This window comes from Pezoporus wallicus, unplaced genomic scaffold (genome assembly GCF_028554395.1).
Source record: "Pezoporus wallicus isolate ANWC-B61680 ecotype Strahan unplaced genomic scaffold, APGP_CSIRO_Pwel_v1 contig_10656, whole genome shotgun sequence".
Classification (NCBI taxonomy): domain Eukaryota; kingdom Metazoa; phylum Chordata; class Aves; order Psittaciformes; family Psittacidae; genus Pezoporus; species Pezoporus wallicus.
The window spans coordinates 92525-219765 of record NW_026636108.1 but is presented as its reverse complement, the minus strand read 5'-3'; the positions used below and the strand labels follow the sequence as shown (position 1 = coordinate 219765).

Genomic DNA, 127241 nt, shown 5'->3' with positions numbered 1-127241 from the left:
CGTCAGGCAGCACTGCAGGGAGCCCTGCAGAGAGCCCCGGCGGCTCCCCTCTCCTTTGCCGTTTGAGCAGGAAAAGGAGGGTTTCCACCCTTTTTCCTTAGGTCTGGGCCGTTCCGGGCAGCGCAAACCCCGCACGGCTGAGGGGGTGATGTCCCATTCCCTCTAAGCAAGGCGGGGTCGGTCTCTGAGCCACAGGGTTTGGCCGTGACTCGAGAGACAATAAGCCAAACCTCACAGCCTGCAGACAGACAATGCCCATCTGGTGCCCCCGGTGCAGAGGGACCTTGCTGAGGGCCTGTTGTGGTCCCAGAGTTTACCAGGACGCTTCCTGGGACATGGAATTTGGGCAAGAAGCATCCAAAGCACACGAAGTTTGGTTTTCTCAGCGTACACCACAGCCTCGTGCTCTGCCTGGCCCTGGAGCAGCTGTCAATGCATCCTCCCAGGCCTTGTCTTGGGAAGAATATGCTCCATCGTTGAGCAAAAAGATTTCATCATCTGTTTCACAGACCTAGGATCATCCAGGTATCCCACCTCTAAATGCAGCCAGCAGACCCAATAGTGCTGCTTGGAATTAGATGGATACAACCAACAGCAATCAGGCTGGATCTTCTTTCCTTTATACCTCTCTATCAGCACTAGCACCAACACCCGTCTGCCTGTAGTTTAAGAACCAGCGAGTGTCTCTGGTCTACCAACACAAAAGTGGATGGAAACGGATCTTTGCTTGCTCTGACCCCCCATCACCACTGTTATGGTTTTACTTCGGGGTGGCTCCTTGCTCTCCATCCCTTCCCTGTTTCCATTGTATTGCTGGGCATCAGCAGATCCCAGAGCAAGTTCAGACAGAAGCTCTGCTCCTTTTCCCAAGGAAGGCAAGAGGAGGAAACACAATGGCAGCATTCACACTGCCCGTCACGCCATCCCTGCATGCATTGTTCTCCCAAACAAAACCCATTCAGAGAGAGACAGTTGCAAAATCACTTCAAGCCACAAGAATCCCTCTGCCAGCAAAGGGAAAATGAAAACTATTCATTAAAAAGGAGTTAATAATTATAAATATTAATAAATATTAATAAAAAGGAGCTGAGAAAACCACTCATTAAGAAATGAGTTGTTTGAACTCTAGCTGATGTATAAACTACAGTAAAAACCTGCTCGCTACACTGTGTGCTGATACCTGTGCAAGCCAAGGAGGGGGACAACAGGAAGGAGCAGACGACCGAGATAGAAGGGGGCAACCAAGAGATGCGCTAAAGCAGCAGGGAAATCAATCACCCAATCTCAGATGTTTGTGGCTTGGGCCTTAAATAAGATGAGGTCTGGGCATAAAATCATAGAAGAGTTGGAGTTGGAAAGGACCTTAAGATCATCGATCTCCAATCCCCCTGCCATTGGCAGGGATGCCTCGCAATAGACCATGTCAGCCCAAGGCTCTGTCCAACCTGGCCCTGAACACTGCCACATTTCCCTCTCTGGACACCAACCGGACACCATGGGATGTCTGGAAGCGCTAGGTCTGAAGTGAATTAATGACTGGAGTGGAGCGCAAAGCTCACAGAGCCTCAGGGCATCTGACCAACGCCCAGAGGCAGAGCTGCCCGGGGAACAGCCAGGATGGAGAGAGGCCAAGAGTGACAGAACCAGAGAGGGGATGCATGCAGAGATGAGCTCCTGCGTTGGCACCAGCAGCTGGAACTGGTGGATACTGCTGTTCATGATTGATTTATATTTATCTCCTAATAATTTTGGCATTAACAGCAACTGCTTTTCCATGCTTGCAAATTGCCATTGCTATATAAACTCACAGTATTAATGCTTCATTCGTGTAAGGGGATGTAACTACTGCCTGTTGAATGAGGTTGAAACGGCTGGTCTTGCACAACACCCTTACAGCTGAAGAGATGATGAACAAGAGATGTTTTATCACGGTAACGGCTTTATAACCGAGTGACAACATTATAGTGTCATTTTGTGGATGAACGTGTCTATATGTGCTCCCAGAACAAGAAGCAAAACGCTTGCTTATAACGGGAAACAGACTTGTTCCATGTCTTAGAATCACAGAAAGCTTTGGGTTGGAAAGGACTGTAAGATCACCCAGTTCCAATCTATTGGTGAGATTATTAACTAATTGGGTCTAATCCTATGTATATCTTTTCAATGAGGTTTAGATCATGAGAAACCAAACTTCTGTGCTATATTAACTGAATAAGCAGCTATTCAGATCAATTTTACCTGGGGATTGAGGCAGTGAACCCTGCCTGGAATGTAACTTGATTGTATTGCAAGTTATAGGGCATAACTTGCATTTTCCCCCTACCCTTATTAAATAACTCACTCCTTTATAAATCTCTCAGGCCCATCATTAACACCGGGTTCCAAACCCCATCGTGTTTTGTCTAGAGAACTCCATCTAAGCAGCGTTCCATTGACTCCATTTAAGGGAGTGCAGTGTTTACCTCAGTGTTAGCAGCTCGGGATCTAACTCCATGGCTACACTGTGGAAGGAAGACCTCTTATTTCTACGAGCTCCTTCCCGGTGTCCCCGGGTTTCTCCATAGGGACCGATCCTCCATAGGCACACACTGAGATGCTGTTTAACGGTCCAGAAACTGTTCAGACGCCGTTTAACCCTTCAGAAACCGTTCAGACGCCGTTTAACCATTCAGAAACCGTTCAGACACCGTTTAACGGTCCAGAAACCGTTCAGACACCGTTTAATGGTCCAGAAACCGTTCAGACACCGTTTAATGGTCCAGAAACCGTTCAGACGCCGTTTAACCATTCAGAAACCGTTCAGACACCGTTTAACGGTCCAGAAACCGTTCAGACACCGTTTAATGGTCCAGAAACCGTTCAGACACCGTTTAATGGTCCAGAAACCGTTCAGACGCCGTTTAACCATTCAGAAACCGTTCAGACACCGTTTAACGGTCCAGAAACCGTTCAGACACCGTTTAACGGTCCAGAAACCGTTCAGACGCCGTTTAACGGTCCAGAAACCGTTCAGACGCTGTTTAACCCTTCAGAAACCGTTCAGACGCTGTTTAACGGTCCAGAAACCGTTCAGACACCGTTTAACCATTCAGAAACCGTTCAGACACCGTTTAACGGTCCAGAAACCGTTCAGACACCGTTTAACCCTTCAGAAACCGTCCAGACACCGTTTAACCCTTCAGAAACCGTCCAGACACCGTTTAACCCTTCAGAAACCGTTCAGACACCGTTTAACGGTCCAGAAACCGTTCAGACGCCGTTTAACCCTTCAGAAACCGTCCAGACACCGTTTAACCCTTCAGAAACCGTTCAGACACCGTTTAACGGTCCAGAAACCGTTCAGACGCCGTTTAACCCTTCAGAAACCGTCCAGACACCGTTTAACCCTTCAGAAACCGTCCAGACACCGTTTAACCCTTCAGAAACCGTTCAGACACCGTTTAACGGTCCAGAAACTGTTCAGACGCCGTTTAACCGTTCAGAAACCGTTCAGACGCCGTTTAACGGTCCAGAAACCGTTCAGACACCATTTAACGGTCCAGAAACCGTTCAGACGCCGTTTAACGGTCCAGAAACCGTTCAGACACCATTTAACGGTCCAGAAACCGTTCAGACGCCGTTTAACCCTTCAGAAACCGTTCTGACACCGTTTAACCGTTCACCGCCACTGCTCCGTTTCCCGCCAACCCATCGGGGAAGGGGGCGTGGCCTGCGCAAGCCCCACCTTCCCGCGCGGCGTTGCGGCGTGACGTAAGCACGCACGGGCAGTGCCGGGTGACCTTCAGCGGCGGTTGGACGCGGTCCGGTCCCGCTCCTCTCCTGTCCTCCGCGCTCCGTTCCTCGCCTCAGCCCTCCCCGCACCGCCGCGATGCCGAGGGGCGGCCGCAGCCGCACGTCCCGCGTGGCGCCCCCCGCCAGGTGAGGCCCGCTGGGCCCGTTTCCTCCTCAGCCGCCCCCTCGTGTAGGCCGCGGGCGGCGAAGGCCTCTCCGCCATTGCGGGGTTGGGCGGGGAGCGGGCCCCGGGCGCTCTGGGCTCGGTTAGCGGGGCACGGGGGTGGATGTGGAGCTCCTCAGCGGCCGCTCGGCGCGGGGCCTGGGCGTTAAGGCCCGATTTAATCGGCTCCTTTCGGGTTGTATCTCGTTAACCGCAGAATAGCGCAGCGCTCTGGGTGGCGGGGTGCTGGTGGCCTTTAAAACACGCAAAAAGAAGCTCGAAAGCCTGACTTTGATGTGCATAAATCACTCGCCAGGACACTGAGTTCTTGCCGTCAGTGTGCAGGGTGTGATGAGGAGGAGCTTGTGCCTCTGCCCGCTGTGTTTGGAGCCATGAGCTGAGCTTTCTCTTCATGTCCTTGCAGTCGAGCGCCACAGATGAGAGCTCCAGCTCCGGCACAGGCGCCTGTCCCAGCAGCGGCTCCGGCTTCTGCTGTGGCTGCTCCCGCGCCGAAGCAGCCTGGTCTGATGGCACAGATGGCTACAACTGCTGCTGGAGTGGCCGTGGGCTCTGCTGTGGGCCATACCATAGGCCATGCGCTGACAGGAGGATTTGGTGGAGGAAGCAGCTCTGAAGCTGCGCGGCCTGATATTACTTATCAGGTAAGAGAAAGCACAACGGGACACCCACTAATGAAGTGCAGGTAACTTGGCAAAGCAGTTACATATAGGCTCAGGGAACTGCTGTAGACATAAAGCCTACACAAGTCATATCTTTCCATGGAGACTCAACTCTCCAAGGTGGTTACTACAATCACCATCTCCTAAAACTAGCCCCAAGGGATCCAGGGGTGATAACATGCTTGTGGCAGGGTGTTAACAGTTGTTTTCTGCTGTAGTATTCTGATTCAAGCAGGACTTTAATGTACCAGATCTTACAATGGGAAGATCTAATGTGAGATCGTCTTGTGCTGCTCAGTCATTAAGATAATGATGTTACCCGAGTGTATCCAAAGTTACCCGAGTGTCTGTAATGTAGGAAACTGTTCAGAATGTGCCAAGCCACTGCTGGAAGCCTGTTTTGTCCTTCACCCCATTATCTGTTTTCCATTTAAAAGGCAACACAGCATTTTGACTGAAATGCAGGGAAGAAACACCCAGCAGCACCAGGGTGGTTTGGCCTCGGAGGCTGGAGCTGTTGAAGGGTGCTTATGGGGGTCTCTGCTGTTTCAGGAGCCGCAGGCAGCCCAGCCTGCCTACCAGCAGCAGCAGCAGCAGTTTGCTCCTTGCCAGTATGAAATGAAGCAATTCCTGGAGTGTGCCCAGAACCAGACTGACCTCAAGCTGTGTGAGGGCTTCAGTGAGGTGCTGAAGCAATGCAGGTTTGCTAATGGTAAGTGAGCAGTGCTCCAGGCAACTACTGAAGGAGTTGATCAGTAAAATGAATGTGGGAATAATGTCCTGTTTTTTTTCAGTCCATGCAGTACACAGTGGGAATACTTAGAGTACATGTACAGTGGAGTCTGTTACAGCAAGCTGCTGTCCTGTTTTGGTCCCATCCATATAGTTGGAGGTGGGGTGGTGTGGGGAAGATGAATTCCCAAAGCTTTTATGCATGGACTGAAGTTGACAGTGTGAGAGAGCGGTGGCAGCACACTTGGGGGACAATTGGCACTGCTGGTGTGTGGCCAGCTTAGCATGAGGGAGAAGGAACACGCCAACAGATATGTCAGGGATCCAAACCTTACTACTGTTAACTTTGCCAACTCCTTACCTTTCAGGTTTAGCCTAAGCCTTCAGAACAAGGCTGCTGAATGTCATCTTGCAAGAACTGATCTGTGAATGAAGAAAAAGCTTCAGTAATAAAGCCTAAAGTTGAAACTTTACTAGTTGATGTATTCACACTCTTGTCCTCCTTGTGGCTTGATTCCTGCCATAGCCGCTACAGATGTGCTACGACTTACAGCTGCAAATTGATTTAGCACAAAATGGAAGAATGAATAAAGTGGAATGAGCTGATTTGTGTTACTGGTTTGCTGATTGTTGTGTTGAATGTGACACCGTGTGTAAATAAACTGCTCTTTGTTCTGCTGTGAACACTTGAACCCCGCAGGCAGCTTCTACTGCTTAAAATGTGTAGTGACAGGGAGGTGACGTGTGGCCCCGCGTATGTTGTTCCTCATGTGGTGGGCCTTGACTCCCCAGTAGCCTCCTGTTGCTCCTCCATTCAAGAGGTTCTGACAAATCCCTCCCCTTGGCCAAGATCCCTGGTAGGATTACCTAGGTAGCCCATAGGCTGCCATGCAGCTGTATGTTCCAAGAGCTGCAGTTCCTGATGATACCAGCTGAGGTTTTCTCTTCCTCCATGTTGTGATAGGAGCCTGAAACACGACGGGGTGCTCCAGCCTTCTCTTTGCTCCTCGTGTAGGCAACAAAGCTGCTGCAGGAAGAGAACAAACCATCTCCACATAAAGGGTATTTATCGATGTAGGGTGCGAGCCCTCCTTTTCCCGTCGGAGGGAGCAGGCAGCTCATGCCCTGCTGAGCCCCTGCAACCTATGGAGTAAAACACTCCAGTACCTCAGCTGGGCTGGAAGGTGCACGGAGGAGGGACCCTCGCTGGGGAGTGCGGGGGGAATGACCTTGAGATTCCTGCTAAAAACACTTAAAACGGCGTGGCCTGGTCTTCCCGAGCTGCTCCTGAAAACCTTCCTCCATCTCGGATCTGCCGTTCCTGGAAGAATAACATCAGTGTTGGGAAGGGGGATAAGGACAAACCCACCTTTCCCTGCGGCAGGAGCCGCTTGCCTCCCGCTGCTCAAGCTCCCACCCCGGCTGCTCGGTGTTCACCGCGCTGAGGAAAAGAAGGGAAGGGGAAAGCGAAGAGCAGGAGCGCCCGCGGCGGACAGCGGGGAGGAGGCACCCGGACACGCAGGTGCCGGGCGAGCCGAGGCTTCCCTTGCACCGCCGAGGAGCGGCTCGGGGCCGGCTCAACGCGGGGTTTAGACCCCGGGCCGGCGGGGGGGGGGAGCTCCATCCGCGGCGCCGCCGCTGGTGCCCGGCCCGGTCCCCGTCCCCCCCCCCCGCTGTATTTTTGGCTCGGCGGCCGCTCCTCGGCCCGCCCCGGCCGCTGCCCTTCGCCCGCCCGCGGAACGGGGCCGGGAACGGGGCCGGGAACGGGGCGCTCCGCGGCGGCGGCGGACCCGGGCTGCCCGCGGCGAGGTGAGCGCAGCGGCGGCGGGGCGGGGGCCCGGGGGGGGCCCGGGGACGTGGATCCCGGCGTTACCTTGAGCGCTTTCTGCCCGTGTTTGCTGAGCTCCGGCCGGTTCCGGGGCCCGGTGCTGGGGGGGGATCTGGAGGGGGAAATGAAGGGGTCGGGGTGGGGGGGGAGGCACTCCCGTTCCGGCCTAAACCCTGCCTTAGCCCGAGCTCTCCGGCGGGATCCCAATGGGTATTTGTGTGTTATTGAGGATTCACCGAGGCAAAGACGCGAATCCACAGCAGCGGGGCGGGCATGGCCAGCGCCGCCTCCATTTGCGTTCCTCCATCACCGCCTTAAGAGAGAAACCTCTCTGTGCCCCCCCCAACCTCCTTTATTCCCCCTTTCCACTCCCATGGAGCTCGAAAGCTCTGATAATAGAACCGGCTTATCCTGGTAGCGCCCGGAGCAGCTGCTCTCCTATCAGGGTATATATATCGGGATATATATAATATCAGGGTATTATAAACAAGCTCCTGGCTCTCTCCTCCCATCCGGCAGCACCCGCAGGTGCTCCCCAGCCTCCAGCCCTTCCCCAAACACCAACTCCAGGACTTGGAGTTTTCAGCTTCAAACCCAATCGAAGCTGATGTTTTCCCCCCACCTCGGAGATCTTTTCTTCTCCCGGCTCCTGCCTAAACCCTGTTGGTTTTAGCCCCGATTGCTCTGGCGTTGCTACCAGCACCTAAAACGTTATTAGAGCAAACCCCGGGCTGTTCAGAAACGCTCCAGCCCGCGTTAGGCATCGTCCATAGCTTCGGTCCTTAACCGGGTCAGGGCACCGATAAGAAGATTTGAACTCAGAGGTGCGAACCTGCCTGGCTGCCTCCTGGCAGAGCTTTCCCCCCCTCGGAGATGAAGGCAAAGGGAAACCTGCGCTACTGGGGCTCTTTGCCCTCCTGCTGTCACCCCAAGGGGGCAGTTTTGCTGCTTCCCACGCGCACTGCTTGGTCTCCGTGTGCTTGCGGAGCAGCTGGACCTGGACAATTGGGATTTCAGCAATGCTGGGCACAGGAAGAAGCTGTTCCCAGGGTTTAAAGGGGAACGGCAGTGAACACCAGGGATGGGGAGGACTGGTTATTCCCCCTCCTCTGCCAAAGCACTGTCACGGCATTCCTCCTCCGGGAAGAAGGAATGGGACAGGAGCCCGTCGGGAGCTCTGTTGGCTGCTGGCAGCTGAGCATGCGAGGGAGCTCACTGATTCTGGCTTGTCTCCTCACCCAGCCCTGCCCTCGGCCGCAGCTGACCCCGCAGCACCGGCTGTCCCCAGGCACCCTGCCCCCAGCAGCACCTCACCCCCCCCCCCCCCCCCCAGCTCCTCACGCTGCTTCACCGCCCCTCGCACCCATTTCCCTCCTCAGTCCTTTTGCCGGGTTGGAGGAACCAGGAGGAGCGTGGCAAAGCCCTTGGCACACGGTAGGAGCCGGAGGATGATGCCCCGTGAGCTGGGTGCGGATGCTCCACAGGAAGGGATGGGGTTTTGAGGTGCTGCAGCGCTTCCCGAAGCCTTGGTCCCAGCCAGGCTGCTTCTGTCCCCAGTGAGATCTTCCTTTGGTTTCTGGTCCGGGATCTGATCCTCAGTCTTTTCTCCTCCGGAGGGGATCAAGGGGCTCTGCCTCAATGCAGCGAGTGTCCATCCTTGCTCTTTTCTCCTTGCAGCTCCTTTCCACCAGCAAAGCCCAGAGTGCCACCGGACAGGAGCCAGAGATGACCAAGGAAGAAGATCTGCCCGACTGGAACTCATCCAAGGAGTTCTATGAAAAATATGAGCCGAAGGAGGTTTTGGGCAGGTAAAGCTTGGGTTTGTTTTCCTGTGTGCCCCAGTACAGTGTTCCCTGGGAATCCGATAGGAACAGGGCCCGTGGCAGCAGGGGGTTAAAAATAGCATGAAGCAGCATTTTCCATCGGCTCGAAATCTTCCATCCCAAGGGAGGGAAACCTCTTGGGCTTGAAAACACCGACCAGCCCCGGTGGCAATGGGCTGGCGGGGGGGGCAATGGGAGCCCCCATTGGTGCTGTCCCTGGCAGGGGGGTGAGCAGCGTGGTCCGTCGGTGCATCCACAAGACCACGCGGCAGGAGTACGCTGTGAAGATCATCGACATCACCGCGGGGAACATCTCCCCCAAGGAGGTGCAGGAGCTGCGAGAGGCCACCACCAAAGAGATCGACATCCTCCGGAAGGTCTCGGGCCACCCCAATGTCAGTAAGTCTGGCTCCGAGCATCAGGGCAAGGGGGGGTGTCTGCCCCATTTAGCCCAGGAAGGGGTTTTGGGATGAAATCCTTGAGGGTCAGACCGATGGTCCTGAAGTGATGCGGGGCACCTGCTCTGAGCAGCGTCTGCTCTGCCCCTGCACACAGACCAGCAGTGCCCAGGTTGTCTCCCCACCAAATCAACTCCTCATTAATTGAATTAGCAATTAGATCACCAGGTTTTAGTCTCTTAATGGGCAGGAAGATGCTCTACACCGTGCTCATCCTCCCTGTGCTTTATTGCAGTCCAGCTGAAGGACAGCTACGAATCCAGCACCTTCTTCTTCTTGGTGTTTGACCTGTAAGTACCAGCTCGCCATCACCCCAAGTCCATTCCCACTCTGTAGACAGCCAGCACTGGACCAGCTTCTTATGGCCCAAACAGTGCTCAGTGGAGGGACAACTAGCTCTTGCTTAGGGTAGAAACGAGCCTCGATTGCTCCCAGCAGTGTTTCCCTTCTGTCAGCGCTGCTCAGGTTTCCCTGTAACCTTTGGTGGGAGCTGCTGTGCATCCCCACAGGTTATTTATATGCTCAGTGGCACTAGGGTGTATGTGACACCACAACCCCTGATGCCAGGGCAGCAGGAGGGACATCAGTGGAGGATGTTGACACTGGGAGAGCCCCATCCCAAACCTGCCCTCTCCAGGGACAGCCTTTCCCCTGCTGCCTGATGTTTCGCAGCATATAAAGGCATTTTTGCCCCCTTCTTATTAAGGAGCCAGCTTGTCCTGTTGTGCCATGGGTTGCTAAGGGGCACTGACCCTCCCCAGGGGCCAGTTTTCCATTGCAGCTCAGCCACTGTCTCCCTTTTCCCTCCCTCCCTCCCTCCCGCAGGATGAGGAGAGGGGAGCTCTTTGACTACCTCACTGAGAAAGTCACCTTGAGCGAGAAGGAGACGAGGTAGGGCCAGATGCTGAAAACCCCTTTGCAGAAGCAGAGGGTGCGTTCAAAGCACCCATGGGCAAAACCGGCCCCGGGGCTGAGCGCTCCCTGTTCCCACCCCCGGGAGCACGGTGCTCGTGGGCATTCGAGCTGGGAGAGCTGCTGTCACCCATCCCCAGGAAGATCATGCACGCGCTGCTGGAGGTGATCCAGTACCTGCACTCCATCAACATCGTCCACCGGGACCTGAAGCCGGAGAACATCCTCCTGGATGACGACATGAACATCAAGCTGACGGACTTCGGCTTCTCCTGCCAGCTGCAGGAGAATGAGAAGCTCAAAGGTAGGAGGACGGGGAGGTAGGGATGATGCCCATGGCCACCACAAGTCATAGAATCAACCAGACTGGAAAAGACCTTTAAGATCATCAAGTCCAGCCTTTCCTCCAGCACTGCCAAGGCCACCGCTAAGTCAGTGTGGTCTCTCCAGCCCCACTCTCCCCTTGGAGCCAGTCTCGCTGCCATGGGTGCAGATTGGTGCCTCTCGGCTTAGGGCGCGCTCCTGCTCACACACGAGCCTGGCTCTGCCCGCACACGGCCCCCACGCCACACTCCTTGCCACGAGGAGGTACAAACCCATCCTGTTCTTTCCACTTCTCTTCCCCTCCAGTCAATCCTCATCACACCATCCATTTACTGCCCAACAGCAAGGCTTTTTCCCCCCAGCTCCCACCCTGCATAGAACCAGCTATCCAACAATGGGCATCCCCTCCACTGCCTTCCCCATTGCTCTCTTCACTTGCTTTAAGCCACTGTAGCACACCAAGAAGGGTCACCAGTGAGATTCACACGAGCCCCATCACTGATCCCAGCTGGGATCCAGCCCCCTGAGCACCCATCCTGGGTGGGAATGGCACAATCCCTCCGGGGTGGCTCATGTGGATGCTGTGTCCTGTCCTGACAGAGATCTGTGGCACTCCTGGCTACCTGGCCCCTGAGATCCTGCAGTGCTCCATGGACGACGAGCACCAAGGCTACGGGAAGGAGGTGGATATGTGAGTGAGACCCCAGTCCCCAGAGCAGAGTGACAGTGGGCACATGGACTCCCATTTGAGTGTCAGAAAGAGTTAAATGAGGCATCAAAAGGCAACCTCAGGGGTTGCGAGGGGCTGTGCTGGTGACTAGGAGGCTCTGTTACAGGGCTGGGGGAGAAGCAGGCTGGGGTCAAGCCTGTCCCCCTGCTTTACCCTCTCAGGTAGGGTTGAAAGCAACACTTTGTGTTCATAACAATCAGCTCAGGCTTGGCTCCAAGACACAGGGGCCTTTTAAATATCCCCCATAGTAAGACCGGAGAGAGCAGCCAGCTCAGGGCCCTGCAAGGACTTTGCCACCATCTCTGGTGGCTTCAGGCTCAGGTGTGCAGGGGTCAGAGGTGTAACCATGCACTCAAAACACACTGGAGCATTACAGCCCCTTTTCAGCTTAAACAGGACACTTAACACACCACAGCCTGAGCTGAGACAGCGCCAGAGCTTCCAGCCTTGCTGTGCCATTGTGTCCCATCACATCCCACCCTCCTGCACCCTCTCCCTACCCTATAAAACACAAGACAAATACCTTCGACCTCCAGTTTCCTCCTGCAGCATCCGGGGCAGCAGCTCCACATCAGCTCAGCTCGGAAACCCCAAATCCCTCCCCAGCAGCAGGGCAGCTCCTGCTCCCCATTACCCATCAGGGCTGATGAGCCCCAGCAGCACGCACCAGGCAGGGCAGGCTCCTCCTGGTGTCCCAGGGAGGCAAAGCCACGTTGAGGGGAGCCTGAGCTATGCTGCTGGGTGCCCCATGGGCGCCAGGGAGGGCTTTGGGATCCATGTGGGTTACCTGCAGGTGGAGCACCGGGGTGATCATGTACACCTTGCTGGCCGGCTCGCCTCCCTTCTGGCACCGCAAGCAGATGCTGATGCTGCGGATGATCATGAATGGGGATTACCAGTTCGGCTCCCCGGAGTGGGACGACCGCTCGGACACCGTCAAGGACCTGGTAGGAGCTTGGGGATGGGAAAGCCTTGGTGTGGGGAAGTTGTGGACACCTGGGATAGCCCGGATGGAGCCATTGTGCTGCTGCAGATCTCCCGGTTCCTGGTGGTGGACCCGCGGCAGCGGTACACGGCCGAAGAGGCGCTCGCACACCCCTTCTTCCAGCAGTACGATACAGAGGAGGTCCGGCACTTCAGCCCCTTCCGCAAGTTCAAGGTGAGGATGGGGATGCGGTGACCTGGAGTCAAGAGGTGGGATGGATTTCCCAGCTGAGCTGCAGGAAACTGGGAGTCAGGACGGCTGATGGACCTGGGCTTTGGCAGGATGCGGCGGTCTGGGAGGAGATGCTTCTCCCCAGCACTATTGTGCTTGCTTTGTGGTACTTCCTAAGGGCTTTTTCACAGAAGGGAATAAGAGAAGGGATAAACCTGGCTCCCGCTACCATAGGGTTCTATGAAGAAATAAGATCAGTTCTAAGGGGGAATCGATGAAGCTGACATCCCACAGGTGCACAAGATCAGTTCTAAAGGAGAATCAATGAAGCTGACATCCCACGGGTGCATCAAATGATGCAAAAGCTGACAGAAGAGAGGAATCCTTTCCCTTCCTTACAGCCAGTCGATAGGGCAGTGCTAAGGCACCCAGAAGGGCATTAGGTGACACGTTTAGGACTGAGCTGTAGTTTTGCCATTAAGGAAAAAGCTCACTCCACACACACGGGACTAAACCTGCGCCGGGAGCCAGGCTGCCTCCCGACTCCTCCACACAGGCAGCAGCCACATGGGATGTATGGGGACTGATCTGGTCCTGCTGTAGGACTGTGCTCACCCCCCCGCCTGTGCCCGCTGTGCCGCAGGTGATCTGCCTGACCGTCCTGGCATCGGTCCGCATCTACTACCAGTACCGGCTCGTCAAGGCCGTCACCAGGGAGCTGGTGGTGCGGGACCCGTACGCCCTGAAGCCCGTCCGCAAGCTGATCGACGCCTGCGCCTTCAGGACCTACCGGCACTGGGTGAAGAAGGGGGAAGCGCAGAACAGAGCTGCCCTCTTCGAGAACACCTGCAAGGCCATCCTGCTGACCCTGGCGGCCGAGGAGGAGCTGTTTTGATCACGCTGTGAGCAGCGAGCTTCCTCACAAGGAATAAAACCTTTGAAAGCCAAAGGGTGATGGCTTTTGCTTTTGCTCTTTGCACCGGCCTCAAATCAGGTGCAGTGATTTGCCCCTGGGGGGTGGGTGGGTGCCCCAGGGATGGGTTTGGAGGAGATGCTCTAACAGAGCTGTAATCAGCTCCTGATGGGGAAGGCTCAGCCATGGGCACTGAAGTGGGACCACTGTGGGACACTCGTAGGTAGAGGAGGGATGAGCAGTGCCCTGGGCACTGTCTTCACCCACCAATGTGCTCAGGGCTCCTGGTGCCATCAGGTTTGGTGGCAGAGTTTGTGCTGGTTGCAAGACCTAGGAGAGGTAGGTCACTGCTCTGTGCACTTAGAAATGAGCACAGGCATCATTTTGCCATTGCTCAACAGTCAGTAAAGGTGCCTTGTTCTGTTCCTGGGATGGCTCTGCAGATGGTACAGAGCTGGGAATTCCTGAGATGTCCCCCTTCCAGAGATGTGCCCCCATTGGTTTACCCCGTCAGCAGCCCCTCAGGACAGCCCCATGCCCAGGGTGGAGCAGACCTTGGTCCTGCACACATGCACCCCTCAGCTCGCTTAGAACGGACACCAAGAGGAGAGCTGTAATATCAACCACACCAAAAGGATGTTACAGACGAAGCACCCAGCCTGCCATTCCCAATCCCTGCTGGTCCCCCAGCATCCCGGTGCGGAAAGCAGTTCTAGCTGGAAGTATTTAATGTTTTAAACTGGGGTTTAACAAAAGCGACTGCTGGGGGTTGCTGTTCATCTCCACAGGAGAAAATGCCCTCAGCTCTTCCTGAGTGAGTGACCTGCTCAGAGCTCAGGTTTGGTCCAGCTTTCCTTGGCCAACATCGGCGGAACATCGGCAGCGCATCGGAAGCTGAGGTTGTCAGAGGCTGAGTCTGGTGTGTTCCCCATTCTCCCAGGGAAAAAGAAGAGACCGAAATCAGGGATCCTTCCTAGCGAACGCTTCCATCCTGGGGCACTGCCCAGACCTACCTGGTAGTAACACGAGCTTTATGGTTTGCAGACCCATCGGCGGTGTCAATCCAGGAGGCTCCTCTCAGGACCCGCATGTTCTGAGCGCGCTGCCTTGATGCCAGCCCCGGAGTCAGGTACTCGGATGCGGTCCACTCCCAGGTGTTCCCCAGCAGGTCATAGAGCCCTGAGTGAGACATGGGAGGGTTTGAATTCTGAGAGCCCATCTGTATGGGCTGCAAAAGCCCTTTGGTGCACAGAAGTGGGCACATCATTGCTGCAAGAGCACGAGTTAATGGTGAGACTGGAAAGCAGCAGCTCTTCACTGTACTTCAAACTGGTCCCAGGTTACATCTGGACCCTTAACGTGTCCCATCTGTGTGAGGACGTGGCATCACTGCTTCTGCTGGGCTTGGTTACTCTATCAAGATGCTGATGTGGTCCCGCATCATACCTGAAACTCTGCCACAACTACAGGATTTTGTAAGCAGAGTTAATTTAGGAAGCAGGTGCCATTCCCCAAAGCAGGGATGCCTGTTCCGTACCATAGCTGTTCTGAGGAGGGAACGCCGTCACCGGCGAGACGCCGTGATAACCATCTTCAGCCGTGTCGACCCTTGGGAAATCTCCCTGTGGGAAGAGAGATCATTCCAAAGACCACCATTGCTCCACTCTTCACAGGACTGTGTTACACCTGAACCATGGAAGTAACTCCCCATTGCAAATTAACTCTACACAGCATTTCTGGCTGAGAGAGTTCACTCAGCTTCTCCCAGGACAACCCCCTTTCCAAACAAATCCATGTATGGATTTTTGGAACCTGGAATCCTGGTTTTCCAGGGAAGCTGGGCTGAGCCTGCCCCCTCCAATGGTATTTTGGATACCCCATCCGGAGCTCAATTCTGGTACCCTGCATTGCTTCCCAGGACCATGCAGCCACTTTAGGCAGCCACGCAGAGTCTGCTCAAGTTAAACACCCCCCTCAGATGAGCTCAGTGTAGATGGGATGATTTTAAAGCTCTTACCTGCCACAGATTTGTACGGTTCGGCTGAAACTTGTTTCCCCAGGGATACACCCTTTCTGCAAGGAGGAAGAGCCATGCGTTACCCCGGGCCATGCCAACATCTCTATCTGCCTGTTTTTAACCAGGCTTTCATGTCCACCATTTCCTGCTCAGCTTGGGACATGGAGAAGGGTTTTCTGGATGGGGCTTGTCAGTGTCATCCCTCCAGACAGTGCCAAGGAGAGATGGGAATCAGCAACAGCTTCCCATTCACAAACCATCACTTGCATCAGGGAGTCCTGCGATCCCCTCAAGCAATCCCAGTGGCTGCTTTATGCCACCCTCAGTGTGTGGGGGCAGGTGGCTCACTCCTTGCCCCATTCCTTTGTTTAGGAACATATATTAAGACCATATATAAGCCACTTCTTCCATAAAACAATTTGACTCCCAGGCCAGAAGAGGTGGTTCAGCCCCACAGATTAACCTCCGGAAGCATCCCCTGATGGAGGTTTGGATCTGACACAATGAACACTGCTCAATGCCTCAGTTTGGGAACAGAGCCTGGGGTACGTACGCTCCAGTCCTCCCCTGGCAGCAAATTCCCATTCCTCCTCTGCCAGGAGCCTCTTCCCTTTCCAGGCACAGTATGCTTGCGCATCATTCCAGCTCACATGCAGCACCGGGTAGTGCAGCCTGTCCTTTATGCTGGAGCCAGGACCTGAGGGCTGGCAAGAATTGCATCAAACAGATTTTAATTGATTTTCTACATTTTTCAATTCAAAAGGGAACAAAGGACAGAACAGGGCATGGAACATGCAGCACCCAGAGATGCTACTGTTTCCCTGGCTTTGGCCAGCAAGGTTCAGCACACACTAATACATGCATGCTTCCAGCATGGAGAAGACTCAGCACCCCAGGTCTTTACTTACTTGTCGCCAAAACGCCTTCTCAATGGGCAGCCACCAAGGGGCAGACTGGGAAAAGAAATGACACCGGATGAAAGCTGAGCTGGTGACCACCACCCCGCAGTGTGGATGTTAACAAGAGCACTTGGTTTAGTCTGGAAATGGTTCAATGCTGCAGTTGGAGCTGGGTTATCACAGGCATTTTGATCGTGCTTTCCAAGAGAGGTGTCTGCTTTCAAAAGGGAAACCAGATGAAGAAGCCCATGCTGGTTACGGTTTCTATTTCAAGGTTTGATTAATAAAGTACTTTGAAACGTTCTTTTCTCCCAGCTCACTGGAGCAAATCATGAGCCCAATTTGACAGTGTTTGGAGAGGATGTGAACACAGAAGCACCATAAATCTACTCAGGCTCAACCCTGCTGTTAGGTTCAGAAGCAAAACAACCCAAACCTGAAGACAAACCACTGAGAATGGCCAGGCTCTGCACTGAGAGGCAGCTGCTACTCAATGGAAAAGCAATACCAGCAAGGGTGTCCCCTCCTGTGGTTTTATTCCACTTAAACCAGAGAGATCAGGAATCCCACCTCCATCCCCATCACTGAAACTCATCCCCATGGGGTTTAGGTTTACCTCTAGTTTTTGGGTGACCTTTTTCTTCAGCTCTTCGGGTACGAAATCCTCAAAGACAAAGCTCCAGCCAAACGCTTCTGCTTCTGTTTTGTACTTCTTTTCTCTAACAAACTCCCTGGCACAAACACAACACACTCAGGTGGCTGGGGGAGAGCTCTTCAAGAGTCACACCACCAAATACAGCCACCTGCACACGCAGCAAGATCAGAGCAAGGCAAAACATACCCAACCTACAGACACCCCATCTGCAGAGCATCCCGCCTCCTCCCCAGCACAGCTCAGGCCAGTTTGATACAGACTGAACAGATAAAGCAGCCCAATTACATCTGTTCCCAGATGTGACAGGCGTTTCTGTTACCTGTGCAGGTAAACTCACCCTGCACTCTGCTCTTCCATAAAAGATAATGACTTCACAGACCAAAAATCCCTTAAAGGCCACTAAACCCACAGCTGCTGTTAATGAAGCAGCCCTACAATGCAGAAACATATGTCACATGCTGCTGAATAATCTCACCCTGCTTCTGCCCCATTTACTTCCTCACTGCCTAAGTTGCAGTAACAGCCATTACTGAGTGTTGCTGAGTGCTCAGTGGTGCATGGAAGCATTGGCTCTTCTTAAGCAACAAGGGCTCAGCCAGGCAAATAAAGGCATTTCCCCCAGTGCATTTATTAGTGCTCTGTACAAGGGCTCCTGTAAAATACGTGGAGTGATCCGGTGTTTGAGAATGGAAATGGAACTTATAGGAACCTGCAATCTGAAGCAGCACAGCCCTGTACATAAGAACACACACACACACACAAAGTGTGTTTGCAAGGGAAAGGAAAAAAGAAAGGGAAAAGAAAAAAGAAAGGGAAAAGAAAAAAGAAAGGGATAAGAAAAAAGGGATGAGAAGAAGGAGAAAAGGAAAAGAAGAAGCAAAGAAAAAGAAGGAGAAACAGAGGGGGAAAGGAAGCATTTTCGTGAGCTATACTGGTAAGATGCTTCAGCTTTCACCTCTAGAGATGATTTACTACTGACAAACACATTCTTTTGTCCTTGTGGCAGCATCCCAGGGCTGGTTCTCAGACCTGGGAATCAGCCCCAGAAGACCCAGCGCCCTCCAGGCTACCAGGACCCTGTAACCCACACAGAGCCAAACCTCTGCAACCCTTCACCCTTACCTGAAATCCTTGTTTGTGACTGGGTATCTGTCAACAGCAAACGGCTTCACTGTCACCTCCCTGACGGGCCCCTCTTCATTCCTCTTCTCCAGAGAGCTGGATCCCATCTGGAACTTCCCACCAGGCAGCTGCACCATGCTGTCATCCTGGGCAAACGCTGAAAAGGGAAGAAACTCGGGGTGAGAACTTTCATTGCTAAACACGACCACACAGGACAGCAAGAAGTATTTGCAGTAAAAGCCCTTGATGTACTGGAGATCGGGTTGTCTCCTACACACGTAACTGCAGGGATACGTTAGCGACTACGATTTGTATTTGGTAACAAGCTTTAGAACGCTTCAAGCCACATTTTCCATGTGTCTCGGGGCAGGGAATGGCTCCAACCGGGTGCAATCACCCCGGCAGCACCTTTAAAGGAGCGCTGCGGTCCCCGGGCTCACCGCGCAGCGCCCAGCCGCACGCCAGCAGCGCCAGCGCCGCAGCGGCCATCGCACCGCGATCCAACCGCAATGACACGGAAGAGCTGCGGGAGTCGGGAAGCGCTTCCGGGACCTGCCCCACGGCGGGAGCCCGCGGGGCTTCCGGGATAGGGACCGCGTGGTCGGGTGTGAGAAGCGGGTACCGACCCCCTTCCTGGTGCTGGGGACACCAACACAGCCACCGCCATCCCGAGCCACCGGCGTGGCACCGGCTAAAGGGGGTGTTAGAGGGGTTAGGGTTAGTGGTTGTTGTTTAAGGATGTTTTCATGGTGGTATAGCAGCTGCACGTGAGCAGGGAAGCGTGGCTGCTAACAAAGCACAACAGGGGTTAAGAAAGATCATTTAGGAGGGTAGGAACCCACTCCTCCTTTTTACCCCAGCAGCTTGCCTGCACAGGCTTGAGCTGGAGCTGCAGCTCTGCCCTAAGCCAGTTTATAGCCCTAGTTGTCCATTAATACTTTAATGTAGTAGTGTTAAAAACCAGCCACCATGTTGTGTAACAAGGCTGATGACACATACTGGGTCTTTCACCACTCCTCCAAACAAGTTAACTCGCTCAGTTCCATTTGTAAGGAAGTACAAAGCCATGAAGTGATCAATGCAACCCACTTTTACAACAAAAAGAGAGCAGACTCCAGCTCTGAGCCCAGGCTCCCCCAGCAGCAGAGCCTCCTTTTTCCATGTTTTGCCTACGGTGTAACCACCCTGAGAACACCGATCTGGTCTGATCGATGGAAGCTAAGCAGGGTCAGGCTCAGTTAGTACCTGGATAGGAGACCGCCTGGGAATCCTAGCTGCTGCAGGCTTTTTGGGCAGCTGTGAAAGAAAGGTTTTTGTACAGGGATGATGTTTTGAGTCATTTGGCCAACTGGAGCACAAGAGAGAAAGGCATTCAGGCTCTGAGGGAATCAGCCACTGCAGAGATCATCTATTGTAGGCCAGAGGCTGGGAATGCATCTATAGATACAGATGAAGTCAAACGTACACAATACATGTAGTGGAAATTTACTGGTTTTAACACTGCCCTTGAGAGCCAGACAGCACAAGTCAAGGCCTGCAGCCCACTGGAACCAGGAGGTGAAGTTTTAAATAAGCAAAAGGCTAAAGCACAGAATGTAAGAGTTTATTGGGTAAAAAGAAAAGCAACTTCAGTTGTACACATCAGTGAAATGAAAAATAAATAACTGAGTTTTAGAGCCAAATGTCTGATCAAGTTGCTATTATTTTGACTGGCCACATGTTTACCAAAGAGGGGCTGCTTGTGACAGCAGAGGAGCTTCTGTTGCTAGGACAATCCACCACAGCCAAGGAAAACGCATCTTTGGGTGGATTTCTTACAAACATTCCATGGGGCACTTCTGGAGCTGACCACCACCCACAACAACAGATCCAAGTCAGCCTTTAAGAGAAGAGAGTCCGGCGCGCATGATCTCATCCACCAAGAGAATGTTGCTAGCGATCTCCGTGCTGGACATAGGACAAACAGTGTTAGAAGAGCCACCTGACAGAGTTCAAAGACAACTCAGCTTCATTTCTGCCTTTCCAGACAGCTTCCCCTACAACAGATGGCTCCATTCCACATTATCAATTGCAATGATAAAACAAAACGTAACTATTTGAAGTGAAAATAGTGTTAACATTTACCATGAATGAAGCAGTTGCTTTTTGACATTGTAATTATCCCAGATTCCAGCTGCTGCAGCGACCATTGGCTCACCTGTGAAAGATGTATAATGGTTTTTAAATAACCGACTCATAGAATTCAAAGACTTTCCACTGTCTAATATGTGATATTGGTACATTCAACAGTGTTACCATGTGCTTTATCTTCACAAGGAGCTTAACAGAATGCAATGAAATACCCCACTGCACCAAGCCTGAAGCACCAGGAAACCTGCAGAGCTATTTATGGAAAGAGGGATACCTGTCTGCACTCAGAGAAACTTTACTCTTCCTGCAGCTCAGCCATGACAAGTTCCTACTAGAGCATTATTTGAGGCAGTTCTTACCAGTGTTCAGATCAACCCCAGTGAGCTGCCCCGACTCTGCATGCTCTGTCTGAACCTTCACTAGCGTTTCCTGGGGATCATAACCAGCGTTCTGAGCGAGAACCTGCAAGAGAACAGAGATATTAGTTCATATTAATTAAAAGAGATCTTCAGCAGGCAAAGCAATGGGTCTTGGCATGCTTTAAAGCCGCTTTATTCAGAGTTCCTCGTACCTTAGGAACGATGAGCAGAGCATCAGCAAAAGCCTGAACTCCAAGCTGCACTCTTCCTTTTACATTAGGTTTATGCTTAAGAAGAGCACTAGCTACTGCCACTTCCAGGGCACCTGCTCCTGGAACCACACATCCTGCAAGGGAAAACTCGATGGTGAGACTTCACAATCAGTACCTATCCCAGTTTGAACAGCTAATTTTCAGTGTAGTTTGACCTCTTCCTTTATCTTTTGAAAGACAGCTTGTGTCTGATCAGGTGTCTGAACTTACATGGTTAACTACTTGTAAATACAAGGGATAAGAACAGTAATGGTAACTGAAAGCACTTCACACTGAAATACACCAAGCTTAGTGTCTGACTGCATGGCATACCAATGAAACCGATATAAAATTTACTGATTTCAAGGTTTCAACAGAAGATCCTTAATATCCCTAAACAGAGCAGAGCCTTACCATCCTCAATAGCATTTTTAACAGCACGCAGCCCATCTCTTACTGCATCCTTGATCTGTGTGAGTGTATGCTTATTTGGTCCCCTGATCAACAGGGTGACAGAGCGGGGGTTGTCACATTTCTCAATAAAGGTGTATTTCTCTTCACCCTGTGAAAAACCATAGGGTTACATACTCATGTCATTATTTGCTCAATGTATACACCTAGTCAGAAAAATTGAACACCTTCACATTCAGTTCTGCACTCAAAGCGTTTCAGAAAGTGATGAGAAGCACAAGAACCTTATTTCGGTTTTTTGAACTCTACAGATATTAAAAGCATAATATGCAAATAACAGGAAAGTACACTACAATAACAGTAAACATCCAGGTAGGTGTTCACATACAAGTGGGACACTGGGATGTGAAATGCCAGCAGCCTCTACCCGCATCCCACTGAAGCTGTTAAAACACTTAAGAAAAATCCATGCACAGATATATCAAGACAAAAGAAAAGGTGGCACCAAATTAGGTGTATCCAACCTGCCTTCAGCTGAAGGCTGTGTCATACTCACCAATGTATATTCATAGACAAGCCCTGCGTGTCCCAGACAGTCAACAGTGAGATCGTCCAAGGAATTCATGGCAGTACCACCACATGCAAGGGTCAATCTGAGAAAGAATGTGTACAGCTTAGCACTTGCTTTGTGTTAAGCACTATCTGAAGTCACTAATGTAACAGCAGTATTTCAGCATGCAGAACACCACACACAGGAGCAGTTTGCTTCTATTCATGAAAAGAACTCTTCACAAAAATAAGCTTGTAGAATCAAGTCTCCTCTACAGGCATCTAGAAGTGAAGAGTCAGACAGCTGCAATTCCTGCATCACCCTGTGTGCCAAACTGATATTCCTGCAGTTTATACAAACTATCCTAAGTAACAGCAGCAAAAGCTGGTGAGACTGAAATGGACTTTTTAGTGCAAGTCCTTTAAAAGTGGATTCAAACCAGACTTGGCTCACTGCTCAGATTTGGAAAAGCATGTTATTTAACCTTCTCCTCTCCACAGAAACTGACCTTTCCATGTTCCTCCTTTTAGCTCTCCGCAAAGCAACTATTCCTTCTTTTGCAAGTGCATCCAAGGAAACTGGGTCAATTCCCTAGAAATAAAGGAAGAGACCATCAGGATAAAGAAAAAGCTAAACACACCCTCTCTCAATCTGACACTAATGAGCAAGTTCTCCCCCAGGGCTCAAAGATCTCAAATAAGAAACGTATGCATATATGCAAAAGTACATCAGCCTAAATTCAGCTATTTCTGTCTGCAGAATGGTACACAAAGGGAGTCAAATAGCACACGGCTGGCCAAGAGAGCCAGCATTACAAATTCATTTTTCTAGTTAGTTATAGCCTTCATCTCACCTTCTGGTTGATCACAATAAATCCTTTATCTGAATTGCCACAGACTCTTCTTTTGAAGTCTGTGATTTTTTTCACTCTGTCTTCAATGAATTTTCTTTCTGCTTTCACAAGCTTCTCTCTCTCTTCAGCACTTTTATAGAAGAATCCAGAGCTCACCTCTCTAAAGGAGGAAAACACCCCACAACGATAATGAAAAAGCAGTAAAAAATCCTCTCCTCTATGCTGTAGAAATAAATATCAGTCCTTTCAGCAACATTTTAAAGAAATCAAAATAGAACAACCAAGCCACTCCCCTGCCCCAGACCAGCATGCAGAATACAGCTGTTCTGTTCTCTGCTTCAGAGCTTCTCCATTGCAAGAAATAAGGCACACACCTGAAACTGAGCAAACTCCAGATTACGTATTCAGATGTTTCTTTAGAATATAAAATTATACTCAAGAAAGGAAGAACTTCCATCCTTTTTTTCTCCAACGAAATAATGAAACCAAAACCCACTATGAAGCTCTGCCCCTCAAAGGCATTTTCTCAGCCACCAGCTTCCCCTTCCCAAAAGGCGACAGCAGGAGCACTACCTCTTCTACTCCACCTTCTACACTACCTGCCTTGCTGTGGAAAAGCCTACGCAGTCTTTCAGGTTCTTATTTAAGCACACCTTAAACAAGTCTTAAAAGACAGGAGCATTTTCTGCTCCTTACCTTGCTGCTGTGTACTTACGTTTTCTCATATTCTAGAGATACATTGCAAGTAAGAACATAAGCATCTTCCATTCTTTTCTTCATGTCAGGATGACGAGCACCATGGTCCAAAACCAGCCCCCTAATCAGCCTGAAAGATTAGAAAGCATTTTGTGTGTCAACATACACATACAGGAGACATGTATTTCATGGAAGTGCAGGCAAGTCAGAAAATTGACCAGCTGCACTGTCAAATACAAACTGCCTGTGCTGGGAGTTAACAACCATGTATTCCACTTCCAAAGGCATGCCCACTCATGTAAAAAGCATACCAGGCAGTGTGAAAAAGGAATTTATTCTGGCATAGCGTCTGACTGCATTAGCTACTTAGGAAAGCTAGTGCAGAATTCATCCATGCCTATGGAATTTCCAACTAGATGACTACAATCCAGTTTCCATTCATCAAATGCTATTTTGTACTTGGACACATATGAGCCTAAAGCATAACAGAACTACAGACACTATTACTGAGAAAAAGTATTTATTCAAGCTGTTGTGTAAAAGCCTGAGCCAGTGTTACTCTTTGCTATTCAAAAATCCAAACTCTTCTAAAAAGAAAACAAAACTCCACAAACTAAGATCAGGGCACCATTAAACTGAAGCTCAAAGATAATTATTACTTACGTTGTGTCAGTTTCTGATTTGTGCTTCATCTCCATAATCTCTACCATGTGGAGGTCAATAGGCTCATTTGGTTTTCTAATTATCAAAACAGAATCTACTATAGCCTGGAAGTGAGGGAAGGGGGTAAAAAAAAAAAACCAAACACAAAACAACTATTAGTCTTCCAAAGTACAAGTTCACATCTTTCCATCCACCTTTCACTCAAGTAATAATCACAGCTCTGTAAAACCTCTTCACACTAAAAGAGGCAGAAGACACACACAGACCTACCTCCGTTAGGATGTCAGCAAGCTCTGCATGAACTTTAGTACGGAGGGATGTTCTGGCAACATCTATGAGGGTCTCCCTGTCCATTTCCTTGGTTACTTTCACCTGCTCCAAAACTTCGAGTGCTTTTTCCTTTGCGAACTCAAACCCTTCTGCTACTATTCTAGGGTGCAAACCCTAGAACAAGGAAAGAAATGAAATCAGTAGACAAAGTAGTATTTTTTCCTGAAATAGAACCTGCAGTTTCAACACTCCATGTCAAAACATCCTACAAAACCAAGAAAATGTACTGTCCTTCTGAATACATGTAAAAGGAATGCAAATCCTTCCAATGCAGAGGAAAAGTACAGATTCTTCTAGCACAGAATTGAAACCAAGGGAACTACAAAGCACACTTGGGTGTTCACTGTGCAGTACAAATGCGTGTTCTGTAACTACAACATCTAAAATACCTACTATCAGGGAAGTTCTCCTTGTTAACATGGAAGTAAAAGCATTTTAACTCACACAACACAGACAGAAGTAACGGCAGGTATCAGACAAAACCTTATCAAAAGCTACAGTATCAGTAATCAGTGGGTTTAGTTTTGAACAAGTCACTCATTTTAAAAGCAGAAACACAGATTCACTTTCATGTTTGACTTAAGAGTATTAAGCATCAAACAAAACAAGCTGAATGGTCTCAGATGAAGCGTCTAACTTGTCCACCTACCAAAGAAACATGGCATACATACCTCAGAGATATACAGGTCTGCCTGCTTTAGGAGCTCACCAATGATCAAGACATTCGAAGTGGTGCCATCTCCAGTGATGTCATCTTGTGCTGTTGCTGCTTTTGCTATCAAAGAGGCTGTAGGGTGTTGTATTTGCTAAACAAAAACAAGAAGCTGACCTTAAGTCTTCCTGTACTGGTACAGGAAGCAAGTAATTTGCAACCAGCTAAACAAAATCTGTAAGAACTAGTTGATGTTTTCATGATTCATGTCTATTCAGCAGGTTTCAACAAGTAACACCAATAACTTTGACAATAAGTGGATGGAATTAACCCGTGTAACATTAATCCCCCCTCAGATTATGCATCTATACACAAAAACTTTGAGTGCTAAGGGCCAAACTAGTCAACCATTCCCAATTAGCTTGGCAAAGCCCCTCTCTCCTTTAGGCAAAGGATGCACCATCACAACTGGACTGCTGCTGGCACTAAACCCAGCATGTTTAGAGCTAATTCAGGAATCTCTGCATGACCAGTGGTGTACATGCTCTCACTGGTTTGCTATTCCTTTGGCAGTTTACTTATGAAACTAAAGAACATTCAAATACTTTGTTTCTTGCCAGTTGCTCTGCTAAACAGTACACTTGGTGTTCCAGTTATGAGCATCATGCCTGCCCAGCCAGACTTCACAACCACCATATGTGACCTTGCGTTACTTACAGAGAACACAAACATCACTTAGCATCTCCAATGGTTGCCTGAAGTGTATCTTAACATAGGTTGGAGCCTATGAACCTACAGAAAGGTACCTACAGCTGAAAAGATTGGTGCTCAGTAACTGTACTAGAGTCCTGGGTTGGAAAGGACCTTAAAGCTCACCCAGTTTCAACCCCCTGCACAGGCAGGGACACCTTCCACAGGAAGCTCCAAGCCCCGTCCAACCTGGCCTTAAACAGTGCCAGGGATGGGGCAGCCACAGCGTCACTGGGCAGCCTGTGCTAGTGCCTCAGCACCCTCATTGTGAAAAGCTTTTTCCTAATATCTAATCTAAATATCCCCTCTGTTTAAAGCTGTTCTCCCTTGTCCTGTCCCTACTTGCCCTTATAAAAAGCCCCTCTCCAAGTTTCTTGTTGGCCCCTTCAGGCACTGGAACCTGCTCAAAGGTCTCCCAGAGCCTTCTCATCTGCAGGGTGAACAAGCCCAACTCAGCCCGTTTCCCCGTAGCAGAAGTCCTCCGGCCTCTGAGCATCTTTGTGGCCTCCTCTGGACTCGCTCAAGCAGGTCCACATGCTTCTTACGTTGGGGCCCCAGAGCTGAACACAGCAGTCCAGGTGGGTGAGTAGACAGAATTCAATGGGACCATTTATTCTGTCATTTAGCTTTTTATTATTATCTTTAAAGTACTACCTCTAGTATGAAAGAGGTGATTTAACAATGTTTTTCCTGTCTCCCAGATCACTGTGTACATTAACTTCAACACTTCACGCTGAATTACAATAGCTAATAGAGTGCAATACTCCACAGGCACTTACAGGCGCTGCTCAGCTGGCAGCACACCGCACCCTAACAGCACCAGGACCCACCATGGGCTCAACATGAGGCCCCCAGCTTGAGACCCAGTGCAGTGAGTGGCAGGGGGGCATCACCCCTATGGTCTCAACATGCAAGAGCTATGGGCTGCATCTATCACTCAGTTTTAAACACCATGGCAAACTCTGCTGTCTTAAAGCTGCTCAAGCAGCACCAAAGTATGCTTTCTGTAAGCAAAACGGAAGACACATAAGTGCCAATTTCATTATTTTAACAGCTCACGTTTGCTTTTAACCTGCCAAATTAGCACACAAACTCCATTCAACGCCTATCACGCTGCCCTTCTTTTATCTTCCGCCCAAGGAGCACTAAGCCCTCAGCGACCACCACAGAAACGCGGACCGGGGGCTATGCAGGACGAGGTCCCCCCTCAGCCCCAGGCACCCCAAGGCTCCCTCCCCCTCGAGCACCAGCTCCAGCTCACCATTTCCTGCAGCAGCACGTTGCCATCTTTGGTCAGTTTGATGTCCCCCGAGGCCGACACCAGCCTGTGGGCGACACGAGGCGGGTGAGCAGCGCCCCGGTCCCGGCCCCACCACCCGTGCCTGCCCCAGGGCCCGCACCGCTCCCCCTCCATTCATCCCGCTCCACCAGCCCCGCGGCCTCCTCCTTTGTCCCCCGCCATGCGGCAGCGGCGCCCGGGCTCCCCCTGCCTCTCCCCTCACGCCCTAAGGGCCGCTCGGAGGAACCTTCCCCCCAGACCCCAGAAGGAGGCGCGGGGGGGGGGGGGTGTCCCCTCACATCTTTATGGTGCCCTTAGGGCCCAGGTTGGTCCTCAGCACATCCTGGAGACCGCGGGCCGCGCTGATGTTCACCTCCTCATCCACCAGGCATGGGGATGGAGCAGGGTAAATCTCATCCCGCTTGTTGCAGCAGGGAGCTCTGGATGCAGCCCTGGATGCTGGGTTTGGCACTGAGCAGCGATGCAGAGAGATGAAAATGTTTTCGTGCCTCTTCCAGTAGCAAAGCCTAAGCGTGCTGTGGGTACAACGTTGTTTTGGAAGAGCCTGACTGAAACAACTGTTAGGGCAGGTTTTGGCTATAGGCTGGGAATCCGGTGAGGGAATTGGGTGAGGAGCTCAGGTTTCTGGGCAAAACACCATGCTGTGCAGGAGGACTGCCCTGCATGGCCAGGCAGAGTGACTCAGATAGCTGCCAATACACTTGGGTTTCTGGTTTGAAACGTTTTAGATGGAGTCGGTGTTTGAACATGACACAAGTTTGGAGGCCTTTTGTTTAGCTGAGCAGTGCATCTGCTGTGTGAAATACTGTTAGTGTAGTGGCTGGGCTTTCTGTTCTGTTACTGTAATCATTAGAAGTATACATTAAGCATTGCAAAATGCAGGAAATTACGCTTGGCCTTTCAAAATTGCCTCTGAAACCCTGTTAAGGTTTAGTCTTCACTCTTGTTGTGATGCTTCCAACCTGCTGAAACCATAACACCAACCCAGCCCCAAGAGGCTGCAGTGCTAATATCTGAGGTTCCTAGATGCAATGCCTGGTTAAAACAGCAGAATCCCCAGCTCTACCCTCGATTCCATAGCCCCAAAGTCACACAGAAATACTTTGCTGATCTTGATTCCCTGCTTTGTAATGGTTCTACCTCGATGCTCTCTCTCGGGGCTGTTCTCAGTAGAGGGCAGCCTTGTCAAACCCATCCGCACACCAGCGGGCACCTTGTATGTTTTCCTTGCTGCTGTTGTGACCTGTGTGGGTGATGTCCTGTGGAATTACCCATCCTAAACACCTGCGATGCTTGGAGCTGGCTGCTGACAGTGCTATGGCCATTGCCCCAGCACATTCAGGTTTGTGAGGGCAATTATTACTGTAGCAAAATAGAAGTTCTGGGAAAATTTACTTTGAGATGTTTTTTTTTGTGAGGAAAAAGCCATTTTCAAAGATATTCTAGTCCTCTGCTTTTTGTACAAACAGAGAGGATGTGTAGTGATGTACAAGAGTTAGGTCTGTGCTTGTATCAGCTATCACACATCCACATGAGCCGTGCTTTTCACTCTTAAACATCCTCTTAAAGCTTCCAGGAAGACTTCTCTGTGTTTCTTTGCTGGATCCGAGAATAGTTATTTTATGGTAAAGTGATATTTCTCATTGGTGTTTTCACATGAAATCCCCATTTTGCAGCATTTTTCAGACATCAGGACAAGCTTTCCTCCATTTTCAGTCGTAGCTGTAGTTGTTAAACTGTTCTGCATATTTGTTTTTAACGCTTAGTAAAAACACAGAGCAGATGCTTACCAGGCCTGAATTGTCCCTTGAAATCAATGGATTTACAACAAATTACACCAGACTAGGATCAAAATATTTAACTGAATTAAAAGCAACGTGTCTGTTAAACTAAGCCAAGTAAAGGGAATATCCGTCATGAAATATTCAGCAGCGACTCTCTCAGTCAAATCATGCACTGCTTATCTTGGCAAAAAAACCCCTCTGAGATTCTCAGTAAAAGCTGTTTTCTTTCATCTTTATCAAGATCTGTTTCCATTCAACCTTATTCACAGAAATGATTTCTAAATCCTCTTTAAAAACATCCTCCCCTGCCATGATAAAACTAACAAACAGGACCAGGCTGAGCAGGGAACTGTGTCACCAGCTTTGCAGCAAAGGGGCTCTGTACCATCTATCCCAACAAAAGAAGTTACTAATAGATGCTCGTGGTGACAAATGGTCATGTAGTGAGACCGTCTGAAAAAACAGAAAGGAAGACATGGGAGGAGAGGCACGTGAAGCTATTGATTTTAACTAATGCATGCAGTTTTGAGGGGTGATACTGCCAGAATGGCAAAAGAGATCATGCACAGAATGTGACTGGTGCACCCAGTGGTGCAAGACAATCTTTCACGATGGGCAGCAGTCATAAGACTCCCATCACAAGTGAATGAAAGACGCTAAATCAGCTAAATCAGGCTTTCTTGACCTTGAACCAACCAACCAGCTTCATAGGTCTGGGTTGGCAGTCTCCCATTTCCTAACCAATGTCCACAGTAATGTCCGAGGGAAGCTCTTCTGTGGGATACCAAAACACAGCACGGACAGGTTTTGCAGTTTTCCCATTGCCTTTGGTGAAGCAAACCTGAGCCTTCCCATAGGCACAAGCTTAATTTTACCCTCAAAACTTATGCTGAATGTTGATTTTGTGTGTGTGTAACACACTCTGATGCACCGACAGCGTAAGCCAAAATGCAATAATGCAATCTTAACTCACAAACCCTTTCATCTCAAACCCAGAGAAAGGAAACAAGTGTCCCTGCCTGCTCTCCCGGAGAACCCCCTGATGGTCAGCCCTGCTCTGCTGGCACAGAGCGAGGTGAGTTTGCCAAGCCCCGTCCTGCTCCTCACGCCTGTGGCACAGGCTGGCTGCAGGCGGGCAGGCTCCCGTCCCTCGCGTTCCGCGGGGCCAAGCCGGGAGCGCCCCAAACGGGGCCCGAGCGGCTCCTCCCCTTACCAGGCAAGGTTACACCTCTCGTCCGTGCGCCTGTCAGCGCACAGCTGGACTTCTCTGGTTACATGTGTGCAGCCCTTTAAAAAACACGCAGCCTGGCTTACTCAGCACATTATAAAAGAGTGATTGACAAAATGCGGCTTCCTTCCAGATCAGCCCGTGCCGTTGTGTTTATGTGACTGAAGGTCTCAGCTCATCCCTTCTTTTCTTGTGCAGTGAGGAGCAGCAGCAGCAGCAGCAGCCACGGCCAGTACAATACTGTAAGTCACTGGGAACGTTTTCTTCTCTCAGTTTCGAAGGGGTTGGTGTTTGGTGTAACACTCTATGTTTCTAGCATAGAAAACACAGAATAACTTCTGCTGGGGCTGTGAATGTGCTGCCCTGCGAGATGCAGCAGTGGTGTGGTGCCTGTTTTATAGCAGCAGCATGAATGAATGATGCAATCGTGCAGGGGGGAAGCATCATCATTTTGTCAGCACAGGCAAGAGGGGATTGGAGAGTTGGGAGGCGTATGTCAACATCCATCAGGTTCCTTCTGTCCCTTTCCAAGTACTTTTTAAAAGGCGCTTAAATAAGTTCAGGTAGGCACTGCTGTTCAGGTATTAGTGTATAGCTGCAAACAGTTCATCTCTTGGCTTGCATATAGGTTTTAATTACTACCTTTAAAAACTGAACAGAAAACCAGGAAGTGTGAAGCAACCTCAGTGAGGTTAAGGACTGAATTGTTCCATTCTCACGCTGAAACCCACAGAAACTCACAATTATAATTGGTTGGGTTAAACTTGTAAAGAGTAGTAGTACTACTTGCAGGGATATGAACATCAGTCACAATTTGCTTAAATATAACTAGTCTGTTTAAACATATCCTCTTTCCTCTAAAGCTTACAAAACATATTGCTAATACTGAATTAAACCTCAGCACAGAAAAGCTGTATCTGTATTACTCCCATTTTACAGACATAGAACTAAAACCAACGAGGATTAAGTGGTTTGTTTAACACCATGGGAGCACTTCTGAGAGCATCTTACAAGCAGGATCACTCCTGGAGGGGGAACAGGTCCTGAGAAAGGTTTGAAGAACTGTTTTCTCCAAATCCCTTACTCTAAGCAGCAGTTTCCCTTCAATGCAACAGAAACCCTTTAACGTGGTTGTGTTTTTGTTAATCTCACACACGTTCAGCACAGCGTTACTCTCTATCTCAGAGTGTATCTCAGTGCTCACCCTCACCTTGCTAAATGGGAAAGTCAATCAGGAACACCAGAAACTGTTTGCAAACCAGGATAGTCCTGAGTGATCTATTTCAAAAAATAGTTAATATTTCATTAAGATTCACTTAATCTTCATTTTTACACAGCAATAAACCTCAACATAATGCAAAATAGCAGTGTGGCAGCACTTCTGGGAGCTGAAACACACCACCACGTGAAGTCTAGCCACAGTGAGGATTTTGAGATCTCATCAAGATCTCATCAAAATACACCAGCCCAGAACACCTGGAGATCCAAGTACCATTTGCTTGTTTCTTTTGCATTATAGGTAGCAGATGCTGTGGATGTTTCAGTTTTTCACAGTGCAGCAAGTGCCCTTCTCAGCAAACAGAGAAGATTTCAGTTGTTTTCCTTTGACATGTGGCCTTACATAATTCCTGTGCTTGCTTCTGTGACTCCTCCCTCTCTGTTACGAAATAGAACTATTTCTTGTAGAAACGACAGGGTTAGGGTTTTTCCTGAGTACCCTAATGAAGTACTTCATAGCCTGGAGGCAAGCAGATCTCATGGGAATTCCACTTTTCTCTCGTGATTTCCTTTTTCCCCATCCTTAGCTCAAGTTTCATCCTGTTTCTCCCTTCTGTCAGTCTCTTCTTATGCTTTCTGTAGTCACTTCTTTGGCCACTGTTTCTTCTTTTCCCCATTTTCTTATTTTCAGCTTTTCCCCAGAATATTTGATTATCAAACCTGTCGAAATGTCTGCTGCTCGGATGCTTTTCCAGCACGGAAATAGGATAGGAATAGATTATTTACCTGAAATTCAGTGGCAGAAAGATGAGAAATTTTCTACCCATGTTTTTCTCATGGAGACAGAGCTCCTTATTTGTGGGAATTTCTTTTTTCTTACCAGTTCATTAAAACATTGAAGTATATTTCCAAGTGAAAGTTGTTCTCATCTAGATTTAGGGCTGGGAAAAAATAAATCACAAGTGACTGAAATTGGCATGTTACCATTTGGAATGGCATCTGCCAGCCTGTGGAGCTGCTGGTGACTACTGGAGCTCTGCCATCAAGGACAGAAGAACTTTATTTCACTCCAAGTGAGCCACCTTGAACTCCTAAGATTTGATTTTCCCACCATCAAGATTCCCTACAATAGTTGAAGCTTCCTTCATAGGTTCTTCTCTTTGCTCCTGCATGAGCTTCCCTACTTCACAGTTCATCACAGGTGTGACGGTACCTTAGCCAAACCCAGGTCTGTTTTCCAGGACCCAGTGCCCAGCTGTAGGAGAAAGTGGAAAGATTTTAGCAGGTCACAGGCCAAGGGAGATCAGGAGCTACTGATGGTTGCTGCATTTCGAAACACAACCTTTCCAACTTGTCATTTTTAGGCACCATAAACCACAGCTTGAAACTCTTCTGAAAGAGTTACCGCACGGAAGAAAGAGAGGACAGGGTTAATTCCAACCATTCCACAACTGGGATCCATAGTTCTTCCATTAACTTCTCTATTTGTCCATCAAAGTCCACCACAACAGTGGCCTAGTCATTGTAAGGAGTACCCAGAAGGAAAAGGAGTATGGGAAATGCGGATACCAGAGAGAAGGAAAAGTGAATGTCTCTTCCTTCCTGCTCCCATTGTGTGTTTCCAGTGATAACATTTTTCTGAGAGTGATTAAAATTCTGATGTATCCAGAAATACATTTCAGTTTTTTCCCAAGAAAAAACAATCCCAGTGCAGTGTCCCCACACAGTGACATTGCATCATAATGTGGCACTGTTGCAGTGCAGCCTCAGGTTAGTATGAGGCAATGTGATGGCTTTGCATAATAAGGAGTCAGTGTTGGAACACTGTGACGCAGATGTTACACCACAGTGATGCAACAAGTTTGTCCAGTAGAGCAAATCTCTATAACTGGCTCCAAACCAATGGCTGAAGTTTTGGTGGATGTTACAATGTCCAAGAGGCTGGAAAAAATTAATGCCCTGCCACTTAAAATATGTTAGTGGGTGTTTGGTTTCTTTTTGATCCCACTGCACAAATATATCTAGCAAATGCTGCCAAGTCTTGCCCTGAAGTCAAAGCCCTCCTGCTCAGAAGTCAAAACCTGCCACTTCAAATACAGACACAGTGCCATGGAGCCAATGTCAAGTCAAGGCTAACACAAAGCATACTTGAATTCACGTGTCACCTGTCCACTCACTGCCAACTCTTAGCTCACAACCAGTCTCTTTATGTCCATGGCCACTTCAGAGAGAGAGGTTTCTGTGACGTGCCATGCTGCTGGCCTATAACTGTGATTCTTACATGTATAGTGCAGTCTTTATAGAAAAGCATAAAACCCAAGATGCTCTCTGCAGCAAATAATTCTTTAGTGATGCTTCTAAGGCTGGAACAGATCTTTATACTATATCCATGCACAGAACAGCTCTGATGTACGAAGAGCAGAGACCTGTCAAACTATGGTTCAGTCCTTGTGCCTGCCCTTCCCAGAGCCTGGGGTTGTAAAAGCCCTTTCCTGGAGTATCTCCTATTTGCTGCATAGCCACTCACCTTTCCTCGCTGGCACAGTGGGGAGGTTGAGCCCAGGCTCTGTCCTACCTTCCCACACCTAAACTGAATGCACAGGAGAAAAGTGTGGGCTGGGTGATACCTGCTCGCCCATCCTCACACCTGCAATACAAATGAGCACTGAGGAAGCTACTTTGGCACCTCAGCCTTGTGCAAAAGCCATGAGCCCACTTTGGTTACTACAGTAATATGTTCACACCAAAAACACAAGAATAGCTAGAATGACCCTCTGAGGGCAGTTTCATGGCTGCTGTTGGATAGCTTTGCCTTTAATGTGACTTGCTCTCTCTGTTTCTTGCTATTTCATATCACCCATTTGTGAAACAGAGATTATCTCTTACAAATATGGCTCTTAGCTGTTCACAACAGGTTTCACCACTTAGGTTTGGTGGCTTCATTTATAAACTTTTAGTTTTCAGTGAAGGACTGGAGTAGTCTCTTTTATTCTGTACCTGAACAGATCAAAGATGAGTGTGTGTTCTTGTGTTCTATCCATTTTTTGCAGTGATTATGGTAATTTTTCAGAAAGCCTTTTGTCTCCCAATATTCACCAGTTACTAGCCATTACAATAAACCCAAAGGTTCCTATTCCTGCTTTGAGCAGTAACTATTTAGCTGTGGTCTCTCAGTGAGCACACAGAATTCACCTCAGGAAGCAGCGCTGGTGCTTACCATATGGATCCCTGGATGACTCCTGCCTGGCCATGAACTGTAAAGTTTTCCAAAAAACGCAAAAAATTGGTGGTTTTGGGGGAACTTGTGTGTATAAGACTTCTCACCATCAGAATTCATGTGACATGTAGGAGGAAAATAAATGAGCTCAGTAAGGTGAAACAAAAGATGAAGGTATAGAGCACAAGGAAGGCAGATAACATGCTGATAGATGGTATTTTTTCCCCTATCCCAGAAAAGGAGAGAATCTGCTACCCAGATCAGTTACACAAGATGTGTCCTGAGGGACATCTAAGAGAGTAGAAGAAACAACCAAAAACTTACACAAACATCTGGGAAGTGAGATAAATAACAGCTTTCTCTCTAAATGTACACCCTGATAAATAGTGAAGTCCGCACTGAATTCCCTCGTGAAAAGAGGGAAGCGCAAGATGAGCGGGGTAGAATAAGGAAATAGTTGATTAACACCTCATGCTTCTGATCTGCAGAAGTGCTCAACATATTTGAGAGGACAGATAAAAAAAGGAAGAACATAAACTTCTGTCAGGCATTGTAATGGAAAAAGTTGGCATGATGATGTGGTGTCTGAGTGGGTTGAGTGAAATTACCAAAGCCCAAGACTTTAATGGAGTTTAGACTAATTCCCAATGCTAATGGCCAAATGCATTCATGGATGATGAAAATATTTAGTTTGCATTAATAAGGACAGATAAAAGAATCTAAACCTTCATGATTTAGGGACAACCACACACTGATAGGTTTAAGATAATTATGTCTGTTGTGATCAAGCAAATCCTTAAGGGCTGGGTGTCTTTTACTGTCTCCTGGGGAAACTAATTTGACGGACTAGACTGGGTCTGATGAGAAATCAAGATCAAATTGAGCGATAAGGGCAAGATGAGACAGACAATTGCATGTCCCACACAGCAGCTGGCAGTCAGATGGTTCAGCAAATGCCAAGTATTACAACCTTGAACCCCATGTGAACATCAATGGGCCGAGCCTGCAGAGAGCAAATCAGCAACTGACCAAAGCTCCACGGCCCATCTGTAACGTAATTTGAACATCAGTAGGCAGCAACAGCAGAGAGCAAATCAGCAACTGAGCCAGACCTCCACCACTGCTCCCCCTTTGATATAAGTTGCCCACCAGGCTGTGCTCGTCCCTTCTCGCAAGAACCAGAGCAGTTGCACCAATGGCTCAAGACGGAGTGCAGTGCTGCCACTCAGAGAAAGACTTTATCTTGTCCCCTCACAGTAAGAAGGTTCCTAAAAGGATGGCATCCCTCTTGGAGATGAAAGAGATCTTCCGGAATGCTGACGCAGTCTGCTTTGATGTGGACAGTACAGTCATCAGGGAAGAAGGCATCGATGAGCTCGCGAAGTTCTGTGGAGTTGGAGATGCCGTCGCAGAGATGTATGTGTGTTTGCTGTTAACTTCATAGTAGTGGTAAAAAATGAGCATGGGTAAGGGTAATCTGTGACAACGAGTTTACAATAGGGATTAATTCTGTCATAGATTATCATAGTTTAAAAAGGATTTTAGGAATAGTAAGTGGAATGAATGCATAAAATGGAATAACTTCTTTTGGAACTGTGAAGCCACTCAACAAAACTATATTGAGAAACTCTCTAATGTATATTTCTTTGACAGACTTAAGATCAGCTCTCACCATTAAACTTTGTAAGCCCTAGGGAACTGTAATATGAGACAGTGGAGAGGGGACAACTCTCTTATGATTTCCCTGAGACTGATGTTGTTTCTATTGATGCTTTTAGCAAAAGTTCTGTTAAATTCAGAGAAAGGCACCTCAGCTGCAGTTCAGGAATACTGGTCCCAGTGGCTCATATGCACTTAGAGAATGAAGCAGTTTTCCCTTGCCTCTCTGGTTCTCACAAGAGCTCAGATCTGTGGAGACCTTCCCCCTGTGGTTGCTACCAGTCTTTTCAGTGTACCAGTGTTCTGTACAGTATAACCTAGAACCTATGGTCTCTGACCTTGTTCCTTGTCATGCTTTAACTAACTGTTCTTGGGAGAAAGCTCAACTTAAGTGTTGACCTTGCTTCTTCTGGCTCACGATGTAGGACCCGCAGAGCTATGGGTGGCACTGTGACATTCAAAGCAGCTTTAACAGCACGACTCGGTCTCATACGTCCCTCCTATGAGCAAGTGCAGAAACTAATATCGGACAACCCACCTCAGCTAACACCAGGAATACGGTAAGGAGAATTTCAAATGAGCTCACTTCCAAAAGCACAAAAGGGCATAAATCAGTAAAATTCAGTGACACTGGTGAGGCTGTAAGACCACAGAGCTGGTTTAGGTTCACTTCCTGCTCCATTTCCATGTTGTTTGTGTCCAAAACTTGTATCAGGAGCTTATAATGGCTTGAGTCCATGTCAAGTGGCTGAGCATCCATGTAAAAAGAAAACTGTCTTAGGTATTAACTATCATTTTGGCTAGCAAGCTCAAATGCTGGCTTGAGGATTAAACAGTATGGAAAACTGTTCAGTCAGGTCTGTTTTTTGACAGGTGATGGAGATTTAATACCCAGTATGAACTACTGGTTTGGTCTGTTCTGCAATTGCATTACCTCTTTCTTACACTTCCATGTGCAGTCACATCTCTGGACTCAGCTTAGGAGATCCACTGTTCAGAGCTACCCATGCACTGAAGTCCCTAAAAATTATTAGTCATTAAGGGGAAATAGACATATATGTGCATATTCATCCATCTTTGGGTTTGGAATTAACTATTTAAACTGAAAAGTTTGGGGTTTTTTTCCTATTCAAATTGTTTCAAACAATTGAAAAGGATTTCTTCACTACAAAGCCTGCCCAAAGCTCTGAGTCTAAAACACGGTTAGCACATACAGTAGTTTGAGGTGATAATGTGCTTGTATTTTCTCCTTGAAATTAAGCACATGCTCAGCTTTTTCTGTAGAAGGCATAGCTAGAATGCAACTACAAAGAGAACATTGATTGCTTGTTTGGAATCACATGATTTCCCTTTTCATTCCTTCCCTTTCTTCCTCCTTTTCTGTGGAGCCTGCTTTAAGCCTTCACTTTGCTTTATAGCATTCAGCATTTCTGCTGTTCCTGCTGCTTCTCCAGCTCAGCACAGCTGCATGCTGATCCTCCTGCTTATGAGCCAAAGCCCATAAAACTTTTAACCACCTTCAAGCCCTGTTGACATTAACTTGGTCCAAAAGCTTCTTTTTCTGATTCCTTTTGTGTTGCTGGTGCCCTCTTCTAAAGATGGCACCAATGTCCAGTGTCTGGGGAACCAACTCCAGGGTGTGCGTTCTGCACACTTCTCAGCCCACTTCAGCACTGTGATGCAGTGGCTTTCTCTCCCCATTCCCTATCTTTTTCCTGCACTGTAGATTCATTGTCTTGGTGTTGTTTTACTTCAGCAAAAAATACCATAAATTGGATCCACACTCATTTGAACAAAGGCAAACAGCATGAAAGTGTAAAGAGACCACTTCTAGGAAGTGCTTGTTTCTGAGCAACTAACATCTATATGTCTCTAGATGAGATGGGTTTGTTTAACTCTTTTCAAGCAAGTCTATGCACAAAGCCAAGGGAAAAAAGGAAAAGCTTTGGGCAGCAGAGATGGAAGCAGCACACATCTGAACTAAACTGGAATAACACTACGTAAGGACAACCTTGTTTAGGACAGATGTATTTTACCTTTCCTGTTATCCCTACATGCTGCCAGGCACTCACACTTGTGATGCTCTTTCTGTCCAGGGAGCTGGTAAGCAGGCTTCATCAACGAGGGGTCCAGGTATTCCTGGTCTCTGGAGGGTTTCAGAGCATCGTGGAGCACGTGGCCTTGCAGCTGAACATTCCTACAGCAAACGTCTTTGCCAACAGGCTGAAGTTTTACTTTAATGGTGAGATTCCCATAAAGTCTCTTTTCTCTGCTCATTAATGCCACTTTTTTGGTTCAAACTGCCAGATATTGGGCTATAGATACTGCCCAGCTTAGACCTACTTGCTACCAATCCAGTAGCTTCAAGTAGGAAAACTCCAAGACCTTACCAAAAACATGAGTTAGGCCACTTTCCAGTCATATAAAATAGAGCTGTAGTTAACTTTTTAATTGCAAGCTGTGCCAAAGGTAAAGAACCTTACATTTGCTGACAGCAGTTTCATTTTCTCTTGCTCCTTCAAGTTAAAAGAGTCTTTTCCACTTACCTGCTTTCAGAGGCAAACTTCACTTTTGGTGACTTTGAGGTACGTGTGGAGACCGATGCACTTTAGTAGAGCTGCTCTGGTCTTTAAGCTAGTGTAATCAAGCAGAGCTATAGTTAGTGGCTTGTTTCTTACTCAGTGTTTCATACAATCTATACATCATACTAGATGCTGCTTTTGGAATGTTTACACCATGGTGACCGGGAGTGAATTTGTAACAGCACCCATACAGGGTTTCTACTTTTGTCTTAGCATTTTGGGTCTTTAAAAATATCCCCACTGAAGACTTGAGTAAAATCCTCGTCTTCACTAGGATTTTACCAGCTTACCTTCTAATTACTTTTTTGGGATGCTGATACTGTGAGGCTTACACAACTGCATGTAACTGGCCATTTTCTGAAGTAAAGACCATAGGGATTTAATCTTTCTTCACTTACAAGAGAAACTGCTGTGTCTCTAACTTGTTCTTCTACTGTGCTCTAGGAGAATACGCAGGGTTTGATGAAACACAACCAACAGCTGAATCAGGGGGGAAAGGAAAGGTTATTTCTCATCTGAAGGAACAGTTCCACTTTAAGAAAGTAGTTATGATTGGAGATGGAGCTACAGACATGGAAGCCTGTCCCCCTGCTGTAAGTATTAAAGAACTAGAATTCTAAATTCCTTCTGAGCAAATCCTTTGCGGGACACACACACACACACACACACACACACACACACACACACACAGAGGCAGATGAAAACTGTGGTTTGAATTCTTTACAGGACTTCAGGGAAGATCTTTAGCACATCCCACAGCCTAAAAGTGACCTGTGTAGGTAGTTTTCCTCTAGAAAGCCTGCATCATGCAATGGTTCATTTCTCTCCATTCAGATAATCTCAGTAAGTATTACCCTCTAAGGCAGGATGCTCCTGGGTCTAGCAGGACTGTTTAGTAGCCAAGCAACCTATCCTAAATCAAGGTGATATTATCACGTTCTCCTTCTCCCCTGTGTCTCCACAGCAAGTGCTCACTTTGGTGCAGAGGTCATACCCTGCCAAGGTCCTAGTTCTGAACACTGATTAACGGTGCTTAGCATGAAGGTCTGGCACAGATCTGGTGCACATTTACCCAACACTGGCTTAGCAAGTGAGTTCATGTCACTGTATAGTGATGACACCTTTGACAGGATGACAGCCCTAACAGGGTGAAATAACAACAAAATCAATAGACAACTTTTATAAATGATCATTTTGCAGAAGAGATCTTAATTCCATCTCCCCTTTAGTGCCTTTTTCTGTGTAAAAGCACCCTGACACCCCTTCTGAGGGACAGATCCCCCAGTGCATGGAAATGCACAGGGGCAAACTCTGAGAGAGCTGCTGCTGCTGCAAGTCATGACAGCTGGTCCCTTACTGTTAAACATGAGCATGACCAAAGCTTCTCAGTGTGTGCTTCATGCTTTCTACCTAAGGACAAACCAGCAGCAGTGGAAATTTTACACACCCCACTTTCACTGCAGATGGTTTTCTAAGATGTAGAAATGATGATTGCTCCTGGTTAATGATTGAAGCCATGGTTAATGTGTACTCTGGGTATCTATCAAATGAGGTAAACAGAGTTAAGGTAAACAGTATAAGGATAATTGTGAGATGCTGCATGCATGTTGGGATGTTAACTCATTCTTGAGTAGTAAGGCCTTATGCTGCATCACGGTTCACATCAGATCTTCAGTAAAATCTCAAATCTGAACAATCTTGAAGCCACTGAAACACAACTTTCCTACTGGAACAAAACTGCAGTAACCAACGTGGTGCAAAGTCAAATGTAATGAAGTTCTTGTTAATGAATTTGAAAAATGAATATGCAGAGTAAAGCAGGAGAAGAGGCAGGGAGGAACAGTGGCATTTTAAAATCAAACTGAATTGCTGAGAAGCTCCATTCCATTCCCAGTACACGGGACTGCAGTGATTTATGTGCCTTTTCTTTCTGTTTTGCCAGGACTGTTTCATTGGATTTGGAGGAAACGTAATCAGAAAGCAAGTAAAGGAGAAAGCTAAATGGTACATCACTCACTTTGACGAACTGCTAAAGGAACTGGAAGAGCGATAAATTATACAGTAAAATAATATATTTAACCAATCTACATCCATTATACAATGCAATTAAACATTTATTTGTTTGCAAAGTTTTGTTCTGGATTTTGTAATGATTCTGGGGTTTGGGTACCCTCATCTCTGCCCTGAAACTCGTGTTGCAATTGGCACCATTCTACTCAAATCTTTTGTCATGAAAATGGTCAGATTTTTGAAGTATCTTTTCCAAGGTGAAAGAATTCAGTTGATTATTCACTCAGAGTGAAAGCAAAGGTAGAAACTCATCAGGGATGCCTCACACTAAACCATGTCACCCAAGGCTCTGTCCAGCCTGCCCTTGAACACTGGATGGAGCATTTACCACTTCTTTGGGCACCCTGTTCCAGCACCTCACCACCCTCACAGAAGAGGGGCCACAAACAAGAAGTTTAAATAATTAACAGTAATACAGTCTAAAAGGAAAAAAAAATAGTATTTTCCATTCCAAAGGCTTTCAGAACTAGGCTGAACAGTGAACAGACAGATAGGAAACATTACTAAGTATCTCTGATTCCATTAAAATACACCTACGGGAGAACGTGAGATGTCATCTGTGACTCAACATCACTAAACTTCAAAAGGGTGATCTTGTTAACATGGACACACACCATTTACTTCACTGTTTTATTAATTTAACAACCCATCCCCATCAGCCTGTAACTGGGTGGAAGCTAATTCATCAACCTTTAAAAACATGGTCTACTGATTCAGAAAACACTGTGACACTTACCCTCTTCCTCTGCCTCAACGTGGATCGACCACGCTTGAACTGCTTGTGCTAGAAGGAAGTCTCACCTGTTCTAAGTAGGTACCATCTGAGCTTCACTTAACAAATCCCAGTTTCTTAAGGATTTGCCCTTTGTGGCTGCACTGTCTGATCTAAGAGCATCCTTACACAGAGCAGACTTAATAAATGCTTTTTTCCAGCAAGTTCCTGACAGCTCTTCTGCGTATGCCTTTATAAGCAGCTTGGCTGAGATGATGTGGCACTTTTATTTCCCTGACTTAGACGAATCTCACCTCAGATAATGTGAAAAGCTTTACTAATGTTAAAATGTATGTCACATCTCCCACGTCCTTCATTTACCTAATACCATCACAGGAGAAAGATGGGTAGATATGACAAAATTTGTGCTGGAAAAAATATATCTATGCACGCTCCAATCTTCTGGATGCTTACAAATAGTGCCAGGATTTTTCTGGGAACTGAAGATTAGGCTGAGTGTGCCAATTCTCTTTCATCCCACCACATATTTCATAGGTGAGAAACAAGTGCTGTGCCTGCCTTTCAAAATCTCACACAGTCTCCACAAGATAATCCCAGGTTTGCACAACTTGCACTAGATTTCCTTCATTAATAAGGTCAAATCAAGGTGTAGTGAGAGCTCCTTGTCTGAGCATCACCAACAGTTAAACCAAATCCCAATTCTGTCCATTCTGCACCATCATTAGGATGGATATAGTTGAAAGCAGCATCAACAGAGCCCCAGGGAGTGAGGAATGGCAGCTATTAGTGATGTCACCTAACATTTTTGGTGACAAGTATGAAGCAATAACCCCTTGAAGTTACAACAGCACTTACATATGAGAGAAGTGGAAGGGTTAAAAGAAGCAAATCCAGGAACACACTGCTTTTTGGAGGCAGACAGACATATCAAGAGCAGTACTGAGTATTCCAAGTGTAAAGAACTCCACAAAGCCAAGGCAGACAATAGCTGGCAGGCAGCTCACAGAATGCTGCTGGGAGTATCAACCATGATCTCTTTTGAATTCTTCCTGAGAAAACCCTCAGCCAGCTTCGAGGGCAGCTCATGTACAATCATGCTTTTGTTTAGTCAAGACTGCATGAGTAGAACAAGTATCAACTCCTTTGGCTCTCACTCAGTGTGCTCCTCTGCAATTCCACAGTTAGGAAGCACAAGTGGGGTCTGTTAGCTGCAAATAAAACAAGCTAACATCCAGCCCGTCAGCTATAGCTACCGGCCCTGCTCTGACAAACACCCCGACGTACTTTGGTGTGTCATTTCACTAATGGCACAGGCAGAAGACCGTGCCCAGGCTCTGTGCCACAGAGATGTTAACATTCACAGCGGGATCTTCTGCCAGTCGGAGTGCTATGGAAACATGGTGTCGTGCCAGTGATTTCACAAGAGCTCTTTAGGTCTGACTGGCTTGAAAAGAATACCACCCCCCTTCCACTGGGCAAATATCAAGCCTGACCTCTAGAGCAGGAGGCACCACAAGGATTACTTGGCTTTGAGTGGCTGAGCTCTTTTGTCTGTAAAACACTGGGAAAAACGAGGGGGGAATAAAGCAGCATGAGGGAAATTCCAATGCTACATCCAAGCTACTGATTCACCTGAACATGAGGAGAGCAGCACATGTCAGGCCAGTAGTACCTAGTCTGCAGGTGGGTCTCCTGACACACCACTTCATATAAAGCCTTTCATTTATTTATTATCCAGCTTTAAATTATATATTCAATTTGTATGAGGGGACTTGTAATTTGCAGCTTTTCTAGGAAGACTACAGCACAACTAAACCTGAGTTTTAACTGTGTCTTTGTTACAGTGGAACAAGAGACCCTTCCAGGCATCGTCCCCTACTCCCTAAGCACTAGAAAGTGACTTCAGTTCCGCACTCTACAAACTCTGCTCTAAGAAATGCTGACATATTGCTCACAAAGGAAAAAGGCAGAATCAGCCATGAAATTAAGAAGGGAAAATCACCATAGTGTTTACAACAGGGCAAAACCCAACTTCAGAGAGGGCTCAGGCAAAGGGAAGCAAGAAAGATCAGCATTACTTATTTATCTACTGTGGTACATTCCAGTTTACATAGTTATCTGTAACTAAATAACAGGAACCAGTCTCTCTCTGATGACAGCCAGAGCACGAGTTTAGAGCTCAGAATGACAGGAGGCACTTCCATAATACATAACAATACCACTAGTGGGAATTCAGATCTTAGAGTGTATAAAGACTGAAGAGACTTGTGTGATGTTACCCTGCAGAACATCCAGTTATTCCTTGGATTCCTTATTCATGAAAAACTTGGTGATCCTCAAACAACAAGAGCTCTACCTGACTGGAATTCCTAGTGCTCCCAGCTGAAGGTAAGAAACATGGATTGCATCAGAACCCACAAAATCCTTTAACTCCAAAAATGGTCTTCACCTTTTGTCTCTGACTGAGATTGCTGGTTGTGAGGGGTAAGTTACAAGGAATTCTCTAGGAACAAGAAACAGGAGGACAAGGGGAGAAATAACCAGGACTGGAAGCTGATATTGTCATCTCTTTTTCCTTTTGCAGCTAAACAGTAGACCCAAAAGCCTGGAAAAATGATAGCCCCAGATGATAGTACTGCTCAGGGCTGATTTACAAGAGGGAACAGCTGCATTGATGTACATGGCCCATGTGTAAGCCAAGCTGAGAACTGGAAGCTAATTTAGTACAGAATTTGAGTCAGTAAAATCCCATCATCAGTTGGCAGCAGGAGGAAAACCGGAAAACAGGCAAGAATCACATCAAATATTGACTTTGTACAAGATGAAATTCAAGCATAGGCAAGAGTGCAGAGAAATTCACATGGGAATACAGAAGAAATCAGACCTGAAATATGAAGTATAATTTGTGGAGACAAATCAAAAGGAAAACCTATTTTGTATTTAACACCACAGCACTTATGATCTCTAGAACCTCAGCAAAACAGCAATGGAGACCTTGTACGTTTGTTTTGGGGAAAGAGAGCAGGATACTGGGAAATGCTGTCCCTAACCCAGAGAAGTGACAGTGGCTAACTGAGCTGGAATATTCTCCACAATTATTCACATTTTCCATAATTAGCACTGCAAGATGAGAGGAGACATGGGTGGTGCAATACATACAAGGTGCCAGTAATATGTGAAAAGTAAAAGGATTTTATTGACTGGTATGTTCTTCCTGAAAACTCATTGAAATGTACAAACTGGACATCGAGTAACTGATTTGTACATTCTGTAAGTTACACTGATTCTTGCAGCCACTTGAAAGAGAGAATATTATTTTCACTTACAGGATGTTCACATCATTGCAGACACCAAAAAGGTTGATACATTCTAGTCTAAAAGTGAAACCAAAATAGAACTGGACATAATGGTACACCGCTATATGCCAATCCTATTGACTCAACATGCGGCAGTTTCACACATCGATTTGTTAAGTACCTACTGTACACTTAGTGAAACACCCGACCAAGCAAATGTCTGAAGTCATGATTGCTTATTAAATTAAACCCCTTTTCCTAGACTTCCACCTTAGCTGCAGAGACAAATGTGTTTAACTGACCTTGATTCCCTGCAGAACACTCAGACAACTACGCCTGGCCAGTATCTCTTTGAAAACCGTGGGTTACACTTCACAAGATTCATTGCGGGTGTAGAGATCTACACAAAGATGTGGTTATTGTCAACAGGCTTCAGAGCCCTGGCAAAACAGAATGCCCTGTTCTCTGTCCATAAGCTATCACCTGGCAGAGAGTACTATCCTCAGTTCATGACTGCCTATTGGTAAACTTAGAGCTACTTACTGACTCAGGCCTGCTAGAACAGTGAAGGTGTATTTCAGAGCTGCCCGAGGGCTTCAGAGCTTCAAGTCTCAGAACTTCCACGTTTGCTTTTAGAATCTGCAGTCACATAATGCTAGACAAAGGCCACAACAACTGTAACACTTAACTCTGTTGCTGTTAGTGAACACTGGGCATTGTCTATGTAACAGAAGATATTAAATACTGTATGCCATACTTAACCTGAGGAGCTGTCTCACAGAGGAACTCATGTATGTCTTTGTACTTGTTTTCAATTAACCAACACTTAATTCCAGTCCTGTATTTCTTGCTTTCTTGGTACAATCCTAAGGGCAAAAAGTCATTAGATTCTGAAGAAAAGAGGTCTCTTTTATAAGCTTAATACAGTACTTTTATATTTCAGACTATGATATACAATGTATACCATAAATTAATTTAAGACAAATACTTGTCACTTTATCTATGTAGGCACAAGTAAATCAGTGACTTTACTGAAGTGGAGATATCTTCAATGGTATCATGATTCTGGACTCCATTTCCTGAATAAGGGGCACTGAAAAAAAAGGGAGACAGGGTTGAACGTCACTAACAAAGATCATGAGCAGCTCTGCACACTCGGTTTGAACTGCTATTGTTACCCTCAAGTTACTCTCCTAGCTAGTGCATGCCAAGTCATCAGCAGCCACTGACATTCCTGTAACTGAAGCATTTCAGTTCTAGTCCCTTTCACCATAATGAAAGTTAGCTTATATTTTTCTGGTATACTTCCTTTGAAATGCACCCTGTGGTACCCAAATGTGTGGTGCTGAGCATACTTTGGTGAGGTTTGTTATGAAAGCTATCTTTGATCTCAAAGATCTCCTGGCTTCTAGTTCCAAAGTTGAAATTCCCCTTTCAAAGGAATGCCTTTAACAAGGCTCCTGTACTGCATAAATATTATAAAGAATAATTCAATATAAATTTCACTAGGGGCTCCCTGCATTTTGGACACAGACACAAGCACCAGAGATGCAAAAGTTAGCACTGTGCAATGCACTAAAGAAGAAAAACGATGGCATGCACAAAAGTCTACCTCCAGCATTCCAGTGAAGTTAATAGGTTACCTGTGTAGTAGACTAGCTCATCCCAGCCTGGTTTATGCCATGCAGCATTCCTTATATCTTCTCTGGTTTGGAGATCTTTGTAAGCTGGTGAGGGAAAACAACAAGCACAAAGCTTAGAAGTAACTCTTTTTCTGTCTACACATGAATAGCTCCCTTAAAAGTATTCTAGTGCATAAGTAGGAGGCTGCAAACACTGGGAAGGAATAAAGCCAGAAGTTCTTCTCCACAAAAACGAAGAGCTCCCAAAGTCACACAAACAGAAGGAACTGGGGAAAGGAGGGAATGCCTTAGACACAGGTAAGACAGATAAAGCTAGAGCTTACACGAGTGCTGTCAGATTTCTAATGCTGGAATATAATACTCTGAATTGTTGATTCAGATATTGTGAAGATAATACTGTGTATTTCCTAAACTAAATATTAGATGATGAGTTTCTTCAAGTTCAAACAATGGTAGAAGCAGGTAAAGCATTTGTGGAGACTGACATACAGAGAAAGCCAAAACACCTTGATGTAGTAATGTAAATAAACGCTTGACTTTCCTTTTTGTAGGTGTGGTATATGTGATGCTTGAAACTAAACTGTAAAAACCTGACTTCAGCATGAACGGGGATGGAGAAGAGATGGCAGGATATTGCTTGTCATGCTTATGTTATTGAAAGCAAACAAGTAAGTCCCTAATAAGAAAGGGCCATGAGAAACTGTGGATGGAAAGACAATGAAACACGAAATGTTCGCTTCTGCTTGCTTGTTTGAAGAATAAAGTTACCTACACAAAACCATCAGCACTGTCAATGCAAAACAAAAAAATCCCAACAACCTTTAAAGATACTCCTTTGCCTTTTGTAAAAACCTTGTCTTCTGGGCAAAGGCAACAGTCTGCTGGGGGCTGATTCAGTGAGATAAAAGCAGAGAACACAGATTTACCCCAGAGGTGATGAACCATATACAGCTGTCCAATTTGTGAGAAAAAGCCTCCAACTGCTTCATTATTATCCTGTCGGAAACGAATTGCACGAGCCCTAGAGAAGAGCAAAGCAGCCATTAAAACCAGCAGATCTGGGTAGGAAATAGGCGACAGCCAAAAGGAAAACAGCATTGAAAAGCACGTGAGGTGTTAAACAGCATCTGCAGTATCCACAATTAAAAATAAGAAAAACCTCTGCAATACACTGCTCCTCAGCACTAAGTATTTAAAGTATACCTAAGTATCTTGTTACAATGAGTGAAAATTGCAGGCCCATGGTTTTACTAGACTGTGCATTAGTCATTCTTCAAGGTTAGATTCAGTATGAAGATAACTGCTGGGCCAGCAGAAAGTGGCATGTCATTGTTATAGCAGGTTCTTCTAGAACAAAATCCTTGAGTTTCAGTCATATCACCCTCATTTACCACAGACTTTGGGGAAGTGAAATACAACTCTTTAATTCACACAGACCTTTGAATGCAGCTGTCCTATGCAACACTCCACGATTTGTTGTGTAAGTAAGATCAATACTTAAGTATTAATCTGCTGCAACTTCTGAAACAGACTGGCTACTACTATAGACATTAATTGCATCAATTACAATGACACGTCTGAAAATCCAAGTCCTCACCTTTGTCAAACTACTTGAAAATACTTCAAATGGTGTCTCTATCAACCATTAGAATTGCAAGGACAGTGAATGCAAACTGAACAAAACTTACATTGGTTTTCAGTAAGACAAAATCAGCAGCATATACTCAACAGAAGGCTGTCTCAAATGATTTTAACCTAGATATTAAAATGGAAATGTGCTGCCCATCAGTTTTTCAAGAAGCAACTTGACTTTTAAAGATTAAAAGAGCAAAGATTTAGCCCATTCAAACCAAAAGTATGTCAGCTTCTTGTGGTTTGTGAAAGATCAACACTGTCTTAAGGAGTTAACTGCAACCTTCACTATGCTTTTTGATGAAAATAAATGGTTTCTGCTATGTTACAGCAAACTAAAAGGGTTATATGAAGGAAAGCTAAACTATAAAGCCCTTAGTGTTGTTTGCACACAGAATTCCCCTTTCTTTCCTTGAAGGATAAATTAAGGGTCAAAGAACTGTCCTACAAGTTGCTTAAGTACAGAAGCAGGCCATTAACTGGGTGACTGAAATGCACTGGTACCATCCTGCCACCTCCACTTCATGATTTTTTAACATAAGGCTCCCAAATAGGAGAAAACAAGCGCTAAAGTGACACTTACCAGTAATTTCCCCACTCAATCATTGTTCCAGGCTACAAAAACCAAAACAAACTGTTAAACTGTAGTTGAAAGAAAGTTAGAATACTTGGACAGTTTTCACAACATTTACATATGGAAAACACTATGTATTAACAAAATCACTTTGAGTGATAAACATAGTATAATCATCTGTAATTATTCTGTTTACTTACTGTATTACTTCCTTCTGCCTGAAGTTTCCTTCAAATGAAAACACAGGGGTTTCAGCCCTGCAGATATTAGTATCTTGTTGGAGCCTGCCTTCATTTTGGACCCCCCACTTTGAGACCAACTCAGACACCAGCTTTGATAAGAACCACATTTCTAAGATGAGGTCTGTATTCCATCTATATTGTATAAACATGCTTTGAACCTTTTGCAATAGCATAGAGCTTAAAAAAGAAACAGAAAACAATTAAACTTACTCTAAGTTGATAGGATCTCAGTTCATAAATATTAGGCCCCGCTCTGGGAACAGGTTCATTCCAGAAACTAAACTCCAACAACAACTGGTTCTTGCGGGACAGGAGCATGTTACCTCTTTCTTTGCGGAACTCTGTGAATTCCTAAAAACCAATGGGATCACTGTCAACGTGTGTGTTCTGTTTCAACAACAAAAAGCAGTCTACCATGTGGTGGCATAGGGGTTTTTAATGCTGTCGTGGGATTCTGGGACATGGAAATCCTTTAAATTGCAAAGGCATCTAAATTCCCCTGGCATATTTGAAGATTTCAACTGGTATGTTTCCATAGCACTAGGTGAACTTGTTTCAGAAAGTATTCAGGCATTAAACCTCAGTATTCCTAAATATGAGAACAGACCCTTTTCCAAAGAGGTTTCTTTCAGGAAGGGATGAGATACTGAAGCAAACGCAGGTACCCAAATGTGCAGCTTCTTGCTTTAACTATTATTTGTTCTCTTCTGAGTAAAATAACCAACTTTAACAAAATGAACACATTTTACCTTATTTTGACGGAGTTTATTCATGACCTCATTGAGAGCTGGATACCCTCCCTCATATCTCCACAGATGAACTGAAACAGACAAAAGGAAGCTTTTTCCGGGATGTCACAGACCTGTGCTAAATGTTACGGAATGTCACAGTATAAAATGCTGTTCATACTACAGAATTATACAAAACCCAGAAATCAGGTAACATGTTTCAAAGTAAATGGCATTAAAGAAAGCACTACACATGCTTTCTTTGTGAATTGGGAGCATTTTAAGAATATTGGAATCATCTGCTTTTGGAAAAAGGTTCTCTTGGCAAATTTTGCCATCTACTCCGAAGATAACAGGGCAATTTCTGAAAGGGCTTTTTGTTGCCATGCTTTGGGATAACTTTATGTGACTGGAGTTTCAAGTATCCTCAATTTCAGAAGATAATTTAAGTTCAGAAATGTGCTTTATACCAATTTCATCTCAGAGCAATAGAGGGGTAGACTTGTTAATTCAGTAAGCACAAAAAGCAATACACTTTCTGTAGGACACGAAAAATGATGCAAATGATGGTTTTGCAGTAAACATTACATTAAAAAAGGCAGAAGGTATCTGAACATGCCAGAATTGTTACATTTGCTAGGATCTTCCCCATAAAAACATATTGAGAACACATATCCACATTTATGTTTTTTTCAAAGCATTCTCTCTTTAATAAATCATAATAGATGTCTTTAATAAATTATAACAAGATGTATTTACAAGCACTTAATATAGCAAGGCAACAATATTTCACCTCAAAGAGTCACAAAAGCTGTTTTCTCTCCTCTAAAGCAGTCCTGTGCCTGTTCTCTCCAGGAGAGCAAACTGGAGACTAATGTAAGGCACTTCACTATGATAGCAGATTCATGCAGTGCGTCTGCTTCTGCTGTCTCATCCCCAGGGCAAATTTGATTTATCCACCTAATACTAACATAGCCTGGGCACAAATACTGAACAAATCAAAACCCAATACTCTGCTTCATTACACCGCTAGAACTGCTGCAATAACATTTTCAAGGCAAGCTATGGATGCAATTACAGATACAGTCAGTGTTAATATGTTACAGAAGCAACAGATGAGACTTGGCTAAAATATTCTCATTTCAACTGTCTTCATTCCCCAATTTCCCCTCAACTTTTAGCCTTGTTTCTCAGACATTGGTTGGTTTATCTACTGCTACTTCTTTGCATTTGTTCAGTGCCAATATTGCAATATGCTGTGAATGCAGGACGAATTCATGTGTACATGAGTGTAGTTTTAATAACGAAGCAATTACATCGATATTAGCATAGCTCTAACAATGGAGCTACATAACAAACTAGGTAACAAATATCAGTATACCACTCCGTGGTTTCCCATTCCTTCCATTTCCAAGAGCCTAGGGAGTTTTTCAGGTTTTCTCTTTACACTAGACTCTTTGTATTTACCTCTGTAGCAGCTCTTCAGTCATTAATAGTTCCAACATACTTTCAGTCTGCACACTTAGGCAGTATCCTTCTATGAGCATGAACAGAAATATTCTTACTTTCCACCAGTAAAGGCCTAGCTTATTGTTGAATCTACAATGCAATCATTTCTTTTTCAGATGACATGAATGATTTGTACTTTGGTATCATACAGCAATTACAGTATGAAAGTCAGAGTAAAGCTTTTCATGCTGGCCAAACTCTGTCCTTGTAAGCCTTTGCCTTTACCCTAAATATTCAGGAACATGATCTGTGCCCACAACATATTAGAGGACCACATTTCACAAGCATTCCCCAGATCTGTTAATCTACCACCTGGAAAACATGAAAGTGTATTAACGATAGAACAAATTTTAGGAATTAATGCTTTACTGTCAAACTCAACAAGACAAAAAGCAAGCACTGTAAATGTTATGACTATTGATAAGTGATGCACACACACCCTTGCTGTATACATTGCTAAAGGTTTACTGTCAACAGAGATGATTTAAAGAGAAGAAACCTGCCAAGCACACGTTTCACTTGTATGGTTTTACATTCTGTTGTACTTCTATCTCCTACCAGCCTGATCTTGCTCTCCGTACCACGTGTTCCAAGTCCCCACCAGTGCACATGGGTAGTGTTTTTCTTCATGAATCTTTGGCAGCACCTCTTGACTTGAAAACAAGGAATACAGACACTATATTGCATTTCCTTCAGGGAGGCTACAGTTGATATGTATAACAAATCACCACATGTTTATCATTATGGTATGAAAATTCATAAGCTCTACTTTTCAGAAGAGAAAGCTGAAATACAAAGATCTGCTACACAGGGGAAAGACAGCTACAACACTATGGAAAATTAAGGGAAATGTTACCATTTCTTAAGACTGTATGACACATACACAACATAGTAGAATTCTTTCGATGCAATACATTATGTCTGTCACCTAAAAGGTTATCCAACATTAGGAAAATAAATATCAGGATGTCTCAGTTACAGAAAACACAGATTAACTACATGGGTGATATGCTTTGGGAAAAGCTTTCCTTTATCAAGGGAGGCAGAACACACAACAATAGCAAAGGACAGTCTTCTGTATCAGTTACAATGCTATTAACTGTGGAGGTGAATGAATAAAACCAAGTATTTTGACAGATCAAATAACTATTGTACTTCATAGTATACCGCCTTGCTCCTTTCTACCATTTCAGAAAGTGGTTTTCATTTGAGGCAACTCACCCGTTGAAGCATCCGGTGGAACTGCCTTCCAAATACCCCCAACGCAACATTTCTGTTTGACTATTGCCAGTATTCCTAATGGCTTTTTCAAACTTTAAAAGTGACCTACATTAGCTTCAGGAGAAGCTTCACTGATTGCTGACTCACTGAAGACAGCTTTCCTTGCACTGTACTTTGATGAATAAGGCAATTAGCCTGGTTGAACTTCACCTTTTCCTATTTTCCCCTGAATAATTACCCCTCTTACTCAGTTTGGCTCATAGGCAATGAGTCTCTGCACAATATCAAATAAAAGGCTGGCCTTGGGCTGAGAGTATAAGATAGGAGTTTTCCTCTTGATTCTGGCACTGACTTTTTAGACAACCTTGAGCAACTCTCATATCAATTTGTACCTCACCATTTTTCACTACACAGTGTAAATAAGATAGAATGACTCTCCAAGGCTGTTTCACCATCGGTTCATTTTTGCAAAGCATAGTGAGGTCCTAGAAAGGCAGCTTTCAACAGCAATGTTAGATTATTACAATAACCCTAAAATATATTTTATTGCAAATTATAGGAAAAAAACCCACCACATAATACCTTAAAACTTTTTAAAAAAAAGATGCCATCTTTTTCTTTTTTAAAAATAACTGTTCTTCATTTTTCTGGAGGGGTCCTTACTCACAGTCATTCATCCAGCACTCTCATAACTGTCTTCGTTACATTATTTCTTTATTAATACATAATGACCAATCGGTATTCTGATTTGCTATAAAGAAGTAATCTGTTCATCTTTCCTTTAGGGAGAGGAGGGAGGGAAGTTCGGACAGGCTTTGGGTTTTTTATTCCTCTATTCTTTTCTCCTTCCCTGGAATACTTAAATTTGCTCTGGATTAGGATAAATCTAACCACATGTACTTCATCTGATTGCTGTCAGTAACTTCCTTCTTTGCTACTGTCTCTTTCCTTGAAAATAAAAGCCTTTGCTTTCACTCATTATTTAGGTAGCTCATGAGATAACACAGAGAAATGGTTCCATCTTGTGTAACTGGACATGTTTATATTAAGCTTTTAGACAGAAAGCTGGCTGAATGCTAATTTCGTTTCTCTCTGTATTTTGTTTTTAAACAAAAAAGCTAAATATACCTTATGACTGAGTGTTATTCTAGTGGATTTCTATGTTTGTATAGGAAGGAAAAGAGTTTTGGGTTATCTAGCCAAAGGCTAGTACAGCCAACCAGTAACAGAGTAAAGGACATAAACTAGGAGTTGTGAACTCCTTCCCCACCCTCCAGCCCAGATGGTGTTCTCACTGATATAGCACACTTAAAAACATTGGTTGCAGTAGGGTATCATTATGGTAAGAATGTTTTGTTTAACTGACAAGATGATCCCTGTCAGTGAGACAGCACTGCTGTTTAGAAACATGAGGCTCACTGCATTTCCAAATCTAAACACACAGCTCTTGAACAGGCAGTTGTGCTGGCTCCAGAGCAGTGATTATAAAGGCAGAACAGGACCAAGATTTCTGCGCTTTCATCCTTGAATAGTGAATTTAAAATTTTACTAAAATAAAGCTGTAGCTTTCTGGAAAAGCCATTAACTACTGCTCCCTTTGAAGATATGACCCCAATACCAAGATCCTATTCAAGGATTTGCATAGCTCTTTAGGAGCAGATCTCAGCAGCACTACTTTTATAAAAGGACATAGATGAGCTGAGAAAAAGTCAGCCCCATGGTTTTTAAAATCTCCTCAAAGTTATACTTCAGTTTCATACTAGCATGTAGTTTTAGTTACCACTGACCTCTCCCTTTCCTTCCTGTATGCAGACAACCACTCTGAACACATTCCTACATGGCAGCTGGAGTGGGACATCCTAACATATCAGGATCTACCTGCATGGACCAGCAACTGTAAGACAACTAAGGGAAGGGGCAGAGCTGTTCCAACAAATGCCACCAGTGTGCTCACAACAGGCATCATCCTAAATTGCAGCTTAGAAAATGATACCTCCAAGAGGGAAGGCAGGGGGTGAAATGAGTAAAGTATCTATTGCCATTTCTCGCCAAGAAAAATATGATCTATTTAACCCCACACCCTGAAAGTAAAAGCAGAATTCTTCCACCTCCCCTCTAAATAATTATATTTGCCAATACAGTTTATGATCAAATCAACGTGTCTAAACCATGAAAACATAACACACACACTTACCAAAGCTTGTTGTAGGCGTCTAGATATTCTGGTTTTACATTGTGAACTGAAACAACAACATTACGTGAGGAATGCAGGAACAGAATGAAGAAATGGGAATGGGAAATACAAAGGTATCACTCACTCTGTAGTTTATACAGACTGCTGGTCTCTCTTTTGGCTAGAAGGTTGGAGTGAGCATCTTTCCTTGGATCGACTTTGCGAACAAATAGCGACTTTAACCAACTGTCTTCACGAGGTCTGCTAGCTGAAGATGCCAGCCCCCTACATGTTAACAAGTACATGAGACTGTCACTGAAAATGCCCACAATCAAGTTTAATGCAAACAGGATCATAACACACAGTTACATACATCTGTTACTAAAACTTGCCATGGAGCCACTTCCTATAAAGGTAAGGGCAGCTCTTTCCCTGCTGAGATTCACCCTCTTTCACACCATTTTAGTAGAGGAAGAGCCAAACAGTTAACCATCCACCATCCACAATTATTCTCTGTGTGCGCAGCAGGGAATGGGTGGATGGCTGCTTTTGCTGCCTATTCATCTTCTTTTTAATCCCATGTCTTTACTCAAGAAGGCTGGGTCTGCTCTGATGTACACAGACAAAAGTGAAAAAGAGCAAGAAGACAGTGTGCATAAGGGAGAATGCGTACAGTGTAAATAGGAAAGTAACTGCCATATGTTCCTTAAACATAGCTCCAAAAATGAAGAGTTGAATAGCACATCTTTCAAGACAAAAAATCTAATGCAAGTTTAATTTGGGAAAAATTACAAGTGGCAGGAAACAGCCTGCAAATATTCCAATTCCAAATCTTGGCAAGTGTATGTACTATGTAGGGGTACACATCCCATTCTTTGTGCAACATCCACAATTTCCCATCCTTTGAAGCAAAATTTCACTCTTTTTCTATGTACACTTTATGCAGTTTCTATTCACCTCCAAAATAGCACCACTTTTCTTCACACCACAGTACACAAAACATTACCATTAACTGTGCTTTTTCTAAATAATGTGTTAACGGAATTACGCTTTTTTCCAGCTGACAGAAAAACCCTCATTCACCAAAACCTGTGTGCAGGAGGACAAGAAAGCTGATGTATTCAACTGCTTCTCTACAATGTATGACAGGGGACCCCAAGCTCAAATGTCTTCTCTGCTTTTCATAAGAAGCACCTCCTTCAATTTGCCTCTTTTGGATATGGGGTTTCTCCTGAAATACTGAAATATTTCTCTGACATACTAAAACCGTAGCACCACAGCTGGAAATTTAAACCTCTTCCCACCTCACTGTTTCACTGTTAATTACTAATAGCTCCAGAAGGTAGCTATCAATTCAATCTTCAGCTGTAAAACTGTCTTCCAGATAGCAAAAGCTTGTGACAATCATTTGAGGGGGGTGTAAAATATAGGGAAAGAAAATCTCAACTTCCTTTAGGAAAAAAACCTTCATGAACCTGCTTGTCTGTATTACATAGGAGTAGCTCACAAGAGCCCTGTTTTTCAACAATCAACCTTTTAGTCTCAATGCCTGAAAAGAACATGAAGAACTGGTTCACCCTGTGGGTGCAGGATGGAGGAAACAAGCTATTTCATAGCAGAGAAACCGTAACAGTCAGAACAACTGCAGCTGAGCTGACCTTCAATGCTAAGAAATAATGGGTAGATACCTTATTGGTGCACTTATTGAAAATGGTGACTTGTTTGGCCCTAGGCAAACACACAAACATGTTACCGTGCTGAAAGCTGAGCAGCTATTCCCTAGTACAAGCATTTAAAAGGGCATTCCATGATAAGGCTGTTGCCTGCAGTAGTGTTGTCACAGGTGTCACAGGAACACAAGCTGTCCCAGATGATGGGGGGCAAACCCTACCCAATAAATCCAATCTTCCTTACAGTAAGCATTAGTGCTCACTGGACAGCAAACAGGGCTCTCAGAGACAGAACTCAATCCCAGTCCTGCAGTGTTTGGTTTTTTCCAACTCAGATCTGTAAATGATCACCATTTCCTCCCCTTGATTAAATAGAATTAGCAGACTAAGATTTAGAATGCTCTTCTACGAGGATTATTGTTTGCAGCAACCTCTGAGGATGAAAGAGCCAAATAATCATGATGCTTTCTTTTGTGAACCACCTTCAGCAGCAGCAAGAATAAGCTGGACTTATGGGGATAATATGGAAACTGGGAGAGTCTCATGTCTTGGATGTCCAACTGAACCTAAATCTAGAGGTATATTTAATTTTCAATACTATGAAGTAATACTTTACATTTATATAAAATCTTTCACCTAGCAACTGTAAAGTTCCTGATGAACAAGGACTAACAAATCATGACTACCCACCTAAATATACACTTTATTTACAATAAAGAATGGTATTTATAGATATATAAATTTATTCAGTTTATTATATTTATGAAATATTCACTGCATCCAACCTGAGATGCTAGGGCTCTATTTTTAATGCATATCCCTAGAGAAGTCCTACACTACCAGCCTCCTTCTAGACACCCACAAATCAAGAAGTCCTGCACTGACTGCTGATTCATTTGTGTGGGCAGCATGTACCCAAGATTAGCAACTGGACTCCTAGTTGTAAGCATCAACCACAGATGAGTTCAAAACTAATCCATCATCCAAAAGATCTACTTTTAGTCAACATATTATGCCCCACAATATTATAATACCTGTACCAAATAAACAGATATTAGAATCAAATTGTTTTCCAAAACCCAAAAACCACTATTGAAAATGTGAATATACACACAGAATGCATGTAGAGACTCTATATGGAATTACCATCACACTTCACAGTTGTTTTACTTTCTGGGAACAATACTGATTAAAGGCACTGCTTGACTTGCTAACATGTTCTTACCCTACAAATGTCAACTATGGGCTTAGCTTTTTTGCTACAAAGATCTGGGGCTGTGAACACAAAAGGGTAATGCTGAATAACTTGCTTAGATTAAAAACAACGGTGAAAACACTTCTATCCCCCTTAGCTTCTGCTTTAGCACAAACTGGGTGGGAGGTATCTGGAGAATTACTTAGATTTTGTAATAACCCATGTCTGCCTGGAAGAGAAAACAACTTGTCTGTAATTGGCAGGTTTTGATCTGTGGTCTACACAATGTTTATTTGAAACTAAGACATGCATGTAACACCTCACCACATACACACTCCACAATTCTCCCCGTTCTTGTTATAAACAGCTGCTTGCAGTGATGCCTTTAGCCTTGCACAGGGGCTGCTGCCCATACTGAGGTTTGAGACAGCAGGGAGGGAGAATGCATGTAGATCCATCCCAGCTTTGGCGCTTCTGCCTCTGGTGCCCAGGGAGCATGTGTGTCTGCATCCTACACCCAACACGTGTGCACATCTGTGCCCTGAGAGCTCTGTGTGTACCCCTGCCACCCAGGAGGTGCGCATGTGTCTGACCCTGCACACAGCAGGCACGTGGGCATGCAAATATCTGCACCCCAAACATGATGATGTGTCTGCGTGTGTGCCCTGGCACCTGCGGGGTGTATGCACCTGCACACACAGCCCAGCTCCTAAGGGCAGTATGAACACACGTTCCCTCACACCCAAGGGGTACACACACACATGCAGAAGTCCTTGTGTAGCTGTGGTCAAGGCAAGATTCTGGTGCCATGCACCCTGACACTGGGGGAAACATGACTGTTGGGCAGGGGTGCAGCCTGGCACCATGTGCAGCAGCTGTGCATGCCAGCACCGAGGGGTTTTGTTGTTGAGTGTGGCCATGCACCCCAACACCAGAGGACATGAGATGCAGGGTGCCCACGCACCCTGTTACTTTCTGGAGCTGGGATGCAGAGTAGGTGCACACCCTGACCCTGGAGGGATGTCTGGGTGCAGAGCATCCCTACACCGGAGCAACAGGAACACATGTGGGCAGGGTGCTACGGCCCCCGACACCCGGCCATACGCGGCCGCAGGGTGCACCCCATCCCTTGCAGGGGCGCGGTGCCGGTGCAGCCAGAACGGGGGGCACGGGTGGAGTGGGGCGGGACAGGGGCGGACTCGGGAGGAGAAGGGGCTGGCCCTGGGGCCCATGACCTTGAAGGACACCCCGAGCGGACCGCACTCCCCGCCCCACGGGAGGGCCGCGGGCCCGGCCCGTCAGCTGCCCTGGCGAGCGGGGCGCCATTTCCAGTCAGGAAAGGGGGTGGGGGGTGGGGGGAAGCCTACGCGGCGGGGCGAGGGGAGGCGCGGGCGGTGTCAGCTCCGTCTCCATCCTCCCTCGGCGGCCCGCTCCCGCCCGCCTCACCCCCTCAGGCTCACCTGAGGGCCAGGCCGCCGCTGGGCGGGAGGCACGGCACGGCGCTGGCTCCCGCCAGGCTCCGCCGCAGCAGCACTCTCGCCGCCATCTTGCTCCGGCCGCCTCCCTCCTGCGCCGGGGTGGGGGGGGTGGTTTGGGGGTCTGGGCGCTGCAGCGCAGCCGCCGGACGCGAGGGGCGCACCACCCGCCTGCGCGCATGCGCGGGCCGCCCCAGCGCAGGACCCCGCGTTGGGGTGAGCGGAGGGCGGCGTTTGGATGCGTCCCGATAAAACGGGTTTAGAACCATATGGAAACGCTTCCATATGAGTTAGATTCATATGACGCACCAAACGCGTCTTTCACCCGGGTGCGGCTGAAGTGTTGTCCTTGCCCTGTGCTCAGCCACAGCCGTGTTTCACCTGGTTAAATTGGTGGCGCATAAATTGGTACTAGCATCAAACCTTTAAATAGCTTTAAACACAAACTTGTAATTAGGCTAATAAAGGTCAGTTCTAAAAGTAACTAGCCAATAAACACCGAAAAGTTAATGAGCAAACCTTGCCTTCCTGCAGAGCACCCACATCAATCACATCACTGTTTCCATTATCAGCACTCAGAGGCACCTGTGATGTCCTTTAACATCAGTGACATACAATGCTTGTGGTGACTTTAAAAGCCAGTTTAACCGACAGTTGCCATCATTCTTTTAAAAAACAAGTTAAGGCTAAGTACATTTAACCACACGTTGAGCTCCAGAGCAGCCCTCCAAGAGCCCACCTGTAAAGTGGAAACCACATGCAACCTTCTGTGATTGAGCAATCTTCAAACAAAAGAGTAGTATTTCAACAGCTAATGAAGAAAAATCACAGGAGATACAGGGAAAGATTTACTTCCCCAACTATATGTAAATGTAACTCATAAACTAAACAGGAAACTATTTCTTACAAGCATTATACATCTAGCTATTAGAACAGTCACATCCCAAGTTCTGAGGGTTTTAAGTGCCTTTACTGCCTGCTCAGATACAACTTCAGTGTATTTCCCACAGCCCAGGGCTGCCCTCCAGCCTGGCTCACATTTCTCTCAATCTCTGCTAGGGATGGAGTTTCACATTTTACATTCGCTGGAGCTGAAGTCAGAGCCCAGATTTCCTTCCACTTCCACAAGCACCTTAATCAGCCAGCTACAGTTACCGAGTCATTTGCATCAACCTAAACCACTTCAACATACATACCAACAAGAATAACCTACAGCCATATGTTTAAGACACTTCTTCAAAGTCAGAGACCATGTTCACATTATTGATTTACTTAATTTGAAGTGTCTTGTCATCCTGGGACAGGATGTGAGGACTAGCATTCAAAGAGTGGGACTTTCTGGTTTGAAGCACTGAAGGAAATGCAAGTTTTTGGCCCAGATAATCTGCTGAGTTCAACTGGACTTTGGTAGCAGACTGCAGGCAGCTGAAACTGATTTCATACAGGTGAAAGAAACTGAAGGGCAAATAATAAAAGAGAACACAATTACCAGCATAATATGGCTCAGTTTCTTAAAGAAAGATTATTTTAGGTCAGAGGAAGTCTGTTCAGATAAACCTTGTTTAGCTTCTGATCTTGAACAAAGACCAATTCCACAGCCAGATGCTTCAAAAAGGCTTTCTCATAGCTTTGATATACCACTCTCCCCTCCATAGAGGGACATGGAATGCTGTCCCCACAGTGCTGCATTTTGAGGCAGATGCCCCTTTAGATCTGAACAAAGAGCTGGCAACACAAAGCTGCTGGAACAGACACACACTCTTGGTTTGCTTTAGGACCTGGAAGACGGGACACAAGACTCCCTGAACTGTAGCAGGATAAAGTTATCTTTAATCATTAACTGCTAAGGCCTTCTAGTTTTATGTTAAAGTATGCAACAAATCAGCACCTGTACCTCTCCCAAAATGTGTTGTTTCAATTAGCTTTTCTGGCAAGACTAAATCTAACCATCTTTACGTCTGCTTTTTCGGCTTTGTATTCCCATCAGCTTCTCTTTCCTGATGGCAGCTCAAAGAGACCAATCTCTTGCAGAACTAAATACTTGCTTTGGGCAGGTTACAAAGGTAAGCATGCTAAGCTATTCAAAGTTTTTATTCTCACCTTACTGCCATTATAAAGGCAAATGACAGTGATCCTGAGAGTCAGAGATTTTGGAATGCAGAAGATACTGCTACGTGGTATGAGCAACTGTAAGAGGAAATGAGGACACATGCAGGTAGCTTGTTTTATAATTCTACACTTCCTTTTAAAAGGTTTAATAGCATTATCTTAAGTAATCCCAGAAACCACAAAAAACTGTCTGAAATACAGATCAAATAGTATAACCCTCCCACCAAACCTAAACATTATACAGTTATATTCTTGTCTTTCTCCATACAGAAGAGTCATTCCAGGTGAGCAGTTGGCTTTTAGACCTGTCAAGGCTTGGGGAAAAACTACATGCAACAAAATGAACTGTTAACACTAAACTCATGTTTTCTCTTATTTTAATTTAAAGATTTGAGGTGCCTATCAATCTGTCTAAGATTGATATCTCTTGTTATAAGCAACTATGTTTACTATTTATTTGGGCTACAGATCTCACTGAAACATGTAACATACAACAGCAGGGCTCTCGGTTTAAATACTTCTCCCCTATTTGTCTGTTGAGCAAACTTTAAGTTCCTGAAGTTTTTCACTGAGATATGTAGTATCTGCCTCTGTCAGATTTTCTGAATCTGACAGATTTTCAAGGAATCTCGTTCCTGCACAGGGTTTCCCTGTTATTGGATCTATGACTTTTCCAACCTTGAAAACAATTTCAGCCAGTTCATGTTTCACGTGTTTGCTCCTTCGCTCAGGCAAAGCCTTCAGAAGAACAATGTCTCCAACAACACACTGCTGCAACGGATCATGGGCAAAATAGGTTTTTCGTTTGTTAAAGAACTGTAGAAGGAAAAAAAGAAACAGTGGCATTAGATTTCAAAATTAAGCAATTGGCAAATATATAGTTAATATAAAACAAACTATATTTCACTAAGGAGTAAAGCTTTATATAGTTTTTAAAATTAGATGCTCTCTTGTTCTGCTGTGTTAACTCTTCCTCTCCTAAGGACGCTTCACATCAGCACTGCTTCAGCAAGACAGTTGCCTTGGCTCTTCCAAGCTGAATGATTTCCCTGTGCAGTCCACAATTCAAGAAGTAATGTTAATTTTTATTCATCCTACTATGTTTAAAGTTCACCAGTCCTGAAATCAGTATTCTGATGTTTGTCATTTGAGTTTTTTTGTTCAGTTAGCTTTCTTTCATATAAAAATTCAGTATTTATTCTTACTGGAGTGGCAGAATTCAGAACCTTTCTTTTAAGAAAGAAATTAACAGGTTCTTCTGCTGCATAAAGTAGCAGGCTGATTATCTAATCCTGACTCTACCCTTAACCTTCTGGTCAGCAAAGGCAACTTATTCCACCTACATGTACCAAGGTTTCTGTATCTAAAAATGGAGAAAATAATAATTTTAACCTCCCTGTTTGAAATGCATTAACAAGAAGTGATAAACACAAAGCTGATATAACACATCACAGTATAGATTCAAATAGTAGCTATGCCTAGGATTATGCATACAAGGAAAACTGCTACAAAATTCACTGTAAAAGTGACTAATGTCAACTTTCCAAATCAAAGCATTCTCCAATATGAAAAATTAAATCAAAGTGTGAAACAACAAAAACTTACCTTCTCAACTGAGATCAAATGAAGTGCATTAACAAAGCACTTCAAATAAATACATTTAGCAGTAATTTGTAAGGAAGTGCCCTCACAACACACTGCTTGTCACCGTTTGCAGTCATCCCCACAACTGACAATCATTAGGCATGTTCCTTAAGGAGTTTGCCTTGTAAAGAGCTATCAAAAATCCACATCAAAATCAATGAAACATTCCTCCAGACAGAACAAATATTAACATGCAAGACAAGTTGTTAACCATCTTTTACCTTTAGGAAGTACGGATCTAGCACAAGCCTTGTCACTCTCACTTTGGCAGTTTTCTGCATTTTAGTTCCTATTACTCTCCCTACTATCCATTTTGCATGGACAGCTCCACGTGGTACAGACATTGTTTAGGTATGGTCATCCAGCGCCTGGCAACAAGCAAGCAGACGTGTTATTTTAACCAAAATCCTCCCCAAAATCAGTTTCTGATCAATATCAAAATTATGATTTCCATTTCAGACTAACAGCTTAATTAGGTCATTTTGTTGGAAAACCAGGATAGATACATGCAGCTCAAAACTTCATATATTGCACTACCTCTGCCTTTACAGTATAAGAAGAGATATCAATATGTTTCCATTACCAGGGAAAATTACTTCAGGATGACAGTAAAAATGGATGTAACATAAAGATGGATCTTATCCCACAGATTCCACAGAACTCCTTCGGAATGTGCCAATTGCCACATGCACAATACAGAAATGTGTAGCTGGGGAAGCTAGGAATTTAACTCTCACTCCAGCAGCTGTTTTTGCTGGAGACCTATGTATCAGGTCTGGGTATAACCAAAGTTAACCCAAACAGGGAACACTCTGCAACTCTGGTCCAGCAAGCAATTTGCTCCTGTGTGTCTCACTATTATCTGAGCTGATGAAACCTAAGGAAGTTAATAAGCTTCTCAAGGCATAAATGACATATCAAAGAGTTGCCTGACCTACAGTAAGTGTAACCACTTTTGAGCTAGTTCACTCCTCTAAGTAATTACACTCCATTACCTTATTTGATTTAATTAGGGTGAGCTTTCTATATCACTTTTGCAAGAGTCATGGGCAAAATAGATTGCTAAACATTATAAGACTAGAACCAATATTAAAACTGACAGAGACTAATGACCCACCCAGCTGTGTCCTGTTAAACACAACTGACCTGTTCAATCTCCTTCTATCCAATTTCTAAGATTATATGACATTTCCTTTGATGTCACAACACATCAAAAGCAAAGTTTAGGGACACAAAAACACTCGCATAGAATGAAATGCTACAAGCAGCAACGCTCAGGGTAACTTTTATCATCCTTGACTCAGTTGTGTGACTCACAGGGCTGGAGCAGGGAGTGAAAGGCCCTCCTGTACAACAGGGTTAAGCACCCCCAGTCACAGTGGCCAGGCCGGGGAGAGGCAAAGCCCTATACAACACCCTCAGAACACAAGGGAGCTGCCGGGCCGCCAAGAGACAGACAACATCTCCACAGCAGAGGGAGTTCGAACAGGTCTGGAGCGTTCCGCCCCCCGGCTCTCCACAGCGCTCCGCACCAGGCCCTGCCTCAGCTACCCCCCGCCATCACGGCTGAGAGACCGGCGCTGTCCCGCGGATGCCGGGCTGTGCCTCAGCACCCTCTAGAGCGCGGCTCCAGCCCGACGACCGCCCCACACCGCGTCACCCCATAGCCCGGCACCACACAACCCCTCACCGCCGCCGCTGCGCCTCAGAGGCCCTACGGAACCGGAGCCGGAAGCGGCAGACCCGGAAGAGCCGCGCGGCAGCGGGGCGGGGCCAGCGGAAGGAAGGGGCGGGGCCTCCTGGGAGCATTTAAAGGCGCAGGCGGCAGCGGGCCTCATCAGTGGAGGGATAGGGACTGAGGTGGCTGTGTGTGAGTGGGGCTGTGTGTGAGTGGGGCTGTGTGTGAGTGGGGCTGTGTGTGAGTGGGGCTGTGTGTGAGTGGGGCTGTGTGTGAGTGGGGCTGTGTGTGAGTGGGGCTGTGTGTGAGTGGGGCTGTGTGTGAGTGGGGCTGTGTGTGAGTGGGGCTGTGTGTGAGTGGGGCTGTGTGTGAGTGGGGCTGTGTGTGAGTGGGGCTGTGTGTGAGTGGGGCTGTGTGTGAGTGGGGCTGTGTGTGAGTGGGGCTGTGTGTGAGTGGGGCTGTGTGTGAGTGGGGCTGTGTGTGAGTGGGGCTGTGTGTGAGTGGGGCTGTGTGTGAGTGGGGCTGTGTGTGAGTGGGGCTGTGTGTGAGTGGGGCTGTGTGTGAGTGGGGCTGTGTGTGAGTGGGGCTGTGTGTGAGTGGGGCTGTGTGATCGATCAGTGGGAGCTTAAAGACGATAGGAACGAGGGCTTTATCATGCCCTAGGCAGAGGGGAACCTGCCTGAGCTTATAGCTAGGGGAGACCGCTGTAGAGGGTGCTGGCTGCGGGCTCTGCTGCCTTAGGCAGCTGCTGCCTGTAGCGAGACTTGCCCTGCACCTGGTCTTTGGGTTCGCACAGCTCAATCCAGCCTGGTTTCTGCTATAAATGACTGATGTGGGTGTACGTTCAGCAGCGGTTGTGCTGCAGGGCCGGACACAGCTTGCAGCAGGACTGGGGGGTGGTGGAAGGAGGAGGAGAGGAGGCTGAGCTGTGTGAGCTGAGGTGCTGTTGTTCACCCTCAGGGTGAAGCTGGTCCCCAGCACAGTCCCTGTGTGGAGGTGCCAACAGGCACCTCAGGAGGCAGGAGATTTGTGCTCCTCCCCCTGCTGTTACATAGATGAGCCAAATCTTGAGGTTTTGCCATGTAAATACAGAATGATTGTAGCCTCTATGAAGGGACAGCTGGCCTGCTGTCCTTGATCATGTGTACCCAATTCAGCGTCTGTATCTAAAAATGGAAGGGGGGAAAAACCCACCAAAAAATCACTAAATAAGGGAACACCCCCCCCACCTTACAAACTAAATAATGGCAAAGAAAAGGTCTTTACTCTGCTGTTGCATTTGAGGTAATGTGCCCTGGCAGCTCATGGGGCTGGTGGTTTCTCTTCCTGTGACTTCAGGCTACGACCATCCCTTCGGGCAAGTACTTCGCCCCTCACTTTTCAGGTTCCTTGGGTGGTACTGTCCCATCAGCACTCACCATAGAAGAGGGCAGGTAGGGAAGCGTGTTTACTTCGCAGGACAGCACTGTGCGGCTTCCTTCCCTTTTTAAGGTGGTTGGGTATGGTGCGACCAGGCTGTTCTTTGTATGGGGGGAGACACTGCTGAAATCCTTTGTTCAGATACGCTCAAAGGAGTTATTTGGAAGCTCATTATCAGTTCTTGCAGATCTCCAAGGCAAGACTCGTGGGTTTCTCTTATTTTAGTGCCTTACTGGGTGAATTGCAGTGGCGAGAAGTTGGGAGGAGTCTTGCTGGCCCAGGCAGGAAATGGTTAAGAGCCTTTCATATCACCTGGGAAAGCAATCCTTTGATTTTTCAGAGGGCGCTAACATGCTGCAGTTCATAGGAAACAAAGGAAAGGGGATCAAGTATAAAAGTTATTCCTGGGTTTTATTTTCAGTGGCAGAACTTGTGAGGGCTGGATACTGATGCCTGCTGGAAAAGATGGACATTTGGATTCAAAAGAACTGATTTTTCCTTATCTGCTTTCCGAAAATGATCTGTGAGGTAAGTTCTGATTCCAGCTGGTGACTTCAGATAACTTCTTTTGTAGATTGGGAACTAAGGAAAAACCTTTATGTCGTTGACCCATTTTAAAGCAGCAAATTCTTTGCTTAAATTGCTACTTGGGCAGGGCAGGGAGCGCAGGCAGAAGTGTGAGTCAACAATGGTAAAAAGCCCACAGAGCTTTCCTGTATTGTCTGCATTCAAATGGCTTGCATTAATTTCTGAGCTTAAGTATCAAAATTCAGGAGCTGGGAGAGTGAGTCAGGGGAATTTGGGATGAAGAGGAGCAGTAAACACCTCAGCGATGACAGGAGACTTCCAAATTGTAGTAGGAGCTGTGTTAATGTACTTTTGCAGTTGAGGCTTCAAGCATCTTCTGTTGGTGCCTCTTAAAACACTTCTCAAACCTTGTTTCTCTAAACCATGCTGCACTCCAAAGGGGTTTTTTGTATTTCTAGCTTGTGTAAGGACTTTGCTAGCAGCTGGTACAGTTGCTGCCCCTGTGCAGTACTGGTCTTTAAGGGCAGACTGCTTTTGGAGGGGGTAACAGAGGGGTTTCACAATTGCTATTAATTCCTAACATGTCTGCAGCTGAGACTAAGGAGGTCTCACCTTAAAAAGTGTGGTTGGCTTTTCTGTTGGTGTGGGAACAGAGTGTGGCTGACCCAAGTGTGATTGGATGGTAATAGCTCACTGTTGTCACTGACAGCAAGTGCCATGTGAAGGGAAATGTTTATACCCTATAGAGAGCCCTGGAAAGCATCCTTGGGAATGTTAAACTGAAAGTAAATAGTACTTTTACTCTTGGGAAGGTTAATTGCAGCTTGCTCACTGGTGTATTTACCTGTCTCTAATGTACTGAATTCTGGTGAATTCATTGAGCTTGGCCTCTGTGTGTGCATGTGCTGATTTATTTTTTTCCTTCTTTGTCATTTTAATACTGGAAGTGGCAGCTGATGTGTGGGTTATTGCCCATATTGATAGAATGCAGCACAGTGATGTAATACCACTGCCCATCTAGTGCTGTGATAGATAAGCATCAGTCCTTGCAAGAGTCGCCTTGCCAGTTCTTCCAGCTATTGCCTGCTGTTCCCAGTTTCCCTTGCACCCCCATGTTTTGCTCAGGCATTAGTTTGTCATCGTCAAGACTGAAGAAGACTGTAATCGAGTCAGAGCTGGTGGATGGCAGCTCTTTCATCTTGATATGAACACCCTAAAAGGCAGAGTCAGGACTGTTTAGCTCCTGCAAATTATATTCCTCAGCACTGCACTTCTGTTCCCCTCATCAAGCAAAGCTTTTATCATCTTTCTGCTGGTTTTCATGAGGTGCAGGAGAAGCTGTGGACGTTCACAGCTTCTGAACTGTTCCCAGATTCTGGCTGGACAGGAATCTTTTTATCATCCCACCCTATTTTGGATTAATGTGTTACTTGGTAAGGTTATGGCACGCTCTGATCTATCGCATTTCACTGCTTCTGGGTCTTGAGCTTAGGTCCCTGAGGCAACTGCAGAAATAAATCACTTGGAGCTCAGTGACAGAAACTCTATCTTGAAAACACGTTGCACATGATTCACAGTTAAGTGTTGTTATTAGCAGGGATCTAGAGGGTAGATTGCTTTTGCACTTTAACAAAAGATTGCATACCCAGATTGTCTTATTCGGCAAGATTCCTCTTACTTGGAATCTTAGGAAGTAACTTAGGAAAAAGTTATTTTCCCAAAAAACTTGACTTTTAAGTGCTTTTGCTTATGTTGACAGTATCTGACGCTCATTTAAGCTATTCAGTGTGAAAACATTTTCTATTTCTTTACCAGTGCTATTGATTAAAATGCAGTTTACATTTCTTGGGAAAATTTGATATTCAAAAATGTCTTTTCACTGTGAGTCAGAATGTACTTTTCCATGGAATAAAAATTCTGGAAAGGAAAAAAAAAAGCTATTGGAAATGTTGAACAAATTATATTGTCATTTCAACCAGGTTATAGAAGAAAAAGGAAGTACTTCAAAGGGAAAGTGAAGGGCTCCAGTATTTTTGTCATATTTTGAGAAAATGAGTACATTCTTTTGCAGTTCAATTTTATCGGTTCAGCATTTTCCATATGAAACTCTTTGAGAATGTTCTGTACTGGCCCTAAACCTAAGTTCCTGTTTAAATCCTGTTTCAAATTACATCTTAATAATGAATTGTGAAGCTTTTTTCTTCTTTGTCATCATCCATTAGTGTTTCTTCTAGAACTCACAGAAGGAGTTGTTTCCAGCGTTGTAGTTTGTAGTTCTCGTGCTTCAACTGCTGTATCCAGTGGTACCATTATTTACAGTAAATCCCTGGTTTTGAGGAAAACTGGTCAGGAAAGACCTTTGGAATGTCACAGGTTAACATGGATTTTTCCTGGTAGCTGTGCTGCAGCTTGCAGATCAGAGATCAAATGACATTACTGGAATAATTACTGCTTTTGGGTGCCTTCACGTGATGCTCTCCTTGTTAATATTACTGTGGCCACATCACACCATTCTACCATGGTAATTTTCTGGGTTTTAAATATTCCTTTTCCCTTAATTGAGAACACTTGAAGTTGGGGAGAGTGCTTTAGGGGCATGTGGTTGCCTGCATCTTGAGGTGGGGAGCAGATACTGTCATACTGTTTGGATAGAAGTTCAGAAAGATAGAAATTCCATCCTACGCTTTCCCAGCATCATCATACTGTTATTAGTGAATTTCCCTCAACCTGTCTGCAACTTAATTAAGCCTATTATTCCTTGTTCTAACCATTGTGGTCAGGAAGAGCAGATGTTACAGTGTTTTATCACGCCTTTCCCTTTGCTCTCTACTAACCACGACTTTCATTTTACCACAGATTATTTTGTAGCCCTTGGACCTCTCCTTTGGATTTTCTCCAGTTCACCCATTATCTTTCCCAAGTGTGTTGCCCCACAGCTGGACAAGACTTCAGCAGAAGCTTTACCACAGCTGACTGGAGGGAGAGGACTCCTCAACTGGTCTCAGTGGTGTCAGGAAGATGGATTTCCACCTGAGCCTTTCTTCCCTGCTCTGAGTTGTCTCCAGTACTTGTTCTGAACTCTACTGCGGATGTCCATATGATTTGGTAACTGACTCATCTGTTCTCTGCCTCAGCTTCCTTACAATTTGAAAAGAAAAACTTCCATATACCTTTTACCTCCTCTTTAGCTACTTCAAATTCCTGGTTGAGGGGCACATACAAGGGTAAGCTGAAAATAATCGGTACATTTGGAATCCAGTTTTGAGATCAGCAGAAGCAAAGAAGGGGACAAGATAATGTATAAAATCCTGACAGGTTCAGACAAATGGAACCTTTCAGTTTAAGCTAGAACTTTATTTTGGAATTCCTTAAGGAGAGACTGGAAGTCTGCCACAGGGTAATAGTCTTACATTGTAGGAAACCAAGAATGCCTCAGCCTCTTCTTGACCTATATAGTTCACAGATATTAACTGGGTTGTGCAAGTCTGAGCTGTTCTTTTTATAAAGTAAAAAGAAGAAAACTTTGCAGGCTGATTTCATGTGCTCAGAAATAAACACCTGAGACCTGCATAGTGCAGATTGTCACTGTCATTTAACCTCAGCTTTTAACATTTGGTTTGAATGGTATCCACAAAACCCTTGTGGCTGTGGAAATAGCACATATCAGTTTTCTTGATGGCATGCAGTCAGTAGCTCTTAGAATATTAGATTTGTGAAGGCATATTCTGTAGGCTTCTGCAAAATTAAATTCATTTCACTAGAAGCCCACTGGGAAAATTAACTTTTGTCACAATGAGTTAGTATGCTCAAGAGAACATGGTAAATTCAGCTTAATGTCACTGCAGTTATTCTTGGCATTTGTATCATGTCGGGGAGTGAAGATCTCATATTGTAAAGAAACTCAGTAGGTTAGTGGCTCAAGGTGCCATAACTAATGGAAAAGGACTGAGTTGGGTTTGGCATCATAAGGTTTTGCTGTGTGATGTAGCACTTTACTGTTTTACAAGTGGAGCTTCCGCTGGTACATGCCACACAGACCTTTGAGAAAGGAAATTGTGCTTAGATACATAAAAGGGATGAGGAATGTCATATTTCTGTTGGCATTATTCAAAAGCCAAGTATTGTATCCATTGCAGAGTCTTGTTGTAAGAGACTGCTGAATTGCATGGATGGGGGTGCTTGCATGGAGCATGAGGACTGGACTGAAGGTTCCCTAGATGTCTTCAGCCGTAATGAGAGGCAAGCCCCTGGATCTTGCAATATGAGGTCTGAATGATGTTCTTTCTAGTACTGTAGGAACCCAGTGTTTGCCAGGGTCTGAGGAAAGGCTGGAATGACATTTTGGAGCAATTTATTTTCAGGTGCAAGCTAAATTTAAAGATCAAACTGAATTTTAAATGCATATTTAGAGGTGACTTTATTCTGCAAGTTTGGATTTGTCCTGCTGTGGAATCTAGCCAAGAAAATGTTACTGGATTTCCAGCCCTAAAGGTAATGCATGTTTGATTTCAGGTGTGGCTGTCCTCATAAACTAAAAAATATGTCCATCCGAGGCCTGAAGAAGAAACAACCAAAGACTTTTAAAGTCAAAGTTGTAACAGTGGATGCTGAAATGGAGTTCAGCTGTGAGGTAAGAGTCCTCAGCAGTATGCCAGAAAGATGGAAACTGACCTTTGTATGAGCAAGACATACATTTGAAATGTTCAGGTTATCAGTTCTGGATGGCCTTAAAACTGATCTGTTATTTTTAGAAGCAATGGATTACTCAGGCTGAGATGCATTCTTTTAAACAGCACTGGTCAGGATTTAAAGCAGTTCCATGAAATTCATTTGACTGTGACACTGCTAAGTTAGCAGTAAGCCCGCTTTCTTCATAAGCGTTCCAGCACATGATGCAGGACTTGTTTGTGTATATACTTTGTGTATATACTTTGAATCATAGAATGGTTTGGGTTGGAAAGGACCTTAAGATCACCCAGTTCCAACCCCCCTGCCATGGACAGGGACACCTCACATTAAACCGTGTCACCCAAGACTCCGTCCAGCGTGGCCTTGAACACTGCCAGGGATGGAGCATTCACAGCATCCTTGAGCAGCTTTGACAGAGAACTCTGGTCAGAGCTGAACCTAAGATGTTGCTTGTAAAGTAAGTTATAAAATGGTACTTTTACACTCAGCTGATATGGGATGTTCTCTTCAAATTTCCCATTTGTAAACTCCAGTTTATTTAACTACTATGGCTGTTTTGTATCTCTGGGCAGAAGGCAAAAATGATCAAATGAAAAAGCTAGCTTTTCTTCTGGTAGTTATGGCACTCTAGTAAATTGGATAGACAAACCATGACTGCAGGAAAATACGGAAGAAAATAAATGCAGCAAGTGAGGAATTGCTAAATGAATTGGGCTGCGCTGTTGAGGAGACAGAACTGTGCCTGATTAATTCCTAATCATCCAGCAAAAGCAAGAAGACACACAGTTACTGGGAGAAGAGGATTTTGAAAACTGAGGTCCAATGGGACTGGCAATTCTAGTAAGACACTTGACTGTCTTGTGGGGCATTTAGTATTTTCATTTACTATGTCCCTCAGAGACAGAACAGATTACTCACAAGCAGCTCACTGATGTGACCTACAGCTCTCCCTGCAAGTATTCTAGATCAGTGAAAATAAAGGGTTTGGAAAACTTGATTTAGAGATCAAAGTTCTTGTTAACAAATCCAGCTTAATGTATTCCTTCCTTTGCTATCTCTCCCTTCTCCCCAAGTATTGTTCTTCTGGGATGATTTTCTGCTTTCCATCCAGATATTACCTAAAAATTGTCCTGTCCCGTTCCCCCCCCCCCCCAAGTTTTCATGGTGGACCAAAGCAAATAGACAAAATCATCTTTTTAACATGTAGCCAAATAGAAGAAACAGATGTGCAGCCTCCTCAGTGCAAAAATGAGGCCTCATCCATGTGTGAATTCTGGAGCCTTTAAGCAAAGTTTGCTGTGGGTGGAGCCTGGCTACTAAATTACTCTAGAAGAGAGACTTCTGTTCATTTAAATCAGAGTAGCATAAAGGCTTGGCTTGGTGCCACAGAAATAACTAAGGTATGTGAAAGGTGGATTTTCTTTCACTGTTTGGCATTTCTTCCCTGTGCCCTGACACTCCTTTGATTTCCCCTGGCCCCCTCTCAGTCTCTCCAATTTGTATAAACTATTGAATGAGATTTTACAAATACTAATGAAGCCTTGCCATGTCCTAGGACATCAGTAGTACAGTTGTCATTCCCCATGCTCGGAAAGTCCTTGATGCTGTGGTTAAAGGACTATAGCTGCTCTATGAATGTTTCTGTGGAGGAGAGGAAGAGGAGAGGTGGAGCGTGGTAGCTGTTGCACCTTTGTAGACAGCAGTAGGCATATTTCATTGAAAAGCTAAAGGTCAAATAAGAGTTCATAGGAGAAAGGCAAATGGTAGCCTATTTGGCCTGACTAAAATGAAGCAAATTCAAGACATACCTGTTTTTCTGAATTTTCTTTTCTCTTTTAGATGAAGTGGAAGGGAAAGGACTTGTTTGACCTGGTGTGCCGAGCACTTGGTTTAAGGGAGACGTGGTTCTTTGGCTTGCAGTACACAATAAAAGGAATGTGCACCTGGTTAAAGATGGACAAAAAGGTATAGGAAACAAAATATCAACGTAGCAGTTTTCTTCTTATAAAAAGATTTACTTATTTAAGCACAGGAGCTGAAGGGGAATGTGTTACACGAAATCTCCATTTTAGATGGTATCATTATTTTAAGAGTGAAGTTTGTTCTGGTCTGATTGCTTTTGTTATATGTGACCTGAAGGATCACAGAGCAATCACCATTAGATGTTCTGATTGCTAGTAGATTAAAGCTCAGCATTGCCCTCTCTTCTAAAATATGTAAAGGTTGCATTGAGTGGGTTATTGTCTGCTTTCTGATTTTCCCCTGGAATATTATTTTGAGACACTTATGTACTATTTTTGCTGCTGATTTTATTTTATCTGTAAACAGGTTTTAGATCAAGAAATCCCCAAGGAAGATCCCATTAGCTTTCATTTTTTGGCTAAATTCTACCCAGAGAAGGTAGAAGAGGAACTATTACAGGAAATTACCCAGCATTTGTTCTTCCTTCAGGTCAGAAACAATTTTTAAACATGAATTCCTTCTGTATTTACCCCAATGCTTTTGTATGGTCTTTGGTCTTGTCAGCAGCTGTAGTCTCAACGATTTTGCTGGCTTCAGCGGTATCAGTGTCTCTGTAAAGATCTTGTTTTTATGAATACAAACATCTCTCCTGACTGCTGTGCTGTTGTGTCCTGGTAAAGCTGAATGTTGCTTGCCTTCTTCAGGTTTTTGTTCTCTTGATGGCTTCTCTTACTGTTTGTACTAGGAATGGGAGTTAAATTGCCGAGACCTGTAGTTTCATGTAAAATGACCTTTACACGTTGCTTTTTGGGTGATAATTCCCCAGATGGACATTCCAGACTTGTTTTGCTCCTGTAGTATATATTTAAAAAGAAAAGCCATGCAAGGTTGGCTCTGAAGAGCTGTGTGGCTTCTGCACTAACTGGTCAGTGCTGGGAAAGGATGAAGCCATCATTTTTATCAGCTCCAGAAGTTATCTTGAAGACTGTGTCATCTGGTCTGCTCTGGCTGCAGCTAAATTGGATGAAGAGAGTCTCAACAGCTCCCTGTCATTGTTGCCTTAGCCCTGCTGGTATAACCTCTCATGAAACCATTCCCTAACCTAGTTCTTTCAAAATGAGCAGGATTAGAAGAGACCTGTTATTAGATGTACACAGTGTGGGGGGGTGACTACACAAGCAGTCATGGTGGCAGATGTGAAGGTGGAGCAGGGGGAAGGAATGGTGGTAAGCAGTTGGGCGTGAGAAACTTTTTCACCCATATCAGCTGCAGATAGAGCAAGACCTGTGACTACAGCCTATCCCTGAAAATAAAACTTGCCAGTTCCTAAAAATAGCCCAGGGGATTACTGGGAGATCTTGTGTATGACTGTAGACGGCACAATCACTAGAAAACAAGAACTCCTCACCTGTCCTCCAACTTTCATTTAGGACTGGGGGGAAAAAAGAGCATAGAATTTGATAGCCATTCTGAAATGCAGATTCATGTAGCAAGTTTCAAAAGGAGTGAAGCAGCACACACAGCTAGGACTCAAACCACAAGACTGACCATAGTGTGTGATCCTTTGAAAGACAAAGTACGGAGGCATCATCATATTGTCTGATAGCCCCTGGATGAGAAATGCTCTTCCCTTGGTATAGGGGTATAGGGTTGGTATTCTGAACATCCAGACTTGCACACACTTAGTTGTTGTCAGTGACATTAGCCAGTTTGAGTTGTCCTCCCTACCCCATTGAACTGGATGCATGCTACCCATGCTAGCAAGATAAATCCCTAGCTCTGAGAAATCCTCATTACAGATAACCCATTTCAGCTCTGCCATAGGGGCATCTACTGGGGAGCTGCATGACAACAGTGTTGTCCTCAAGAGCAGAGCTGCTGCTGTGTGAACACAGCTTGGTCTGTAGGCTGTGGTGGTTCTTACAAATTTGCACAAGATGAAAGCCAGTAAAACCAGTAATTAACCCCACACATGCATTGATGGTAGTAGCTTTGCAGAGGCAGCTTTTTTATTTGCCACTTGTTTTCTTTTGTGCCAGAAACTGTTAGGGATCTCCATTTAAAAAGCAGATGAAGGAGCAAATTCTTGGTGTGTGGTGCTTTGTTATCAGAATTAAGATGCATCAATGACAAAAAGCCATGCTGTGGCTCTATAGCTGCAGAAAGAGGCTGTATCTGTAGCAATAGATAACCAGGCATTGAGTTTTGGATGGTCACCTCTTGGTTAGCTGTTTGTTCCCATGTCTGTGACATCCAGCTTCTCTGCTGAGTTGCTGTGGTCCCTCTGCCAGTTACAGCCTCCTGGTGTGTTGCTTTATTCTGATAGCTTTCAGCAGTATGTGCTTGTGCAAGTAGATGGAGTGTAAAATCAGTTTGCATCTGTAAATAAACACAGTAAACACACTTCTTCCCTGAGGAGGATGTGTTAATGAAGTAATGGGAAAATGCTGTTGTTCTATACTATCTAGAACTTCATCCAGAGCCCTTAACCACTTGGAAGTTTGCTTCTAAAGCTAATTTTGGAAAAGAATGAGGGGCAGAACTCTTTTCCTAGCCTTTTAATCCTGATTTTGTTCACTTTCTTCTCCTCAAACCTGCCTTGACTAGCAGATATGCAATTAGCAAATTCCTCTCATTCCAAAGGAGGAAAACAAGACCGAAACAAATTTGAACTTGCAGCGTTTCCTGACTATAAGAACTTCAGATCACACCTGGATGCTAATAGGAAAAACATGTACAGACATCTGGATGCCTCCACATTTTGGCTCTTCCTGACTATTGAGACCTTTACAAATTAATGTGGCATAACAGCTTTTTGCAAAAAGGTGTGAATAAATGTAAATGACTAAAGCTAAACATTGTCTGTCTCTACATCAGGTAATTTGCTTCTTCATAAAGAAGCGTAACAAAATGCCCTTGTAAGAACTGATTTATCTGAAGTTGTTCTGAATTCTCAAAGTATGATTTGCACCATGGAGTATGAAAGTTGGAGCTTTCCAATTTGGAAGAAAACTTGTTTCAATCTTTTCATTCTTTCCATTTTAACAGCTTACAAAGAATTTTCCCTGTACTATTACTCAGGTTCATATACTGTGCTCACAAGAGACTACATTTAAAAGAAAAGCTTTCTTGATGGTTCATTTCGGTTCACAATACCTACAGTGCCAAAGTGCATTTGTAAAGAGAGCTCCGTGCTATCGCAAGTGATTTTTCTTCTTGGAAATGTTTAAGACTGTGTATTATGCAGAATTTCCTAGTCTTGTGCTTGTTAGTAGGCTGAATACATCACACCTGAGAGGAGGATTTGTGAAGATTAATTTCTCCTTCCCCTCTAGGTTTTCAAGTAAATATTACACAGCTGATTTAAAATCAAGCAGGATCTTCCAAGCTTTTACACCTCTGATCTTGGTAGCACCATGGTGTATTAAAATGAAATGAATGTTAATAGACTCCACCATTTATACTGGGCTTTTGGTTTTAAGCCCATATGTTTTTGTTGTGCTTAGGCCACTGTAACTGGTCTGTTGTGGGGTCTCCTTTATTCTCTCAATCTGAAAAGCTTGAGAACATATGACATACTGAAAACTGTAGTGATATGACAAGGGGGAATGGGTTTAAACTTAAACAGGGGAAATTCAGGTTGGAGATAAGTAAAAGCTCTTTACTATGACGATGCTGAGGCACTGCAACAGGTTGCTCAGAGAAGTGGTAAATGCTCCCTCCCTGGCAGTGTTTAAGGCCAGGTTGGACAGAGCCTTGGGTGCCATGGTCTAGGGTGAGGTGTCCCTGTCCATGGCAGGTGGGTTGGAACTGATGATCTTAAGGCCCCTCCAACCCAAACCTTTCTATGGTTATGGTTTTCAGTATGTCTCTGGCCTTGGCAGCATTAGTCAGGTGGACGGCCCTGGATAATCTGGTCTAGTTGGACCTGCTTTGACTAGATGGTCCCTTCCAGTCTAGAAGCTGATGTTTTACATGTGGTACAGGTAACTTTTTCAAAGCAGGAAGAGAAAGAATCGTTGAAGTGACTTAAATTAATAATAATTAACAATTTTATAATCCATTCTTTTTCAGAAGGTGGGATTTTTTTTCCCCATTAAATGCAATACTAAATAAAAGCTTCCTGTGTTTCTGAATGCCATTTTGTTACTGTTATTAATTTATAATGGTGATGTTTGCCAAGTTATAGTCTGGGCATGTCTAGTTTCATTTCAAGCCTCACATTAAGTTCCAACTTTGAGCTTCTTTAACTTGCTCCCTTTTTCTCTTGATTCAGGTTAAGAAACAAATACTGGATGAGGAAATCTATTGTTCTCCGGAAGCAACAGTTTTGCTGGCTTCTTATGCTGTTCAGGCCAAGGTTTGTGCATAGAAGTGCTCTTTTTAAAATAGATTTTTTTTGTCCTTTTTTAATCAGCACATTTACATGGTGGTGTGTAAAACACAACAGTGCTAAAATTTGCTGTTAAAGAAGTTGGTCATCCTGGGAGGCACAGGCTCAGCTAGAAAAATAAGCATTAGATGCCACTACAAGGATTTTGCTAATATATACTATGCTTTTGCAACTTAAGGGATTTCTTTGGACCTAATGGTGTGAAGTAATCTTTCTCTCAGCTAGAATTATTTCCTGTTGGTTTAAAAACTGTCCATAGATACAGCAGGTGCTGACATCAGATCTCAATATAGAAGGATTTAGGATCTCTCAGTACATAGCTCACTTCGTGCCACCGAGAGCCAAACTTGCACAGTGACAGGAGGTGAACACAAATTCTTAGCATCCCAATCTATGTAGAGTAGCTATAAGAATGAGTAGGGGAATTTACACTCCTGAACGTAGCCTGTAGTTCAGAGGAGGGTATGAAGTCATGGAAGATTCCTTCGTATCTGCAGTTACCAAGAGCAGCAGTCTAAGGCTGAAGTCTAAGGTTACAGACCACCTACGCATGGAGCCACATGCACAGCACAAAGTTTGGAAGGAACTTCCATGGACCTGTTTATTAGGTGTTACCCTGTCTACAAAAGAAATAAATCAAAATTTGTCTCAAGGAATTGCATTAAACTGTGCAAGTGACAAGTTCTTCAGCATTCTCAATCTGACAAACTAAAGTATGTTTTCTTTTCTTGGGACAGTATGGTGACTATGACCCAAATTTTCATGAGCCAGGCTTTCTAGCCCATGATGAGCTTTTACCCAAAAGGGTAAGTCTTTATTCTTTATAAAGCCAAATCTTTAAGTCTACTCTTTGCAACACAGCTATTGCTGTGGAATTAACCAGAGCATTAGAAAATGTTTGCATCTGCCCCGAGCTTGGTAAAATGACCACGCTGTGAACTGCATTGCTGCATTCATGTTGCTTGGGAGAGGCACCACATGTATATGTATCTTCAAAGGAAACCAAACTCCTCTTTTTCTATGTAGGTCCTCAGGCAGTATCAGCTGACAGCAGAGATGTGGGAAGAAAAGATTACTGCTTGGTATGCTGAGCACAGGGGTATCGCCAGGTACTGAAATTATTTCACTCTTTGTAAATCCCATGCATTTCAGTAACTGGTTACTTGCTGTCTTCAGTGAAGTTTGGCTTTTGTAGAATGAGCGAAGGCATTGTGGTTTCAAAGCTGTGATATTAATAGGTTAATTTATAACTAAGGATGAAAACACGCACCATTCTGGGGTAAAAAGCATCTTTACATCATCTGGTGTAAAAAGTGTCTTGTGTAGGGCTCCAGATGCTTGTAAACTGGGTTTGCTTTGAAGTGAACAGAGAAGCTGAGGGCTCTTGCAGAGCTTCATGACCTAACATACCGAAACCAAGAGTCCTGTCTCATCAGAGTCCATGTATGCCAGCAGAGGGAAGTTCCTGCAGAAGGTCCGAGTTGTGTTGAATTTGCAATTAGCCCTAAGAGTTTCATTTAAGGCCATTAGCTGCCTGGAGTTGCTGGTGTGTCTGTCCTATGCAGCAGCTGCCTTTCTGGAGCCTTATCACACCAGTCTTCCCCTAGGATAAAAAGAATGAATCTGATATATTTTATACCTTGTGAAAACTCTGGCTCAAAAGTTGGAAGTGTACTTAGCAGGGAATCAAAACAGTAAAGACACAGCATCATAGTTCCAGGACTGAGTTTTAGTGCTACTCCGTGTGGACATACAGCTACTTTGAGACATTCAGCATGTCTGGAAATTCAATTAAACAAGAAGTAGGAACTGCTGGCTCCCAGAGACAGCCTTTCCTAGCATTTCGGTTCAGTTTCTCTTTGGCTGTTCTAGATACTTCTTAGCACTGTTTTCATTGAATATTTTCCTCAAGACTTACTGATGCCTCACCTCAAAGGGAGAAGAACGGTGGGTGGAGAGATTCTCACCCTTCTTTGGCCTCTGCCCAAAGCTCTGTTTAGAGTTTGTTCAAGACTCATTTCTCAATGAACTCTGTTTCCTGAAAGAAATACCCTCACGTCATGGAAAACAATGGTAGGGTAGGTTTCCAAGATATAATAATGATGGAGTGGCAACATTAACATGAGGATAAGACTGGACTTGCATTTTAATAAAGATTACACCATATATATATATATTCAAAATAGGTACAGCTTGACTGTATTCCTTAGCGATGCTCATTTTATTGTCCTTTTTTCTATTATTGAAAGTAAAATGGGAAAACTAAAGAAAGTACAAAGGAGCAGATTGCCTCTTCTTTTCTAAATGGGAAACCTAGAGTCAGCTAGGAGAGGAAGGTTGGAAAGTAATCTCCAAGTATAACCATGACCTTATTCGCTAGGGATGAAGCTGAGATGAACTACCTGAAAATTGCCCAAGACTTGGAAATGTATGGGGTCAATTATTTCCCAATTGCTGTAAGTGCTTTATTTTAGCAGTTTTCAATTGCTGTAGATGATGGTACTGTCCTGTGAAAACCCTCCAGTGAGTTTGGATCTGGGATTCTGACTTCTGGTTTTCTGTGGTGATAGTGGGTTGTCTACTGATTGTCCTGGCTTGGTTGACTTGCCTGCTAAGTGAGGAGGTGAATAAACCAGTTAATGTTTTACAATCTGACAGAGGTCTTGAGTAGCTCTGGGTATGTAAAGGGGAAGAAGGAGAAGCAGACTAAAAGTTTGAGCTGCTTTAGGCAACCTGGAAGACTGGGTTTATTAGCTAGCAGTGACATTATTCACAATAGTCTGTGGAAACATAATTTCCTAAAAATCCTGATAAATCTCAGTGTATTAGAGTGTGGTTCTTGTGTGTGGTTGTTTAATGTCACTGTAAATGGCATTTACTGGTATCTGTTGCTTTTTTTAGCAAAATAAAAATCACACAGATCTCTTACTTGGAGTTGATGCCAAAGGTATTCATATCTACAGCATTAATAACAGGTTCTCTCCAAATAAGTCGTTTGAGTGGAGTGCTATCAGAAACATTTCCTATAGTGAGAAAGAGGTATGATGGCTTTGATATATTATTCTTTTTATATGGGCATGGGTGTGGACTGGGATTCTTGGAACAGGCTGAAAGCTGTCTCTGTTTAAAGAAACTGGGAGAGAAGGGGGAAAGCCTGGGGAGCTTTGTTACAACACTAGAAATAACAGACCTGCCTTTCTGATGTGCTGTGTGTATCCTCTGCTCCCCCAGGAGACAGAGGCTTCTCTGAGCTTTCCAAACTTGCAGAGCCCTCTGTTCTGGTTCCCTCCCTGCTGCTTGTCCTTTGAAAACAAGTGTGTTGCTGTCTAAAAAAAGATAGATGTTATGAATGCCACCTTCCTCAGTTATCTCAGCAGGAATGAGATGATCTGTTAAAACTTAATGCCATTTTCACATGCAGAAGCTGTCCTTGTAGATGAGGTTTTTGAAGCACAGTGGCAAGAGGAGACATGCAGGGAGATCCACATGTTTTCCTGCCTGAATTCTGTCAGATTGTCAGTGAATGATTTCGGTCGTCAGCACAACCCTACCATTGCAATTCCACTGTCATTTCAGAGTCTATCTTTTACTTGTAGGAAGTACTGTGGGGAGCGGGTGAAATTTAGGCTCATTGCAAATCATGTGGCTACATGGAAGGCTATAATCAGAAAAACAAAGCCAGGAAAACTACACTGGTACTGGAATTCATCAGCCTAAGGACAGCACAGCCTGTTCCATTTTCTGCAGGCCTTTCGAAAAACAGTGAGGATGAGGTTTGCTGTCTGGAGTTAGATGTGCACACATTAAATCAGGCAGGAGTTCTGCCTCCAAAAAGTTTGATCCATACATGACATTAAACTTCCCCTCTGGTCTTTAAATGAACTGCTTTAGCTCCCTACTGCTGGGAAGTTGCACAGCCCTATATCAAAGCTCCACTATACTCGGTGACACATTCACAGCCTGTTCCTCACCAGGCAACATATTCAACCAGTTGTTACCTACGAGGTGAAACAAGCTGTAGGACATTATGATCTTGGTGACTCAGCTGGCCTGAAATTATACATTGCATTGTAAATGAATTGTAGGAATCGAGTGCTAGCTAACCCATGAGTCACGGCAAACAGGATCTTAAAGTATGGAGCTGTATTTGTTATGCAGCCAAACTGTGCACATCTATCAGTGAAACTGTGTGCTGACCTGGCAGCATGAAAGCTCTTCATGTCCTCTGGAAACAGCTTGGGAGATAGGGCTGAAATGTGAGGAAGCAGGAGCTCCAGGACTGTTACGGTCAGAAGAAGTCATCCTTCAGGCCTTGATACATTTGTTTACACCTGCAGTGATTGCTATTCAGAGATGTTTGTTTTCTCCCTTTTAAGTGTATGACTGCTTCTGGGGTTTAAATGTATTCTGTTTTCCTGATAACCTGTGCTTGTTCCAATGTTCTCAGTATAGAGTGCAAGTGTGCAGGTGGGTTTATTATGAAAACCACCATCCAAACTGGCACCAGGGTGGGTCTGTGGGAGGCTGTATCTTCTAACATAGCCAGCTGTGCGAGGAGATAAGGAACCTGGGTAACAGCAGCCCAGGTTCTGATTCTTTTGAGCAAAAACATTTCTGCATCACTCTCTCCACACTTGTGCCATAAATCACTGCTTCCCTGGAGAGAAGTGGAGATGGCCTAAAGTTTGCTTTAGTATTAATAGTTTCAGCTTTGTTTTTCTTCCTCCTCACTGTGTTTTCTTTTTCTCTTTTGCCTGTATAGTTAACTATTAAACCTCTTGACAAAAAAGCAGAAGTCTTCAAGTTCTTTTCCTCTCAACTCAAAGTAAACAAATTGGTAAGTGTCCTGCTTTCCTTCTTTAAAACTGAGTCTGGTAATACTGACTGATATCTGAGTAAGAAATAGTGTTTGTAAAATCTATTGAGCTTCAGCATTTTTTTCCTGAGGATTGTTTTGTCCAGGAAGTCAGGGTGCATACATTTGTCTTCTCTGGGAAGGAGAGATGATGGGTGGAAAGCAAGATGTGGAAGAAGGTCCAAATCACAAAAGGAAATCCAGATACTGTAAGCACAGGGTGTAGCATATGGAAAGGTGCAAAGCCACTCTAGCATCTGCCTGTCTGGCTGCTGTAGGTTCTTAATCAGCTACTGCTTCTCCTTTGCTGCAACAAGGAAGGGACCTAATCAGCTGGCATCAGCACTGATTGCTTCCTAACACAACCACAGGGGCTGGGGCACTTCTCAGTGAGCTTGTGGAGGGGCCATTGCAGGTGACTGTTCCCACAGCTACATCTTTTGTACTTATGGCCTAGATCTATTGCCTGTTCTTATTCAGGAAATGGAAGAAGGACAGAAGGAACTCTACCTCCTATTATGAACTTTTCTGAGCTGTTATGTACGTGGGTATGCCTGCCCTGCGTGCTGATTTGCTTTGAAGGGAAGCAACTGCCAGTACTAGGGCTGAAGTCAGAATAGGGAGCTTCTGTCCTGTGAGGCCAATGTGGGGCTCTTCATATCTCTGGCTGGGGCACAAGTACGTCAAAATCACATTTGCTTTGCTTTTCATATTCAGATTTTGCAGTTGTGCATTGGAAACCATGATCTGTTTATGAGGAGAAGAAAAGTGGACTCAATAGAGATCCAGCAAATGAAAGCACAAGCCAGGGAAGAAAAAGCTAGGAAAAAGGTAGGTTCTTTCTCCTCCTTTATTGTTGAAAATACTGATTATTTTTCCAGCTGGTGCCCTTTCTGTCCATGCACTGCATCAATATGTGTGGGAGGTTAGCAAGTGCAGCAGGATTGGATGTGGGAACAGCTCTGGTGTGTATACAGCATCTGAGGATGTAAGTGATGTTTGTGAAACCGAATCGGTGATCGCAAAGATGTGGGGTATGTAACAGATTGATCCAGGTGCTCTTCCAGAGGTCTGAAATAACCAGTATTACCTGTTAAAGGAGTTCAGTGCTGCAAAGTGCAAGCAGCTTCAGCACTGCATCTCTGGTGAGTATCAGTCCACCAGCTAGAGAGCAGCCCCTTCTTCATTAGATTCATTTGCTGTGCTGCCTCTGGCCAAGATGATATTCTGCTGCGAACCCACAAACGTGGTATTGCTTATTCTATTTCCAGATGGAGAATCAAAGGCTGGCCAGGGAGAAGCAGCTCCGAGAAGAAGCTGAGCGAGCCAAAGAAGAGCTGGAAAGGCGTCTTTTCCAGCTGGAAGATGAAGCCAGGCAGGCCAATGAGGCCCTGGTGAGTAGCACATTAGTCTGAATATTCTCATGCTTGACAGCCTTTCTTGGTTTAGGAGCTTCTTTTCCTTATGGTTCCTGTGAGACACCAGGAATTATGGCTCGGACAAGGCTGGAGAGTTTCTGACTGCTGGTGGAGAAGGCATGCTGGAATTCCTGGGAAGTCTTGATCTGCCATAATCTCCATTTGCTGGGAGCCATTTGCTCCCTGTATTTGGTTCAGAGTGCTTTCTTCATGCAAAGAGGGAAGAAAGGAAGCAACCTTGAAGCTGAAATTATGAGAAAGGGGCATGGTGTACTGGCAACTGAAGGGGCCAACTTCAGTTTTTGGTTGATGTCGTTGTCCAGTTCCTTGCTTTGTAGAGGTGAGCAGCAGGAAGGAAGTGAGGCAATTCTGGATGGGAGGAGGAACACCAGACCCTATAGTTATGTTTACTATAGTTTTAAGGAATAATATTTTTATCACTTGATCTTTTGGGAAAGGATATCCTCTTCTGACTATTTCAGGGCTGGTTTTGTAGATGCTAGACAGGGTGACTAAGAAAAATGGTTTCTTCTTAGCTCCGATCCCAGGAGGCAGCAGAGTTGCTGGCTGAGAAAGCTCAGATTGCAGAAGAAGAGGCAAAATTGCTGGCCCAGAATGCTGCAGAAGCTGAGCAAGAGCGACAGAGGCTGGAGATCACAGCTCTGAAAACCAAGGAGGAGAAACGCCTGATGGAGCAAAAGATGCGGGAGGCAGAGCTGATAGCAGTGAAGCTGGTGAAGGAGTCTGACCGGAGGTTAGGTTTGCTTGAGTGAGGTTGTGTGGCTGTACAGGGACGCTTGGGTGGAGAATGTGCTGCTTTTCTCAGCTAAGCCTTGGAGGAAGAGTGACTAAGCCTTCCTGCATCTTATTTGTTTCACCTGGTACAGGGTGGTTGTGATGCAGGTTGAGAAGTTTCCAGAGGATCAGATACAAAGCTTTAGAGATGTTTAGTATTACAGGTCCAGAATGCAGATGCATTTGCTGTGGAGTGTTATCAAAAGAGCACTGGCTGCCTAGCTATCTGCCTTTACCAGTCTGTATACTCTGTGAGTTAGGAGGCTGTTCTCATTTATTAGTACCAAGTGGTGGTCTCTTATATCCTTTTAAGATCTCTGAGAACTGTAAATCAGGTAAATTCCTGTGGAACATAAACCACTTGGAGTTTGTGTGTTCCATATAATGCCTGATGATTCAGAGCAGACTCCTGTTGACAGAGGATGTTTAACTTGCTATTAAAGGCCTTCTGCTTGTTTTTAGGATACTGCCAAAAAGTTTGCCAAAATAAAGAGCAGATTATGTTGCACCTCTCCCCACCTTGGGAAGGATTTCTGGCACCCTGCAGCATCTGTATCAGCAGGTCATAACTGAGCCCATGGAAATTAGGAGTAGGAAAAACATGTTCCTTCAGCCTTCAGTTTGAGCAGGATTGTCTTTGAAAGCAATCCTGCTGTGTCCACTTAGTTCTCCATCTGAGCAACCCACTGCAAGTATGTTTGGGTAAAGGAATAACTCACAATAATGGATCTTGTTCTCTGGAAGCTAGTGAGGTGCCTAGCTCTGAAATCCATGTCTTGCTTTATACTGGAAATCATCAACCTTTCATGACAGGGTATTTGTTTTACAGAGCCAAGGAAGCAGAGCATCTGAAACAAGATCTGCATGAAGCCAGAGAGGCTGAACGGAAAGCAAAGCAGAAACTCTTAGACATAACCAGGCTTAATTATCCTGTAAGTTCCTGCTCTATTGGGTACCACTTCATCTTCAGAGATTGCATTTTTATAGCCCCCATCAAGCTGAGTAGTGGCATGTCTGCATCCGGCTGGGGGACAAAGACCTAAAGGACCAAGTGGTACTTAAACACAGTGTAGCTAGGATGGAAATTGTATTTGTTCAGGGCAGTGAGTCAGGATGAGAAGAAAGGCAAGACAAAAGTTAGATGCAGGACTGCTGTTTGGACTCAGGGAGCAGAGATTGTCTTGCCTTCATTCATACCCAGTATTGACTTTGTGCCATCTCAGTTGGGCAATACCTCGTGGAGGTTGTTGTTCTGAGCCAGCTGTCCTGGCTTGGACATAGCCCATGAGTGTCTTTAGGCAAAGCAGATGAAGCTGTCACCAGCAAGAAAGCAGCTGCATGCCCCAACTCCCTCCTCTGCTCCAGTGTTGCTGAGAATGGGTTTCCATTGTCTGCTGAAATACATAAGAACACTGCGGTCAGGATACTTCTCAGCCCTTGAATCTGTGTGTTACGGACTTAAGCAGTTCATCTGGGGCCACTCAGGTAGAGGGGAAGGGCTGCAGGAGCATCCGTGTGTCTCAGAATCTATAGGTAACTTATGGAGTAGCTCAGCATGGCATTCTTGCGGAAACTGGGGAGATAAACCCCAAATTGAGCAATCAGATTTCATTGACAGTGATTGTGTCACCTCTTTCAGCACATGGTCAAGTACCCACAATACTCGCCAGTTGACACCAGAGATGCCAACTTTGACAAAGGATCCATAAAGCTGGATTTGAAGGACATTGACCTCAAGAGACTATCCTTTGAGATAGAGAGAGAAAGGTATCATTATGCTTATGGTGTAAATAAAGGAGTATGCTCATCATGGAAAGTACAGAAAGGAAAAAAAAAGTAGTATCTGGGAATCACAGTTCACCCTTTTAATGTTTCAGGATGGCCTCCTACTTGCACATACGTCTGGAGCCTTTCACTGGGCTGGTGTGGATCATGTCTGTGTAAGACTAGCTGTTTACACAAAGAGTGTTCTGGTGGCATCAAGCCCTAAGTCCAGAACCCTTCTGGCTTGGAGAGCTTTATGTCAGGGGCAAACTTTGCTCGTTTAACAGCACGTTAGAGGACAGAAGTTTCCCTCTAGTGTTAAAATATGGTATTGCTTTGATCTCATACATGGAGGTTGTTTTCCCTCTTTTGGTCTGGAAGGACATGCTTGATAAAAAGTGTGTGAATGCTGAAGGGTGGAAGTGAACCCCCTTCTCCCTGGTTCAGGGGGCTGCCTATCAAAGCCCCAAAATGTAACTAAGACCTTCCTCTGTCCTCCTTCCACATACACCAGTTCTTGAGCTATGTCATGCCAATAAGCTTTTTGTCTCTAACATGTGGACTGCAGGCTAGACTACTTAGAAAAGAGCAGAAAGTTTGAAGATCGACTGAAAGAACTGAAATCTGAAATTCATGCTTTGAAACTAGAAGAAAAACAGTCTGGGCTTTGCTCTCACTGGAATGAAGTCCTGGGATCATTGGATCGCTCCTTAGGAAATGTATGTATACCCCAAATACCTGCCACCTTTTCAGCATGAGCCATTAAAGGGAATAGTATGTGTGTGCCAAATATAATTGCTGTGTTTCAGTTCAAGGCACATGCTGTAGTACCCTTGATAGTAAAGTAGTAAAAGTGTGAACAAAGACAAGGAAAATTTCATGTCAAAACATCCAAGAAGTTTTTCCTGGGCAGGATACCAGTACCATAAGCAAGAAATACCTTATTTTACAGATTATGCAATCACAGTAAGGGCTTAAGGTCTTGGAGCAGCCTAAATTGTTGTAACTTAATAACACATTTAGGTGTGTTTCCTCATCGTTTGCATCACATTCTCATTCACGTGCTTTGTGGTTGCTGAAAGTCATGAGTCTTGGTGTGTGTTTTTTTTTTTTCTCAAGGCAGTGAGGAACTAAACCCAGATTTCTGTTGGAAGTTTCTTGTTATTTATATAAACATTCCAGCCTCTTCCTGAGCCAGTGCAAGAATAGGGCTGGATTTGTCTTTCCAGATTGTTCCACATGTAGCAAAATGGCTCCAAGTCAGTGGTTTTAGGGAGAGAATGGAGGCTTGGAAAAATGATGAGGGAAGATGGCCTTTATTTTCTGTCTCTGTATCTGATGTTCTTTTGGGCTTAATAAGAGTTGAGATAGAGAGGGTATTAAATTTCCATGTGCTCTTTTAAAGACCCCATTGTGGATGAAAACCTTTGAAACTGGAGATTCATTGGATATAAATCTTCGAAGACCTTTCCCTGCTTACTTGTTAAATACTACAAGCAGCTGGCCTTGTACCAACAAAATTCAGCACACGGTGCCAGTGGAAAAGTCCTCTTTCCAAGCCAATTCCTTGGTTGCCAGCAGTGTGGGCACAGGAACTAGAAAACAGATTATAAAGGTAATCAGCTTTGTAAGTAAATTCCCAAATGCTCACTGAAAGTGTATTGTTCAGAGAGGTCAATAATGCCTGGCTTTAGGGACCTGTTTTGTCACAGCCTCTGAAATGATGTGTCAAGGCATGGCTGTTGAATGAGTTTGGAGACCCTGCACTGGTGTGCACCATTTGGGACTGTTGATAACTTAAGGCCATCTGTTTTTTTGCATGATCTAAGATGGAATGCAAAGCTGTGTTGGTAACTGAACCAGAAATGCCCTACTCCATAGTACAAAGATCTGTGTTAAATTTTATTTGTATCATCCAGGCTTGGAAATGAGAATACACTCCAAGGTACAGAGAGCTTAAAACATATTGTGCCTGTATATCAGGTTTATTGGTATCTTAAACCAGGTAATCCCTCTTTTAAGCACAGGGAATAAGATACTGGTAAGTGCCTAGACTTCCAAAAGTTCAGTTCTCTTCCAGTGTGTTCCCTGTCAAAGAGTACTGAAGCACTAATGAGTGAAAAGAACTGTAAGGACATGCAGTCTTGAACAGTGGGAAGGAAGTCACCTTTCTCTTGGCAATAGGTAATTGTGCAAGGTGTTGGCAATAAGGAAAGCTTGATGTATTTTGTTGTTGTTCTATATTAACAAAACTGAGGGGTTTTAGGATTATTTAGAGGCTCTAGTGTATAACCTTCAAGACCTGAATCTTCAGGGTTGTGTGCTTAGAACTAGAAGGAGCAACTGAGTGTAGCAACAGATTAGGAAGCAGCTCTTTCTAATGCAAGTTACAAGCAACTTTTTAAGCCTAACCTATCCAAATAGTAGGGGTGCTTGGTTTTGAGAAAGAAGAAAAAGTTATTGCAGGGCATCTTGCAAAAGGCTTCAGGGTTGGAGGTAAAGCAAGTACAGGACCAAAGGAATTACTTTGTTTTACGCAGGAGTTCAAGATGGAACTAATTCTTCCTATTTGATTTGTCTGTAGGTTCAGCAGCACGACTCGGATGTGATCTACATTTGAAGCCTCTCATTTCCTTACCAGACTGGTAGGGCATTGTGGCCATCTTTTTTGGCTGCTGCAGACTGCACCTATATGAGGACACTTGCACAGCTCTGTCTCCTGACAGGCAGCAGCTTAAGAGACACGGTACTTTAGCTAGAGAGGTGCCATTCAGCTTCCAAGCAGGTAATGTAAGCTGGGAGCACTGAAACTGCCAGTGTAACGTGGAGTCTTTGGGTACAATGGTAAACATACAAACCCAGAGGAGTGTTGTTTACTACTTATGCACTTTGAAGAAACACTTTATACTTCAGTAAACCTTCCTCCCCCAGGTGTTTTTGCGCCCTGACTTCCCAGTATGGTACTGTACTTATGTAGAAAGGATGCTAGGCAGCAAGTGGCCAGGAGATGTTTGGGATGAGAAGAAAATTGTCCACGAGCTTGGTGTTTACCTACACAATAGACTAATTATGTTTTCAGTCAGGTCCATGGGACAGGAGTCCCACAGAGCTGCTCAGCATGTTGGTGTCTGCCTGCCAAATCCTTTCTTTTCCTCCCCAAACACTTCTTGGTTTACTTAATTGATTTGCATTTCTCTGTGAGAAATCTCAGCTTTCAGTTCCAGATGTAGAGGTGGACATCTTCAAATACCTCTCATTCCTGGGGGAATCCTTTGTTTGAAATGCAAAGCTTCTCTTCTCTCTACGGTTTCTGACTCCATCAAGCACTTGCTGTTGCTTTTGCCGCTCCAGCAAACTTTGCATACATTAACTTGTTTCCCCAGTTCTGTGTAACGCAGCTTGCAAATTAGACAGAGACAAAAGATGCTCTTGGTGTCTGCTAAAGTTGGACTTGTCTCTGATGGAGAGGTGCATGCAGCAAAATGTCTGCCTCATTAGTAAAACCTACTTGCATTTTCTGGTTTTGTGTGTGTTTAACTGTCTGTTTCACCATAAATCTTCAGCCTGGGGAAGCAGACAGTAAGCAGCTGTAGCTGAAGTAGTAGCACTGTTGAGCATGTGTTGTAAAAATGAATGGTAATGTTGTTAAATAGCTTGTTCTAAAAGCTAAGATTAAAAAAATACATTCAATAAAAAGCTCCCATTTCCACCTGCTAGTAAGAGCTTTGAGGTAAATGTTGTGTCACTATTGCAACAGCATTAACAAGGCAAGTTCCAAGAACAAACACACAAATCTCCCATGTACACATCTGCAACAGACTGAGAGCACGGTGGGGGATAGTATCTGTAGCCTGCTCTGTTCTCAGACCTCTGCCAGTTGTGACAGTTACATGGCAGGATGCACATAACATCCAACTGCAGTGGTGTCCTGTTGTCAATTTTCTCAGCCCTGAGAGTAGTTGCTGGTGGGGTGTGGTGTGTGTTAATTCTCTTCACAGCTCTGTCTGATGCGAGATGTTTGCAGACTATTGGCTATTACATATACATCTTCAGATCCATCTGGGAAAAGCCTTGTGTGTGAGGTGGAGAAGCTGTCAGAGGTGTCAGGCTGAAGAGGCAGATCCGGTCAAGGTCTCGGGGTTGGGTAGGTAACATTAGCCAGACTCTGGAAAGTGATGAGATAGGAAATGGTCCTAGAGGAAACCAGTACAAACCAACTCTGAACATGGCATTCTTAGATCTGGGGTTGGGGAGGAGCGCTGGAATTTCCCTGGTCCTTATTTTCCTGTTTCCTTTTTGTGTGTGTGGGTGTCTTGCCACCGGTAACTAAACTTGTACCTTTCTTCAGCCATATATGCTGGGGCTTTCTTTTGCTGTTGTAGCTGAGCTGCATCATGGCATCGGGCACAGAGAAAGAGAACTGCCCCACAAGCAGGACGATTTATTTCTTTGGACTTGGTCCAGTATACCACAATGAAAGAAAGGACAAGGTCACACTGAAAGCTTAAAAATTAAGTCTATGTGCACAAGCTGTTCTCAGCCTGCTGGCTCCCAGCCCTTCTTGCTGTGCATTGCTCATGTGCACCATGTTCCTGCATACGTGGATGCGTGTTTGAAAGAGCTGGTATCTACTGGAAGGTTGCTTGTTACAGCCACAGGTGAAGTCAGATGTACTGGGCTGTTGCTGGGAGGCAAAGAGAAGTGCCACCTGGGTATTAGTTTGCTTAAAACCTAAAGAAATATTTGCTACAATTAAATTTTATATGTTAGTGCTTCTGATGCTCATACTCAGTTGCAGAATTGACCACTTACAACAGGCAGCTACAGATGTGCTGAGGATGATGTAAGATTGTCTTTCAGTTGAGCCAAGCATGAGAAGTGTGAACCCTGGTTGCCCCAGAGCAGGGAAGAGAACACAGATAGCTTGTTCTAATCAGTAACTGCAAGGTTTGTCACCCTAAAGAGCGATTTATTTACCTGATGACGCTGTTAGCACATTAGAACATTCGAAGCCAAACAGAGAGCTGACTGCGGTGAAGAGCTGTGGACCAGCAGTCAGCAGATGGTGCTGCAATGCCGTTCTGCAGCACAGTTTAAACTGCCTCTACCACAGAGCGGAAAGACCTGGCTTGGAAACCCTGCATCGCTCCTTGGGAATCTCTGCCAATTTGTAAGTTCCCACACTAGCCTGAACTTGCTCGTATTCTCTTCCTGGTGTTTAAACTGACAGGATTTTTGATGGGGGATTCAGAATGTGCAAGCAGCATGCTCTGGGAAGTGATTACTGCACGAACAGCTTAATCCCATGGGAATGAGCTGGCTCCCTGTATTACAGCAACAATCCTGTAATAGTTCTGACACGTCATTGTCACCATCAGACTGTGAAAATGGCCAATGGCTGCTTGAGTGGATTTCATCCGTGACTGCCAAAAGCATGTGGGACCCCACAGGTCCAGTGCTATGTGATATTTTCCTTAATGCTATTTGAAACAAGCATAGGCTTGTTAAATTTGCAGAGCATGGAAGAATTGTGGTGTGTCAGTGTAAAGAGGGTGGGAGAGGCCTGAGAACAGTCTGCAAGGGTCGTTGCAAGGAGGAAGGAACAAATTCATCCTTTGTTTTCATGCTGGGTAAGACACAGTGTTCTGGTCTCAAACTACAGCAAGGAACAGAAGGAAAAATACTGCAGTCATGAGGAAGTGCTAATGGATCACCTGGAGAGCAAGGAAATAAGTTCCTGGTGTGAAACAGTAAGTGCTGAGCTTCCATGTGGAAGTTGGTGACTCTCCCCAGCCCTATTTTCTGTGTTTCTCTGAAAACCTACTTGCCCCAAGGGGCTCTCTTTGCCCTCATACAAACTTTGCTCAGCAAGGTGCTCCTGAGCTGAGCTGTGGGAGTGGGCAGATGCTGTTGAGGCCTTAGGGGCAGCATGTCCTCTCCAGGGACCTGTCTCTTAGAGACCAGCCACTTGATATTCACCAAGCCTGGATCCAGGGTTAACCTGGCCCTGGAAGGCAGGCACTGCAGTGCATGTGGCTCATCCCCAAGACAGCTGCTCTTGACCTGTTCCTCCCTGCACTGCTTGCTGTTAAGGAGTCCAGTCACCAGCAGCATGATGGGTTCACATCTTGCCTTCATGGACTGCTGTTGCAGAATTACCCACAAGCAAGCTTCTTCCTCTTCTTCTTTGGAAGCAGGGTGTCATCCCTGCATCTCTCTGTGTCACTGCCTCACTTCTCTGTAGCCTCATGTAGTCTGAACCAGCAAGGTCTGCTGTTGTCTCTTGTGCCAAGATACTTGTTCTCTGTTACTGGAGGCAGCTGCCAGCTTCCTGTGTCCTTCCCAGAGCATCCCTGGCACTTGTGCTCAAACCTTGGGAGGGTCACTGTTACATGTGCTCCCAGCCTGCTGCTCATGGTGATGGGACACAGTCCTAGTATGGGGATAGCTCTGATAAATCCTTGGTGGCAAACATCACCAGTCAAACTGTTTTTACTCAGTATTATGGGCAAAAGACAGACTCAGATGCAAGACTTGGCTCTGGGTTGTTATTTCTGGTTCTCTGTGCTCTTTGAACTTCTTTCCACCTTCCTGCAAGGCATTTTCAGGGCTAGCAGGGTCAGTTTTGTGGAGGGGCTCTGAGCACACAAGGGAGCCCACCCTTGGGATTGCACTGAGGCATTTAGAATGGGGTAGAAAATCGTTTTCACACCAAAGAGAGATTTGAATCAGGAGTGGTACCTCTCCTGGGAGAAGGCTTTGTCATATGTGGAGTCTGCAGGAAAGAGCCATCTCTTAGAAGGATGGTGAAGGGCTAATTAATGGTTGCCATTACTCCAGGCTTGGTCCTAAAAGCAAAGCCAAGATATGATAGAATAGAAATGAGAGGCCTGGAGGGACCCTTCAAAATCCTGCCTAGAGTGTGATTCCTCTTCATCAGCGACTGTAGTGGTAGGATAAAGGGTAAGGGGTTTAAACAGGGGAAGTTCCGGTTGGATATAAGGAAGAAATTCTTTACTGTGAGGGTGCTGAGGCCTTGGAACAGGTTGCCTAGAGAAGCTGTGAATGCTCCATCCCTGGCAGTGTTCAAGGCCAGGCTGGACAGAGACTTGGGTGACATGGTCTAAAGTGAGGCATCCCTGCCCATGGCAGGGGGGTTGGAACCAAATGATTTTAAGGTCCTTTCCAACTCTTAACTATTCTATGATTCAGTCCTATGTCCTGTAGCTGAAAGGAGCAAGGCAAAAGGGATACAAGCTGATCCCAGAAATAGGCTGGTGCCAGTAAATTCGAAAGGGAGATTCCAGAGAAAGAGGAAGTAATAGATAAAGCCTGGAAACTTAAAATAGCATTATAAAAATCTTTTGACTCAGCAGAGGCAGCCCAGGAAGCAGTGATCAGAGCCCAGGACACAGAGGAAACTGAAAAAAGAAATGGAAACTCATGATAATCCCAAAGGAGATTGGATGTGCTTAAATACTACGCTTAAGGTGACTGTGTTCCTGGGATGTGGCAGCAAGGACACATCCAGAAAGGATACTCAAGGAAATTGGTAAGCAGTGCTGTTACTCAGTGATTGCAGACTGAATGCTCGAGCTGAGCAGGCTGAGGGGTTCAGAGTGAAGCAGTTAATCATGTACCAAACCCCACAACTGCTGAGATCACTTTCAGTCCTGGAGGGGAACAAGTGAATCCAGCATTTGTCCTGGGAATAAGAGAGCAGGCAGCTGCCACCCACCCGGGCTGAAGGTGTTTGTCCAGCCTTGTAGAGCATTTAATCCCAAAACAGCATTGTGGTTAGTGACACCTTTTAAACTGGACTGAAATGCCTCTGGGAATTGGCTCCTGTAAAGACAAACCAGTTCAAATTCAGAAGGAAGCTTGCACCTCTCATCTGACTTCTCAAACATGCTGTTTGCACAAGAGGACTGAGACACACCTGAGTGATGGTTGTGTTTTATCTGCCCTGCTTGTGTCAGAAACCTGCGCAAGAAACTTTCCTTTCATACAGAAATGTCATTTCCCGTTTAACTTGTATTCCCAGCCAGTTTCTAGCCATTATACCAGCAGAGTCCACTCTTTTCCACCCCTGGTGTTGGCTCTGATACATTCACACACATCAGTCCTTCATTTTCCTAACCCTTCAACCCAAACTCTTTGCTTTTAACTCTTCTCATGTTGTATAACACCAAGGTCTTGTCACAGTCTTGTGTTTTGTTGCATGGGTCTTTCCCTGCCCCAGCTGTTTCCAGCTGACAGCCTCCCAAACTGGAATGACTGCTCCTGTTTTCACTTGTCCCCAGCAGCATGATAGCACAGTCTGCACTGCTGAATCAAATCCCTTCTCCATTACTCCAGTCCTCAAGGTCATGATAATTCTTCTGTGTGATATCCTGGCCTCTTCTAGATTGATGACAGCATCTCATTTTGCCTCATCAGCAAATTCCCTTCGCATTCTCCTGCTTCTTGTGCCAAGACCGTTAATGCAGATGTTAAGCAGGATAGTTTTTGAGGCAGAAACTCAAGGAACTGGACTGGTAAAACCCCTTCAGTCTACACTCCCCCCCCCCCCTTCAGCTAAAGCAATTACCATGCCCCTTTCAGGCAGCTCTTTACCCACTTTACATTTCATATGCCAGGCACATCTTCATGTCTTCTGTGTCTTAGCTAATAATTTACTGTGTGGCACCATTTCAAATGTCTTACTGAAGCCCAGACGAGTGAGAACTACTGCATTTCCTTCACTGCAAATATCTGTGAAATTATGAAAGGAAGCTATTAGGTTTGCGTTGGTGTGTGTCAGGACCACTATGTGATGCTGTATCTTGTGTGATACCTGAGGATCAGGAGAGGGGACATCAGTGGGAGGCATGTCTCTGCAAAATGTGAGGTTATTTACATTAATGGGGGTTGGAGGCGACAGGGGTTTAACAGAGTGGGTTGATGGAACAACATGCTAGTGGATGATATTCCTTCAGGAGTAACGTGAAATACCCATTTCTGTTTCTAAGATCAAAGAAACTGCAGCTACTTGGGGTAGAAGAAGACCTGTGCTAATGTTTCTGAGTTTAAGGCCAGATTTTAAAGGTACTTGGGTCCCGAGTATTTTGCCTATGTGATGAGAAGTCTCTGTTCTGTTCCTCTTCAATCACATTCAGGTCCCCCAGTGTCATTTTCTTCAGAAAATGAGACTTACCATCTTATGTTCTAGAGTTGATTTTTGGTGCTGCAATGCCATGGATTAAGCAGAGTATTGGAGTGCACGAAGGATGGAATGGAAGCTAATTCTCCAAATGCCTAAATGTTGTAGAAACCATCAGGATGATCTGAAATGCCACAGTCAGCTCTGCTAATTCTGAGTCAGAAGTGGATAGAACTGACACAGGAGGCTTCGAGTGAGATGATGAAAGCATTAAGTGATGTGGAGGTGAAAGATTGATAAGAGTGGGGCAAATAGATGAAGGGAACTTAAAAATAAGCATTCAATATTGATATTTTACCCTTTCATGCAGAAGAAGGGCACATCTCCATTTAAAGAGAGAAATATTAATAGAGAGCAATGTTTTGACAAGAGGCATAATCAACATGTGAAACTCTCTGCCATAAGGTCTCATGAAGGGCAAAAAGTGGAGAAGAAAGAAGTAATTGCTATGAGATAACCCCAGATATGTGAGTTTAGATAATTCTTTTATTTTTAGCCTGTTTTCATGGAAATAAGTCTTATGCAATCTGCTGTCTGGGTGCAGGAGGTAATGAGAGCTGGTGTCTGCAAACTCAAAACTGAAATCACTTCTTGCAGTCACACAACATCTTTTTAAAGCCCCATCAATGTGTACATGTGGGCAAGCACAGATCTCTGCAGAGGCAGAGCCACTGGCTCTACCAGATTGCACAGGTGGGCTGTAGGTCAGTACCTCTGGAGGTAAGTCCATGTGCTCTTGCAAAACCAGACCCAGCCCTAGTGAGAATTAGCCTTGAGCCCCGAGTCCTGCTCAGCTCATACAGTATTTCTCTTCCCTGGTTTTCTTCACAGGGACCACAAAATCTTGCCTTAAGGAGCAAGGGGTGCTTGAGGCCTTGGAGTTAATATGGGGAGTGTGGAGAAGGTGAGAGAAGCAGAGGCTGCAGCTATCTCTGGGTGAAGTACATCCCCTGGGCTGGTCTCTAAGCTCTCAGCTATAGAGCTGAGGGTCCTTGAGGTTTGGTAGAGCTGTGCTGGGTGGCTGCAGGACCTGCAGTGTCAAGTTGCCCTCCTTTTGTTGGACCTCGCTAATTCCCTGATGTTTTTCTGCAACCTCTTTCTTGGGGAGAGTTTCTTTTCCACAGGATGGTTTGAGTTGGAAGGGACCTTAAAGATCATCTAGTTTTGCACTTGCCACTCTCTTTCCTAGGGTAGAAGCCAATCAAGCTGGGGGAAGAAGAACTCTCTTTGATCCAGTGCCATAGAAACATCCCTGTCCCAGCCTGTGGGTCTTTGTGCAGGATCCTCTGAAGGGCAAGGGATGTTCAGGAATTTGAATGGCAAGCTATCAGCAGGGACTGATTTAGGAATTCCACTTTGAGTGCGGACTTACTCTCATAAAACAAGGGTCAGTGCCAGCTCACTGCAGGGTGAGGCTGGTGGCTCATCTGTGCTTTCCCTGTAACCTTTAGCCACGGGATTCCTTTGCATAATTTTTATCAGTGGTGAGTGTCACTTCCCAGACTGGGGTTGCATAATGCCCTGTGGTTTTCTCTACCCTTGCTTAGGACTGTGTTGTTGGCAGCTTCTTTCTGCCTGTGGTTTCCTTCCTGCTGGTGCATGGTGAAGGCAGAAGGGCTGCTGTGATCCTTTTAGTGCTGCACAGCGCAGGGCCCCACGTGTCTGGCAGCCTCTCCTGAGGAGATGCGGACAGCATCCCTCTGCCCTGACCCAGGGGCAGAAATCAGCCTGCTTCTGCCAGCTAACAGGGCTTTGGCCTGAGGGTAAACCCTCTGCAGAGCTGGGGAGGCTTTCCTAAGGGAGGCTGCAGACTGAGGCAGTTGTCTCAGCTTTCCTTAGGCCTGGGGGCCAGAAGCAATGCTCCCTCTTCCAATGATAGAGATTGGCCTTTGTCTTCTCCTCTGGTCCAAATGAATCTTGCGACATTGGCTGGCTGCCCTGTCTGGACACAGGACTTTCTTGCTGCTCTCTTCTCACTCTTGTATCACTTACTTCTTGAAATGAGAGGCCCTAAGAGGCAAGTTCCCCACCCCAAGACTGAGCAAATCTGGGTGTATGATTACACACTGTCCATGCTGTTCCCGGCTGCGCTCTCAGTGCAGCCCTTCACATGTTACCATGCCTCAGCTTGTCCCCCTCTGCCTTGCCAGCAGCTCTGTGACCACTCTGCTCTTTTAATCATGCTCGCAGCCCCTGAGGTAATGTGGTTTTTAGACTTTAATTCCCTCATCTTAAGGAGACCCATGTAAGGCAGTGCCAAAAGCACCTGATAATGCAAGTCTAGTGCCGTGTTTGATTATCACTGGCTTTCTGGTACCTCTCCCGCTCCACGTGAGTTTGCCCTACTAATCACCAGTGATTCAGAGATGGCCACAGCCTGGCTTGGGAGAAAGTTAGGGGAGTCTTTGGGGTCTTTATGTTTGACTACCCCTGCCTTATCCACCCCTTCCTTCCTTACTTGTTCTTTTACCTTTTCTCACCTGTGTGCACAGTTTATTGTGTTGAGTACTTGACCATAATCTGTTGTTTTGTTCATTCAAAGACAAGCCCAAAAGAGTTGGCATCTTTGACTGCTTGCTCCCCTTCCTAGCTACTGGGTTTTTACTTTCTTCTGGTTTTCAAAGCTGGGGTTTCTGGTCTCCTGGGTTTCCTCCTCTCTTGTGGTTCTCTGCTGGATTAGAAAGTCATCTCCTTACAGAGATCTTCCATGGCAGGAGAAATAAAAACCGTAAGTCATTTCTTCACTCTCCCTTTACATCAGTTCCTTATATTTAATTCCTTAAACACACTCAAATGCAAACTGTCTGCTTTTGCTGAACTGCAATTTCGTAGAATTTGTTGAAATATCCTGGATTCCAGTTACAATGAAAAGTATTTCATCAGCATCTAGGAAGAAGTCCCATCCGGCTCTCATCTAAATGGAGAACTGAAAGCTTGACCAACCACTTCTGCACCAAAAAGGAAATATTTCTGTCATTTCCAGCAGAAATAATCTGTGCAATTGTGAGGTTTCATCTGTGGTTCCTACCGGATGACAGACTTTCCTCTGGTAACTGCTAAAGCTGATGCCCACAGGTCATCACGCTTCTCCTTGTCATTGCAGTGATCTCAGGGTGTGAGATATTCCTTACATCCTGGCATTTGTTGTTTCCCGTTGCTGCTCTCTTGCATATCCCATCCCAGCCCTTTTCTCTCTGCTTGGGCAGGCAAAGGGGCTCCCACCAAGCATTGCCTACTGTCATAGCTCATCCCTGCCTGTGACCCTGTGACTTGGTTCTCCTGCCCAAGCCCAGCTCACCCCTGCCTCAGGGCTGCTCTCCCCAGTAGTATCCCATGGGGTTCGGGTAGCTCAGCACCTTGTTCCTACAGTGGACCCAGACAGCAATTGCTGGTTGCCTTCATTGTAACAGCCTGTTGCATGCTGATGTTCTCCCTCACACTTCTCCTTGTTAAACAAAGCAAAGCTGGCTCTGGTGAGTGCAGGATTGATGCCAGAATGGGGTGGTTGGAGGGCAGAGGTCTGGGGCAGGTCTCTGTGGGAGACAAAAGGGCATTAATTTAATGCAGTGGCATTAAACTAGAAAAACTCATGCAGATCTTCAGTCCTCTGAGAAACTGAGCCTTTTCCTTCTGCTCTTGTGTATCCAGCGGCATTTGACAAGCAGACGTATTTACAGCAGGTACTACCTCTCCTGCAAGCCCTTCTCAAATGCCTCAGGTGAAGACACAGGTCACCAAAGGATTTATTCATTTGTAGCCCTAGGTACAGGGTGGCTTAAGCAGAAAGAGCTGAAACATGGCCAGTTGGAGAAGGGAGCTGGAGGGGTTGTTTCTGTTCCTTCCACTGCCCACCTCCTCCTGAAGGTCTCCAGTGAGATGATTTACACCCATTCTCATCTCTGATTCATCTTGCCTAAAAGAAGCAATCATGATTAGGAGAAAACCTAATCCTACACCTCCTCTCATACAAGAGATGCTCAGCATGATGCATTCTTCAGACAGAGACCCTCTGAAAGCAGGAAGTTTATCCCTGCACGTGAACAGGGAGCATTGTCGCTGCCATGGAATGAGGATGAGAGGATGGGTACAACTATTGCTCAGCATCTCCATGAGTTAGACTTTTCCACTGAGTCAGGGCATCAGGAACTAATCATGCCAGAGCAAGGGTCAGGAGGCAGGGGTTTGCCTGGGAGCTGGGCAGCAAACCCTTTGTGGCACCACAGAGCAGCATCAGGACAAAGCCAGTAAAGAGGGGGGGAAAAAGGAGGAAGGAACAAGTTGAGCAGCTCTTTCTGGATGCGCACCAGTGGGATGCTTGGGAATTATCCTCCGGGATTGCAAATGCTGCCCCTTTTCAGTCATGCTGCGATCTCCTGGAGGTTTCATCTGCAAGGCTGCAATGAGCTGATCTCAGGGGGCACCACCAGGATCCTCTCCTCCAGCTCCTGGTTTTAACTCCCTGTCTCCTGACACACATGTATCTGCTTTGTGGGGGGCTAAGCCACTAGAGAGAGCTTAAATTGGAGGAAATTCTCCTGCATGGGAGGACGTGGGCAAGCAGTAACTGCAATAACTTGACTGTCAGGCGGTTGCAGACTGCAGCCTAAAACTGAGATGCCTAGGGAGGTGTAAATCCTCTGTTCAACCTGGGGACAGAGGGTGGCAGGCTAGGCTGCAGCCTGAGCCTACTGCTCCAGCCCTGGAGTGGGGCCTGAGCCCATTCCCTACAGGTCATCTGATCCTCCATGTCTCTGCAACCTCTGCAGCCTGAGGATAAAGCTTTTGACCATATTACCAGCAAAAAAGGGGGTAAATGTGAGACACCCCCCCACCTCCAATGACTTCCAGGTCAACACAACCTCAGTCCTACGTGATCTTCCCTTGCACATGTGTCCAACCAAGAATGAGGGCTTTCAGGGGAAATAACTGTGTGTGCAATGCATCACTATGGAGCTAACTCTGTATCCCTGCTGGGAGCAGGGTGAGAAGGGCTGTTTGTGCCAAAATGGGGCCTAAGCTGGGAGCTTTCTCCTGGCAGTGGTTTTCTGCCAGCACCAGCAGCAGAGCCTGGGGGTGTCCATGCACAGAGTTAGCTCCTCAGCCCCCCAGTGCAGCGATGCTGCAAAGCAAATCCCTGGTGCTTGCTGCCTGCTTGGGAGTGCCATTGGGGCTCTGGCCATGGAGCTTTGTGCCCCAGCCTGGCTCATGGCTGCTGGGGCATCCTTGCGGCAGTGGCAGCGTTGGTGCTGTGGGGTTTGGGGCACCCAAATAGAATCTGAAAGTTGCAGCTTCCCTCTTTGCGGTTTCCATCTCCAGCTCAGCAAATCTGGGTGCTCTGACAGCATTTCCCTGCTACCATGGACTCATTTTCCTTCCTTGAAACCCTGCGCCCGCCCCGCAGCCGGGGATAAAAGGAGGGCACGGCCACAGGGCCAAGCACAGTGCAGAGCCCTGCAGAGCCCAGCTCCAGCCCTGCTCGCAGATCCCTCAGCTCCACAGCACCATGAAGGTCTCTGCAGCTGCTCTGGTCGCTCTCCTCCTCGTGGCCGCCTGCTCCCCATCCGAGGCCCATCTTGGTGAGTCCGGCACCGCTGCATCCTCCCTGGGGCTCACTGTGCCGTAGGAGCTGCCGGGGCAGACTGGGAGCTCCAACCCCATCAGCAGGGGGAGGGCTGGGAGCAGGAGGCCAACGCTGGCACCCAGGGAACAGGACACAGGAGGGGAGATGGCAAATCCCCCGGGAACCTGTGTGCCTGGGCTCTCACCAAGGCTCTCTGTCTCTGCCCTCACAGATGGTGTCCCCACCACGTGCTGCTTCACCTACCACCAACGCCCCATCCCACGGCGCCTCATCACCTCTGCCTATATCACCAGCAGCAGCTGCAGCCAGCCAGGAGTGATGTGAGTACCACTGGGGGCTAAGGGGGCGATGGCTGGGGCAGAGGGATGGGGACGTGGCTGGGGACCTATTGCGGGCACCCTGCTGCCCCGGCTGAGCACTCTAACGTGGGACTTGTCCTGGCAGCATGGTCACCAAGAAGAAGGAGCTGTGCACAGACCCCCGGGCGGCCTGGGTGCAGGCACATCTGCAGCACTTCCAGAGCCTGAAGAACTGATCCCTCCCCACTGCCACCCGTGATGTCCCTGGTGCTTCCGCAGCCCTGGGTACACAAGAGAGCACTTGGACTGCAGCCTTCCTCAGTGGGAAAACTTATTCTATTTAACTTATTTAAACAAAGTATTTTTTGCTAAAAAAGGGAAAAAATCCCCAAAATAAATTATATCAAAGTCCTAATTTAAACTGAAAATAATTTAAACCAGATCAATTTGCTTGTTAATAAGGAGTCAGGAGTTTCAATGCCTGAATAAAGTGTTTGTGTTATCAACCCCTTTGTGTGTCTCTGAAGTCCCTGCTGGAGCCCCGACACGAGAGACAAGAGCCACGGTGACCCCATTGCTCTTCGTGCATCCTGGGGTCACTGCTCTCTCTGGAACAGAGCAGCCTCAGCCCCACAGCATCCCCTACGGTGCCTCCCCCTGCCCAGCCTGGGTTCAGCTGCGGTGCCACCCATGGGGTGCCACCAGCATCTCAACTGGGTGACCAGTTTCAGCTCCTGTTTGGGAAGCAGCCCGGCATCCCCTGTGATGCCAGGAGGAGGTTGGGGCCACGGCAGCGGCTCTTGCCCTGCAGTGCTCAGGCACAACCAGCAAAGCCACGTCTGTGAAGCTCCAAGTTTTCTTAGCGAGAACCTGCCCATCTCTAGGGCAGGGCCTGGGAGGGCAGGTTGGTATTGGGGTGTCCTGCAGGGATCCTGGCCTCTTCGTCCCCAGGGCAGGCGTCAGGAGCTGGGACACTGTACGAGGGTCCCTGTGCCAGTGGGTCCAGCTCCTGGGCTGGCTGCAAGGGGCAGGGGGATGATGAGCACAGTCAGCCCGTGCCACGCTCCCTCCCTCCATCCCTGGATCACAGCCCTGAGCCTGTCCCCGTGTCCCAAATAGCGGTGGTGGCCGCATGGCCCTTGGGACCTTGTGTGTGTGTCCCCCGCCACCGGGACACCTGCAGCCCTCACCAGTGCCCGTGTCGCTGCAGCCACAGCATTCCCAGGAATGCACCTCTTCTCCCAGGTTGGAGCAGCGCTGGTGGGTCCTGCGGGAGCCACAGGAGTGGCAAAGCAGCAGTCGCCATGCCTGGGGGGGAGGCAATGGGTCCCGTTCACCCCCCCGCAGCTTGGTGCCGGGGTGACCGCGGGGGTGATGACATTGGGGACCGCGGGTGCTGCTGCATCCCTGAATACAGCGGCGGTGGAAGCAGGCGCTGGTGCAGGTGGGACAGAGCAGGGTGTCCGCCACCGCCTCCTGGTAGGTGAGGCACAGGGTCTGGTCCTGCTGCACCGGCCGGTGCTGCCCGCAGGAGGACCTGCGGACGGAGGTGATGCTTCAGCCCCAGCTCTCCTCCATCCCGGCCCTGGCTCTGGTGCCCCGGGGCGGGGGCACTCACTTGAGCTCCCCACAACTGGGAGACGCAGCCCCGCTCGCTGCCGCAGGGGGAGTGGAAGGCGCTGGGACAGCACCGGGCTCTGCCGGTGACCCCATCGGCAGATGCAGCACCTCTGGGGATAACAGGAGCTGAATGGTGTCAGTGCCGCATAGAACCATAGAGCCTGGAATCAACCAGCTTGGGAAAGCCCTTTAAGCTCACCCAGTCCAATCTTTCCAACAATTGCCCTTTCTGGACCCGTGCAGCTGGGGGCTCCTGTTTGCCCTCATCCAGCACAACCCCACCACGTTCCAGTGACACCGGAGCACTGATAAATCCACTTTGTCTCTCCCAGTGCCCATTTCCAGAAAACAAGACTTTTTGGATGAAGTGCCATCTGGGTGGTTGCTTGCAGGCAGCTGCCAGAGCATCCCTGGGGGATTGCTGACCTGTGCAGTGCTGGACATAGGGAACGGGGACCGTGATGCTCTCAGGCCTCACCTTCTGTGCCACCCGCTTCAGCTTGTTCTGGCTGTCAGGGCAGAGGAAGCCATAGAAGCCCTCTTCATCGGCCCCTCTCTGGCTCAGCCTGCTGGCGTGGTACTGCAAGAGGGGAGAAGAGGGGATGTGCCAGGGGCTGCCGGCAGTGCGGGGCCGGGGAGCGGCGGGTGCCAGGAGCAGGCACTCACCAGGCAGGTCTCATGGGCGCAGAGCCCACCCTGACGGCAAAGCTGCCCCAGCACCTCGGGGCTGCAATCTGCCCGCTGGCAGAACCCGCACGCTGCAGGGGGACAGCAGCATCACCCCTGCCCTGTGACAGGGTCCCAGCGTAATGCTGGGAGCGGGATGGGGCGGACACCCCACCGCCTTCCTACGGCGCTTGCATCCGCAATGCCCTCTGGCAGGGTGCTGTGCAAGTGGCTGCAGCCAAGGAGATGGCTGCGCCTGGGGATGTTGGTTCGCTCAAAGACCCTCCTGCTCTGGGGCTGTTGGTGGGGAACCCTTGCAGTGTGTGGGGTTTGCGACGCGGCACCGCACGACGGTTCCGCAAGGGGCATCTGGAATGCGGGGACAGGCGCAGGGCTGTGGTACAGGGAGGGAGGGAGGGAGCGTGGCACGGGCTGGCTGTGTTCATCATCCCCCTGCCCCTCGCAGTGCCCGCATTGCAGCCAGCCCCAGCGCTGGACCCACCGGCACCGGACCCAGCAGCACAGGGGGATGATCGCTTCCCTGGCCCTGCTGCTGCACTCTTGCTGATACAAACCAGGATCCCATTGGCCTTCTTGGCCACCTGGGCCCAGACTTGGCTCGGCTTTAGCTGCCTTTTGACCACCACCCCAAGTCATTTCCACCAGGCTCTTTTCCCTGCTGCATGGTGTTGTTGCGACCCAGGTGCAGCATCAGCCCTGAGCCTTGGTGAACCTCACCTGGGCACGGCCTGCTTCACCTTGGAGGGGATCAGCCGTGGCCCTTTGGGTTTCCCTGCCCTTCCAGGGGCTCCTGGACTATTCCTGGGTCCCCGTGGTGATAACAAACGCTGATGTGACCCATTTATCCCACAGGATTTATCCAGTCTCACTCCAGCAGCAGATGTGCATGAGATGTTTTATTAAACCTATTGAGCAATGTACAGTAGTGTGCAGTGGGTGTGAGCAGGGAAGGGAACAGAGCCAGCTCCATAATTTCACAAGAACATAGAGCTAACCTTGGGATGCAAATAAATAGAGCTTATGGGGAAGAGAGCTTCACTTGGAGGTCTGGGTTGACTGCTGCTGCCACTGGTGCTGCTGGAACCAGTGCTGGTCCATGCAGAACCTCTTCCCATTCCGCAGCTCCACGCTGTGGGGAGAGAGGGGCTGCGTTAGATGGGGGAATGTGGGGTCCAGCCATGCCCTGGGGTTCCCTGCAGCATCCTTTCCCCACATCCCCCCAAAGGTCTGACTTTAAGCAGTCTGGAGCCTTGGCTTCCTTCCTGCTTTTCTTGCTGACAGCTGAAATGGGGAATTTTGGGGGTATTTGGGATAGAGCGGTGAGAAGGGAAGTGCATGGGAAGAGCCAAAGCAGTCCTCCCAGCATGGCACCCTTTGGGGGTTGCTTGTCTTGGGGCATCCTCAAACGCAGCGCAAGCAATAGGGAAGGTGGGTGAGTGAGGGTGAGGAGCGGGGAGCCAGGGAGGAAGGCTGGGTTGGGGCACTCACCGCACAGCCCTGTGGGAGCAGTGGGTAGGTGTCTCCTGGTAGCTCTTGATGAGGAGGGCAGGGATTTTCTTCCAGATGAACATGTCCTTGTAGCAGCAAGTGCTATAGGAGCTGCGGACTGAGAGGAGGCGAAAGGGGTTGATGCTTTCCCACCCTTTGCACAAGGGATGGGGGGGTCCCCCTGGGACTCTCTTGCTCCCTTCTGCTACAGGGGTCCCCTCTCACATCCCTGGCAGTGCTGCTTTGCTCCAGGGTAGGACCCTCCTGTTTCCCTGCCCATGGAGGGCTTATTACTGATCTCCCCAGCCTGGGTGCTGGGTCTGAAGCCATCCCCAAGCCTGGTTTTGCTCATTTGGAACAAGACCAGGTCACCCCTGTGCTTGAGTCACTGGTGAGGCCCCTCAGCCCCCCCAGACCCATGGCAGAAGCAGGAGCTGAAGCTCTCATCCCCCTCCCTGAAGTCCCAGCCCCACATCAGTGGAGGAGTCAGGAATGATGCTGGGGCACCCGTGGGGAACGGTTCAACATCCCTACTTACAGGATACACCCAGGCTTCCAGTCCAGAGAGCTGCCAGCAGCAGGGAGAGCAGGGCCAAGGAGGAGAGCTTCATGTTCAACCCGGGGCTCGGTCAGCTCCAACAAGCTAGCAGCTCTTGCTGACTCAGGGCCACCGAGAGCTACCTGCCTCTGCTGCCTGCGCTTCGACATGATATACCCCCGGCCTGGCTTTCCATGACAGCTCTGGACTCTCCCTGGGGAAAGAACCGCCCCGAGGTATTGATAAAGGGCAAGCAGTGAATGGAAATTCCTTGTCCCAGCGCCTCCATCCCCGCGGTACCTGAGGGCTGCTGCAAAGTGCGATGAGCAGCAGCAGCAGTGGGTGATGCGCCGGGGCCAGCAGTCTATTTTGGGGTTGGTTAAACCACACAGGATGATGCTCATGCCTGCCAAAGCCCCGGGTGAGTTCATGTTTCCAACGCAGCCCTTGTCAGCTCGACTGCAATGCCTCTACTGTAATTCTACACTGGGTGAATGGCTTGGCAATGGCTGGGCTTTAGCCCAGCTCACCGTGAGACCCATCGCTGTCTCCCCATTGTGGTGGCTGTGCCCATCATGATGGCACCCATCACAGTGTCAGCGCCCATCACATCTCCTTGTGGCATCCCAGGAGCTCTCACTGGGGACCAAGCAGGCAATCCTGGTAGAGGAGTCTGTACTCATTAAGGTGCCTGACAAGGAGCATGGGCTGTGCCTCTTGCCCCTCTCACTGGTGGCTTCCCCAGAGCCCACGTGGATGTGATTTGGCTCCATGCACCCCCCCATTTCCCTCACTTCAGCTCTTCCCAGCTCCTTACTGACTCCAGCACTTTACATATATGGCTTAATACCAGGTAGGAAACCCAGCAGCAGGACCTGCCTGCTCCCAAGACACTTGCACAGCCAGATGTTTGCATGCATGAGATGACATTTAATTCCCTTCTGTGTGTTGTACAACAGAGAACCATGGAGCTGCTTCCCCTTAACCCCCCTGCTGCTGCCAGGCCAGCGAGCACAGCCTTGACATGCCACTGCTGCCTGCGAGAGGTGCAGGCAGCTGCCTGCATGGAAAGCAAGGCTGAAAGCATGGGGCTGACAGCAGGGCTGGACCCCAGCGCCCCATGGGGCCAGCACACCTCATCCCAGTGCGATGCTGCCCTTTGCCTTTGGGAAGGTGGCGGTGGTTGTCATAACGTGATGGGAAGGATATCCCCGATGAGCTGCTATACCCAAACATGGGGTCCCTGCAGCCACCTCTGCTAAGGGGTGACCTTTGCAGTGTCCTGTTCCCCATGGAGGGGACTCCTTGTGCTGCCTCCGGCCGCCCCGCTAGCTGGGAATGGAGAAGGAGCTGACCGGGAAGCTCTGCTGGTACTTCTTTACCCAGGCCCTGCTCGCCTGGGTGCAGATCTCCTTCCCACTCCTCACCCTGAAGCTGGGGCAGAGAGAAGACGCGGTTAGCAGGGTGCTGGTACAGGGACCCCAGCGCTGAGTCTCTGAGGGGCTCAGGATTGAACCCCCCAAAGCAAGGCACCGGGTCTAGAGGCGTTTCACCCCCTGGGCTGGGTTTAGGGTACTCACATCACTGCCTTGTGCGGGCACTCGGGGCTGGTGGGGTAGCAAGCGACAATGTTGTCCCTCTTGATCCTTCTCATCTGGAAGTTGAAGCAGCACTTGTCCGGCACGGCCGGGGCTCCTGGGGACACAGCACAAGCTCAGCTTAGCTCAGACACCCCCCTCTCCATCTCATCCCTCCAATCCCCACTGCAGCTCCTTAGGGAGACCCCCCCGTCCCCCATGCACAAAGCAAACCCACGTCCCCAGAGCGCTCACTCTGTGCCGGGCTCTGGCAGCAGAGACAAGCGAGGAGGAGGAGGAGGAGGAGGGCGCAGAGCCCCGCGGCTGCCTTCGCCATGCTGGGCTGCGGGAGGCTGCTGTGAGCGGGGTCAGGGCCAAGGGGCTGCCTTTATGGAGCAGCAGCGGGGCCGGCTTCCCCCAGGGCCCGCAGTTACGTGTGCAGGGGGAGGACCTGGTCCCCGGCCACGTCCCAAAGCACAGAGGGTGAGCAACGTTCATCCCCTCCCTGCACAGCCCCAAGAAGGGGGGAATCTGCTCCCAGATCATGCTTTGCCCCCCCCCCCGAGTGGGATTTTCCCTTAGCAGTGTGCAGGCTGGTGACCAGGCTGCTCCCAAGGTTTGGCTCCACATCCCCGTTCCCTTGCCAGGCTGAATGCCCCATGGTAGGAGCCCCAGGATGGGCAGAGGGTACAGAGATCTCCTTTTGGATGGGGCCAGGCCAGATTCAGCATCCTGCAGGGTCCCCAGCAGCCACACCCCCCCCACAATGGTCCATGTCCTCCCCTTGCACCACAAAGGTTTACATCCGATTGCTTTGCACTCTGGCCCTGGGACAAACACCTAAATATCCCCCCCCCAAAAAAACCCTCATAGAAACCAGTTCCTGCCTGGTTGCAGCAGGCATGTACACAGCTCCGTGCTGGGTTTGGGGCTGTTTGGCAGGGCTGGGAGAGGCCGTGCAGGTGGTTCCTCTTCTCTCCCCCTGGCGCCGAAGCAGCAGCTCATGTTCTTGGCCACGCTGAGCTGGGAAAGGCAGGGGCCAGGCTGGGGCTTCCTCAGTGGATTTGGCCTGGCTGCAGCTGTCCACAGAGCCCCCTCTCCCCCCCAGCCCCGGCAAATCCCAAGCGCATCCCAGCTGCCGGCAGCTGGTGAGTGGTGGGAAGCAATGGGAAGATGCAGATGTGCATCCCCGCCAGCCCGGCTGTGCTGCATGAGGATGGGGATGCTGTTGGCATCCCGATGGCCTTGTAGGTACCCTGGGCTGCAGTGCACCCCTATTGTAGAGACTTGGCTGGGGAGGGCATGGGGTGCTGGTCCAAGCAGGGAAAGGTGGGAATGGTGGGGTCATGAGTGTGCTTCCATGTGTTGCTCTCCAAAGCCACTTCCCAGAAATCAGCCTCTCTTTCTGTTTGGGCGCACGTGGGATAACAGTGGGATAGAGCAAGTGGGGCTGGGTGATTCCCCAGGGCTTGGGGGTGCAGACGAGGTTGTGTTTCCATGCTTGGCTGGTGGAGCGAAGCACAGACACGTCATCATCCCAAATCCCATTTAATCTCTCCCTGGGGAGACTGTAGGAAGTGGAGGAATGTGGATGACTCTGGTCATGGTCTGGCGCAGCTGCCTGGCTCGTCTTTCTCTTCCTGGATCCATTCTTTCCTCTTACCCCCTTTCTCATCCCCTTGCACAGAGGAGGTCCTGGCCCGACTGGGATAAATGTGTCCCTTTAAGGGCAGCAAATATTCCCTGCAATAAGAAAATGAAACAGGAGCTCAAGCAAAAAGGTTCCATTGGACTGGGAAAGGCCCTTGTTAAAGACTCCCAGGCAAAATGCTGGGATGCATCGGGCTGGGGAAGTCCAGGGATGACTTCCCAAGCACCTGCAGCATCCCTCTGACCTGCTCCCAGGCACCAGCATCTGTCCCATAGGACAGGTGAACCCTGTGGACAGGGGATTTTGGAGCACAGGGGATTTTCAGCCCTGACTGGGCCCTTGACCCCACTGGGCGCTGGTGGATGCTGTGGCCCCAGCCTCGCATGGGCACCCCACATGGCTGCTGCTCCACACGGCTCCTCTGCACTCCTGAACGGAAAGCAAAAGCAGCTCCTGGGATGACCACCACCTCCTCCAGGAGCCTCTCAGTGATTAACCACCCTCCGTGCTCACAACCAGCCCCATCTCACAGGGCACTGCTGGGGCTGCCAGGGGCAGCTGCTGGAAACTCCAGGATACCCGCCCGGTGGCACAGCTCCCATGGGAATGCCGCTTGCCTTGGGTGAGAGCTGCACTTCCAGATGGATGTGCAGGTGTGTTGTTGGTTCTGGGGCACTTCAGCTGATCGATAACCCCGGGGCGGGTGTGAAGACCGAAGTGCAGCATCCTCATGACGGGACGGTTGTTGCCGCTGGGGCAGCCAAAGCCATGAACAGGATCAAAGCAGCTTTTCCAGGTCAGGTCTGCTTTTCAGACAGGATTGTTTGGTTTATGTCTCTGTCAGATCAGCCTTTCCATTACCTCGCGGGGGCTGATGGTGAGGTAATCACTAAATACACACCCCATGTGTGCTGTTTCCCTCTGTAAGGTCCTTGCCTGGCCCCAGCTGCTTGCAGAGACGGTTCATGCTGCGATGGGTGATGGGTCTGCCCTCATCTGGCCCCAGGAAGAGGTGGCTCAATGTCCTCCCCTGCCACCACCTCCTACCCCTGTGGAGCTGGATCCTGCCCAGGTGCCATCACCTTCCCCAGAAAGCAGCAGAGGGCTTTGGGGTTTTATTTGTGTGCCTCAGGCTGGGAATCTGCATCTCACCCCCAGAGCTGCTCGCTGGGATGGAGTGGGTTGTGCTGAGGCATCACCTGGTACCTGGCTGCCCTGGGGCTGCGGGGATGGGCCCATCTCCTGCTGTCAGAAGATGCAGGCTATAGAAATAAGGTGAATGGGATGCTGCATCCTTGTGCAGGAGAGGTTTCACCAGGAAAATCGGGGCCAAGCACCGATTTCAGACACATGAATCCCTTAGGAGCAGGCACTGCTGGAAGAAGCTCTCCTGCCTCACCCGGGCAGGAGGAAAGGCTATGATGTTCAATGGCTGCAGGAACCCAGTGAACCAAATGGGATTGTGTGGCTCTGACGTAGATCTCTGGGGTTTTGGAGCCCTCTCTTGAGTTTGGAATGTGGTGGCTGTGCTGGGGCAGCTGCCCTTTCCTGACGGTGCCAGGTTGCCCTATGTCCCAACAGCCCCATAATGGGGATAGCAGCCCCAAAGGTGAAGTTTTTCAACCTAAAGCAGTGGATGAGGGGCTCAGAGCATCCATGGCAGGGCTGATCCCAAGGACTAAAAGCTTTCATTTGGGACAATGGTTCCTGTCCACATCATGGGAGGAAGGAGCCCTGTGGTACCGGTCACGAGGCTCATCTCCCGGCGTTCCATCATCATGTTCCATCATCACTTGGGTGTCCCAAGCTGAACTTTCCCCCTTCCTCAGCATCCCCCGTGTGCTGCCTGACTCATTTCCTGTGGCTTTGGCCCTGGTATCCTGGCTGCTGCCTCCGCACCAGGAGCAGCCCTGGCTGGAAAGCTGATTTCACACCAAACTCCTCTGCTTGCCATTGCGGTCGGGGCCGCGCTGCTCGGTGTGAGCGATCCCTTCCCCTGCTCCCAACCTTGGCCTTTGAAACCCAAAGGGTAAAACTGAAATAAACCCAAAGCACCACTCTGCAGGCTGCACACGCCTCACCATTCCCCAACAGCCTGAAAGGCAAGAAGTGGCATTTAATGGTGGAAAAAAAAAGAAAAGAAACCCTAAAAGAGCAAGTAAATGCTCATAAAATCATCTGCACCCAGGAGCTGGAGGCAAAACCAATAAGAAATCAGGTTAGGGACCTGTTGAGCTCTGGGTTCTCTGCAGGCACAAGGCTGAAGGCTGGGCAGTGCTGGTGGGATGTGGGGAGGTGGTGATGGGCAATGGAATCAGCATCACCAGGACGTGAGGGCTCTGCTGCAGCACCCCAGTTCCAATCATGACCCAGCCCCAGCTCCGTGGGCTGCAGCTATCAGCAGCTTCAATCTGTGGTGTTGGTGGCTGGTATTTTCACACATATACGTTGTGAAACCACCTCCCGGGGGAGGAAAAGACACTCAGTGGAAGATGAACTCATTTCCCTTGGGACCAGGCTGGGGTATTTCCCTTGCGCATCCCTGAGCTGGGGGAGCTGAGGGAAACTGAAAGCGAGGAGCACTGGATGTGACAGCGGTGACGGAGATGAGCATTGGCTGTGTGAGGTTCGGCTCCACCAGCGGCCTGACCATGGTCTGGGTGAGGCTCCAGCCCATGCTCCTGCCGGATGGATGTGCTGGCTCTGCCGGGCTGGGCATGGGAGGGCAGAGCAGGGTTTGCGGGGCTGGCCTGGAGCACAGCATCGCTGGAAGGGCTCCCGCATCCCTCCGAGCCTTGGTGATGTTTTTCCTCCGGTTGGCGCAAGATGTCAGTGCTGCACAAGGAACAGCAGCCGGTGCCGTCCCAGTGCATGGGTGCTCCTGCTCCATCACCTCGGGGTCCCCAGCATGGGGGGCTGCCGGGGTGCTCTCGGGGTCCGGAGGTGCCCGCATCGCTGTCAGGGACCTACCAGGGCTTCTCCTGCCCGATGGAGATGCACCAAGAGCAGCAGGGCTCAGCCAGCCCCATGGCCTCGGGTCCTTCTCCTTCGGAGACCCCACAATGCTCTCAGACACCCCCAGCCGCATAGGAGTCATCTGGGGAGAAATCCAGATGGGAGAGGAAGACGGAGGGGGATCAGATCCATTCCCCACATCCTATAGCACCACCATCACTGCCACTGGCCATCCTCTCCATCGCCGTGGTGTGCAGGGGATGAAGAGCAGCTCTCCTGGCGCCAGCATCCCTCGAGGGGAGACGAGATGCTCCATGCTGGGGGAAAACAGAATAGAAGAGGGGATACAGAGGGAAAAGAAGCTGGGAGTGAAAGAACTGAAACTCTTATCAGCCACACGTGGAACGAGGGTGGGGGGAACGTCAAGAGAGTGTTGACTTGTCTGGAGGCTTTGGGGACCTGGGGTGACCAGAAAAATAACACATCAAAGACCTCGCGTATGCCTGAAGACAGATAAAAACCCGGAGCCAAAATGTTCTATGAATATTTAAGTGCCATCAATATTTAATTAGCAGATAGAGAGAGATTAAGAGCAAAGGGATCCATCCTCCACGTGGGCTCCAGCGCTGCGCTGTGGGTACATGGGGGCTCGTGGGGGGCACGGTGCTGCCTGCAGCAGGGCTCAGTACCAAGACTGGGGCGCTGGGACACTGAAAGAAGGGAAGGAACCCCCTGAAAGGAGAGGCTCTGCTTCCCTATCCCTCTGCTGTGGAGCTGGGCGGGAGAGGGGAGGGATAACTTGTGCTTGGCCCAAGGGCTGCATCTCCAAACCAGCGATCCAAGAGAATCTCCAAGAAATTCTTTCTGGAGATTCAGGATGCTCCAAAAAGAGCATCTTTGCCCATTAGCACCGCGGCCTCCCCACCACGTTCTGATGAATTGGCCACCGAGGGCAGCAAACGGAGCCCCGCATCCATCCAGCTTTTGGTCCATGCTCGCCCTCCTCTGGGCTGGAAATCGCTCTCCTGCCCTGGTGCCTGTGAAACCCTCTTGGCTGCAGGCAGTGGGGCAGAAAGCTGCCTGCCTGCCCCCGACCTCCCCCCGGACCTGCCCCACACTGCTCTAATATGTGGGGCTCTGTGTGCTAATGCTTCACCCTCGGTGTTTAAAGCCACATGTGCCTGAGAGTTTAATCCACTATTAATCCCCAATGACTTCCAGGTGACAGCAATGGCCAGGGGTGGCAGGAGGGGAGGGGATGGGCACTCGTGTGCCACTGTGGTCCACTCCTAGACCATGTCCCCATGTCCCCTGTGCTGGGGGACATCCCCAGCCTCCAGCCTGACCACACGGCTCCCACCCTTTGTGCCAGGCTCATCCTTTGCCACCGCGGTCCCCAGCACGGGGATGGGCGCGGGGAGAGGGTCAAGGATGGGGAGGGCTCGTCTTGGCCATCCCTGGGGCTGGAGACAGAGCTGGGGGTCCCAGCACAGCTCAGCCCTGGGCTTTGAGTCCCTCTTTACCGTGCTTTGAGGTTCTTTCCCTCTCTGGGGGCTGCATTAGCTGGAGGGGGACTGGAGAGGGCGGTAAATGCCAAGCCGTGATGGGTTTTCCTCGCCTGCTGGGCCAGGCGCTGGCAGGACCTGGGGGATGCGGGACAGGCACATTTGCAGTATGTTCGCAGCCCCCAAAACGCCTCCTGACCCCTTCTTCAGGCAAACTATTGCTTGTGCTGGATCTGCTGTCTGGATGTGGCCACTGGGTCTGGATCAGGTCTTGGAGGTGAGGATGCGATGCTGGGGTTGGGCGTGATGCCAGGGATGCCCTGCACTGCTTCATCCCCTCTCTCCATCCCAACAGCCTATGCCAGCAGGCCGACGAGCTGTGGTGTGCCCTGTCCTCTTGCAGCCAGGGACATCCGAGTGGCTTTACCCTCCCAGCCAAGGTTTTGTGGCCAACCTGGTCCTCCAGCACCTCCCGAGCCAGGGATGCTGTGAACCCGGGAGGGCATTTCATGCCTGCTGATGGCTGCTGGCAACCTGCAGCCATCAAACTGCTTTGCCAGACACTTTCCCACCAGCCAGAAGGGGAATTTATCTGTTCCCCTCCCTCTTGTTTGTGATGTATTTGCAGCAAAAGCCCTCCATGCCTTTCCTCCCCTCTGCAGCAGAGCTGGAGCCTGGGTGAGCAGTGGGAGCAGGCACGGGGGGTCCCCATTCTCCATCCCCTGCAGCAATGAGTGGTACCCAGAGAATAAAACCATCCTCCCCAAGCCCATCTCGGTGTCTTTAACCACCAACAAAGCCAGCGTGGGACCCGACACCCCTGCACACCGCCCAGCATTCCCTGGCCCCGGGAGGACGGGGATTACGCCGGATCACTCATGTATAAAATTGCTCCTGGTCCATGGAGGAGCCTGTCAGCAGGGAAAGCCGGGATGAGCTCCGCTCGCTGCCTCGGCGTAGAGACCTGCCGGGCCCTGTGCCGCGCGGCGATGCGGCGGCTGCAGTTTCCATATCTGGGCCATTCACCACTCGAGACTTTCAGTGCCCGGAGCAATGGCATGTACTGCTGATGAGTTCTTTCTGCTCCAGTAATTACAGTGAGGAATTTGTCAGAACGAGCTTTCTAAAACCTTCTTGTCTTGTTCTGATTTTACCTGGAGTGTAAAAAGTCATTAGTACGGTGAAACGCAGGCTGTGCTAAGCCAGCAAGCCATCCACGTAACGCAGTTTACATCCACTGCACACTCAACATGCACACAGGGAGGGGAAAAAAAGGGGAAACCAAAAACTAATATTATTTAATATTATTGCTGACTTTCTGTTTTACCCGGGTGGAGTTTTCCATGATTGAAATTAGCAGGGTGAGGAGGCAAGTGGAGAAGGTGGCAGACCTGTGGGATGTGCTGGGTGCCGGTGTCTCCTCTTCCCCTCATTGGCTGCATCTCTGAATGGTGAGGCATGGGACCACTGGTTTCATCTAGCACAGGCCAGCCCTGCAGTTTGGGGTAAGGTGTGTTTCACCCACAAACCCTGTTTCAGGAGCTTCTCTCCTGCCTGCAAACACAAGCCTAGATTCATTGGGTACATGGATTGGAGGGGATCCTGCCAGCCCTAAGCCTGTGATGGGACCGTGCTGTCCCTGTACAAAATGGAAGTGGGAAACTCACCCGGATGATGCCCCGGATCCCTTGGGTTGCTGCGAGCATCCCACTGTGAGGCGTCGAGCTCAGGGTGGGAAAACCCCTCCTGATCCCATCATGGCCTGAAAATAGCATCATTTGTGGTTTCAGAGCCTCCCAGCTGCTTCGGGCTCCAGTTTCAGGGATATCAGCAGATGTCAGGGAGCGTCTGGGGAACTCAGGCTTGAAATGAGCCAGGAGGAAAATCGTATCAATAGGGAAAACCCAGGAGCTGGGGTCAGGAGAAGTTGTGAAGTGGGTGTCAGCACCTTCCCTGCTATTACCGCAGGGATCTACAGCCCTGGTTTGCCATCCGTGTGGGCAGAGCGCGGCCCACAGAGGGTTGCCACCCCCACCGAAAGGAGATGGATGGGAATGACAGGACCTGGGTCTGTGTTTGAAGCTTTCCAGCCAAAAAAGAAAGGAAAGTTAGCAAAAGGTAGAATGTGGCAGAGAGGATTTCACTTACAAACCTCTCCTCCATCTGCCCCTGGAGGATGATGCCCGGCTGGGTACCACATCAATCCATCGCTGATGCTGCTTCATCACTGTTCTGCCTGGAACCCAGCAGGAGCTCCCACACCCCCATGCCCTTCGGGTTTTTTTGTTAATAGGAAGGTTTTAAAAGAAAGAGAATCTTCTGTCTTGGGCTCTAATCAAAGCATTTTGGTTTGGATTTAATTAAATGATAACTTTTTAGGGGCTGAAAGGAAACCCTTTGGTGGGGGCTGCTTGGATTTCAGGGTATTTCCAGCATCCCTGAAGGCCACTTCAAAGAGAAGAAGTGATTGCAAGGCAGAGCATCTCTCTCTGCTGATGCAAAACCCAAATCTGAGCTTTCCTCCCTTCTTACTTACTTTCACAAGCAACTCGGAGAAGTTCAGTCAAGTGTGGGGATGCTTCTGGTGTCACCAGATCTGTCTTTTGGGGCCAGAAATACTGGGGAACAGGGAATATTTCACCCCAGTGTTATCTCCAGGAGACACATCACCTCCCAGGTGCCAGACAGGTATTTTGGTGCTTGAATGGGTGTCTGGGGAATGATGTTTACAAGCCAGGCAGCAGATTGATCCTTGTGCACAACACAGCTCGGCTTCTGCTTTTCCCTTTCCTTTGAGTTACTTTGGGGTGCAAAGACGCATTTTCCCCTTTGCAGCGCCTCTTATTAATATGAATTATTCCCTCTCACTAACAATGTGATACCCCATATGTGTACACCCCGGAAGGGCTGCTGCTTCATGCTCTGCTCCCAGGGTAAATGGCAGGTGAATAAGATTAGGGGCTGTGTGTGCACTATCTAAGAGCCTTAACTGGCAATTCCCAGAAATGGTGGGGAAAAAAGTCAATAGCACTTATGTGATGCTGCTGTGCTGGAGCCAGGCTTGGACCGCTTGGAGCCACTTGGGACACACCAAAGGGGGTCCTTGATTCCTCATTCCCCATCATGATTAGGCTCCAAATGGGGTGTCAGCATTAAAGGGATGGATGTGGGACATTGGTGGTGATGGAATGGGTGTGGGTGCTCTGCTTCCACTGCTCCTGGGTGTCCCCAGCCAGATGTGGCACACGCGAATCTCCCCCCAAGTCTGGGGCCATAGAGGCAATTCAGAGTGCTTTGGGTACCAGTAAAGCTGCCTTTGCTCCAGTACTGGAGAAGAACAGCACTCATCCGGCTGCTATTTCTGTTTTGCTGAAAACCTGCAGTTTTGGGTTGGAAACAAGACACTGGTTCAAGGTCAAGCTCCAGGGGCTTTAGCCAAAAACCCAGAAAAACAACCCTATGTGGGTGATTAAAATCATCCAACCTCATGGTCCCAGAGGGGGATTTTCTTTCATCTCTTTGCCCAAACCCAGAGCCAGAAGCCGGTTGCAGTCACGGAGCCACATGTTCCTGGGGGACTCTGATGCCCCACACTCACTGCTTGGCTCTTGCCTGGCTTTCTGCCCTTTTTTCTCACCCCATTCCCAGTTTCCAGTATTTTGGCTGTTGCCCCGCTCTGCAGTGCTGCTCTCGAGCCTCCTCTTCCCTCCTCCATCACAAGGATTGAGGCGGGTCTGAGGGTGCTGCGGGATGGAGCATCCCTTGGGGATGGCTGGAGGCTGCAGTTTACTGACTAAAAGAGGACAAATGCCTCCTGTCAAGCACATAACCTGGGATGTGGACAAGAGGAAAGGGCATCCAGTTATTTGTCAGAGCGTATTCCCTGATACTCGCAGTGCCGTGTGAGGGCAGGGTCCAAAAGCTGCCCCAGTGGGATGCACCCATCCTGTCCCTGTGCCACCCAAATGTGTACCCGCTGCTTGGGGACACATTCCTTCACCAGTGCATCCCAGTCCACTGAAGCAATGGCTTTACTGGGCTGGGATTTCTTCACCTCCCCATCCTCTGCCCAGCCCTTTCAACATCCTCAGATGAAGCACTAGAGATGGGTGAAGGGAGTTAAAGTGGCTGGAAAATGATTTTAGCAAAGCCTTAAAGCAACTCTGCATCCTCACATTGCTTCCAGTAATAAAGCTGGGTTATTACAAAAATCTATTACCATCAAAAGCCGCTGATAAACCTGCAATGCATCCGTCCTGAGGTTTAATATTCCTTCTGGAGAGCTTCCCCTTCTCTGCAGCACCGGGCCCTTATCTGCCATTGCCCGCCTGGACAGGCTGCGCCGTGATCAGATTGGGTTTGCTAAGAAAACCCGATGTGTTTTGGAGGTGGTTCCAGCAGCTTTAGAGGGGTCCAAGCTGCACCCCTGAGATGGGCCAACAGCAGAGTGATGGGAAATGGGGTTTCTTGCCCAAGTTTTTGCCAGTGTTAGAAAAGGGAGAGGAAAAATCTGCTTTGGGATGGTTGGAAACTACTGCTTGTCCCCCCTTCCTCAAATTATGGCCTGATGGACATGAGGAGAAATGAGAAAATCAATAAGGAATGAAGAATGAGAAATTAGAAATAAGGAATAAGGGATAAGGAATAAGGGATGAGGAATATAAGGAATAAAGAATAAGGAATGAGGAATAAGGAATAAAGAATGAGGAATAAGGGATAAGGAATAAAGAATAAGGAATAAAGAATAAGGGTTGAGGAATAAGGGATGAGGAATAAGGAATAAGGGATGAGGACTAGAACAGGGTCCTATCCCAGCCCCATGGACTGGGACCATCCTGAACAGGAAAGCATCCTCCTCATAGGCAGGTTTTAGGGCTGCTTATGCAGGGGATGCTGCCGGATCTGCTGTTCACCTCCTGCCCGGGTAAGTGGGAGTCTGGGATGGAGACTTCAGTAACAAATTGCCTGCTTTTTAGTGGGATTAAAAACAGAGAGCGGGCTCCTGGGATGGCACTAACGCTCCGGCAGATCTGGCTCGCGGCTGGGCTGATAACGCTGGCGCCGGTGTGTTTTCCAGAGAGCTCTGGGGAGGCAGATGGGGAGACAGCGAGCCTTGTGGTCCTGAAGGAAGCAGAGCTCACCACAATGGAGAGGTGAGCCTCGGGCCCAGGACCAGAATTGATCAGGGGTCACCACTAATTACTACTAGAGATGCTGGGCTGGTCCTGGTCCTGGTCTGGGGGTCCTATAGCCCATAAGGAGGATGGGGGCTGAGGGGTGGTTGGGTCCTTTCCACTCTCGCTGAGCTCTGCTTTTGGGGTTTAGGAAGGGCTTTCCTCTGGGTTCATCCAGGACCAGCGCATCCACAGGGAGCCAGTGCTCAAATCACAGCTCTGCAGTGCAGACAAACTCATATTGGGGTCCCTCTGCTCAGCTGCAGCCCTTGCTGCTGCTTATGGGTCTCAGAGGCTTATAACTAAGTGCAGGTAGTGCAAGAACTAATTAAGATCACTAATGGATGGAGCAGGACTGGGCAGGTGCTCACATACCCACTGGCCTGGCTTTTCCCATGGGAATCAAGCCACTGGGAGGGCTGGCGTTGAGCACCTCCAGGGAGCCCACACTGGTTTCTGGAGGGGGACCATAAATCTTTCAAGGCTGCAAATGTCTTTTTAGTTTTTTTCTATTCTGGGTGAAGAAAATGAGGGTTTTTTCAACTCCTTTTAATGTCACTGGTACAGAGAGATGGGAGCGATGCTGTTTGTGCAGACAAGCAGAAACCCGCTGCCTCCCTTTGCCTTTGCAACTCCTGTTTTTCTCACTGCCTGGTTTGGGAGAGTTCCGTGTGTGCCAGAATGATGCCTGATGATAGAGAGGAAACCTGGGCAGCAGCAGTGTTGTGGCATCCCATGGGCCAGCCTGGGGTTCCCCTCATGGGCACTCTTCTAAGGATGAGCACAGCTCTCCTGATGGCTGAGATCTGTGCTAAAAGGATGCTGTGGTGGTAAAATGGCATCACCAAAACCCTGGGGGATGCCAGAGGGAAGTCAGAGAGAAGCCTGCAAATAGGGTTCAGCCTCTCATGCATCTGTGCTCCGTGATACAGGGGCACTTGAGCATCTGCCCTCATTGAGGATGGAGAAATGCTTTCCCATGGGAGCAAGCAGCCTGGTTGCTCACCCTCCACACCCCACTGTGGTGGGATGTGATCATCTCTCGGACACCCCAAGAAGGCTCAAAAAGGGCTGCAGGTGTCATAAAAAACACCCCCCCCCCATCCAGCCCCATTAGCAAGGTCGATGTCGAAGATGCATTAGAGAAGTCACTGAAGACATCAAGGGCTTTAATTGAGATGTGACCACCTGTAGCCAAATACTGCATCATCTTTGGCCAGATACCATCAAGGTCAGGAGTGTTTTGTTCAAAATAGTGCTGAGCTGATAGAAATGATTGCTAGAAGCCTCAGACACTGGTTTTTGCCACAGAATTGTGACCCTTTCCCTGCCTGCTTCGGAGGCAGCCCAGCAGCTATCCCACTGGAAGATCCTCCCTCTCCCCTGACCATTCCCCATCCTTCCCTTCCACGTGTGGACTTTCTAGGGGCTTTATTCTATTTGGAACGGCTGCTGCATAGTGAGCAGAGAAATGACGTTGAAGGAAGCTCTTTTGACCCCAGCTCTATAATTATTCAGGCTCCAACAATGCATAGGGTTCAAATGCTGTTGATGCTTCCCAGCCCTGGCCTGCAGATGCTTTCTGTTGGATACAGGATAGCCTGCTGTCCCAAAGGCTCAGCGTGGGTGATGGGGGATGCAGGCAAAGGCCTTTGCATGGGTTTCGTGGTAGGTTTTTGCACCCTGTGAATGCCCCGATGCGAAATGAATGATTTTCCTGCTGGTTTGGGGCATATTTAAGGTGAAACCAAATTGCTGCTGCCTGCTCCCTGCCAGCTTGAGTCCACGCTGATGCAGGCAACATGTTGCTGTAGGTCCCAGAGAGCAAAGTGAGGAGCTGAACCCAAGAGCTCCTACCTCTGCCTTCCCCCTGTACCACCCCCCAAATCACAGCAGCCCATTCCCACTCGGGCTCTGCCTCCTCCATCCTCACCCGGGGCTCTGGAAGGGGTTAATCCCCTTGGCACAAAACCAGATGGGAAAACATTTGCTGCTAAATGAGCTCCTGAAAAATTCATGGCCCTAAATGGTCTTCCAGGGGGTTCTCCTACCCCAGGAGGGATGGGAGCAGCCCAAATCCCAGCTGGGAGCTACTAATGGCAGGAAGGAAAGAGCTTCAGTGGGCCTTGCTCCAGATGGAATCTGTAACCCCAGGACACCTTGGCCATTACTGGGATGGCCATTAGCAGAGCTGGGGCTGACCCAGATGAATTAGCAGCTGCTCCATCATTATCCCACTGAACACGCCAGCCGGGAATGAGGCTCCGAGCTGCGGGGTAAAAGCCTGGCTCCGGTTTCGCCTCCCAGCGTGGTGGCCAGGGGTGGTTTCCATTAGTTGGGGTGGGCAGATGCCCATCTACCCATAGCAGAGCCCCAGTAGCGAGCCTCTGGGGGAAATGAGGGCTGTGCTGATGTCTCCTTGCTTGCAATTAGTGCTCCAGCACTTGAAGGGAGATCCCCCAGGGAAGTGTCTGCTGGTGTTGAACCACATCCCATGGGAGGAGGCACGGAGGGGGCATGGGGGAACCCCCCCCTCCTGCTGCTGGGGTCTGACACTCTGGAGATGTTCAGGTGCCTTTTGGGCTGCAGTGATTGCCCAGCTTGGGGCCATTCTGCAATGGGGGTCCTGTAGGAGATGCTGGTGGGGGTGAGACCCTGGAGGTGCCATCACCCCATGCCCGGGAGTAAACTCATCCCAATGCACTGCAGTGCCTCCAAAACCAAGACAGGCTGTGGGATGTTCAGCTGGCATCAGCCCTTCTCCCAGCACCTCCCCCTGGAGCCATCTCCATCCTCATGGGTGCTGTTGTGATAGGTCCAGTAAAGGGGAAAGGGAGGCCTGGCTGCTGCTTGGCTGGGGTGGATGGATGGATGGAAGGATGGATGGATGGATGGATGGATGGATGGATGGATGGATGGATGGATGGATGGATGGATGGATGGATGGATGGATGGATGGATGGATGGATGGATGGATGGATGGATGGATGGATGGATGGATGGATGGATGGATGAATGGATGGATGGATGGATGATGGATGGATGGATGGATGGATGGATGGATGGATGGATGGATGGGTGGATGGATGGATGGATGGATGGATGGATGGATGGATGGATGGATAGATGGATGGATGGATGGATGGATGGATGGATGGATGGATGGATGGATGGATGGATGGATGGATGAATAGGGGGAGAAGGGGATGAAGACATGGGTGAAGAGATGTGTGGAGGGACAGGGTGTGGGATGGAGAGATGGAAGGATGAAGGGATAGGGGTGGACAGGCAGGAAAAGGATGGAAAGGGATGGATGGATGGATGGATGGGCAGACAAAACGATGGTACATAGGGATGGATGCATGGATGGATGGGTAGGTAGATGGAGGGACAGAGAGAGGATATACAGGAGGGAATGGCTGCTGGCTAGACAGGTAAGAGCTGACCGTCCCAGCAACCAGATTCAAACAGACCTTTGCTCTCATCTGAACTGGCCATTTTCATGCTCCCCTGGTAAGTTCCCCAGCTGCAGAGAGCTGGTGGGATCTCATCCTGCTTGGCCACTGCCAGGCTGTCAACCTTGGGCCAGGCATGAGCCCACACCAGTGCTGTGCCCCACAGTGAGCTCATCCCTGCAGCACCATGAAGGGCTCTGCAGCCCCAAATCCTCTCTGCAACAGTGGTCCCTTAACTGCCTGAGAGGGGGTGACTGGGAAACCAAAGCAAAGGGGCTGTTCTCATTCACCTAAGTGCTTTTCCCTGTCTTTCCATCTTGGCCAGAGAGACAGGGAAGAGGGTGGAGACAGGGGTGGAAAGATGCACCCGGGCAGTTCAGTGTCCCCTGGTGAGAGGGCAGGGATGCTGATGGGGACCCATCCTGGGGACATGATCCCTGTGGGCTCTCCTGCACCCTTGCTAGGACTCAGAAAGCCACAGTATGTGCAGTGAGGCAGGAAAAGAAGCAATTCTGCTCTTTTCATATGTCTTGTATATAGGCATAGGTGTTGGTGAGGTCTGGGTGGAGGTAACTCCTCCAAGAGCAGAGTCCCTTTGCAGGCAGGGGCTTGCAGACACCTACCCCTCACCTCCTTGCTGCCCTCCAGCCTGCCCCATATGGGTATGTATGCATAGGGGCTATAGGGCTGTGGGCACTGAGCCTACCAGTGCTCCCACCTTTCCCATCAGCATTCCTGCACCTCCAGGCACCACAGGGGCTTTGGAGATGTGCAGGTCAGGATCCAGCCGTCACCAAAATCCCAAGGCTGGGGATGCTAAATGTGCTTTTGCTTAAGGCAGAACCTGTTGCCTTTGATTTCCCGGCGTCTGATGATGCCTCGCTCAATGGTTTGGCATTTAAGTGCTGCAAATCCTCTCATCCCCTCCAAAAGAACAACAAAACGACAGGCTGGCCCTCCCCATGCTGCTCCCCGCATCTAACAGCACCCAGCATCAGCTGCTCGTGGCCTCAGCGCTGCCGTCAGCCCACTGCTGATTTCGAAGAAGCTGCTTTGTGAGCTCATCCAAAGGGCTAAATCCTCCCCCGAATCTCCACCGGGCTTTGTATTTTTGGGGACACACACACACAAAAAACCCACCCAGCAAGCAAACAGCAAGGCGAGAAAGGAAACGCTATTGCTGGCATCCCTGGCTGCCAAGATAACCGCCCCCTCCTAACGAGCTGCTGTAATTAGCTGCTTTGAATCCCCAGCGCTGGGGGAATGCGTTCGTCACGTTTCTGTGGGGATGCTGGGATGCTCCGTTGTAACGCGGGATGTGTCAGTGTGCGATGGATGCTCCCACCCTGCGCCCGGAGCACAGCCTGGTACCCGGCCGCAGCAGAGCTTTGCCATCAGCATCTTTTCCTTTTTGGCTTGGAAATACAGGGGGAAAAGATGGAAATGGAGAAATTTCCTCATGGAGTAGAGATTTTTTTGTAAGGAAAAGGGGAAAAGAAAATCACTGCTGCTCTATTGAGATGTTCCCCTCTGCACCGCTGGGCCTGCAGGGTTTCCTGCTCAGGGGACCCTTTCATTCCCCCATTCCCCCATGCTGAGCCCCAACAACTTTGATAATGTTGACTTGTTATAGCAGATAAAATATTAAAGGCCTATGATATAGCCTGGAATTAATATTTTAATAGAATGTAAAATTCGAGGCAAAGACGAATCCAAACAGTAAAATTGAAATGAAACGTTTTTATCTCGCAAGCAGGAAAGGGCTTTGGTGCTACTGCTTTGATTCACCCTTCCATTACTTTTATACGCTATTAAAATATTCATTTTAATATTATAAATATTGCATTCGATATCTAATGCACCATTACACTGTTTGGGGCACTGGAAAGTCAAAACAATTTGTGGTCACGGGTGTCGTGGGGTGTGCTCTGGACCTCCAGCATCTCAGCGCTGAGATATCAGCCTGCTTCTTGCTTCTCCCACCCGTTGCCCTCTGCCAGCATCACCCCAGGAGGAGAAAAGACCCATGGGGAGGCCCTGGGGTAGGGACAGTCCCCAAGTGGGTCGAGATAGAAGGGAAGAGCAGGACAGAACCATGGAGCCACATAACAAGCCATGAGCCTCACGAAGAAACCAGCTGGACAATTAATTGCAATAACAGGCTTCCCCCCCCTTATTTTATAATAATATAATATTAATTGATGGCAATTATAGGATTTCTATATTTGTGTCATTATCCGAGCTCTGTAAGGAAAGGCAGATGATACAAATGTATTTCGGGTGCTGCTTTGAAGGGGAGGGAATTGATATATATATATTTAATCACGTTCCAGGATCAGCCAGTCCTATGCAGAATTAGCTGTGGGGCCAGGGTGTGAGTGCTCCAGTCACTAACAAGGCAGCTGCTGTCGGAGAGAGCTGCTTGTGGGCAAGGAACTTCCTTGCCTGTATTAATCCTTATTGGAAAATAATGGGAAAGCCGGAGGCTTGGGCTGAGGGTTTCACTGTCCTGGGGCGTTCCCAGGCCTTTTACAGTTTGTTTCCTGCTGGTTTATAGGCTGTTTATTGTCTTTGGAGGTTATGGAGTGAAAAATAACAGCCCAGGTTGTCCCTTCCTGGTGCAACCCCCTGGCTCTTGGCTTTAAACCCCCCCAAAATGTGGGATTCGGTGCTGTGTTTTCCCATGCCCCATTCCCCGTTGCACCCCACGGGTGCTCCATGCCTTTCATGGCTCCATCGTCATCACAGTGGGAGATGCAGTGGAGCTGGGGAAAGCTTTGATGAGCCGTGGTGGGCATCATCCTTGTGGGTGCCTCAGTTTCCCCAGTGTGAGGGGAAAGATGCACCCCCCTGGACCCCTTGTCCATCACTTGTGGTCCCTTCACAGCAGCCCCTGCGCCCTCTGCCTCAGCAGCTCGTCTCCCCCATGACACCTCCATAAAGGCTCCCGCAGGGATTAGGGCTGGATTTGGTGATTACCACCTACCAGGCACTGTTATCCCAGTGATTAGTGCTGCCCCGGGATTACAGGCAGGTGAAATGCAGGCCAGGGATTACGAGGGGAGGCCGGGCTGTCCCGGCACTGTGGATGCTTTCTGCACAAGTGCTGTTGATTGGGGTTTGCTCCCACAGCCAGGATTTACCCACATGGAGGTTGATGCCTTCAAAGTGCCCCCAGCCCATAGGGTTTGCACCCCAGAATCCTTCCCCATGTAGGGTGATGTTGTGATGGAAGTGGATGTGATGGGAGTGGATGCAATGCCACTGAGAGTGAATCCAGTGCCGTTGGGGATGAGCAGGATGTGTAGTGGGAGGTCACTGGTGCTGGGAAATCCGTCCTTGGGTTTTCCAGTGCTTTGTACGTCTGAAACAGCAGGAGATGCTCAGGTGGGTCCCCGCAAAGACAGACAGGACCCTTCCCTGGAGTCACATTTTGACCTTCCCTGCCCAGGCTCCCACTGCAACAACAGGATTTGTCTCCGGCATCTCCCCAGTACAAGCGGCAACCCCAGCTTCGGTCCTCGCTTGAGAAAGAGAGATTACAGCTTCCTTCCCACCCCAGCCCCTCTGTCTGCCAAAGCAGGAGCCATAAATAAAATCCAACTGGGGTAAAAATACTTATTTCTGTAAGAGTTGAAAAATATCCCAACAGTGGTGCCAAGAACCTGCCAGCGGCGGTACGGGAAGGCGGGAGGGATGGCACCCAAACACCCGGCTTTAAAAGCCCTCATCCATCAGCAGAAAAAGGCTCCCATGACAGGGCAGGATGCAGCATGGTCCCAACGTCATCCAAATCCCTGTTTTGGAGTGGGGAAACTGAGGCTCTGCGCCTTTGCTCTCTGGGGAGGAATGAATCACGGCCCGGCCGCTGCTTCCCTCTGTTTGCTGCTCCAGCATCCCTGGGGATTCAGGCCCGTGAGTCAGCCCTCCCGTCCCCAAAGCAATCGGGAAATTGGCTTATAAATCATGGGGGTTTATGTACACAGGCGGCGGTCACTGGGTGGTGGCACAGGGCTGCTCCTGCTGCAAATGGACCTTTTCTGTCTGCCTAAAATGATGCTCTGCCCTTCCCACAGGGCTCCGGGAGGTGGGTTTTGGGGCAGACCCCATCTCCCTCCTCATCTTGGCCTCTGCCACCCTCCAGCATCATTTGCAAAGACCTCCCAGCAGCACCCAAAGGTGTTGGGGATACACAGGGGCTCAGTCCAGGGTCTGTTCCCCCTCCTCAGCACTACCAGGCTGCAGCTTCTTGGGGTATCTTCAGCTCCTGTCACTGCTCAAGGTCAATCCCATTAATTGCTGTGAATTATTTTGGCATTAATGGAGATGTCTTATGCACTTCCACTGTAAATGAGGCTGCCAGGATGAACGTGCTGGCCAATATTTCCTGGTGAAGGGAGATGGGGGAATATACAGCAGGAGAGCAAGAAGGGTGAAGGCACCCAGGGTGCTCCTGGGGCTGGTGGGGGCAGGAAAACCCACCCTTGGGCTTGGGCACCAGACCCCAGTGCGTGTTCACAGGGATGTGTGAACCATGTAGGGAATGGGTGCAACGGGGACTCGGTCCCCAAATACTGGCATCTCCACTGTGCGCCGTGCAGTTGAGGGGAGTATTCCCCTCATTCCCAGGGTGTGAAGTCGGTGCTGCTCCCCAAACCCCATCTCTCCCATGGCTCCGTATGGTCAGTGAGAAGCCAGGACAAAGAAAATCCCTGCGCAGCCCTGCTACAGGGTCCCTGGATGTGTGGTGTGGAGGGGACCGGGCAGCCCATAAGGGACAGGGGCAATGCAGTGGCTGATCCCCCATTCCCAGTGAGGACACAGGGGGTCCCCAGCCACCTGCAGCCATGTGTGGGGGCTGCAGCCTTGTATGCACAGTGCTGCAGGGAGTGGGGTGACAAGGCTGAACCCCCTGGGTGGCACTTGCAGAGGGGGCCAGGGAGACAAGGGGCACCCTGGCTGCAGTGGGGATGGGGGAAGGACCCAAGCCCCCCCGGATGGTGAGAAGTGACCAATCCCAGCTGGATGTCTTCATCCCGGGGGGGACAAAGGGTGTGCTCCCCATGCTCCTCACCTCTCAGCTCCCCCCAGCCACCCTGGGGGGCCCTCAACCCCCATTTTTTTTACCCCCTTACATTGCAGTGCTGCTGGTGGCACACGGCACGCAGGGGAGGGCAGTGCCGGCAGTGTAACCCCCCCGCCGCACCCCAGGGGTGCTGGGTTGGGGGGGGATCAACTGGGAATCTGCTTGGGCAGGGAGGGCGGTCCGGGGCTGCAC

The 127241-nt window shown here is 47.6% G+C and overlaps 12 protein-coding genes, 2 long non-coding RNA genes and 2 other non-coding genes across 21 annotated transcripts; 7 read left to right on the top strand and 9 right to left on the bottom strand.

Annotated features, from left to right (window-relative positions):
* Positions 1-3818: 3818 nt before the first annotated feature.
* On the top strand, positions 3819-5957 carry CHCHD2 (coiled-coil-helix-coiled-coil-helix domain containing 2). The gene is made up of 4 exons (XM_057399046.1): positions 3819-3918; positions 4359-4596; positions 5167-5326; positions 5715-5957. Exons 1-4 carry the CDS (start codon positions 3869-3871, stop codon positions 5723-5725), a joined length of 459 nt encoding a protein of 152 aa, XP_057255029.1. The 5' UTR covers positions 3819-3868; the 3' UTR covers positions 5726-5957.
* Positions 5958-8526: 2569 nt separating this feature from the next.
* On the top strand, positions 8527-13529 carry PHKG1 (phosphorylase kinase catalytic subunit gamma 1). 2 transcript variants are annotated; one of them, XM_057399062.1, is made up of 10 exons: positions 8527-8641; positions 8852-8982; positions 9221-9396; positions 9691-9745; positions 10281-10346; positions 10508-10671; positions 11292-11382; positions 12215-12368; positions 12455-12580; positions 13221-13529. In XM_057399062.1, exons 2-10 carry the CDS (start codon positions 8900-8902, stop codon positions 13470-13472), a joined length of 1167 nt encoding a protein of 388 aa, XP_057255045.1. In that variant the 5' UTR covers positions 8527-8641; positions 8852-8899; the 3' UTR covers positions 13473-13529. The 2 variants fall into 2 exon arrangements, with proteins under 2 accessions (XP_057255045.1, XP_057255044.1); XM_057399061.1 differs by having other exon boundaries at positions 8592-8608.
* A 671-nt stretch (positions 13530-14200) lies between these two features.
* On the bottom strand, positions 14201-18673 carry SUMF2 (sulfatase modifying factor 2). The gene is made up of 9 exons (XM_057399060.1): positions 18624-18673; positions 18184-18340; positions 17023-17137; positions 16416-16460; positions 16061-16211; positions 15508-15563; positions 15028-15112; positions 14504-14669; positions 14201-14423 (listed from the first exon to the last, which is right to left on the bottom strand). Exons 1-9 carry the CDS (start codon positions 18670-18672, stop codon positions 14318-14320), a joined length of 930 nt encoding a protein of 309 aa, XP_057255043.1. The 5' UTR covers position 18673; the 3' UTR covers positions 14201-14317.
* A 1097-nt stretch (positions 18674-19770) lies between these two features.
* On the bottom strand, positions 19771-28323 carry CCT6A (chaperonin containing TCP1 subunit 6A). Its single transcript, XM_057399045.1, has 15 exons — positions 28269-28323; positions 27407-27578; positions 27090-27153; positions 25098-25232; positions 24367-24540; positions 24097-24200; positions 23453-23563; positions 22738-22897; positions 22393-22475; positions 21891-21987; positions 21338-21485; positions 20885-21018; positions 20673-20775; positions 20308-20380; positions 19771-20130 (listed from the first exon to the last, which is right to left on the bottom strand). The coding sequence occupies exons 1-15, from the start codon at positions 28321-28323 to the stop codon at positions 20058-20060; spliced, it is 1686 nt and encodes a 561-aa protein (XP_057255028.1). The 3' UTR covers positions 19771-20057.
* LOC130593713 (small nucleolar RNA SNORA15) lies at positions 23699-23830 on the bottom strand. Its single transcript, XR_008970864.1, has one exon. It is a non-coding gene; the product is annotated as a small nucleolar RNA SNORA15 (small nucleolar RNA).
* Positions 24646-24777, bottom strand: LOC130593714 (small nucleolar RNA SNORA22). Its single transcript, XR_008970865.1, has one exon. It is a non-coding gene; the product is annotated as a small nucleolar RNA SNORA22 (small nucleolar RNA).
* A 7405-nt stretch (positions 28324-35728) lies between the features above and the next one.
* On the top strand, positions 35729-40945 carry PSPH (phosphoserine phosphatase). Its single transcript, XM_057399059.1, has 5 exons — positions 35729-35991; positions 36660-36794; positions 38331-38476; positions 39261-39409; positions 40759-40945. Exons 1-5 carry the CDS (start codon positions 35771-35773, stop codon positions 40867-40869), a joined length of 762 nt encoding a protein of 253 aa, XP_057255042.1. The 5' UTR covers positions 35729-35770; the 3' UTR covers positions 40870-40945.
* A 3850-nt stretch (positions 40946-44795) lies between these two features.
* Positions 44796-59111, bottom strand: NIPSNAP2 (nipsnap homolog 2). Of its 2 annotated transcripts, XM_057399053.1 has the most exons (10): positions 58963-59111; positions 54783-54922; positions 54659-54704; positions 51802-51896; positions 49756-49826; positions 49217-49357; positions 48774-48805; positions 47485-47579; positions 46559-46642; positions 44796-46008 (listed from the first exon to the last, which is right to left on the bottom strand). In XM_057399053.1, exons 1-10 carry the CDS (start codon positions 59046-59048, stop codon positions 45944-45946), a joined length of 855 nt encoding a protein of 284 aa, XP_057255036.1. In that variant the 5' UTR covers positions 59049-59111; the 3' UTR covers positions 44796-45943. The 2 variants fall into 2 exon arrangements, with proteins under 2 accessions (XP_057255036.1, XP_057255037.1); XM_057399054.1 differs by lacking the exons at positions 51802-51896; positions 54659-54704.
* On the top strand, positions 46624-50219 carry LOC130593708 (uncharacterized). 2 transcript variants are annotated; one of them, XR_008970862.1, is made up of 4 exons: positions 46624-46855; positions 47110-47226; positions 48989-49125; positions 49719-50219. It is a non-coding gene; the product is annotated as an uncharacterized LOC130593708 (long non-coding RNA). The 2 variants fall into 2 exon arrangements; XR_008970861.1 differs by having other exon boundaries at positions 48989-49769.
* Positions 54953-55945, top strand: LOC130593709 (uncharacterized). Its single transcript, XR_008970863.1, has 2 exons — positions 54953-55051; positions 55698-55945. It is a non-coding gene; the product is annotated as an uncharacterized LOC130593709 (long non-coding RNA).
* A 2398-nt stretch (positions 59112-61509) lies between the features above and the next one.
* On the bottom strand, positions 61510-63234 carry MRPS17 (mitochondrial ribosomal protein S17). Its single transcript, XM_057399055.1, has 2 exons — positions 62952-63234; positions 61510-61902 (listed from the first exon to the last, which is right to left on the bottom strand). Exons 1-2 carry the CDS (start codon positions 63072-63074, stop codon positions 61612-61614), a joined length of 414 nt encoding a protein of 137 aa, XP_057255038.1. The 5' UTR covers positions 63075-63234; the 3' UTR covers positions 61510-61611.
* A 2692-nt stretch (positions 63235-65926) lies between these two features.
* Positions 65927-89940, top strand: LOC130593703 (merlin-like). 3 transcript variants are annotated; one of them, XM_057399050.1, is made up of 19 exons: positions 65927-66355; positions 69212-69460; positions 70868-70985; positions 72884-73009; positions 73373-73495; positions 77283-77366; positions 78137-78205; positions 78426-78508; positions 79780-79855; positions 80301-80438; positions 82162-82236; positions 82972-83085; positions 83526-83648; positions 84209-84426; positions 85297-85399; positions 86107-86234; positions 86800-86950; positions 87637-87846; positions 88816-89940. In XM_057399050.1, the coding sequence occupies exons 2-19, from the start codon at positions 69453-69455 to the stop codon at positions 88849-88851; spliced, it is 1983 nt and encodes a 660-aa protein (XP_057255033.1). In that variant the 5' UTR covers positions 65927-66355; positions 69212-69452; the 3' UTR covers positions 88852-89940. The 3 variants fall into 3 exon arrangements, with proteins under 3 accessions (XP_057255033.1, XP_057255034.1, XP_057255035.1); XM_057399051.1 differs by lacking the exons at positions 72884-73009; positions 73373-73495; XM_057399052.1 differs by lacking the exons at positions 65927-66355; positions 69212-69460; positions 70868-70985; positions 72884-73009; positions 73373-73495 and adding an exon at positions 75485-75883.
* Positions 89941-100856: 10916 nt separating this feature from the next.
* LOC130593707 (C-C motif chemokine 3-like) lies at positions 100857-101698 on the top strand. The gene is made up of 3 exons (XM_057399058.1): positions 100857-101009; positions 101226-101334; positions 101459-101698. Exons 1-3 carry the CDS (start codon positions 100937-100939, stop codon positions 101547-101549), a joined length of 273 nt encoding a protein of 90 aa, XP_057255041.1. The 5' UTR covers positions 100857-100936; the 3' UTR covers positions 101550-101698.
* A 495-nt stretch (positions 101699-102193) lies between these two features.
* Positions 102194-103695, bottom strand: LOC130593698 (PHD finger protein 7-like; the record flags this gene model as incomplete). The annotated part of the gene is given in 6 exon segments (XM_057399044.1): positions 102194-102331; positions 102460-102880; positions 102945-103025; positions 103027-103043; positions 103412-103513; positions 103600-103695. Coding segments are annotated over 6 exon segments (855 nt in total), but the record flags the coding sequence as incomplete, so codon positions are not given.
* A 960-nt stretch (positions 103696-104655) lies between these two features.
* Positions 104656-105928, bottom strand: LOC130593697 (C-C motif chemokine 26-like). The gene is made up of 3 exons (XM_057399043.1): positions 105647-105928; positions 105109-105226; positions 104656-104749 (listed from the first exon to the last, which is right to left on the bottom strand). Exons 1-3 carry the CDS (start codon positions 105717-105719, stop codon positions 104656-104658), a joined length of 285 nt encoding a protein of 94 aa, XP_057255026.1. The 5' UTR covers positions 105720-105928.
* Positions 105929-106553: 625 nt separating this feature from the next.
* LOC130593706 (C-C motif chemokine 4-like) lies at positions 106554-107575 on the bottom strand. The gene is made up of 3 exons (XM_057399056.1): positions 107479-107575; positions 107227-107341; positions 106554-107080 (listed from the first exon to the last, which is right to left on the bottom strand). Exons 1-3 carry the CDS (start codon positions 107558-107560, stop codon positions 106975-106977), a joined length of 303 nt encoding a protein of 100 aa, XP_057255039.1. The 5' UTR covers positions 107561-107575; the 3' UTR covers positions 106554-106974.
* Positions 107576-127241: the final 19666 nt, after the last annotated feature.

Coding starts and splice junctions, on each gene's coding strand:
- LOC130593707 (XM_057399058.1), top strand. CDS start 100,937: ATGAAGGTCTCTGCAGCTGCTCTGGTCGCTCTCCTCCTCGTGGCCGCC. Junction 101,010..101,225: donor CCCATCCGAGGCCCATCTTG/GTGAGTCCGGCA, acceptor CTGCCCTCACAG/ATGGTGTCCCCACCACGTGC. Junction 101,335..101,458: donor TGCAGCCAGCCAGGAGTGAT/GTGAGTACCACT, acceptor TTGTCCTGGCAG/CATGGTCACCAAGAAGAAGG.
- CHCHD2 (XM_057399046.1), top strand. CDS start 3,869: ATGCCGAGGGGCGGCCGCAGCCGCACGTCCCGCGTGGCGCCCCCCGCC. Junction 3,919..4,358: donor CGCGTGGCGCCCCCCGCCAG/GTGAGGCCCGCT, acceptor ATGTCCTTGCAG/TCGAGCGCCACAGATGAGAG. Junction 4,597..5,166: donor GGCCTGATATTACTTATCAG/GTAAGAGAAAGC, acceptor CTGCTGTTTCAG/GAGCCGCAGGCAGCCCAGCC.
- CCT6A (XM_057399045.1), bottom strand. CDS start 28,323: ATGGGTTTGACAAGGCTGCCCTCTACTGAGAACAGCCCCGAGAGAGAG. Junction 25,233..27,089: donor ACGTGCTGCTGCAGGAAATG/GTGAGCTGGAGC, acceptor GTTTTTGTTTAG/CAAATACAACACCCTACAGC. Junction 20,776..20,884: donor CTCTGCTCATCGTTCCTAAG/GTACGAGGAACT, acceptor GTTCTCTTGCAG/GTTCTCGCTCAGAACGCTGG.
- LOC130593703 (XM_057399050.1), top strand. Junction 78,206..78,425: donor ATGAGCTTTTACCCAAAAGG/GTAAGTCTTTAT, acceptor TTTTCTATGTAG/GTCCTCAGGCAGTATCAGCT. Junction 86,951..87,636: donor TGGATCGCTCCTTAGGAAAT/GTATGTATACCC, acceptor GCTCTTTTAAAG/ACCCCATTGTGGATGAAAAC.
- SUMF2 (XM_057399060.1), bottom strand. CDS start 18,672: ATGGCCGCTGCGGCGCTGGCGCTGCTGGCGTGCGGCTGGGCGCTGCGC. Junction 17,138..18,183: donor GTCACAAACAAGGATTTCAG/GTAAGGGTGAAG, acceptor TGTTTGTGCCAG/GGAGTTTGTTAGAGAAAAGA. Junction 15,564..16,060: donor TGCCAGGGGAGGACTGGAGC/GTACGTACCCCA, acceptor TCCTCCTTGCAG/AAAGGGTGTATCCCTGGGGA.
- MRPS17 (XM_057399055.1), bottom strand. CDS start 63,074: ATGTCTGTACCACGTGGAGCTGTCCATGCAAAATGGATAGTAGGGAGA. Junction 61,903..62,951: donor TAGATCCGTACTTCCTAAAG/GTAAAAGATGGT, acceptor TTCCTTCTACAG/TTCTTTAACAAACGAAAAAC.
- NIPSNAP2 (XM_057399053.1), bottom strand. CDS start 59,048: ATGGCGGCGAGAGTGCTGCTGCGGCGGAGCCTGGCGGGAGCCAGCGCC. Junction 49,827..51,801: donor CGGAGAGCAAGATCAGGCTG/GTAGGAGATAGA, acceptor TGTCTGTTTCAG/TTCATCTGTGGAGATATGAG. Junction 47,580..48,773: donor ATTGAGTGGGGAAATTACTG/GTAAGTGTCACT, acceptor GCTCTTCTCTAG/GGCTCGTGCAATTCGTTTCC.
- LOC130593697 (XM_057399043.1), bottom strand. CDS start 105,719: ATGAAGCTCTCCTCCTTGGCCCTGCTCTCCCTGCTGCTGGCAGCTCTC. Junction 105,227..105,646: donor TGGAAGCCTGGGTGTATCCT/GTAAGTAGGGAT, acceptor GCCTCCTCTCAG/TCCGCAGCTCCTATAGCACT. Junction 104,750..105,108: donor TGCTCCCACAGGGCTGTGCG/GTGAGTGCCCCA, acceptor CTCTCCCCACAG/CGTGGAGCTGCGGAATGGGA.
- LOC130593706 (XM_057399056.1), bottom strand. CDS start 107,560: ATGGCGAAGGCAGCCGCGGGGCTCTGCGCCCTCCTCCTCCTCCTCCTC. Junction 107,342..107,478: donor CTGCCAGAGCCCGGCACAGA/GTGAGCGCTCTG, acceptor CTGTGTCCCCAG/GAGCCCCGGCCGTGCCGGAC. Junction 107,081..107,226: donor TGCCCGCACAAGGCAGTGAT/GTGAGTACCCTA, acceptor TCTCTGCCCCAG/CTTCAGGGTGAGGAGTGGGA.
- PHKG1 (XM_057399062.1), top strand. CDS start 8,900: ATGACCAAGGAAGAAGATCTGCCCGACTGGAACTCATCCAAGGAGTTC. Junction 10,672..11,291: donor GGAGAATGAGAAGCTCAAAG/GTAGGAGGACGG, acceptor CTGTCCTGACAG/AGATCTGTGGCACTCCTGGC. Junction 12,369..12,454: donor CGGACACCGTCAAGGACCTG/GTAGGAGCTTGG, acceptor GTGCTGCTGCAG/ATCTCCCGGTTCCTGGTGGT.
- PSPH (XM_057399059.1), top strand. CDS start 35,771: ATGGCTCAAGACGGAGTGCAGTGCTGCCACTCAGAGAAAGACTTTATC. Junction 35,992..36,659: donor GGAGATGCCGTCGCAGAGAT/GTATGTGTGTTT, acceptor CTCACGATGTAG/GACCCGCAGAGCTATGGGTG. Junction 36,795..38,330: donor CAGCTAACACCAGGAATACG/GTAAGGAGAATT, acceptor CTTTCTGTCCAG/GGAGCTGGTAAGCAGGCTTC.